The following is a 142,889-nucleotide window of genomic DNA, read 5'->3' as shown; positions in this document are numbered from 1 at the left end:
GAGACTTTCTTGGGTCTCTCTCGGTGAAAACTTGCTTCAAGAGCAGCGCACGAAAAACCGGTTGTTTGCTGGCCAGAAGTTGCCTCCGGTTTACTGTTCCATTTGCAAAGCGAATGCGAACCTTTGGGGCGATCTCTGAAGGGGGTGAGCGTCCCACCAGCTTTGGAGACGCGAGAATTCTGGAGGTCTTTCTTACGTTTCGGTCTACCGCTTTGACCTGTGCTTTTGGAATGCTCCACGGATTACTTCTGAAGGGAGAACTACAGTTAGTGTTACTATTCTGCCCCGGGAACTTCTGCCATGATGGAGTCGGATTCACACACACACACGCTCTTTCGGCGTAGACTTGGTACTACGACGCCCACGTTCTGGTCGGTGACCCACTTTTCCCCGGGCAGAAGTTTCTCCGGTGAATGGAGTACATTTAATTCGAAACGTTTGTTGTCGATTTGTGCGATGTGGCGAAGGTGGAGTTGAAGGGAAAGCTTCGAGGAATCGATACAGTGTGATCGCGCAGAGCGAGAGTGGTACTGACTGGTAATACCACTTGGACGTGTTAATGTGCTGTCATCGTAAATGTCACTTAGATAATGGCGGGTAGTAGGTTGTTAACTAGCGGCACCGGAGGTGTCTTTACGTGCGGTAGTTTCGAATAAAGTTGTAGCGGTAATTGAACGTATTGCTCAGTTTTAAATGTCCATATTTTAGCTCAGCTGTCACTGCAGTATTGTGGGTTTATTTACATCTGTTTGGAGTTAGTTTTAGGATCTATATTTGTCCTTAAATCGTTTATCACAACAAGCATAATATGAATCATGTTTACTGATTGTTGAGTTAAGCGTCTGTCAGCAAAATCGATAAACAGAGCAAATCTTTGACACCCTGTTCAAATAATCACGCAACCCTCGTAGCGCGCTTTGGTTTTCCAATGTCCGTGACTCCGTCCGTGACTAAATGAGTAACTTTTTGTAAAGTTAAACCTACCGAGGCATTTGGTTTGACTCATCAACTCAAAGACGCTTTTGCGGTCGCCTACAAAGTGTATCGTTCCCGAACAGACTGGCTGACTGAGTGGGGGCTTTAGGGAAAGATACCTTACTACTTCAAAAAGATAGCAATCGCACTTCAAGTACACCTTTTTTTTTGTAGTAAGCTTTTGTGGTTGTTGTGAACGGAAACCTGTTGTGGAAGGGAAATGAGCTGCGACAGGGTGGTTCTCTCTTCTTGCACGCTCCCTTACGATCGCCATTTTGTTTGGAGCACGATCTTGCGTGTGAGCGAACCAAAGAACGAAGATCTTAATCACATCCGCAAGCTTTTCGTTAAAGTTCTTTCGATTTCGGTTTGGGGCGTCTCGAACATCCAACTGATGTAATGAGCCAAGCCGGTGGTGGTTCTTTGGCTACTTGCTATTTCTAGTGATCGTGGGTCTGCACGATCGCACACGATCTGTGTTTTTTTTTTGGTCGGTAATAAAACTCGTCATTCGCAGCACACACGAAATGGGAACCGATTGTAGTTTAGCAACCGTTTTAAACCCATTCGGCGTGTTCGTGATCATCGTGCACAGCGTAAAGGGAAGACAAATAATCAGGATGGTCACGGTGCATTGGAACGTAAAATGAGAGGATTGCATGTGCTGATCTCATGAGGGTTGCGTTGAACGTACGTCTGTCTGTCGAGCACACTTACAGTGTGCTTTTTCATTCGAGTTCAGATAGAATTTCTGATTAAGTTTTAAAGAAACTTAAAAGCAAAAAAATGTTTACATTTTAGTGACTTTTCAGTTTGTGAACATGAGTACGCTGATGTCTTGAGAGTAATAAAAAAAAAACATCATTAATCTTTTAAAATGACAACTACTAACTGTCAAACAAATGTCATTTTGACATCAACCTATACGATTCGACTAAGTCATTTCGACCATGCATATTGCTCAAGATGTTCTGCTATTTTTCAGACGAGAATCGATTCTTGAATGTATTGGACTGAAATGCGAGGAACTAGCTCATCGAACAGCATTTTAAATGGATACCACTGTGCTGAACTCGTCACACAGTGAAGCAACACAATTTGATAACAAATAAATGTTTTCCATGCGCTGTTCTTCCTCTCACACGTTGTTTACACAGATGAAGAATCGATCCGTGCGTTAGTGCCGTTTGCCTATAGTACAATACATCTAACGTACTACCACCGCTTCTTCCCGTCTCGGCGATGGTTTTTTTAAGCTGAAGGGTTTCTAATTTTCACCAAACATAAGCTGCTAATCGCGAAAATGCGCACTAAATAAATAAAAGTTTACCACAGCACGACAACAGCCAACGAATTGCCCCACACGCTGTCGTCTATCGATCAAACGCCGGTCGTTTGCCGGTCACGCAAAATCAACTACCAACGGCAGACTTTCCGTCGCGTCGGTGTGTAGTGTTTTAGATAAAAAGGTTATCTGGGTGGTGTTTGTTTTACCAGAAGTGGATAACAAATCGCTTTCGAGCATGATATTTGGGCAAAACGTTGATTTATGCTGCAGATAGCTGTGAATTGTCGCCCATCCTTTTCTTGTATTGTAGGTAGCAGTAAAACGGGCCCTGTTTATTGGAGTTTATAGACACTCAGCACAGCGCAACAGCGCGTACTGCTCGCTTATATAAACGAACGCTTGTTGGTTTATGCTGAAAAGTGTATCCGTGTTGGAGTATTTTCTCTGCAGCACTTGTTTTTCCTTCCTCTCCCACCCATACTCACAACGGGCTTTTCCCGGGTGGGTTATGTTTTCGCGGCCAATATTAAAAGACGTTTGCTATGATGGAATGCCTACAACGACATTTGTTGAAGCGAGGTGAAATATGAATCAACGCACACACGGGTTTCACGGTCGCGGATATTTCGTACGCTGCGCTGCCTGAATTGAGTTTGAATCGGTTACGAGCCGTGCTCCCCAACACAGTGGCACGGAAAGTAACACAGCCACTAAAAACCACTGGAACACTGTTCGGAACACGGACGCGACCACGATCGTAGCGGAACCGTAGCACTGCGGAGGGACAATTGTGTTTATGATGTTGCTGTTGCCCTTTTTTTTCGCTCTTCCAACCAACCGGCGCCCGGTGTATGTTTGCGTTTATTTGCGCGGTTTCATCGCCGATCGACGGTTCGCGATCGTGATTAAGGGATGAAAGGGGGTGCATGGGGAAGGGGGTGAAGAAGAGGGTGAGTGTGTGCGGTAGGTCAATGAGTTAAAACGAGCAGTTATTACCCAGCTGGCCTAGGGGAGGGCCGGACGCACGTGGACCGGCAACGCTGACTAAAAAGTCAGCTGGAAAATTTCTCCTGACGTTAGCGCGTTTTCATCGTGATCATTGCTCTTTCCGTGGTCGTGGGGTGTTTCGTTTTAGATAGAAAAAGAGTGAGAGAGGAAAAAAAAGATAGAAGCAACAAACTGAAGTGTATGTTTAAAAACTTTGCCTTTACTGCTGTTTCGATTGTGCTTTTCCAAGGATGGACCCCGCCGAAGCATAGGATGGAAAACGTGGCAGGAAAAACATAATAAAATTTTAAACATTTTTTTCATAAAAACGTTACTACCTGCCGTTGCTGCTTTTTTTTGAGCATTGTTAAGTATGCGAGCCGAATGAAATCGGTTTTAGATGAGCACGGGTTTTTGGGCAATGTTTGTAGTCCACGATGGCGGCAATGGCACTAGCGTTGTTATTATCGGTTGGTCCCGGAGCTCGGGGCTTTCTAATGAGCGGTCACGGGATGATACCTGTGTGTGTGGAAATGCGTTTTTGGAGTGTTAAAATCCGGTAGCTGGGCAAAGCTGGATGGTTGCATAACTCGGCTGCGGTTGCATCCCCCCCCCCCCCCGAAATGGGCGGATCGATGTTCATAATTAAAAAAATGAAATTAACAGCTCTAGGTACACACGAGGGCAAACCGTGAAGATGATTGATTAATCGTGCATTAGCATCTTAATGTTTTGGGAATATTAAAATTCCTGCACTCATCCGGTATTACAGTGCCGGAAAAGTAATTAAATAGCATTAAAGCATTATAGCATATCCGTCTCAGTGGGGTCGTCTTTGTAAAGTTGTCCGGTGTCATTCTCCTGACATGATCATTCTCACTGGAGAATGATAAGTGGTTAGTGCTGCTGGACTATAAGTTTATTTAATATATCTTATTTTTTTCAATTACTTTCTGACCCTACGGAATTGTAGATAATGTCATATGGCTATTGGCTTTCTGATTGCTGTTTCATACCCAGCATTAATATTAGTCTAAGTATTAGTAGTTCTCGAAATGTCCGGTACTTGATATATGCGGATGCGCAAAGATTAGAAAGCTCAGCTAGTTAATAGCTTAAGCTTCAAACAAATAAAGAAATGATGGTATAAAGCATCCAATGAAATGAGTCTATTTTTTATTCAAGAAGAATGGCCAGGCCGTAGTGCTTAAAATTAAAGGTAACTTAATCTAGTGTACAATTCATATTCGTTTGAAGACATTTCCTTTTCGAAACAGGGAAAGGTCACTTTTGCTGCGTAATATTCCGTCATCCAATAGAGTGGTCCATTTTCTTGTGAGGGTCCGTATCGGTTGTGCTGCCTTTCTTTCTTCCATGTTTTTGTCTTAGGCCAGATTTTGGCAGGTCGTTCTGATGGGTCTGCAGTGGTCGATTTGTTTTATCGCAACCACAACTTACACGCACTAAACTTATTCTTCTTCTTCCATTCATACAAATACGTATACATCTTCATCCATTCAAGCGAGATACAAATGATTCTAATTATATCCAATACTTTAAAAAAAATCTTGCTTTTGTTAATACATATAATTAACCTATAATTAATATAACATATGACATATAATTTTTCAACATCATTGCGACAGTTGAAGAAATGAAATAGTCGTTTTAATTTTGCAAATATAAACGATATTGCATTTGGATTCGACATGCCCGGAACAATTGAGTATCAGTAATCTTTTGTTATCTGTTTGTTAATCTTTGGTTATAATTATGTAACTCTGGGATTGTCCGTATCTATTACACGTGGAGTCCGAAAGTTCGGCTAGATGAGGTTCCTGATGACCGAGGGCATATGACGTTCCACTTGATTTTGTCTGCCCGAGTTTACCTTTGTAAAGTCTTTTGCGGGTAAAGTCTTCGTACTACTTAAACCTCCTTGACCTGATCGTACCTGAAGAGATTAACGCTACACCTGACCTGATATAAAAGAGCTACATTCGTACTACCACTAAAGCACTGTAAATTCAAAATCATGCGTCATTTGTACGGCAAAGCAATATTAATGATATGTTTGTTTGTTTTATTTTGTTCATTTACAGATTCCACACCGAGCAGCTGATGGAATAATCAGACTAGTACACCACGAACAAACCCCCAAATTGATCCTCAACACGCCCTGCTTAATTTCATAAACGTATCCAGCGTTAATACACGCCCTTTCAAATTTGCATACTGGTTCGTCAAAAAAAAAAAATAATAAAAAGTAGACAGTTATTCACATCCACACCGGAGCCGTCTCTAACGCATCATCCAAATTATCGAGCCTCAGCACCGCCACGTACCGCACCGTGCGTTATGCTAGGTGTTTGGTAATTAAATTTCAATTCGCATCAATTTTTGCGATATACACGGCTCTCTGTTGCCGATCAAAATGAAAATAATAATAAAAGGAAAAGCTTCATCATAGGGAGGGCGTGTGGTTGATGAGATTGGTACTGATGTTGCTGCTGCTGCTACTGCTGCCGCTACTAGTGCTCAAACCTTTGCTCCAAGAAGCCGTGTGTGACGTGAGCGAGTGTGGGCTTGGAATTTCTACGAAGATTTTGGTGCGTTTGGAACAAACAAAATAAAAAAAACAATGAACAGCAACACAAAGCTTGGTGGAAAATAAACATCATCCCCGATGCAGGTGCGAGGGTGCGCACTAATAACGAAACACACCGTCCGCGGGTATTGCGTCTTGCGGCTCGGATGGTAACATTTAATTCATCAAAATCACTGTTATTTTGAAAAGTGAATCAGTTTGCCATTCCGAGGAGGGCTTAACCTAGATTTCCCCACTGTCTGCCGCGTGTGTTTCGTGTTGGGCTGAGATTGTTCGGTGTTTTAGTTTTCCTGTTTTGCTTCCTGCTCGGTAGCAGTGTCGGGGAGTTCTCCTTCTAAGATGGCACTTCCATGCCACCGGCGATGGACCGCTGAAGCCGGTTGGTTCCGGTTCGACGGTGACGTCTTCATATACCCGGCTGGTCTGTCCGGCTGCTGAATTGGATGGATGGTGAACATAAAACTCGAATCGATTCTCTTTAGCTGCGCTCGATCGACCCGATCGTTCCGTTCTCGTAGAATGTTGTGAAGCGATCTTGAAGGCGCCGCGTAGACGAAGAAAAACACGCTTCACGCGGTTTGCGGTTTTTCCTCACCCAACACTTAACGCTACATCTTTTCATCTATGTTTTTTTCTTTACTTCACCGCTGGGTTTTGGATTTTTCGGTGGGGTGTTTTATTGTAGCAAGCGGAGTGATAAAGACGGTAGACTACAACTGACAAACAAAACAAAAAAAAAAACGGCTAGTGCAGTGTGTAGTGTAGTGCGCGCCACCTGGTAGATGCAGCAAACCGAGAAAAGCAGTAGCAGTCGTACCGTGGCCGATCGATAGCGGTGAAGTGTGAAATATCGGAAACTCCGCGAATGGAAAACGCACCAGCAGCAGCAGCAGCAGTCGAGGACGGTGCGGTACCCAACCAGTGCTCCTATCGAGGCCAACGGGAGTTTTAAGAGTGTGGAGCTCGGGGCCCGGGTGTCCGTGAGTGTTTTGGTGTGCGCAGACGAGTGTGTTCGGTTACGTGCGCTTTTCCAGAGGTTTTTCCTCGCGGGGAGAGCTGTACTACGTGTATGAGTGATTGTGAGTTAGTGGGGGGGAAAAAATACAAAGTGTAATTGATAAATGTAGGCTCGGGCACTGGTGCACGCCACCCACCCCCTATTTACCCCCCACGTCTCCCTAGTGTGGTGGAAAAACACCAAATGAAAAGCCGCTCGGGATAGTGTTAATCAGTGGGTGTGCGTTTGTTTTGGATGTGTTTTTTTTTTCGTCCGTTGTTTCGTTGTGTGTAATTTCTATTTCTCGATCCTGTTCTTTGCATGTTAGATCGTTGAAGTGAGAAAAGCGTGGTTTTTTTATTAGTATTATTTGGTATAATTTTCTGCAAATCGACCACCACCCCGGTTCGAGGTGGGTGGAGCATTCAACGGTTAAGAACAGTGAAGCTGTGTTGTGGCCCAAATCTGGTGAGGCCGAATATCATTCTCAAGCGGAACGGAAAACATCATCAAACCGGCAAGGTAAGAAAGGAAGCACTACAATATATCTGATTTTATGTAATTTTATCAAAATGAAACTATTTTAATAAGGAAAATGTTTTAATTGTTTTTGAATCCAACCTTTGGATCATTCCTTCTTACTAATTAAGCGTAAAAAGGGGTTACAATTTAAATGGGTTTTGAGAAATAACGTAACGCTCCGTAATGACTGCACCCACTAGCACCGATGTATATAAATAATTTTACTTTTTCGTTTTCATAATTAACTGTTCGATTTGCTTTGATGGTTATCGAACAGCCACTGGGTGGGGAGGGGGGGGGGGATAAAAAGGAGATGAAAAAGTTGTCCGCCCCAAACGTTACCTCATACGAAGGTAGGGAAAAATGATTAAAACTTTTCATTAGTTACATCAATTCGAAAAGGAGAAGGAAAATTTGCTGTGCTTCTACGGTTGGCTTCAACATAAGGAGAACTTATGCAATTAGTTAATTAATACTTCTTGTTGGCCACTGTTCGTGTTTTGGGTTATTTCAAGGTTTTTAAGATTTATAAGTAGAAGGCGGAAGTTTTTTTTTCCGATTGTATAATAATGTTGAATACCTGCCGAGGAATTTTATCTGCTCGATGTTCTGGCCTTCAGACCTAACCCGCACCCGAGTGCAATGTAAAAGTTTTATTGTTCCCTTGTTTAACCGTTGTGAATGCGTTTGGTGTAGGGAGTGGCTACCCAATGTTAGAAGGTTCGATGAGCAATCGCTTCGTTCGTTTGAACGGTGCATAACAAGCCCGTTTCGTTCGCCCAAGTCCCCAGTTGACAATCGATGGTTAGGGATGGTTTTTTTTTTGTGTGTGTGCGTGGTTAAACGCTTGTTGTTCGGCATTGTGTACCGATAATTTCCTGCTATCGAACGACTGGGAGAGTCCCATGTCACGAGGGATGCATAACATCGACCCCATGCGAAAATGCACCCGCGATCGACCGTCCCGGAACGTGCGCTTGCTGCAATCAGCGCCGGGCTTTGAGGTGCGGTACAATGTTCTGAACGCTGATTGATTGTACGGTGGACGGGAGACGGTATTCTTGATTCACCAAATTAATGGCAGCTCCCAGACATGTCCCTGATGGAATTCGCGGGCTGGAATGACGGGGTACGATTGGACAATGATAATAATAATAATCGTGTGGCAACGCTGGCGAAGGAAATACGGTGAAGTAGCAGTAGTGATTGAAGTTGATCAGCATCAATTTGGTCCGGCGTGTCGTGAGAGGAGCGGATTGTATCTGGTCAGCATCGTCGTGTGAAGGTCGGAGTCGGTCAAGTGGAAGTCGACTGCCTGTTGCTACATGGGGAATTAATCATTGTAGTAGATCGGAGGTAGTGATTCGCTTCTGAGCTTGACAAGAGAAACGATAGTCATTTTAGTGGAATGTATTGTCAGATAATATTTGGTTTTGATACTACGGTTTTGATAATATTTGGTCAAGATTACTGAACTGGACTGTTCTTAAATATTGCTACAATTTATAAAATATACAGAAATACATACAAACATATAAATATTATGTTTATTAATATTTTGTTTAAAAATGTCGTACAAGTTTAAACGAAGTAGTATAAAGATTCGAAATTCTCACTGGCTCACTATAATAATACTATTTCTTGGAGATTACCGTGGAGATTGCTGGAATAAGAGAGAATACCTCTCAAACATTTCTCGAATAATGGTAACTTTATAGCATGACCGTCAAAATACTAGGCAGCGCGTTAAGTAGATGCCATAAACCTATGACCTATTTATATGGCAATTATAGCGAGTAAACTATCAACTGAATCAGTCAAGGACTAATGAATAAACAGTAGAAAACGAAAGCCAAGCAGGTTTACTTATCGGAATTGTGTATAACACAAATTTCCTCCAATGCTTAGTGATACATTCTACATGTATTTTCCAAAGGTCATTTATTTACCGTGGATCACAGTTTATAGCAACACATTAGCACGCTGCTAGACGCTCTTTAACGTTTCAAATCTTTTTAAACCAAACCCGCTGTAGTGTGATGCAGAACAGAAACAGTTTTATAGAGCGTGAAACAAGAAACTGTATGCTTATGCAAATTGCATCCTGCAGTCTATGCTGCATTGTGTCAGCCCGGTTGGGTAGGGTTCCGTGAAGGTCATCCCAAAACAAGTGTGAGAACCATGCGGCCACTCGCTTACCCGGGGTGACACTGGTTTCCAACCATCGCCGTTGCATGGTCTTGCTTGGCACCTTCAGGGCCATCCGCCGGCCACAATGGTAGTTTGCCGGTACAACCCCTGAAGATGTGCGCAACCATAAATGCGAACCGGCCACCGGAGCCGGAGCAGCTTACGAAAGCACACAAAATTGGCGATCATCTCGGTTTGTCTGTCTGCATTTGGAATTTGCTGGCTTTCGACACCCCGGCACCCACGGGGGGGGGGAGAGATGCTCGAATTGGCTCGAGGTCAACACCGACCGGTCACCCCGCTACGGCTGTTCGCATCGTTTCCATCCGAAGGTGGTGAGTTTCGGTTCTGCTTTTAGCCACTTTCCGCTTCAACCGGTTCACTTTCCGGCTTGTCCGGTGCATAATTTTTCCCTGCTTTCGTCAAATGGTTGACTGGCCGGACTGACTGAATGGTGCGGGTGAGACCGACTTTGGTTGCAATTACTTACGTAATGGTGGTGTGAGCAACTTGAAGGTGAGGTAAATAATTTACGAAAAAAGTCCTGAAAAACGAGCAAATTAATTTACAAGTGCAGTGTAATTAAATTTAATTAAGCAAGAATATAAAGTGATTGTACTGCGTTTGATTTTTTAAAATAATCGAATCTCTGAGTACGATAAATAAAAACCATGGAAGGAAGTATACTGCAATGAGCAGACTGTAGCGAACAGAAGTGTTCTCCGTAGATGCAAATTGCAATTGTACGATTGCTGCTCGCGCCGGTAGGTCAAACCGTGGTGATCATTAAAATGTTTCTCACTTGCCTTGAATTTTGAGCACTTATCTGTAGCGGTGTGGCAACACACTTCTCGCCATTTTGTAGAGTGGGTGCGACATGTGCGGTCGGGACATGCGGCGATGGCTATACAAAATCTGCATCCCATTACACGTTGCTGCACGAAAGTCCTGTGCTGGCTGGGGAATGAACCCACTTGCTCTTTATGCAGCATTCGAAATGCACGCCAGAGCATATGATAGGGTGATGCGCGCTGGAGTATGTTTGTTAATTTCACGATTCCACTCCCGGGGGACCTGCAGTAGGTCAAGTTGGGGAACTGTATTCTACTCTCGGTGTTTTGTTTTCTACTTCAAATCGTGAAATGACGTGCCAGTCGCTCATTAAGAATGGCAGAATGGTAGTTCTCGCACAGTCCGTTGGAGCATGTCTAATGTAGGACAACCGGATGATTTTAGATAACGAAAATGTTACAAATGTGCTGGAATGCATCCCACCAGCGGATAGTTCAAGTTGAAGGTTTTCGCCTTCGGGTGAGGAAAGTAAGTTGATGATAGTTATATTTTAGCCTACAAAAATGAAGATTGTCACTTGATAAGCAAAATTCATTATTGACAAACAGTAGGGAGATGACGCGAGATAAGCTGTCGAATTGTTAAGCAAAACGATCAAATGATAAGGTGCCTGTGGCAGATAATATCACAAGAAAAACAGTAATGAATGCATAATTATGGTACCATAATCGTCATAATAACTAATTTGGTGATAGTTTTTATAGCAATCAAGAAGAAACTAACGTTCCTATAAATCTTGTGCCATAATTAATTATTATGGATTAGTGTTGTCCTTAATGAATCTTTTGCGAAGAGTCATTCATTCAAATCAGATTGGACTCTCGAAAAATATATGGATCCTCAAAGATTCATGGATCGTCAAGATTTGTGAATCTTTGGAGTAGAGAGTCAAATCTAATGTTTTACCAAATACTATTTTGAACTGCTAATTCGCAGTGTCGTATGTAAATATAGAACATAGAGTTAAAGCATTACGATGGTATGAACGTATCATTATCATAAAGAAAATTTCCGTTAGAGCAATCAAAACATTAAGATTGCAAAGCATACAAATGATTGACTCATTTGCAACGAAGAACACCACATTAGAGATGCAGCTCGCGACTCTTGAGATGCAAATTACTATGTGCGTAATGAACCCAATCACTTGCCGTTTACTTTACTTCACACCCCTTCACCCTCACACCGACCACTTGCTCCCACACCAAGAAGTCAATAGCAATCTACAATAGATTACACGATCATCGGCAGAAAAAAAAGCGGGCCTCTATCTTCGCAAATTGTAGCGCAGTAGGCCAGAGTTAACCGCGCTCTGCCTTCGCGTTGTCAAACGGTGCGCGTCCGGGGACCTTCTTTGCATTTTCTCACGGAACACATTTTCTTTGTCGATTATCGCAAGTCGTACCGGCGTACGCCCTCACATCACGACATCTCATAAAATTGTAAGGCGCGGCACATGCTTCTCCATGCTGCGTGTGTGGGACGACGTCCCATTGTCGGTCAATGGAATGTGAGCTTCCAGCAAGACAAAAGAATCCAAAGCATATTTACCACAGACAACGCCCGGGGCTCCCATGTGTATGCTGCATTATCATGCCCGGTTGTGTAATGAAGGGGTGGAGGGGTTGTGCCCGGGCTGGGTGAGAAAGAACAACCAGGCAGTGTCTCGAAATTGCACCTTGAAACCGAATGGCAGTAGTGACGGAGCAATTATTCGATCATTATTTCCTGGGTTGGCAATTTAACCCGGTCGCACTGCCTGAGCGCTTATGCTACGCGGTCAGTGGTCGATTTATTTCGTCATGGTCGATCATATACGTGTGTTCGTGTTCTTATTCGTGTGTGTGTGTTGGAAAGAGCACTGGAAACACTTTTCCATTCCCATTCGAGTGCGTGTTTCGACGACGTCTCGTAGGCACAGAAGGGAAAACTTCAAGGTCGTTCCGCCTTGATGGGGTTTCGAGCGTTGGTCGTGGGGTTCGGGAAATAGGTACGTTGTACCCTCGACACAATAACACACACACACACAAATGCATACACGTGTGTGCGGAAAAGAACAACCAACCATTAAAGCACACCGACCATACAAAAAATCCCAAATTCCATCCCAACTAATAGCACTCGGCCAGCGAGCAAAAAAAAGAAGCAAACCAAAATGGGGAGGAAAAACTGAAATCAACGCACTCAAAACGCTCTAATCTGGTGAGCTGAAATGTTTTTCCGCTTCAGTTTTATTGTGTCGGGTTCTGCTGTTTGGAACAGATTCTGTTTCCCCCCGGTTGAAGCATTGTTCGGCCTGCGTAGGTTGTTCTGAGCTGATGTGTGTTTTTTGTGTTGGCTTCCTCCATTCAAACCAAACAACAATCTGTGCAATTGCTCTACGGTACGATCCAATGATAAAAAAAAGCCATGAAAATCGTTCAGGAACGGTCAGGTAGAAGGTAGCCAATAGGTAGAATATTATTTTTCGATTTTTGGGTTTTCCTACCGGCAACCGGCACCGAAATGGTTTGGTAAATGATGCTCTCGGGAACGGAAGTGAGTCGCCGAATTTTGGAGGGCTTTGCCGAGGGGGTGGCCGGATGTGTTTTGTGAAGAGTTGGAAGCCTGCTGCAACCGGTGTAAACATGACAGGAACGAAATGAAATTGTCAAAATGGAAGATGAGGATCAAAGCCACGGGCACAATCAGCAATGACTTTCGATTTCGTGTGTGCCGGAAAATTGGAATTTGGCATTTGGTAAGGGCAACAGGTATAACTCATGGAAACAAAAATGGGCGGCTTTGTTTTAGGAGTTTTGAATTTTGATGATTCATTTATTTTAAAATGTACGATCCCCGATGTATATTATTGCTCTGTTTTGGTCAATGAAACCCCAACAGTTTAATTGCGAACTATTGAAAGCATTTATTTTAAATACATAGTGCTGATAATGTTTGACATGGATCGAGAAGATCCGGACAATTTGATAAAAAGGATTTTTCCGAAGTAGTTTTAAATGTACTGGATTAATAAAGACTGACTTAAAACAATTTTGTTTGATGAAGTTTTTAGTTCGGCAGTTACCCATCATTTTGATGTTGAAATTATACGCCATTCATCAACTCTATCACTTCCTTCTCAGCGCCAAATGTGTCGCTTTACGCTCTATTTCGCATCAAAATAATAGTAACTTCAGAGTGATGCCGGATAAAACCGGACAGACAACTTCACACCTTTTGCGAACCGGTGGCCTGTGACGGATTTCGGCAGTCGAAACACTCAATCAACTTAAATCGATCCGCATCACCCTTTCGCGCATACGGTTCTGGCGGTTTTTCGTCCCGAAAGCATCATCCCCCATTTCCACATTACGGCGGCGTGCGTACCCCGTACGCGATTTGCTATGACGTGCGAGCCTCATTTGTTGTAACTATCTTAATCCAAGATCCCCGATAGCCCGACCACTGTGCGGTGTGTGCATGATGAAGATGATCATTATGGATGATGGGTGTTGAGTGTTATTTTTTTTGTTTGCGTTAATTTTGCTTCTACCTTTTTGGACTTTTGGGCGGTTAAACGAAATTTCACGGCTTTCTACACCGCAGCCCGCAGTGGTTTCGATTGTCCGACAAAAAAAAAAACCTTTCTCCCTCGATCTTCGCTAATCAACGTGCAGAAAATGGTTTTGGTACGGGACCGCCTTTCTTGTGCATTTTCCCATTGCCCAACGTGTGTTTCATCGAATGGCACAGAAGCGGTGCACAAATGTTCAAATGCCTGCCTAATTTTTCCACGAACCCACAACCTCCTAAGACATGTTTACTTTCCTTTAATTTCGTTAGCCTTATCGGTACGATGTGCGATTATTTAAAACATACTGCATGCGCACTGCTCGGGAAAGGAAACGCACAACATCGACTAGACATACATAAAATCGCTCATTTCGCAATTACGGCAGTAACATTATGCTGCGGTGCGATTGAAAGTGATGGAGATCGGGTTGGAGGTTTCCGCATTTGGACGGTGGCTAATCAAATCAGACGGCAAGATGCTTCGGAGGGTCGTATATCTTATTTTGTTCGCCATAATATTGCTACGATTTGTTGTGTGAAATCATCAAGATATGAAACAACTTTTTTAGAGATTGTACGTTGGCTTATAAAATTTAATTGGAATGCATTGTGAACAAACAGCGATGAAAGTTTCATCGCTTTTGAGATAAATAATGTCTTTTTTAACCTGAAAAATCGCTAGTAATATAGTAAATATATCATTCAAATTAGTATATGAATTGTATACTTCATTTCACTTTGGTTGTCTTTGTGGCGCGGATTTCAAAAGCCTTTCCAAGTAGAAGTTGGAATATGAGAGGCGAATGAAGCTGGCCTGCTCAAAGTCTTTATAAAAATAACTGATAAAAGGTATGAAGATATGTTGATTTTTATCTAGAATTTTGTTCTAATTCTAGTATTGACATAGTTTTTTCAACCGATTTCCGTGGGTTCCTTGTAAAAGCTAGAGAAAGGCGAAAAGAATCCACATCTTCAATTTGAAAGGAGTTAAGAAGTAGACCTTATGCTACTTTGTATTGTTCTCCTTTTCTCAAATCGATGCTGATATCGAATATTCCATTAAGTCTATCCAGAAAGGTTCAATGTCTCTTTCTGGAACCTTAAGACATAATCGATTTCAATGTCTTAAGGTTCCAGAAAGTTAGCAAGTATTCCTGATCTACCTCTGCGCCAGTGTTATAGAACTCATTTCGGCTCGCTGGTCGATTTCAATGTAGAAACCTTCTTGAGGGTCGAGGTCTAAGATTTCTGAGGTCTGAGCTTCCAACTTCCTACTACCTCTGTACCAGTGATGTCTAATTCATGTTGGCTCGCGGTCAGAATTGCATGACGAAATTAGACGAAGTTCTCCAAACTCCTTGGAGGGTCGGATTGAAAGATCTAGCGGACAGTGTAGTGGACATGATCAACAAATTCTAGCTCAATTTGCAAATTATCCAGATATTACTCCAACTTTCCTTCCTTCCTGCTCTAAAATTCTGTAAGCGATAAGAAATAGAATAAAAATAGGGCGCAATTTGATATTTTTAACAAATAATTAAACTATTGGAAGAATTCAGAAGGCCCATCTAAAACATGTTCTATTCCATATCGCAAAACCGGTTACAATTTCTTTTCCACGCAGTTGTACATCAACCGTTAATCGTCGCTTTCACCGTTTGTGGCACAAACTGTGGCGCGTACGAGCGTAACGCATCCGAGAAGCCGTAGGTCAAGCCGGTGCAGGGGACCTTCCGGAAGGGAAAAGCCCTCCGAGACGCTGCAGTGCGTGTGCAAGATGCATTCGTTCGATAGCCTTTCAGTGGTTTTCCCTTCGTTTGCGGAATCCCCCGAGCGGTTGTATGCCATCGTGCTCGGTAGGGTCTAGACCGCTTAATTGGCGCCATCTGCCGGCTAGACTGGCGTGTGCATGTTGGGGGTTTGCGTTGGAACGCGTTTTTCAAAGCCCAAGCCGGACACGGCATGGATCGAACCTGCATGAAATGGGGGGAAAACGAGGAATAAAACTGTGTTTAGGTTAGGGCAGTTCGCGTAGAAGCAGAAGACAAATAAAAATCGCTCACGAAGAAATGCAAGAGGTTCATCAAAGTGCGAATCAGTCACGTTCATAATTCGACCAAGAAGACCCCACGCTCAACTTTGCCTAGGGACTGATGGGTTCCTTAGACAGCATTGGGGGGTTTTTTTTTGGGGGAAAGCACTACAGTCGCTAACCGAACTGGTGATGGTGTGTATGATCTATATCAAAGTTCAGATTGCTTCAAAACAGTGTGACGAGAAGCGGGTAGGCTGCAAAGTGAAAGCGCGCGCCTACCAGGGATTTACTGCTTCTTTCCTTCCCCGGTTCGATCCGTTCGCTGGCTGCTGGTTGCTTTGGCAGGCAACACAAACGAATCGATTGATCGCGAATCTTGTCGAAGAAGAAAGGCATCACCACCACCACCAACACACCGGAGGCCGTGAAACTGACCGAACCAAAAACTCGTGCTGCTCTTCTATTGCGAGCTTTATTAATTGACCTAATTTAATCAAAAAACTTCACCACGGGTCAATCCCGTTTGGTGAAGCAATGTGGACGCAAGGCCTGCGTAAATTGGACGAGAACTCTATTTGAGCTGAAATGAATCGAACATTAATACGCGCCCGGCTTGGCCCGGAATAAGGGAATAAGTGGAGTGGAGTGAATGGGTTTTTATTTTGCCATCGAGAACCGGTTCGTGGTCCTGTGGACGGTGGATTTTCGAGCGGTCACTAAAGTGAGTGTAATTTGGATGTCGCTTACAGATGCCGTTTTGTGGGTCATTTGGTGATGGTTGTGGATGTGGAGAAAAGCAAGAGAGAAAAAAAACATGGTATGACATCATTTTGGCGAGCGGACGGAACAAGCAGGCTGCAGGCTTGAAACCTTTTAAGGGAAGTGAATGAGTTAACGATTTATATAAATTACGGTGCTGCATAATAGACCAGCGCTCTCAAGGATTCAATATCTTTTTGGGAGACTTTCATGTTTTTTTTTAATTTCCTGAACGATAATTTTATTTATTTGGATCATTTTAATATTTGTCGGACCAACAGAATATGCTTGATGAGCTTGAACTGCTACCCGGTTTTGGTCTAAAATTGGACATCCTCAAACTCATTTGCAAACGTAATGGGTGCTGCGAAACACCTTTATTAATTAGCATACGCTTTGATGAATGTTTCTTAATGGTTATAATAATTCTCCCCCAAAAAGCGTAAAGACCCCAGACAGGGCTTTTGTTTTCCTTACTAAACTCCCACTCGATGGGGTTGGCAAGATGTGTGGCGTATGTGTTCTGCTGCACCCCATACGTTGCATCAAAACACCGATGCTCGCGGTGAAGATTTCCTCACGATCACACACCATTGCACGATCGTTCCCGAGGCTGCAAGGGATTGTAAAATTCATCCACTTCGCACATCACTGCCAATTCCCACCCACCCATGGGTGCAGCCGCTAGCACACCGTTTTCAATTTCGTGCATCGTGAATTTTACCAATCGAAATACAGAAATTAATCTTTTCTCCCCCGTTCGTTCATCATTTTGGTGGCACACATTCGGCGTAACGACATAAAGCGTCCTCGTTGGATACAAATGGCCGATCGGTGGCGGGTGGGTTTGGAATTCATAATCGCAACAACACTGCACACGCGGTGGAGCGCAATCAAGCGAACAAACGGATCGCAATCAGTCGCATTTCGATGGCGTCGGGTTGGTTACGAACGCGCCGTGGGGCTTTACTAAAGACCCAACGCGGAGAGGGTGGTGATCGAATTTCAATTTGGCATCGGGCGTTATGATCGGAGTGTCTTTAATTGGGCAGCTGTGGATTGCGACCGTGTTGAGTGGCCATTTTCTTTTGCGAATGGGGGGAGAGATCAAGATTTGCTTGTTAAAAGAGAGGTTGTGTGTGAATTTATGCGATTTTTCATTGATTTCAATCAGTCCCTACTGCCTCCGATGTTATCCAACAGCATACTGTACATAATCTGCTTAACAGGATTCCTTTCCTCCATTTTCCTGCTGCAAGAGAAAAGAATTTGTCTCTTATGAAACCACTTTTCCCGAGTTGACAAGTTATTGGCCCCAACCTCCACCTCGCGGTAGTTTAGCATTCAGCAACAGTCCAAACGAAACGATAAATCCCTCCCCGGTAGTTTGTTCGGCTTCCCGGTTAGATCAAGCTGTTCTGCGCCTTGTTTCGCACTCTTCCTCATGTCTGCGGGGCGTCAGCAATAAATAAGGTGAACAGAGCGGTCTCCAGGCTTGAGGGTGCTCCGTCGCTTCTGCACCTGATCTTGCCGGGCGAAAGAATTGTGAATCATCTGTGCATGCGGTGTGTGGTGCAATCCGCTAAACCGTAGCTGGTTGACTACGGGTAATGGCACTAAATCCTCATCGCTACGATTTTCGCGTTTATTCCACTTCCCGTATCGTATCGTTGCAGTTTTGCGTAACAGCTATCACAGCTCACACTGCAGGTTGCCTCGGATTTCGCATTTCGCCTCCGCGAGTCCCCGTTCTTCCGTACACTTGGCGCCCGGGAGCACATTTCCCTGGAGCTTTTCCTTAAATCTGCTCTGCATGGTGCAAGATAACGGAACCCGCCACATCGTCCGCACATCGTTTTACTAACCAAGGTGGACCAAGCGGGCAGGGCAAAATATCGGGAACGGGATTAGCATGTTTTGTATTACATCTTCCTGTTTCGCTTGGGCGTTGGGATGTGTGTGGGGGATAGGAAACCAGTTTCCAGTGCACTTTCGATTTTAATATTTTTAAGACGATAAAATTACCGTTTTGTTGGTGGAAACGTTTGGTTTTTTTTATGGCGTTAGAGAAAGCGTATTCTAGCTTTTATGATTTATTACCGAGGTTGACTGTGCTTATTAGTGTTTATTGTGAAGTATTATTAAGCCACACGCTTGATAAATGTCTTTGGTAACTGTACCCTTTTTCTATCTCTTTGGTCACTGGGTTTTCATTTGATTTATTTTCTTCTCTTTTATTATTGTTTATCATGCCTACATTGAATTTTATTACATATTTGACACACTTTAGTTATATGTTTATTATTTATTCGTTTTACTTGGTTTTCTATTTTAATATATAATTTTTGCCGCTAAACATATCTGCTTATCTATTTTTGTAACAAAGTTAAACAATTTCAATTATTTAGAAGTCTATTTTTTAATATTCAAAATCTTGATACTAAACTAAAAATAAATACAACGAAACAATAACTAATAGTAACAGCTAAAAACTATATAAATGTGATTTGAAATAAGTAACAAAAGGAAAAGAAAAAAAAACAATCATATTCCTTCCCTAACACCCACAAGAAGCATTATTCAATGTTCAACTGAAGCACGAAAGATGAATAAAATGGCGCTTCCTTATTTGAAATATCATTCCCGTTCGTTCGTTCCACACCTCCACCGCTAGGCTGGCAGTAAATGGTGTTTTGCTCCTCCGCCTCAACGATGGCGTCAAATGGTGCCCCATAGCAGTATGGAACTCCATCCAGCAGCCTGATGATGGTCCAACCTAAGCACAAAAAGGTTTATTTATCTATTTTTGAACGCGAAACAGCAGAAAAAAAAGGTTAAACGAAAGAGAAAACACAACTGCACTGGTGCGGCGGATCGTCAGTGACGTGCATTACACAATACACAACACTACCCGATGGCCCGAGCCCTGCAGATGGGATCCGCGAAATGGAGTAGTTGCAGTATCCACCCCCGGCCCGGTTGGCAGGCGGCTCGGCATAGATCGGTGCCATCGAAAGGTGTGTTTTGCCTCTATCGTTGGATCGTAGATGTAAAGGTTAATTTCATTACTCGAATGAAACCGTTGTACGGTATGGAAAGATTTCTCGAGACCGCAGTTGTGTGTGTTGCTTTCCCTTCCACATTGTTCGCTGCTTCGTCGCTTCGCGTTGTATGATAAATTACCCTTGCACGAAGTAGTGCATGGCCGCAGCGAAATGGCGACTGGTAGTATTTCCTATTGCGCTTGCCGATAGGTGTAATGGAGTGCATAACCGGTAGAGGCCTGGGGTAGTAGAAATCGTTCCAGCACGGCGCGAGGACTCGGACTTCTATTAGAAGGCTCCAAAGGCAAAGCAGCTGGCGCCATCTTGGTGAAAGGTCAACCCGCGTGGAGATGTAATAGTTGTCTTTCGCAAATTGATTTGCAGCAAATTCCGCATCGGCGTAAATGGGCGCTGTCTAATCGGGCCCAGCAGGCAGAGTGTGGAATCGCATGCTTCTGCTGAAAGCAAACGGTTGGAGTTTGGTGGCATTCCGGTAATGTTATCGATAATTTTCTTGTTGTGATAAATTACATTTCTTTGTTAGGAAAAGGCATTCCTAGTCTATTTGAGGTTTTGCATGCTGATATTTTAGGCTTTCCACCTCAGTCGAGTTAAGGACTACACAAATAAGACGTGTTAACCAGAACGGCGTTTATCTGGGCATTTCATTCATTTGGCAGAACAACTTCAAATTCAATGATGAATCAAAATATGCACTTTTCTAAAATAAAAAATTATTCTCCAGGAGAACTGGCCAGAGCTTGAGCAACGGTGGTATGGAAAGAAGTGAACGCTTATCTTCCAATAATACTTGGCAGTGCTCTATAACAAGAGAATGCTAGAGAAATAATTATACTTTATCTGTAGTAGTGCGTTAATGTGATTCTAATGTAATTTTACAATTTGGTAACACCTGTTGAAAAGCTAACAATATGAGTAATAATAAATAAAATTATGTAATATTAAAGACGTCAATATAAATGAGGAATTCTTTTCTGCAAATCCATCAACGCCATCACTCCATCTCCATTTGGGCTTTTCTTTACGCCTCTTCTGTCCATGTGGAAGAGCTAATAAGAATTTGCGGGCTCGGTTGTCTGGTGTCATTCTAATGACATGACCATCCTACAGAAGGCTGAGGAGTCTATTTATTTGTACGATAATGAGTTGCGTCTCCTCCTCATAGACGGAGCCAAAAATCCTTCTAATTCTGACTCTACACTTAATTAACTAAACTTTTAAATTGTTAATTGAACTAAATTAATTAAATAAGTTCTAGACAAGGTTATGTCCACTAGACAAAGTTCAGATTTCAGGAAGAATATAGCAAAATTCTAAATATATTTCTATTCTAAAAATGTTGTACTCAGAGCTGTTCTAAAATTTCTAAAAGTAGCCCAGACTGTACAAAGACTGGTTGGCAATCAGCAAACTAGTGCGTTACGCAACACCAATTTTGATGTAGGTGCCGAATGCAAACGGGATGTTAATCGTAATTATACACTCAAACATGTGTTCTCTAATTTAATTATTTTTGCGAATTGCACCACATCCCACTCACATCAGCACATAATAATAACATACATTTTGCATTGTTTCGAAGGTCTTTAAATATGTTATGAATTTTAATGTTCCCATTACGGCCACGCGATTTTTTTTTCTCTATGCCCTCACCTCCTTACAATGCCATTAGCAATGTTTTGTTTTTACTACTTTCCAACATGCCGCTCGTTGCATTTCTCAAAACATTTTCTTTATCGATCCGCAAACGAAAATCTGCACCGCGCATCAAATCGATACGATTGCCATTTTCTAACAATTAAACGTAATGGCCGATAGCGCGTTGTTAAGGCTCAGTTAACAATCGGATTAATTTAAATCATCACACCCGATTGGCAACATCATGATGCGGTGCACGCGAATCCGTGCTTGGAATGAAAACCGATGCGAGCATTTTGCCCCCCAAACACCCACCCACCCCCCATTCGGGGTAGCCACACTCCACGCCGAGCCATCGCCTTGTTAGCCTTGGAAATCCGTCCAACGAGCGCGCACAAATGGTGTCGGTTTCACTCTTTTAGCGGCACACACACACAAAAAAAAACGAATGATGAGCGGCTCCACAGCCATCAAACGCATAGATTGCTAGTGGAAGTGAGTTTAGTGCAAAAAAAAAAATGGCTCCCCCTGCTATGGACCCCCCGAAATTCCTCCCACCAGCACTTGCTCGAAGGTGCAAACTGGAGCGGAAAACCATCGTTACCTACTGATCTACCACCTTGGTCTGATTGGTGGCTCATTTCACTGTCAATTGTGCTGCTTTCTCAGCGATCTTCGTTGTTTTCCGCGCGCTGTCGCTGTCGTACATGCGATCGTATTATCTCACTTCGCATATCGCACCCGAACGCGGAAACTATTAGGTAAAAATGTGTACAAGGTTGTCCCGTGTTTAAACATTTATTTATACACGCATCGCAAGATTGCATATTAATTCGTTTCTTTTTTTTCTGTTTTTCCTTACAGGTAACATTCAGCATCATTGGAAAATTGTGTGCTTCCAAGGACCGTAAACAAACGACCGAACACGACGAAGAGCCTGCAGTTGGAGCTTGGTTGCGAATAGAACACAGATTTTATCACATTTATTATTGCCCCCCAATTTCCACATGTTTTTTTTTGTTGGACACGGTGTTTCCCATTGGGTTTTTCACCCCCACTCTTTTCTCACCTTATCTGATTGGCGTGTACGATCCATAATTTGGATATTATATGTGTGTGTGTGTATATTTTCTATTTCTCTTTCTCTTACCCCTCTCTTTACATGCTTCTGTGTTCTAAACTCGATGCGTGAGTACTCTAACAATCAACCGTTCTAGTCAAATTGGTTTGTTTTTGTTGAAAATTTATTTGTTCTCGGAATTTTGATAGTTCCATTTGTTTCAATTATTTGTTCTACTTTATTATCAATGCTTAACTATTGGCTTCTAAATATTTGTTTCATTTGTTCCATGCTTTTTTTCTAGTTTTGAAAAATAAATTAACATAAAACAAATATTGGACCAAACAACAGCAGCTGCTTACATATCTTTATAAGCTATTGTTTATCAGCTCCTAGTCCATTACTTGCCTTAACTTATCGGAATGTTTTACTTTTCCTCGTTTGTCGTTTTGCTTCGTTAATGCCTGTCAGATATGACGGACTTATGTATACAAAACAAAGAAGACAATATAAAACATATCACACACAGAGGCGCTATCACAGTTTGCATTTCCTTGTTCCGTTTTAGTGACACTGCGCATTACATTCTCCGACCGCCAACGAAACGCGCATCAGAGCAACGCAAGGTTCTTTCCGTGCCGAGTTTCTTTGGCGTTGTTCGGTTGCGACAATAATATTTGCTGTCCATTCGTTCAAGTCATTCACTCATGCCGTTTTTATCAATAATCATGTGCATTCCGTCTGGATGCGTCCGTAGTGGGAATTGTTTTACCCTTCTCGGTTAAGAACCTTGCCTTGCAATCAGACCGTGGACCGTCGCCCTAAACGGATTCGTTCTAAATTGACCTTATCAATCAAACGCGCCCTGCATGGCATTGCACTTCCTTTAACTTGCCGCTTTATTATGCATGGTTCCATGTTTTTCTTCTATTTTTACTTTCGTACGGTTGGTTCGCATAAACGAGCACTTTTGAGAGGATCTTTGTTGACTGATTTGCGTAACTTTCTTTTCCCAGATGTCTGCGGGTTTGATGTCATGTGTGCGCGAAAACTCGCCACCATTGGATAGCGTACCGGCACAAGTGCAAGACATACCGATCACGATCACGACACCGGAAACAGCTGGTAAGTTTTGTTCCTTTCATTTAAGCATATTAACATTAACATTAATAATAACATTAAGTATATAAATAAGAACACTTTTATTTCGCTCGTATTTTTAACGTGGTGCTCTATGAACAAAATATACTCCAGAATGGTTTAAGAATGCTGTAATTTGCTTCCAAAAATTTATGTTGGACAGAATTCAACCTCAAGCATATACCAAGCCGAGTAAGCAAGCGCAATTGACACTAAAGCATGAAGTTCACTGGCGGAATGCTATGCGTACGGTGGGATCAGAAGGATTTTATATATTACGAACTGCTTCAGAGTTTTCTATCAGTTTGAAAATATAGCGAGCTCATCTAATTAATTTGAGGCCAACAATTGTTTTAAAAAGGACCAGAATGAGTTCTAACACATGGTAGATTATATTTTTTCCATTAGAACGATGCTTAAAAACAAGAGACATTAATTTTTCATTTAAAACAATGCTCGACTAAATGTTGCAATTTCGGTAATGATTTTCCGACTGATAGAAGATGGCATACCCGTCTCACATTTAAAATTTGTTTCTACATTAAGCTTGGCTTCTATTGGATTCTGTTAAATTCCAGTTATGAGGCATCAAATCAAAGAATCCTTGATGCGCATATAATTAACTGTAATGGAAAAACTCAATTTTGTAGAGTTCGTCTAAAAGCACTAATAGCTGCTCACGAATGTATGCTTTGCGAACGTAAGCTGCATTTGTGAAGATGTGTCGCAGATTGCATAGCTTTAGGGGTATATGTAGCTGCTCGAATCGTTGCCGCATACAATCGTTTTCGGGCATGGCAGATAGATGCTGAACAACTCGTGCATTACATTGTGGTTTTATAAATAAAACAAGCAAATTTATTGTTTTTAATATTTAATATTTACGAATGGAAATATTAGAAAAACAATTCAATTTTATTTTACGGGATGTGCACGTGCTCGAAACAAATGAAGAAAATTTAGTCTGGAATATTTGGAATATTTGTTAAAAATAAATAAATAATGAAACAAACAAACCGCAATTACATTACGCACATTAGCAATATAACCGAAGTAGTTACTTAAATATAAATTCGCAGTATTCAAACGCGGTTTTGTCAATACAATGTCTTTCAAATCCATACCCACAATTTGTCGAAGACTTATAAACCAATTGATATGAAATTTTCTCCAACTATTTTTTACACATTTTCTAGCATTTGTGATTCATGCTTCTTTGTTTTATCGAGCAAATAATCACAAATTTTCGGTCGAAAATCGTCATTCGCCATTTTGTCTGCTTTTTTTTTTCTTTATCGGCACAACAACATCAAGAGGTTTAGGCAGCTCGATTATTAGTCCTGCGTACGGAAGATGGTTGGTCCGGATAGGATTTTGAATCGATCCTGTCATGTGAAGACCTGCGCCGCAATCAATGCCCAGATTTTTTAGCTACTTGGTATATATACCCCCAACGCTTAAAGAGCTTTAAGACATCATCTCATTAGAATAGTTTTAAAGCGTATAAATATTGACGCAATAGGTGTTGCTAACGACCGAACCGAGTTGTGAGAAATATTCCAATTCATTCCCATAAAATGAGTAATCCACCCTGGGCTGGCTTACAAATCACACGTCTGCGTCACTCCACCGTAACACGTTTTCAACACCCTTGTTTTTAAAGTGCACCAGCTATGCGATACTTGCTATGGACACCTCGACTTCATACGTGAAATATCAATTTTTCTATCATGTCCTGACGGCCTTCAAAACCCCATCCCATTGCGCGAAGCCGTAGTAAACGTTGGCTCGTCTTCTGTTTCGCGCACCGGCCCTTACATGCATGTGTGTTTTGTGCTTTCGTCATACATAAACTGCTCTACCAGCTTCGAATGCTGCAATAGCGTTTGTACGAAAACGGCAACTTTACAGTAACGTCAGTACAGCTTTGAAGCGCCGAACATGAACCAAACAAAAAGGTGAGCCGCACAACACTAATGCAGCACAATGCCGGGGGGTTGTTTCAAGGGGTGTAAAAAGACGGAGACGAATAAAAAAAAACGTGCAGTTAAATTAATCAGCACGTGCACACAAACGTTCATCGCAAGTGGAGCAGTTTTCAATTGAACAAATGCTATTCCCAGCTCCACCCCAGGAAAAAAAACCCCAAACGACCTCAAGTAGATTTTAAAGGTGCTGGATGCTTAGGGCGTAAAACACAAGCTACCCCAAAATGAATCACCGAAAAGAGGCTCTTTTTGTGAGGTGCCAGGAGGGGGCAAATCTTTTCGGAGGTGGTGGCGGAGTACGCATTGATGTTAAACGGCCGATTTTGAGCACTGACGCGCGCCTAGGCCAAGAAACGCAACGCAATTCGTCTAACGGTTCTGCTACGTTTACGAAGAAGCTTTACGATAGGTTTTAAAACTGAGCAGTGTTGTTTTTTTTTGTTCGTTCGTTTCTTTTGCCTTTTTCCCTCCTCTGCGTTAGGTTATGTTACGCATGGGGACGAGGTTCGTGTTTCGGGAACCGTTCAAATCTCTCGCGGGCTAATGTGTCGAAAGGAATTTAAACGCAGCGAAGAAATGCGATGTGTTAAACAAAAAACCCGCGGGAAAACAAAACCAAAAATGAGTGATGGGTTGGAAAGCAGCAAAACCAAAAACACAAAACCAAAAAATAGATTAAACTAGAGCAAAACTTAATTCTTTTATTGGACACTCGCGGGAATAGATAAGGAATGGAAAGCATAAACGAAAAACAACATTGAGCTGCAAAAAAAAAAAAAAAACACAGCATTCAAGAGCGATTAGCAAATGTGGAGCAAAAGGTGCTAACCGAGTGGTAAAGTCGCTTGACAAGTTCTCAACCTCAGTCCTAGTTGACAGTTGGTCAGTCGAACAGGGCAGATACAGTAGGGTCAAAGTGGTGAGAAAACTCTTCCACCGAGACAACATCCGGTTACGCCGAGATGCAATACAATCACAGCATAATGATCACTCATGTCATGCGCGGGTTTGATCGTCCGATTACGTCAGTGCGAAGAGCATAATCGTGAGCGTTAAGCCGAACGCGGAAGCGAACCCGAAGTGCGTGCGTATGATAAGACTTTCCCAGTCAAACGGTCAGCGCTTTCCCTGTGTTTCGGTTTGCGGAAGAAACTCCCCCTTCCCAAGAGATAGAAAAGAATCACAGCATGAGCATGGGCATGTGTGCGCAACAAAAGCGAGAAGCTGCTCGCCCATTTTGACGTCCATTGAGAGAAGGTTGTCCAGGAAGAGGTTCATGGAAATTGAGAGTGTTTATTACGAGTGGAAAATCACCATTCGATCGCGTACCGGGGCGCCTTAAGATGGCCTCCATAAATGGGGTGTAATTATTTTGATCTTAATGGCCATTCGTGTTCTCTTTCTTTCCTCTTCACGCACTGTCACGATCGAAGATGCAGCTGCAGATTTTTTCTCAGTTTAGTTGTTTCGATTTGTTTCGACGTGTTAAAACCTTCAACATCGCCCCAGAGCACATTGTACGGTCAGCTGTACCTATTTGCCTATCACGTTTTCTAACTTTATTATCCATTGATCGAGATCCTATCGCTGTGCCAATCAGACCCTACCGCCGGCCAAACGAAGCCAAACGTGAAAGCCGTTGTTCATGCCTCACGCCTCACCGTACGGCTGTTCAATTTTCGGCAAATTCACGAGGTTTTTTTGTGTGTGATGGACGTCAAACATTTGTGATTGAAAGAAGAAATGCAAGACGTGTGTGAGTGCAATGCATTTTACCAATCTCGGCTTTCGGATGCTCCGGAAAGAAAGGTCAATCGAGGTGAAGGCCCTCGTTTCCATTGGTTCGTACCTAGGGTGTGCAATTGCCAATAGATGGGGTTTTAATTCGCAAAACTCAATTGACGTGCCGAGGATGCACTTTCGAACGTACATTTGTATGTTTTTTCTTTGCGAATGGGGTTTTTGATGATGAGGGTGAAAGTGTTCGGATGAGTTGATAGGGTTGTAGAAATTGACAGGCAAATTTGATGCTCACCCGAAAGGTTATGGCTAGGTTTTCACCTAGCCGACAGGAACAGTTGAAATGCGTAAAATATTTTATTATCTTCTTTGTTAATACTTCTTAACTTTTGGATTCTTTTAGTATATTTTTTATTAGTAGAATATGGTATATAGTGTACAGAAACAGTAAAATAATTATATTCTCTTCTGTACTACTGTTTTTACCTATTGTTCTGCCTCAGTTGGCAGAATATAATTATTTTATTTTTGAAGTAAGAAACGATTATGTTAGAAAATTTTTCTTATATTATTGGGTGGAGTTATATACTATTGGAAGCTATACTTGATTATAGCAAAGGTTGACCTGTTTTATAGCACATTTATAGCGAATTTCCGCGAAGTCTAATCATTGTACAATATTGTTCATGCTTCATAGTTACCAAGTCGACTTCCTTCTCTGCTCAGACAAATATTTATTCAACGATTTAGGCGACTTTTCGAATGAAAATATTAACAAAAATTTCAAACAAATATTTTATATAACAAAACAGAGGCAATTTCAACGATTTATCTAACTTTTTGATTAAATTTTGTGCTTTAAAGCTTTCTCAGCTATCAAACTACCAAAAACCGCGTATAAGAGGAATCTTGTATCTTGGAGGCTCCATGTATAATTAAACTCTAGTAGTTGTATTTTAAAAGTCATAAATGTCTATTAAATTTTAAAGTTATGTACAAGAAACGTTGCATTCGATGAACCGAAGCGTATGATCTGTACTTAACGTTAAAGTATGAGCACTTTTTTACTCCTTTTTTCTGCAATTGCAGTCCATGCAACAAGCCTCCCAAAACCTGTTCGAAACGAGAATGCTTTTTAGATGCGATTCCGATATGCGTGCACGAGCTCGCGCGAATCAATTTGTTTGCATTAGCGATTTGCATCCGAAAGTGCTTGTAATAACGCAAAGAAAGAAGAAAAATCGACACAAACTAAAAGCCACTCAGTGCGCACTTGTAAATACTAAGCGCCTTTAAAGGCGAAGATGATCTCACTAGCGGTACGGTGGGTGTCGTCATGATGTGTTCCCCAGCCAAATAAAAAAAGCTCGCAAAAGCGCAAAACCACTAACGAACTTCCACCTACGAACTTCACTGCTACCCCAGCCAGTGGACTGAGTGTGCGTACGCGGGTTGATCTTTTGCCCAAGCAGCAACAACCACACACACTAGCGCCATGGCGATTGGGGATGAACTCGCGCGGCGAAGGTTTCACGGTGCGCGTCACCGCGTAGCTCGCTGTTACGGTTCGCGGTGCGAACGTATTTGGCTACGTTCGCGGGCACCCCATTCATTGGTGTTCGACTAGTTGCTTACGGCGGACGTGTGTTGCTGCCCGTCACCCGTTCGGTGCGTGGGTTTCGTGCTCGAAACAACAACAACCAAAAGTCGTGATCGCGATCAAGGGCAAACCTTACCTCGAAAGCTCCATTCACGGTGTGTCCCTAGTGAAGGTATCTATCGATCGGGCATCTGGTTGTGTGTTGGTTTTGCTTTAAAGGCGCGTAGTGCTACACTACGCAAATATTAAAGCTGGAAAGAAATCGTAGCTTAGTGCAAAAGAAATCTACTCAAGATTGCGATAGTAAACGCCCAACTCCTTGTTTGACAGCTGTCAAACGGATAGTGATAGATGGGTGCTGATTGTTAAGAAGGAAATTTTCCCGATTAGTTGTGGTTGACGGAATTCAATTTGTGGTTAGTAGTGCGGCTTTTGCTTATTAGCTTCATGGGGTTTTGAAGATGGTCGCGTGTTTTCCTTCATCGGTGCGGAGCATAACGAGTACTGTTCCATCCCTAGTGTCTGTGGGTAATGTGGGTGGTCTCGTGTCAAGGTGATTTTCCCAAGCCCTTAATACAGTGTGTGTATGTGTGTGGGCGTTGAGGCAAAGTAGAGAAAAAAAAACAAATTTATCAAATGCTCGAAACCGAAGTGCTTGCGTGTGTGATGTTTTCTATTTTGAATGTGTCCTTGATGATTTGGGTGAATTGGAAGGTTTATCTAATATTGATTTTCCATTTCCACGTGTGTTAACAAAATGAAGATTTCATGAAGATTTGTGTTTAAAAACTACTTAGTATTTAGATAGCTATAAAAATGAAAATCTGCTCTTGTTTTTAAAAATGTTTATAGCGGTTTATAGCAACTTTTGCAATAATTTATAATATTTATGGGGTAGCTTTAGTAGCTTTAGTACAAAGGAGTTTCCACTATAAAAGCATCTACGTTTCGAACACACAACTCGTTTGTATGTGTGACCTTTCTTACAAAGGGAAATAAATTCCGTCATTCCTTCTGCTAGTGTGTAATAAAAAAAGAAGAAGCTAAAATCGGGATAGAAAAGAAAACACCGTCCCGCACAAGACAGCGTGTAGTGTGTGTGTGAAGAAAATTGAACAAAAACCATCCCCTGACTCGCAAGCCTCCCGCAAGTTGTGTACTTAAAAAAGACCGGGGTGTGTGGGAAAGTGTGCCATCCGGCCATCATTCAATGATAATGATGTGAAAAGTTCCCAAAATGCTCCAAACCGTCTGCCGGCCCCGTCTGTGTCGAACGGGTGCCTTCCTTTCTCACGTTTGGAAGGGAACCGGCATGCCGGTATGCGGAAAGAAAAGTGCGAGTGAGCAGAATCTGATTTGCGAAGGGCGTACGTGTGTTCGTGTGTGTGCGTGTTTGTGTGTGTTCAATCGTGGGGGGAAGGTGGGTGGCTGGCGGGAACATTACACCCGACGCTAATTGCCGGCAGCTGGTGTCCCGTAAGCTTACGCTTTGGAAGGAAATTAAATTAAAATTGTGTAGATTATGATACGCCAAGAGGTCGTCGAGGGCTACTACTGCTGCTCCGGTAGACAAACAGACACAAAGCAGCTGATAAGAAAGTCGCCTGCTCGCCTGTCATCTTCACACAATCTGGAAGCCGAGCGCTGCAGAGGAGAGGTGGTTGTTCAGCAACATGGAAGATCGGAGAAATCAGAATCAAATCTTTATGCTTTCGGCACAAGGCCTTCTTTTTGTGGTAGGGGGATGCTGCCACCCCACGGCAGGGGAAACGTGCTCGAACCGTACAACCCCAAAAATAGTTACAAAGCAAACAGATAACGATAACCTTAAAAAATAGCACACCTTAAAGCTTACCTTCACCCCTTTATTTGTGCCCCAAAATTCCTCCCCCGAAAAAAGAAACGAAAAGGGGAGGACTGAAAAGCAAAAAAGGAAAACAAAAAGCTTACCGGGAAGTAGGCAGCCACCAGTAAAGCCGCCCCGGAACGATTTAGCAAAATGATTAATGCACCTACTTCTGCTGCTCGCTTTTCTCGCATATTTAACCGCGAACAGAAACAGAAGGAATACGGCATCGAAGGAAGACAAAACAAAAAGCTCAGCCATTTGGTGGATGCAAGCAGATTTGGGTGAAATAAGTTAAAAGATGGATCATCCCCCTTTTCCGGCATCCAGGGTAGCTGGTACGGGGTGAGGAAGATAATGGCAAATAAGAGTGTACGGTAGCGTACCCCGAATGCTGAACTGCTGCCACCATCCGCCGAGTGCCTCTGTAAGGTTAAGGTTTCCTGCTTACGTCTCGTTGAATTTCTTTTCCGTTTGTGGTTGTGCAAAATTTGCACAACTTTTCGCGCGCACACACACTCGTATGAAATTCATTGGATCTTTTTTTTTGAATTTTTTGGGAAAAGTTGTGGAGATGAACTTTTCTTCCATTTTCTTGGACGTGTGGAGCGCCCTCCCCTTAAGGGGTTTGATTTATCTTTTTTCAAGCAAAAGCAGAGCATAAAACACACACCCATCACACCCATCCAGCGTAAGACGTATAAACACATAAACAAAGTGAAGTGCGCATCCAACGATCGGAACACGATCACCTGTCTGTTTCGGTCTGGTCGAGATATCTCGTACCGGGACGTTTTGGTTTTGTTGGTACACCTTTGTTCCTTTTTCCGCTTCTTCCCTGGTGGTGTGTTCGGCCATATGGTAGCCACTAAACGAAAAAAAAAATAATAATTCAAAATCAATAGCCCACTTTCCTGTTTCGGCCCGGCGTGCTGATAATGGCGCCATTGTGCATTATATTTTGTATCAACATTCACTACCTTTTTTTTTCGGCGGATCGTTTCGGTATGGTGATAATGCGTTTGCGATGTGTAACAACAGCGTCAAGGTCGAACGGATTTCCAACCGCCCGGTCCTACTGTATAACCTGGTTGATTGATGGATTGACGGATGAGTGCGTTTGGGAAATTTTGATTGGAAAATCATGTATCTCAAAATGGTAAAGTGGTTTGTTTTTATTGTTTATTAGTGATAAACATACGAAATGAGCGTCATACATCACACTGGTCGGAAGTTTCTTTTAAAGTGACAGTTGCATTATGGCGCACTGTAATCGGAAATTAGCTTACTATTTTTTGACAGTTGCATACCATGTTTGACAGATAGATTTTTAGTAGTTCAATATTGTCTATTAAGCAGAGTTGGTTTTAAAATACAGAAATTCCACAAGTTTTATAAGTATTATATTAAAATACTGGCTATCAAACCTTCCACAAATTGAAAATAACCTCCATACCACATTGCAACTTCAAATCACTTCTGCAATGATTGCAATGAAAAAAACACACCAACCCCCCATCCTTCAAGGTGTCGATTGCACTTGTAAGCCCTCGGCAAAACGTCAAACGAAAGAAACCTTTAAAGCCCTGCGTAAGCCGGAAGGTAATACTTTCGAATTTATAACCACCACTACACATTTCGTGACTCGTGGCCCACGAATGGTGGCGCCATGTGAGCGAGGGCGCAAGATGAATTGACCACGAAATTGAGAATGGTCGACCATTCGCACTGGGTTGGCTGGTTGGCCTCGTGCCCTTCACGATTGGCACGTGCACGTGATGCTCGATCCTGGATCAGATAACGACATCTAATCTGACTTTCCTTCTTCCTATTGTCGTCGTGGATTCGCGCACTTCAGTATCAACGAGTGACGTTAGGGGGTGCTTTATTATTTTGCTGCGGTATTAGCTGTCAACCATCTCAAGTGGAATCATATTTTACTGCGATATCAAATGCAATTCTTTGAAAGTCATTTGACAAAGATGGCATTTATGGGTTTTTTGTTAATTATAGTTAGTGAAAGTAAAGATATAAAATGATTTTACGAAGTCAGCTTACACTATTCTTGAATAAAACATTTCCGCACACCTTACAAACGATTATACAAAAATATGTGCTTGCGATACATTCATCCTACTATTCGATTGCGTTGAAAGGCATTTTATATGAATGCAGTTTTGTTATGGCTTTAAACAAAACTCAAGCTAGGTGTCAACTGTCATCCGTGACCGCCGTATTTCATTATAATGGATTTAATATCAATTTTTGTCTCCAACATTGGGTGCTGTTGTCTCGAACAACAAAATAAGATGACATCTCATGAATGGATGTTTTTTGAGCGACTATAGAAGATAACAACGATAAGCTCGTAAAACTTGATATAACTTTTGGACGCCGCACAAAACGCTATCTATGATAAGTTGTTTTCCTTTCTTAAATACGTTAATTGTGCATTTATATAATTTAGCTGCCCGATTGCGAAACCGTTTTGGCAAAAAGATTCCAGCTTAATCGTGCAGTTGCAATCAAACCTCGCCACCTCCGGGGGTGGATCCTTTAATGGTGAATTTTGCTTCAATTTCGTTTACCGGTCTAGGGCACAAACCGTTGATTTTGTTGTGCCCTCGCCGCTGCACACGAAATCATTTGAATGCGGACACTGGATAATGGGTAATATACTTTTTTCTCTCTCTCTCTCGAGAAATAAACAACGGAGAAAACCACAACAACAAAAAACACGCGCACACATTGTTGGAAAATTGGACAATTTTGTACGAAGTCGAAGTTTCACCTGGGCTCGGGCAAGACAACAAATGGTGAATTAATTTTTTTCCGGATCAAGCATCATTATCCAGCTGGCCCCGGGGCTCGTGCCCGGGGCTGCCTGTTGAGTAGCATATCATAAGTACTACAGGTAGTAGTATAGGAAACAGACATATAAAAAAAAAACAAACCCCATACATAAAAGGCGCCCGGTGGCGGAGTTATCGGTCATTGCTTCGGCGAAGGTAATAATCTTAATCACAATAATGTAAATAATTAACTTCCGCCATCATAACCTTTAGGTTGCCGTCGCTTTTTCTCGCTTTATCTTACGGTTGGTGGCGTCATCAGGGCAAAACTTTTGGGGGTAGTAGTTTCGCCATGATGATTTTGAGAGGATTTTTTTGTTGTTGTTGAAGATTCGTACATTAATCCGACATTACGCTGGTACAAGTGAGTGCACCGGCACCGTGTGGGTTGTCTTTGCATAATTACAATGTGTGGCTATAGATGGTCTATAGAGCGGAGTCTCCTTTGCTGTACTTACCCAGGTGCTTTGTCTGTCAATGTACGTCACCGCAAAGGGGGCGCTTTTCCGATCGGAGAAAAGAGATAGCCACCTACCACGAGTGGGAACGAACTTACCGAATTTAGACAACAAGGCCTTCCTCAGTTTTTTCGGGTTTCCTCCTCATACTTCCATCGTAAAATGTGAACCATGAATGAAATGCTCACTTGACGATCAATTTGCTGCTTGGAATTCCCTGTGGAAGTGTCAGTACGTCTAAGCCGATCCACTGACGCGTGACGACGGCCACCGAGTGGATCACAACACGCCGACAAAGACACCCGACCCGTGCCATGTTTCGTGTGCTTAATGACCCACCGATTCCAAGTGCGGCGCAGTGTTGGGTTGGGTTGATTTATATTGTCCATAGTTTTGACACCTACACCTGGCCGGTGGTCAGTAGTAATAGGCATGTTTATTGCTGTAGTATCCGGTTTCGATTGCAATGGTGTGGCACAACCCGTCACCATGCTACTACCGCGTGGTAGTATCTGTCGCAAGTTTACCGCTCGATCAGTGCCGATGACATGCACTGTTTGACAGCTGATGTCACCAATCGCGAAGTTTAGTGTGAGGTTATTGCGGCGCTGTAGAACATCCCACATTACAACGCTGATGGAGCGTGCACGATGATGCGATTGTCTAAACGGGCTTCTTTAAACCAAACACACCGACACCGTGTGATGTACAGCAATATTGTTGATGGAGCGGTTGAAGCAGAGCCCCTGTAGGTATAGGGTTTATATTTACCGTGCGAGTATGTTTTGCATTTACGGATAAATATTTATAGCGCTGCGTAAGAGACCATTATGGTAATTGCTTATGCCTCTTCTACTTAAGAATGTTTATGTCTAGCAGTAGTATGTCATCTTCTCCTGTAGAGGAATAACAATTTTTTTGAGTTACTCAGTGAGATCATACGGTAATCATAAGTCGTAATTTAATCACTTATTTTGTTTATCAAACTATATTTGATATTTGATATTTATTTGAGGACAGGGTGCTTTAAATACTGGATGTGACATTATTAATTTTTAAGTCACATATTACATACATGTTAATTTTCTTGAAATCAAACCGCAGATGATCTCTGAATGCTGTTAAGCTCATATTATAATCGAAGTGATCAGACAATCTGTTGAATTCCCCAGTCATCGATAACATTGGGTCATTTGAACCGTATTGCGGTTTTCTAAAGTCTCTATGCATAATCTATCGGTTTTGTGTTGCAGTTCTTGTAGCGTTTAGTCTAATTTTTTTTCCAATATATCTGGGGCATCAATGGTGCCACATAGCACACCTGCAACAAATAATGCTTGATCAGTTCTACCCCTATTCTCTAGAGTTTCTTATCCTAGTAGCATATATATGATAAAAGCTTAGGCGATTTGCATTTCATTTGTTTACGTCTTAGTGTACTACGCACGTTACATTCCACAAGGTTATGAGAGATTACAAGCATATTTGTAAATGGCTAACAGAGGGCCAGTGCCACGGAAGCCAAATCAAACATGTGTCGGTAAATATCGTTCCAGTCTCGTATCGTTCTGGCGTCATTTGCTCTGCTCACACACATGGACTTTATTGTAGATCAAATCGTCCGCAATGTGCTGGCTCGGTATGTTTCGGTGTAATTGGACCGTGGCCTTTGCCGTGGTCAACACTCGCACCGCCAGAGTAGGTGATAGCAATATTGACGATTGTAAAGATTACATTATCTCCAAGAAAGTAATCAACCGTTGTCAGATATTAATGAATCGAGATGATAAGCGAACAATAGAGTGAAGATGCTTTATCTCCTCTATGGGACGCTTGTTGTTGTGTAAAAACAAATCTCACGCGCGAGAATGCGAATTGATTCGAGCTGTAGCACACCTTACTGCAAGTGATCGCAAGCTCGTTCGACGTCGTTCGAATGATGTATTGAATTTTGCGAATCCGAACAACGCAACCAATCGAGAGCGAAACGCAATTGCCTTAAAAGGTAACAACAGCCGAAGTCCTCATAGAAACCCCTTGCGAGTCTTATCTCACACTTTGGCTGCGCTACGATTACCTCACCGTACCGTATATCAGCATTATAGTCTCCCGGCCCCATCAGCTTATTGTGTTTATTTGATTTGTTTTTCTTTTTTCTGTGTGTTTACCCTCCAGCACCTACCAACACCAGCGATACCACCAAACGGAAACGGTTCCATCCGCTGCGCAACCTACGGCGGATCTTTCGCCGCCGTACCGTATCGTCCGCCGACCGTGCACCGGGCCAGCTCGGTGCGAAGGGCCCAACCCACATACACTTTGCCACGCCCGGCTGTTCGACGACCGATGCAACCCTGCCACGGACCGGATTCGGCGTCCCGATCACCATCCGCAACGAGTCCGCATCCGGTGCGGCACCGGGCACATCCCAGGCCGGGGCGGGAGCGTACTTCAAGCGCGAAACCTACCGGCTACGGAACTCCGATGATCTAGACAAGGAGATGTCCGATTACCAGCGCAGTCTAAGCGAAGGTCGACTGGTGGATAGGTAAGTTCGGATGGGTGGATTCCTTCACTGTGATAAGAACGGTGGGGATAACCTCAGGGGGGAACCTCAAGGTGATCCAAAAATGTGCTGAACGTTGAACGAACTCGCGCCGCGCTATCTTGCATGTGGGACATACCTATATCTTATCGACCGCCCAGTTAAATGGCAATCGGTGTTCAAGAGGACTCCACTTCCGAATGGAGCGCACGAGCTAAGCTAGTGTGTTTTGGTCTATTGAGACATATAGTTGATAGCGCGCATTTGGCGGTTCGACTAGCAGTTCTTATCGTGAAACAATCAAAACAACGAGGAGATTTATTTGTATCGGCAATCGAACGAAATTATGATCCAAATCGATCGAGCACCAACCGTAGCGCTTCGGTATCGAACACTGATAAGCGGTGCAATAAAGTAAGTTTGGGATGTAGTGTTTCCTAGTGGATGAAGATGGATGTGGATAGTAAGTGCGCTCGATTGAATGTTGTGCGTTGTGTTTGAACAGGTTAAATAAATTTGCCCTACAATTTCCTTCAGTTGCTATAATCAGCGCTCATTGTTTCCCTCTCTGCAGTGACATCAGCCGCGATGGACTTTCACAATCACACGACAGTGTTTTCTCCGAATCTGCCGGCACCGCTAGCAGTCTATCGATCACGCTAAAGGTAAATATTGGCCGGCATCTTGAGATTAGACATACTCGAGACATTGAATGCACTCCTCGGTGCGGCTCGTTACAGAACGAACTGGCGGACGTGTTGCGTAAGCGAAGGAAAGATCGCCAGGGAGAAGTATCTGACGAAGATCTCGGGCTGCCTATGAGTCCCATTACGCCGCAGCGCAAAGATCGCGGCATGAACAAGAGCGAAGGATCGCTTAGCATACTGAGCATGACGAGCTCGGACCTGGATGATGATCGATCCGCATCGAACGCGAGCGGACATAACCTGCTGCACCTGGATTCGTCCACCTCCGGTTCCATCAGTATGAATCGATCCGACAATATGGATGAAAGTGGTAAGATTAGGAAAGTGAGACCCAGTATGAGACAGCCTGAGCCTCAACGTTATCATTTTTTTCGTTAGGTGATTCATCGAAACTGAGCCATTCCGCAGCGAAACATAAGCTTGCCGTACGACCAAAGAAAAAGGGCCCCACCAGAGCTCGAACTCGCCCAAGAGAGGTATGGCCCGTGTTTGCCTTTGTTTCCCTGATAACAAAATTAACTGTTTCTTTGTCGCTCTCTCCTTACAGTCAACCCTGTTGCCAGCGACGCCCGAAGTGAACGAGGAATCGTTAAAACTGTCCTCCACAAATATCGCTTCCAACTTTTCACCAGCAAAGGAAGCAAACGAGAAGGCCCATTCGCTGCCGTACGGAATCATGCCACCCAGCACATCAACTCCGCTATCATCACACCCGATGCCAAGATCACCCTCCAAAGACATCAGCACATCGAAACTGTCGATTGGTGACGCACCCACGAGTTCCTCCATATACGTCAACAGGAGTATCTCCAAGAGTCACGAGTTTGAGCGCACGTCCGAGCACCACCTGACGGTGGAAGGAACGGGATCCTCGAGAAAGGAAGACGATGGATTCTTCAAACGCATTCTGAACTATAGCTTCAAGAAGAAGAAGCACGAATCGGGCAAGGAAGAATCACCGTCGGTAACGGCATCTCCGCGGAAGGAAGATAACACTAGCAGCGTTTACATAAGCTCCGGAGATCCCGCCATCTCAGAGAGCATTGCCACGGAGCAGATTATGAAACTGTCGCTGGTAGTCGGTGAGCCGGAACTGGGTGAGCTGAGTGGATACAAGAAAATCAAGTCTGGTCCCGCGGCAAGACAGCGCGTCTTTCCGAAGGATATTTTCTCCGCTGAAGACCGCGAAGCGAATGCTAGGGAGCAGCAGCAACAGCACACACAACGCTACTCGTCAAACGTTGAAGTGAACAGACAGTCTGTCGCGTCATCCGGTAGTGGCCATTCGCTTACCATTGGCGAAGGAAAGGTACCGTTGCATAAGAGCGAGGAGTATCTCGTTTCCAAGACGCGCAAGTTCTCCGAGCGTAGTGTGGACGGTGGCGAAGGTGACGATGAGGAAAGCGATGGCCGGAAGTACGTCAGCCATGGGGAAAGGCTCAAAAGCCCGAAGGTGTACGGGTTGAGTTCGTATCAGCAGAAATTGGCGAAAATTGCTATCTCAACGCAACCAGCGACCGAGCCAAGCAAGGAAAGTCCCAGCAAACGTGCGAAATCGGTCGAGAAGTCGAAAAGCTTCCGCACGTACACGGACAGTGTGTCGAACCAGCTGCAGGCGGGTGGCCATCAGGTGCCGAGTTTACCGAACCTGAGCGCCTCACTGTCGGTGGGTAATTTCAGCAACAACTTCCTCGAGACCGAGCACAAGTTCTTCAGCATGACGGAGAACATGAACACCGGGAAGCAGCGGGTGTTTAAGGACTACATCAGTAACGCTGACGACGATGCAGACGCGCGGCTACTCTCGTCGAGCGCTTCGTTACAAAAGTTCGAGATTAACGATAACAATCTGTTGAATCCGCGCGAAGAGTATGTCGACCATCAGCCGAAGAGTATTGTACTGACGACGAACACGTTGACGCCACCCGAACCGACCAGCATCTTGAACAAATCGAATCAGAACATTTCGCAGATAGAGGAAAACATTGACAAGCTCGTCTCGTCGCAGTTTGTCAGCATCATCAAGAGCTCGGATGAGGGCAGTAGCAATGAACGGTTAGATGATATCGCCACCGGTCAAGTAGGTGCGAATGTACCGGAGTTCATGAAGATTCAGCTGAACCGCGTCGAGGGTACTGGGCGTCCGGCCAAGACGAGCAGTATCGTTCTGACAACCTCACCCACACCAGCTCCGCCAACATCACCCGCCATTGCTAGTCCCACTGCCGGTGCTGGGCAGTACCAACCGCCAGACGATGCCATAAAGCTGCAGCGACGGTTCAGCAACGAGAACATTGAAATCACCGAGTCGAAACCACCGCTTCCACCATCGGTGGTGGTCCGCTCCAGTTTGGTACTGGAGGGCGGTATTCCCAAGAGTCCGCCGGCCTTCCGGAAGCAGGGTAGTGGAGGTGGAACCGGGGACCTGGCAGGCACTAAGCGCAACTCGATGAATCTCTCGCAAGACTTGAGCGACGACCGGAAGGTGATTCTGCAGCGCCGTACCTCGGTGACGGAGGAAAAGATCAAGTACGAGCGGCGGATATCGTCCTCCTCGGAGGACATCAAGTTCGAGAAGAAAAAGTCCACATCGGAGGAGTTGCTGGAGAAGCGGGGCAGCACGGGAAGTGCTAATGGCAATTCCAACTACAACAGTGGCTCGAGCAGCGGCGACGAGCTGGTGGTACTGCGCAAGAAGTTCGTCGTGGGTGAGAAGGAGGGCAAAGATAAGGATGGTACACCGGAGTTGATGAAGGTATTTGCACGGCGGTCTCTAAAGCTGCGCTCGGACGACGACTACAAGGTGACGGATAGTGGCAAACCCCTGTCGAGCATCGACAGTGACAAGGAAAATCAATCCAGCGAAGAAAAGTTAGATAAGGTGGGGTTGCAGCAGTCGAAACAATCCCTTCAGCAACAACAGCAGCAGCAACAGCAGCAGCCGGAACTCATTTCCGCAGCCCTTGTGCAAACCGTGGTATCCGTGGTGACTCCTTTGCAACCTGTCACACCTGCCACGAATGGGTCGCTTAAGAATGGATGTACCGGCACGGATGGAGTGGCGCTTAAAAACGGTTCCAACGAGAACGGACAACCGCCCGCATCCGGCGAAGCGATCCTACGGAAAAGCGTCACCAGCAAACCGTTTGGAGTGCCGAACCGTTTCGCCAACGGTACCAACGGTGGACAACCACGCAATGCGGCCTCGTTCGTGGAGGTGCGCAAAACACTTCTACCCAGTGCAACGGTTACGGTGTCACCGGTGAACAACAACTTCGTCAAGTCAGCAACCGCAACAACCGCTCCGGCTGGGCCGGATACTTGTGAGAATCAGTCCACCGTCAGCAACAACAACACCATCAACACCAACCGCCATACGATCGCGTCGTTAAATCAGCTCAACAGTGCGAACGGTGTTGGAGGTGTCGGTGCCATCAACAACAACGCGCCAACGGCCACCATCATCGAGACGGACGGTGGTAACGGTGAGATGAACGAGTTCAAGGGCATACTGCAGCGTCGGGCGGAGTGGGAAAAGCGAGCGAAGGAAGGATTCAAATAAGCGTTGGTAGGGTTTTCCACCTGAGCTCACACCAGTGCGTCCTCTTCCCCACCCCACCGAGCCAAAGCCGCCCGACGAAGGAACGGTTCACCTTTCATCATCAAAACAGCATACAAACGTAAGAAAAAGCAATGTCAGAATTGTGTGTGAGTGTTTAGGACCAAAGCTTCTAGCCGATAGAGATAGAGGCCGCCCATGCTCCGATTACCTAGCTGCTGTAATAGGATAGGGACTTCCAGACATTCGGTGTACGTAAACCGAGCGCGTTCTGGAGCTCGTTCGCAGTGATTTAAACTTCGCTTAGCATTCTTCACGTTGCATAAACAACAAACAAAGAAAACAAAAAAACACCACCACCGTAAACACATCGTTAGGACCTGAGTCATTGCGACAAACACGCATCTTACATAGGAACGCGCCTTATACTTGTTTGGACTTCGTTTTTGTGTTGATGTCGTTGAAATTTTGAAACCGCATCGAAGGTAAAGCACTGAAGGTTCTGAAGGTACATGATCGTGGAGGTGATCGTGAGCGCGTATTAGAGAGGTGATACCAGACCAGTGTTGTAATAGAAGATGGTTCCAAATTGTGATAGAATAGAAGTGTATGTTAATTAAAGACGGTAAAAAAAAATACAAAACGAATGTCAATCGTGCGAGGAATTGAATAGTTTGAAAGATTCTGTCACAGAAGGGTCACGCGTCTGTTGCGTTGCGTATCCAGGGCTGTTTTGTGGGGTTTTTATTTACAGAGATTAGTAGACAACAGTTTGAAGTAACTATCATTCCCAGATCGATACTCATATGCAGATAATGATCCGTATGGTGGCTGTTTGCCATTTGCCTGTTGGAGCATATTCCCGTTGTTTTGTTTGAGCTATCGGGCTCAAGCATGTTATGTTTTCTTGTGTATATAAATCGTTGATCTTCCTGAGGAGACACTCTGTGTGTGAACATGGCTGTAGCTGATCGGTTCTTAAATTGCACCATTCGCTAGGTTAGACTACATACTGCTAGTTAAGTCAAGCAACTCACATTCAAGTGTGTTAAACGGTGTTGTCCAAACACCCGCTAATGTGTCACCACTTTGTTAGCAGTTTAGTGGTTAATAAAGATTCACATATACAACTAAAACACGTTACTATCCTAGAAGGATTCATATAAATATATATATACATACTCTCGCTTTTACGACGATTAATGCTACAGCAAACCCAAATACCACTATTACCACCACTAACCGGACGTGTGTTAGAGGTAGCAAGATAAGTTACAAACCTTAGTTGTGCAAAACGAAACGAAAAAAAACATCCGTAAGGACAGTGCTCAATGAAACTGAAATCAAAACATTTTTTCCCCCCAATTCCCCCGATTAAATGGGGCGATGTAGGTGATCGGGGAATCGTGTCTATAAGGAAAAAATTAGTGTAGGAAAATCGTTAATTCTTTTCTGGCTGAGCGATATTTTATAGGTGTGTATGCGCGAAATAAGGACCGTATTTTTCTGCCGCTGCCCGACTTTGTTACTATGTTTTTTTTTTACATTGTTAAGCAACCACGTGCAATCCATCGTGTGCGGGACTGTAGCGTGCGAATGGCGGAGTTTTCCGTGCCCGCAGCGACGTTCCTGGGACGTCGTCCGGGACGGATCTGCTGCGTTACGTCGTGAGAAGCAAGAAAAATCAAATCATCAAATCCCGTTTTTTCGATATCGATGTATATGTTTAGCACTATGAAGAGAAATAAATGCAACTTCCTGAACGTAAAACAGATGGGATGTGTGTTTTCTTGAAGTTTTTTATTGAAACTATTTATGGTAGAATTCTGTTTTTCAAACTGTGGCTTTTTCCATTTCCTGAGGTAAACCCCGAAATCGATTAGTGTAGTTGATAGTTGTTGCACCGTTCGCATCGCCCTATCTCTAGTAGTGCAAACATATTTGTGACCAGCCCCGTCACCTGTCAACTCCCTGTCCAACCCGCCAAACATGACAAACCACTTATGGCTCGCCGCCGCCATAGGCGCACATTCCAGGATCCGCATTCGTTTGCGGTTGCGACTAATGGAAATCTTACCCGCAACTGATGTCACTGAACCGATGGCTAGGCTAAAAATACACAAATATTCAGCCCCTCGCGTTGATTTTTCCATCCACACGAACACTTCCTCGATGACATTTTTCCCGCCCCGATGACATGTCCGCATGGTAATTAGTGCGTATCGCTTGTTCTCGTCCCCCAAATTCCCCAATACTCGGACGCTTCCCGTCTTGTGCAACGGCATGGACACACTGCTCCGATCGATCGTTCCGTCCGGCTATGATCACATCTTGCGAGCAAATTTCCGCGAGACACATACAACACCGTCTGGTGGACTGTATTCTAAGAAAACATGATCCACTCGAACTGCATCACCGCCATCACCGCGTTTTTCGCGACATTTTCACCCCTTATGACGTTGGTCCAACCCCAAAAAAAAAAACCTCCCCGGGACGGAATGACTGACTCATCCCTCCGAAGAAAAAGGATGATGACCGGGCATCGGGTCGAAATTTACAGCTTTAGCCGTGAACAAGTAGACAGCAGTGTGCCGCCACCGAACATCAAGGATCGGGCACTATTTGTGGAGGGTGAGTTCATCTCCGGCTTTCCAGCGGATTGGTACAGCATTTAGTAAACTTAATGGAGCATTCTATTTTTGCTGCTACAAATGAGTAAGCGGCAAACAGCGAGGACAGCGTTTTAAAGCCATTAAAATTACCCATATGGTGACTAGATTGCTCGTTCGCGAATTGGTGTCACCTGACAAGGGGGTAGTATTTAAGTTGCCCGCGGTCGGGAAGGTAAGGTCGATTATTATAACTGTGTGTGTACTGATGGTGACGCAACGTGGAATTTAATCACACTTTTAAAATAAATGTTAATAACGGATTCTTTAATTATTTTCAAGAAAAACAATTTCACGCAATGATTGCACGGAATCTTCTCTCTGTGTGAGTGTGTTTCACATTAGTCCGTTGCAGATGAAAGCATTTACATCGATGAAACAAAGTTTGCTCATCCAATGGAAAGGTAGCGGAAGGATCCATTTCGCGTTGGACATGTGCCAGCAAAACGTAACGGATGAAATAATTCGGTTTATGTTTTTACTTTTACTTATCTTACGAGTGAAAGAGGAATAAAGGGATGTTTGTATTATGGTATAAGCATGTTAATGTATTCAAGGTAATTCTTAAATAAACTTTAATAAGCATACAATTAATAATTCCTTTAAACATTTCAAAAGCTCTAGATTAATTGTTATAATTAAATATGATTTTGTTAAGTTACTTTCTATAAATTGGGGCAGAGATGAGACCCAGAAAAATGTATAGAGGAATAGCCTTAAGGATGTAGCGTGTAGTGCTAAGAGAAGAATCATTCATATGAATGTTCATTCAATGGAGGAGCCATTTAAATCACGAGCCAACTCCCGAAAGACTCGTGATTCCTCAGAGGATTAATGTTTTACTTATTTAGTGTTATTGGTTCTATTATGACGGCCATACGGCCATGTAGTCTCAAAGGATTAAATAATCTTTCAAAGATTAAGATCACTGAGAAAGACTTCTGAATTCTCAAAGATTAATAAATCCTATGTGATTCGTGAATCCTCAAAGCTTTATGAATCCTCAAAGATTTTCTAAAATCCCCTTGAAGAAATATAAATCTTTGAGGATTCAATAATCTTCAGAATAATTCTTTCTTCTTCATTAATCAGATTGTTCTTTAGAGGTACTATAACCTCGAGAGCTAAAGGGCTGCCATTATTGACTTTATTTCACTTTTTTATCTGGATGGGATTACTCAACACACTAATGAGTACGCTACTCATACGATAGATCAATGCGGAGTGATTCATTTTATTAAAAGACTCTCAAAAGAATCATAAATTCTCAAAGATCCTCGAAGATTAAGATTACTGAGTGAGATGCCGCAGCGTTAAATGATGCATGGATCCCGTTAGTTTCATGACTCTTTCCTTTCTCCAATTTTCCAATTTATTTCTGCCAATATCCAACAACTTAACATATTCTAGAAGTTCCTTAAACTAAAATTAAATTAAGCTGCTTTAATTAAAACCAGAACAATACTTGAATTGCTTGAAAATTCCTTGAAAACCTTTGAGGATTATTCAATCTTTAGAATAATGATTCATAATCAATCATTGAGATCAACGAGAATGTTCAGAATAATGAATCAGAATCAGAATCATTTCGATTCGTAAAAATGAATCAAATTCGTACAACACCAAAAATAAAGTTAAAAAAATGAATGTAATTTTAAACTTATGCAAGACTAATTACATACATTTTCCAGAAAGTTATTATTTTTGTAATTTAATGAAGCAATTCGATCATTTTTGAAAAAGTAACTAGATCCTTACGTTTAAAATCTTTTTGTTTTCTCGCTCGCAGTAGAAGGCACCCTTGCTGTAACTACGGCAACCGTTTGCTTCTTCGGTGTCGCTTCCGTTGCAAAATTCGCGAGCAACAAACGAACACGGCAGCTGAATGCAAGAAGGATACGATTGTCTTCTTTTTCTGTTGCCTTTGTTTGCCTTCCTGCATAAGACAAGCCCTTTGGAAGGGGTCGGTTTTCGCGTATGCCACTTCTTTTCCATTGAGCATTGCCTTATAATTCGAATAAAGAAAGGGGTCCGAGACGCGACGCGATTTTTTGCTCGGGACCGGTAGGACATTAACGGTCCTGAAGAGGGTTGGACGGAAGGTCGATCTAAGGGAAGCCGGTAGGTAAAAGTGTTTGAGTGAGAATGAGAAAGCTGCATTCGTTGCGTCAGCGAAATTTTCACGCAACGTGAATATTTTCATCTCGCATCTCGCCGATCGTCTACTAGCGGAGCGCAACGTGGTCGGGTCGTCATAGTACAAACCACACCAGTTAACGATTGGTCGGCACCGTGGACGGAACTGCTTTTGGAAACCTCTTTTTTCTGCCGTGGCAGCTTCGGGTGTGCTCTGGTGGAACAATTGTGTGAAAGTGAAATTGTACGCCCCGGTGGATGCTGTGCAGTGAACGTGGATGAAGTTTTATTCGATACGACGATTGTGTGCACGTGAAGGTAGTTCCATAATCGGCTAATAGAAGCTGCATACGCTGGAGTCGGTTTGGTCTGGTGGTGGTGGAATAGATCGGGAAGCTACTCGTGAGATTGATCGGATCTGATGTACGCGACACAGCTACACTGACCACAGCCTCAACCCGGCATCAGCTGGCGAGCGATCACCATAATAAGATAACCTGCCGATGGCATTACCATATATGAAGTACGCATACCTTCACCAACAGTGAAACCTTCCATATGGATTGGAATGAGTTGTGATCCATACGCAAGTGTTTAATTTACAAACATAGTGAAGATATGCGACCTTTTGACAGGACTTCCTACAGTAACAAGTGCTGTGCAGTGATTGTAGAATTAAAAATATGTTCATTATCGCTTCTTCCTAGTGGCTTTTGTTAATCTCGGTTTGTTCGCATTACTCATAGCTGATGTATAATGCTGTATTGACGACTATTAACTAGTTAATTACATACTATCACATACAAATATACATTGTGCAGGGGTTTCTGAGTGATTATTCTTACGGTAATAATAATACTTTCAAAAGTAAAGAACCCAATTATTTAATTTTTTTTTCGTAAAAATTACTAAGGTCGAAAGACAATCCTCCTTTGGTAGATTTGAGGTGTAAAAACAAACTTAAAAAATTTAAAAAAACACTTAAAGTTTAATAGATTGTTTAAAATTCTATTTAAATGATTTTATTAAAGCATCGTTTACTTCAACGATTTGCAAAAACTTTTCAAATAAATATCTTGTATTTTTTCACAAAGTATAATAAAGCAATAAGAACTAAATTTTCTAAAAAACAATTAAATATGTCACCTCTTTAAATAATAAAACACATTAATCGGCAGATTAAGGAACAGATTAAGAAGGATTAATAGCTACATTAACATAATTTCTCCTAAACAATAACATAACATCCATCAAAATAAAATACATCACAGAAATGTTAAATTAGCATTTTTTCTTGGTTAAAACAAACACGAAAGTTTAGAAAACATTGGTTTAACAAGCAAAAGAAACACCAACATGTCACAACAAGTTTACGAAACAGAACGGTATAACGGTTTTAAATATTTGTAACCATTCTACACGAGGTCACTTCGATTTGAAAAATGATCATCCCGAATGGACGAATTGTCCTGCTGCAGTAAGTCCCAACCCCAACCCCAAAACAAAGGAGGCGATAGAACCGATTTCTTCACACGCGCGCAATATGAGTGATTCAAAGGATATATTAATAACTCGCGTAGGACATGTGAAGTGAGCATACCGACAGACTCACGCGCGCACTTTGCGCACTGTTCGATAATAAATTCCCATTAACCGTTCGGTTGGACGTTATTTGACAGTTGCGTTAATTGTACACGCATTCCATTGGGTGGTTGTGAAAACGGTGGTCCCGGTGAAACTCTGGCTTGATGCATTTTCCTGACGACGGTGTCTTGTGTTTCTCCGCCTAGGTTGCTTCAGCACGAGCCGTTAATGAAAAGCAGCATTTCCACCGGCACGTGTGGGTGTGGGCTACCATAACGATCGTTCCGGCGAGCGATCGTTATTGATAGATAGTGAGCAACTGTGCAACTGTGTGCCGGAGACAAAAAACGACCCCAACGGTCTGGGGAAGGTGTGCAGTGTCGAAAGAGTGTCCCTTAATATAGACCCCGCCACGCTGTCGTCCGGTTTCGACAAAACGGTCGTGTCCATTGAGAATGGTGGCACCACGGTGCCGTTCGGTTTCGCCGTCCCCGTACACCGGCCGGTGACCTGAAACTGTCGCTGGAGTGCAAAGTATTCGCGATGAAGCTACGGTGGAAACGTGTGTTCGAGTGCTAGCGAAACCGTAGTGCTTTCTACCCCCCGATGGCTGGCGTTTGTCTCGCGTGAAAGAAAGTGAATGTTTTGATGGTGGTGATAATTTTAGAAAAACAAGCGAATTTTTGTGCGTGTGTGTGTGTCTGTGTTTTGGTACGAGTGCCTCAAATAACCTTCAAGGTGTTTAGATTGTAAGAGAAAGTGGTGAAAGAGTGACGGAATTCTTCGCCACATCAAAAAAACAACGCAATATTCTCGGGTGATTGTTATTGTTTTTCCCCCCCGTCCGAGAGATAAAGAAATTAAACTTTAAAGCAGTCAGAAGCAGACATCAACCATGACGCAGGGGGTCGATTCGAAGGCATCCACTAACGCTGCTGGATCCCGGCCGCGAATTAATCTCACCATGCCGCCAGTCTATGTGGCACCCCAGCAACACACACCGGCCAAATATTCGCCGGCCCACTACTTCCAGCAACTTCACCAACAGCAACAGCAACAGCAGATGCTCCAGAATCCGCTCTACCAGCCGGGCATACCGGTAACGCCCGGATCTCCCACGAGGATCTCGCTCGGTGCCGATGGTACCGTCACCGAGCAGCCCGACTACACCGACTACTACTCGATGTATCCGGCCAAGGCGGGAGAGTTCATGTTCAAGCAGTTCGAAGGCTTCCGGGACTTTACCGTCAACACGGCCAAATCTGGGCTCGGTGTTGGCGAGAAGTCCGTCTTCTGGATGTACACCAAGATCACCAAGTGGTCCAGGAATTGGTTCACCCATTTCTTCCTCTTCCTGATACTGTTCCTGTACTCGGTGGCTGGTGCAGCTCTGTTTATCGCTGTTGAAGGTATGTATGACTGATTGGAAGAAGGATCATGCTCATAGAATTTCTCCTGACGTTATCAAGTCGTTCTTCAAAAATATCCGGCTGGGGCAAAAGGATTAAAGAGGTTGGGGAATAGTGCGGGCTCTAGAATGTGGCTTCATAATGGTACCTATTAGTACCACTAATTTAGTAGATAGCTTTCGATATTTAGTAATACAGTTCGTGACAAAAATATAAGAACGCTAAAATGGAATTTGAATAGCAAGAAAAAAAGGATTTCTAAGGAAGTTATGGGTTATATGTTTTAAAGATTCTCTTCATATTTTGTATGAACTAAAATATTAAGTACACTAAAATAATGCCAATTTTAAAGTTCTTGAATTATTCGAGCTACATAATGACAAGAACTAGTGTTGTCAGTGTGAACTCAGAACTGTCAGAATCTCAGTTATTTCAAAAGCGCATTTTGCAAGTTTTAGAATTATTCATTAAATTTAATTTAAATACTATACTATACATCATATATGTACCTTATCTTTGCTTTGGTATCAAGTGATTGATTTTTTATCTTCACTTACTTTATTAACTGATATTAGGAAAAGTAATAAATTTAAATGTTTTTTAAATGCAATGCCTTGTTTTAAAAAACTTCAATGTTATGTTTAAACCCTGCAAATTATTATAAAGTAATTATACAGTTATAAAAAGGCTGAAAAAACCCCCTTTCAATGTCACTTTGTTGTAAGATGTTTGTCCTCTTTGCGTTAACGTCGCGTTGAACGTTTTGTATGTGATTTTTATTGGCCACGTAGTAGCGTCTGCTCTGTTGCTTGAGAAGAACGATTTTGACAACGCACTAAACATCCATAAAACGGTCGCCTTCCCGCACTACTACTTGCCTTCAATACGCTCAAACCGCCAAACCCCTTTTGCCCCAACGCGCATATATTTTAAAACAAAATCCGTGACGACACACACGCAACCATCATCGGACATTATCATCTGCCGCAGCGTTTGCAATTGCTGCTAGCCCAAAACTCATGCGGACCATTTTGTTGCTGGTGGTCTTGTTTTTCTTTGTGTGTGTTTGCAGACATTATGCTTTATTTCGTTATTTTCTCTCGATTTACCATCATGTCTCCGTCCCCCCTCTCCCGGGGGGGCCATTCTTCCGTTTTATGCTCCATCCAGCCCATCTCAGGCGCACCACAAAAGGTTTGTGCATTGGTTTTCGGTAGGAACAGATGTGATGGTGCGAAACACTCGTCACACGAAATCGGCTGTCGTTAGCGCAGTGATGTGAACGCGGTCACACATTTATTTATTTTTATTTTGCCTAATATTTTTCCGTTAATCATCCGCTAAAATTATCTTCCCCTTCGCCGGGGCCTTTGGTTTGCGGTTGTGGTTTTTCCTCTCGGGGAGGAATTCAGGAAAAAAGCAACGCCGGTCATACATTTCCAACGAACAGTTTGCGTTTCGTTTTCAGTTACGAGGCTGCTGCTAATGGTGGTGAGGGGTTTCTCGGTAAATTCGGCGTAAGAAAGAAAAAAAAACCGCGCCCCACCGGTGTTTGAGTTTTCCATCTTCATCGTCGATGACCTCCTTTTTTATTTTGGGGAAGATGTCAACGCAGTCAAATGTCATCATGCGGTCGATGACGGACGATCTGCTGACAAACGATCGCGTGAAACATTACGTGCAGGTGGTTTGCTTTCGCGGTGTCTGAACAAGAAAACAATGTGACACCAAAGGCAACGGGAGAAGATGCTCTACTTTGCAGTCATGTTACTGATTTGGACAGCGCAATAAGCATTGTCACTAAACGCTGAACAGGATTATGATGGGATTATGCTTCAAGATTACTTATGCTGATGAAACATAATTTGAAAATAGATTTAGAAACTGTCGAGCATGCCATTGTTCCGTATGGGCGTTGAACATGTGTAATCTTGTAGAAGCGACACACTAATGCAGCTTTCGTGGTAGAACCAGACGAACAGTATTGCTCATTAAATTCGAATTAATGTTAACTTCATTTCACTTCAAACATGAACATGTAAACTATTTTTAAACAATTTTGGATTGCGAGACACGTTATGTTGTTGGTCAGCTTAATCCTTGTAAGCTATCCTTAATTTAGATTAGAAAATAAAATACATTGTTGTTTTTCAGGTCTTACTGGGCTACCCGGTAGCGGCCTTAACGGGGCCTCCACCTTAAGCCAATAACAATCCAACAAGAGCCCAATAAAACTCAAATAATAGGCCGATAACAGTCCAAAAACGATTCAATAACAGTCCAATAATAGTCCAATAATAGTCCGATAATAGTCCGATATCAGTTCGATAAGAGCCCGATAGTAATCCGATCATAATCCTTTAGTAGTCCAATAGTAGTCCGATAATAGATCAGAGTCCGATAGTGGTCCGATCATAGTCCGATAATAGCCCGATAATAGTTCGATAATAATCCAATCATAGTCCGAGAGTAGTCCTATAACAGTCCGTTAAGAGAATAGCCTGTTAAGAGTCCAATAAGAGTTTAATAAGACTCCGATAACAGATCTCTGTTTAAACATTATCACCAAGTGACAATAGAAATACTTCTTTGTAACACTCTCGTAACGGTTAAATTAATTCCAAAATTAATGTTACAGCATGCCGTTGAATGCATAATATAGGCTCGAAACTTTCCACGTTATATAAATGATGCTAACTGAGTGTAGTTGTACGGTTTGAATAATACTCATGTAAAAAAGCTGGAATTTGCTTGTTTTTAAAATATTATAAACCGACAGAATGCACAGACCCTAAAAGTATGCCGTCAGCTTTGCAGCTCAGTAGTTTAACGATGTTTTCCTTCTTATCCTCTACCGAAGCGTAACACATTAGATGGATAAACATAAATTAGGCAGAAAAAGGCAAATAATTTAACTCATTTAGGGGAAATTTTGCCAAACCCATTGCCGCTCAAAACTTTTACTAACGCGTGCAACGAAACCATCTTCAATTTGAAACGTGCATATATGATTTAATTGCCATTTTCTATCACCTTTCGTTGCATCACTTTTCACCTCCGCTAGAAAGCGGGCTTTCCCCGTTTTATACAACACAGTCACAATCATTCCGCTAACTAATTAATTTAATCGTTCACCATCAACGCCCAACACCATCCTGCACAGACCGGCATTAATTGCTTCGTATCGTAAAGCGCTTGTTACGAAATTTTAAAACCTTCATCCAACCCCACTCGGGTTGAGGTCGGGAATGACGTGTGCAATGCGTAGAATGACGTGCTTCGCCAAATATCTTCTGCTTTCGCATACCGAATTTCCACTAAATATTGATTATTGCACTGTTAATGATGCGCATCATAACGCCGTCTGGCTTTAGGCGAGGCCGATAATCTGCCGGAAGTCGATGTTGCCAGTAACGGCTACAACGATTCTGTCGATGACTTCTTCGCTACTACCGCTGTTGCTGATGCTGCTGCCGCCGCCGCCGCTAATGTCAGCCTTATGCTGACCGTACCGACTAGTGTCCCTGGTAAGTCGCACCACATTCACACGTCCCGCTGGGGAGAATAATTTCCCTTCTTCCGGTTCTGGTTTGTGCGAAGGACGGGGAAGGATTGTTTATCGATCGTTAATCGATGCGCACCCTTGCTCACGGATCGACTGCACTGGACGCGGCGAGTTGATAAATCAGTAACGCATCGAACCGGAACGTCGGAACGCGTGTTTGATCGTGACCAATTTCCCGACCGCCGCCTTATTTTCATTAAACCCCGCTTGGTTTCGGTTTGGAGTGGGTGGTATTAGTGTGTATGTATGTGTGTGTGTGCTACCCTAACCATTAACCCCCTAACACAAGGGTACTCGATCGCGGAAAATGCAGACCGATCCCGACCGATTGCATTAATTATTTATCCTCCAGGTCACGAACCGGCCCATTCGGTGGGGTGAGTGGCGGAAAATTTAACGATTACGGGGTGGAAATCCGTTTCTCAATAATTCTCCCCTTCTGCTCAATCCTCACTTCCCCCACCACCCCCATTCAGGTGCCGGCTCCACAGACAGCGAGATCACCACCTGCTCCGGCCCGGCAGACCCAGCTCAAATTTCATCGCTGATCGCGGTTGGATGGTTTTTTGATTTGTTTATGGGGTGGCGATGGCTTAAAAATAAATTCTCGGATCTGGGGCCGGTCACTAGCTTACTGCTGACGTGAGGAAAAATGGCTTCGAATACGTCATCGATCCGATGGCCCCCGGCGCTCGGCAAAGCGTCGCCGGTACCTAGAGCCGCGATGTTCATTTGCCGACGATTTTTCACGATCGCCTAGACTTGGACTTGGCGCAGCAGTGAAGGGGTGAAAGAGGGGATTGGCTGCCCATTGCCATCTCGCTCTCGCGCTGGTTGTTTTCCTTCAGCTTGTTGTGTGTTTGTTCAATGGGGCGAAATTTCCCAGCGGTGGAAGACAGCTGATGGAAATCTTTGTCTTTCGCGCGAAGGATGGCTAGTATGGTGGAAAATGGGGGGTTTTATTGCTATTCCACGTGTGTTTGTGTGTGTGTGTACATTTTACTGTTCCCTTTGATTCATACGATCAACTCTACCTACCCAGGTCAATATAATTACGTCATTATGCGTCGGTGGGTGTTTGATTGCTTTGGGTTTTACGAGCTGGTCCCGGTTTATTGTTAAACAAATACTACAAAGTCGACCCGTGGCAGTGCCTGGTGGAAATGCGAATACACGTTCCCCCAACGCCACGACACGGATCCACCGGGCACGGACAACCGATCACCGATCGACATCGGAAGAAGTTTAACCTGCCACGACCAGAGACGACCGATTAGAAATGTTTATTTACGCCAAAATCGGTGGCCTTCGTGTCGTCTCTTGTGTATGTCGTCTCGCGGAAATATTAATTCAATCGTACTCTTGTTTATTGTTTCCCTCCGGGAATGTTTTTTTTCTGGGTAATTTCGGCTGCGGAAAAAAAAACACTACGACAACACACACACACACACGACTCCTAACTGGCTGGTCGGGACGCTAGGAACGCACGAAAAAAAGATGGAAACGAACGTGAACCACGCGAAACGTATGCTGGCGAAAAACCTACGCATTCTGGCGCTAGATCGCGAGAAGCTGGAGGTATGTTTTCGTTTCAGAGCTGGATAATTAGACCGGTTCGAAGCAATAAAATGAAGGAAAATAGTTAAAATATTTTTTCTGTTGCTTCAACTACCGCCAGAATCCGGATCCGGACATCTGGGAAGGACGGGCGATAAATCTGGTCGAGGAGTACAGTGCCGTGTTGTACCAGTCGTACAAGGAAGGATCGTTTGAAAACAAGCAGAACAAAAAGACCTGGTCCTTCTGGAATGCCGTCTTCTACTGTGGTACGATCTACACTACCATCGGTGAGTATTTTAATTTTTCGTACAAAATTTGCAAGACAACAATTCTGTCAAAAACGTGTCAAAAAACTTTCAACCGCGTCATAACGTCAACATACACGGGTAATTGTGATTTTCAACAGTCTTTTACTGACGGTTTCTAAAGTTGTTCAATATGTCTCATTAGTTCTATTCAATTTTTGCTTCTTCTTGACAAGCTTACGGTTCAGTGCGTTGGGGCCATGTTACCGGCACCTGGATACCTGGTCACAAAATGCACAAGCTTAACGTTTGTTCTAGACACATATTTTAAACTTTAATTTGTCCAAAACAGATCAACGACCAGTAACAGCAATCAGGTACTGGGCATGGTAAAATACACCAAATTGGTACAATTACTTAAGTATCTAAGTCCGAGGCAAATTTGCACGCCCAGATCTCTTCGGAGTGGTACGGCAGACAATTCAATTGTGGCAGCTCGCAATCAGCGGCGGAATGCGGCTCGACCAGCGGCCACTGCCACACGACGAGAAGCGGCACGGGGTGGGCGTCCGCCATCGCCACCTCCATCCCCTACGACAGAGGCTCGCCGAGCAGCTGTTCGTGAGCGTGTGGCTCGATGGCGAGCCAGACGGCGCGAGAGCCATCCCGACATCCCCGGCAACCTGTTTGGGGAGCAGGAACGGTTTGACTCCAGCAGCGACGTCGAGGAGCAGGAAAACTTCTACTCCGGTCTTACGGCGGCCGAAGCTGCGGCTGCCGTGGAGGCGGACACCTCCTCGCGTTAGCTAAATGTAACGATATCGCGGCCCAGAACAATGTGACCGATTCGGAATAAGTAATGGGAAAAGGGAATGATTTCCTGAACAAATAACGAGTAAGGTGCATGCGTGCACGGTGCGAGAAGGCCGTATTAAGGCAACAATAAGTATTCACTCCAACCAACAACCTTCGCGGGTGATGGGGTGAATTTTGTGAGAGGATGTGACGATTGATATTAAAAGTCTCAATAAAGCAACCTCGTCTTATAAAAAAAAAAAAAAAAAAAAGATCTCTTCGGAGTGGTAACGCAATCCTGATTGATTGATTGAAGTCCCGTAGGATGTCAGAACAGATGGAAAATTCCCGTAAAATTAGTCATACTAACCACCTAGACTTGTAAAGCCATATCAAAACAAGATAGTTGAAGAGACGAATATTCACGAGAAGACGAAGACCCGAAGGGACGTAGAGAACCTATCTGCAGTCGCATAGACTGGAAACTTGACGTTCTCGACGGCTCGACGATTCAGCCACTAGCGATTTTGCATGGGAGCGACTTTGCCTTTGAACGACTAGATTCATAGAGACTTTTAGCTGAAAAGTTCTGGATCCTACGGGGAAAGGGCAAGTGGAGAAAGAGCTGATCTTAAGCGTGACAGAATTGGTTATGGAATCCTCACTAGACCATTCTCTCACAATAAAAAACTTTCCAGCCTCGTGGTTACATTAAGCACAGTAAACCAATAGGCATGATCAAGTCATGATGCAACAAATCGAGTCAAGTAGAGTTATTCTCCATAATAAGGTTCTATAATAAGACCGAATTGATGTCTTATTACCTCTTGTGAATATCAAAATATCCTTGTCTCATCATCATGCGACATATTTTTTTTCGGAAATAAAAAAAATATCCCTCGTGAAACTACCAGTTTCCGAATGTATAGTACCAGGAGAGCACCAGTTGTCACCTCTTAAAACATTCTCTCCTGGTATCGGCAATCTGAAAACAGCTGGTTTGTATGGAAAGTTAGTGTTTTAACATTGCATACCTTTCGGCGGTTTTCGAGCAAATTTGCTGTACTAGGTGCTACCTGTTTTGTGGATGCTCTCCTGGTACTATACATTCGGAATTTGTGTAGTACTTTTACTACTACACAAGTTTTTTGGGCCCTCAATACGGTGAGGCCCTTGGCGACGGCCTACTCCGCCTACCGTTTGATCCGCCACTGCATGAATAATAAATAAAAATGTGTGATAGAAATCATTACTACAGAATGATCTGAAATTATTCCTTATTGTATTCGATCAAAGAAGTAAATAGTAGATGACGGTAATTTAAAAAAAATATAAATTCATAAAAAATAAATAAAACAGAACATAAAATAATACCACACACTGTTAAACCTGTTGCGGTACGATTTGCACGTGTCGCAAACATCACCATGTTGCGTCGTTTGTTTGTTGCACCCGAACGCTGTACGATTTTCCGATGTCTGTGCAACGCTTCGTAACGCTTTCGTGGCGCGTTCGTTGATTAGCGGACTGGAACGTTTGCTTAAGTTTGTTTTAAATCCTTCACAATTATTAAAGTAATACTAACTGTAGGATGTGATGTTTGTAGAGAGTTTGCATTGAATAATTTTGCAACAAAAATGGTATCGTTCGGTTGTTTGTCCTCTCAGGATCATTACCTCCCGCATTCAAACGCGTACGATGCATTTTCCCTGCAGATGCGTATTTTTTCCAGAGATGCGCATTGAAGGCAACGTACTGCAGTGATGACGGAATCGGTGTGTTTATTCGTGTTTATTTGAATATCATACCTTCCTTGAAATACGTTATTTACCAATGTCACGGACACTCTCTCTTGCGAAACTGTGGCTTTTGAAGGTTATTTGTGGTCATGAGGATTGGGCAATAAAGCAAAAAAAAAAGGCGGTGTGCCCATGATTCATTGATTGTATTTGAAGTGCACAATCACGAAACAGCTGATATTTTACCGTCATCAGCAAATCTTGTGTTGTGTGAGAGCACATGTTAAGACCGCAAGGTGGGTTTCCCGCTCGCTCACTCGGCCACAAATAGTTGCGCTCGAGTGAAAGGAAAATAGGGAAAATTGAGTATAGGAAAACCCCCCACTTGCTGTGTACAACGCAAGCAGCCCCTAAACCGGTGGCCAAACGTGCTCCGCGTAGTGGCACAGTATTTCGGTATGGTTTCGCTTATTTTTAGCCCCATTCGGAACCGCAGAACACTTCGAGCGGCCGTCCCGAACGGTTCCATTCGTTGTGCTTGCCGTGCGCGCCGTGTGTGACGTTAGTGTGAGAGAATTTTTCCTCCGGATATGGGACCCAGCAGTGGAAGTGGTGATCAGTTTTCCATCGTAATGCTGCAGCTGTGTTTGAGTGTTTGAGACTGTCGAGGGGAAAAAACAAATTGTTCGCTAATAGTGCCAGTGTGACAAACTACGATTCGACGGGTTGTGAATGAATACGGTGCAGGAATTCGAAATGTCCACCGGATCCTGGTAGGAAACGGGGTCATATTTCGCGAGCAGTATGTGACGAGCTGTGACGAGTGAAAATTTGGGAGCGAATGAGAAATCCGAGCGAGCGTGAGCGTGGAAAATTATTTTTACCCGCCACCCTTTTGTTAGTGCCGTGCAAGCGTGCGTGACAGCTGCCATCGGGAATACAGGCACTGCAGGCATAGCAGCAGTGTGGTGCTTAGTTTATTGGTGAATAAATTCGACCGATTCGATGGATGCGGCCGGGAGCAGTGCAGTTCCTGTGGTGGCGAGACGGCGCCGCAGGGCAGCTAGACAGCAGCGTGAATCAACGCCGGATCCGACGCGCGATGGAAGTGTTGGAAGTCAGTCAAACTCCTGTGACGATCACAGCGGTTCGGAATCGGCCCGTGGCCGCAGCACGGTCGAGAGCAGTCCGTCCTCGTCGAAGAAAAGTTTGATCGAGCGGGCGATCGAGTACGGTAGCTCGCATCGAAACAAAATACTGGCTCGCAAGGAGAAGAAATTGTCCAGCGCTGTGGCACCGCGGAGTCGATCGGTGCCGCGCGATGAGGGCGATGTACCGAGCAGTCCGGAAATATTCTCCCTGTTAAGGCGAGCGAAGCGAAGTCTATCGGCGGCACGGTAAGTTTGGCAACTGCTTTGAGGTGTTTTTTTTATGAACATTATTGGCGCAACAGTGATTGATGCCCATTGCTGAGATACCGGGGAATTCTTGGTGACAAAAATAGGTTCTAACAATGCTCTATTGAAGATTTGAACACAAGATCAGGGTGGATGTGATTGCTTTGTGTTAGAATTTCTTCAAGATTTGAAAGTCACTGAACGTCTGTTCTTGAAATTCTTTTCTTTTAGTAAACCAAAAACGGATGATTCCAGCGATGGTGGCCGCATCTCCGACACAGAGGTTCGCAAACGGCGCGAACGTATTGAACGCTTTCAGAGCGAACGATCACGTGAAAATGCCGATGGAACTCCAGCCCCTCCGTTGCAGGCGAATCTGCAACGATTCAACGAAGAGCGACGCAAATTTGAGCTGGAAAAGTTAAAATTCTTGCAGGAAAAGCGCGAACTCGATCGTATGCGACTAAGGCGCTTCGAGAAGTATCGCGAAGAATTGCTGGAGGAGCAAAGCCGCAAGCTGAAGGTGAAGCTGCAGGAGGAGCGTGCCAAAAGCATCGAAGCTACACCGATGCCACCGTTGGCACCGTCCGTAGCTCACCGTAGCCGTACCCCAACACGACCGTCCGACAGTCTATCGCCCGTCGTTGGCAAAAAGAAGATACTGATCATACCGAAGGCCCGCTCATCAAGCCGGTCTGCATCGACCAGCGAAGATGAAGGACGTCTATCGTCCGACGAGGGCAAGAAGCAAACGATCCGGCGTCGATTTTCGCCTCGCAAGCCGAAACGATCACGATCGTCAAAGCTTGAGCCGGGCGCTAGACGTGTACAGTCCCGCACGGATGGGATAACATCACCCGAATCGGAGTTACCTTCGGATTTTCAACCGGAAGAGCCAGAGATCCAGAATCGGCGCGATTCTCCGGACATGAAATCTCCAGAGCCCGAAATGGTGCTCACACATCGACGAGTTGTTGGGCAGGAGGAAGAAAAGAAGCAAGCGGAGATTGAATCATCAAAAGCAACACCCGTGGAGGACTCCAAAACTGAAGATATCTCTGAAGTGAAGAGCGAAGAAAAGAAAGATGCCGAAGTTGATAAGGATGCAACTCTTGAGGAAAATGGTCAAAAAATAAGTCAACGACGTAGGCCTCTTGTCCTGTACGTAGAACAACCCGGTGAAGTCTTCACCTGGAGACAGATCACCCAAGAGTGGTATGAAATGTGGCAAGACTTCCTGGACGATCAGCCGGAAGAGATCGTCCGGATGCGCATACAGGTGAACCACTGTTTGTTTTACTTCGCCGTAATGGTTCTACTGTGCGGTGTTGGAGGTATTGCCTTCCGGTTGACCGAGGGCACATTCGAGTCACAGTACAAGTGTGGAGTTAAGCGCGTCAAACGAGAGTTCATCGATCAGCTCTGGCTTTCTAGTCACAATCAAAGGTAATGCGTGTGGTGACGCGATCCATCAGAAAGACAATTACTAACTGACATTCATTCCCAACAGGGAAGAGGACTGGAAGCTAACGGCACGGAATCGTTTGCGCAAGTTTGAGGAAGAGCTACAGATTGCGTTCGAAGCCGGTATGAAAACGTACAGCGGTAATACGGCGTGGAACTTTGTAAATGGCGTGATCTATTCGCTTACGGTGGTGTCAACGATTGGTAAAGAAACATTTTCGAAGAATAAGAATCGATTTTGTGACAATAAACTATTTGTTGTTTTGTGCTTTTAATGGTGTTTAGTTCACTTGCTAACGCGTCTTGTTGAAAGCCTCGCTAATAAGAGATTTTCTTTCTTTTCTGACTCATGTTTCAGGCTATGGACACATTTCACCATCAACGACAACGGGTCGAGCACTTACAATTTTATACGCAATTATCGGCATACCGATCTTCCTGATTGTGTTGGCCGACTTTGGCAAGCTGTTTACGCGGGGTATCAAGTTCATGTGGGCCTATGTGCGCCGTCTCTACTATACAGGTTCCTTCCGAAAGGTTCGAAAGACGGCACAGGTGCAGGTGAGTTGCGTTTCGGTCTCTTTGCGAGAAGGAATGTATTTAGTGGCGTTATTCTAATTTCAGGAAGTGATGAAGGGTCTGAACGTTGTGTACGATATGGTTAGGCGACCCAGTACAGACAACGAACTGCAAGGTGCAACGACCACGACCGCTGTTCCGGTACAGCCGCAACAGCCTCCACAACCTCCGCAGCCACAACCATCGCAAAGACCACCATCGGAAGCAGTTGGAGGCACCGGTATCGAAACAATCCCCATCCCGGACACACCGACCACACCCGTGCCGGAAACGTTCGAGATAGACGACGAGTTCAATCTGCCAATCTCGGTCGCGATCGTCATTCTCGTCGCGTACATGCTGTTCGGTGCCAACATCTACTGCCGGTGGGAAAACTGGAGCTTCTTCGAGGCGTTCTACTTTGTGTTCATCTCGATCTCGACGATCGGGTTCGGTGACTACGTACCGCAGCATCCGATCTACATGATGTGCAGCATACTGTACCTTATCTTCGGGCTCGCCCTCACGTCCATGTGCATCAACGTGGTGCAGCTGAAGTTGAGTGACAGCTTCCGGCAGGCAAGTGCCAAGATTGGGGCCACCATCGGGCTGCAGATGGCGGAAGCGGCCTCACAGCATCAGCACTCACCCGTACACACCCCGATCGAGCTGGCCGCAGTACACACCTCAACCCCAACCAGTGCGGTCAACGTTAGCCTCAAGGATGCGCCAGTCTTACCGGCACGACCGTCCACATCCGTACCAAAGCCGGAAAAGAAGGAGTAAACGAATATTAATCTGTCCCTTCGGAAGGTTTTTTTCTTTTTTGGAGGTACACAGATACGCACACAAACACTCATACGCACAAGTACAAGTACCAAAACCGAAACGGGACAACGAGACCCTCTGACGATGGACTTTGACGGAAAACGCAAGCGCTCTTAGTATCTTACCATTAGCTAGGATTTACCCAAAGAAGAGAAACAAATGCATTATTGAAGCATTCGCGATGACGCGTGGTGCAAAGGACGTGAGGAAGAAAGGAAGGAAGGAAGGAAGATTGTTATTTAATGTTAAGTTTAAGGTCGAAGGACGTTGATAATCGGACACTGCACCCGGTGCTGCAACCCGGCGCTAACGGGGGCGGATTGTTTCGGCGGTAGGATAAAAAAGCACAAATGTATCTTGAAAGCCGGAAGCATTCAGTTTTGCTATTTAAAGTTTGTTTGCAGTTGCCTGGAATGTGTATGATCGAAATAAATGCGGATATATATTTTAAAATCCTAATTTATGCGTTGTTTTTATTAAATATGTGAAGATTTTTTAAAACAATGTAAAACAAATGTCTAACTGGGGGTTTCATCAATAGAAAATAAAATAAGGAAAGAAAGAAATTATTATTGGAAAGGAAAAACTAAATAAATCACAAATATGACGCAAAACAAAACTAAAAACATAGAGAGATAGTAACAATATAACAAAACAAGATGAAAAAAACCATTTAGGTTAATGAAATGATGACAAATGAAAATAAGAGGAAAAATTAAAGAATAAAAAAGAGAAAATTATATCGAAACTAAGTACGTCACAAATGGAGAATAAAGACCAATAAACAAACAAATGCAGCAGGTAATGAATAATGAAACAAATTAATAAACAACTATAAAAACAAGTAAACCAACAGGTAAGTAGGGAAAGGAAAAGAGCAAATGGGGAATATAATGAAAAATAAAAATGAAGTATGAAAAAATAAAAAAAAAACAATAAAAAAACTTAAAAAGGGTTCTCAAAAATAGTAAAATTAATTAGACAGCTAGAAAATTAGCATTAGAAAAATAAATCCGAAAAAGAGTTGCGCAAAATAGTAAAAACATAATTAAATCAACTTAATACCGTCCTAAAACACAACAAGATAACAAGATAACAGCTACCCTACATTTCTCCCACCAACGGATCAACCACAGTTAACCACTTGTTAGTGCAAATAATATCTGCGCCTCCATCGAAAAACCACCCCCCACCCCCACAAACGAACAACGAAAGCACAACAACAAAAAAGAGGAAAAGCGGGGAAAACAAATTGCGTGACAGTGGGCACAGATAAAAGACACAGCGCTAAAAAGGGCAAGAAGCAACGCTTAAAGGATAATGTGCGCACATGCGCACACGGTGGAAAACAATACACCGCACACGCACGTACGCGCCTACTGGCGTGAAGGGGGGTGGGTGAAAATTTGTTGTGATTTTTTAGTCGCCCCTTCGCAGGCTCCCACACGGTTCATCCGTCAACTGTGAGGGCTGCCAACAGAGCCGCAGCAAAAATCGATACTCGCTGTGTGGTGTTGCCGTTTGGACAAAAGTTCCATAGTTCCGTACCGTTTTCCGCTTACGGGGTGTGAGTTTTGCGTTTTGCGGATATTTGTGCAGCGGAAAACCGTACCGTGCGCGGGTAAGATAAGGCAATACGCCACCGGCAGGATGTAGTCTAGCGGAGGGTAATGTAGTAAAGCTGTGAATCGAGTCGGGTCGTTGTGAAAAATAAGGAAAAGTGTAGCACATTTTCCGTGAAGCTGACATCGTGCCATCCTCCATCGTGCCCGAGCAGATGGGCGTGCGAGGATAGCTGTGTGTGCGAGTGTGCGTGCTATGTTGTGTGGCCGTGCGTTTCACTGTGTTTGTTGGGAGTCCTGTCCGGCTGCGTGTGTGCGAGACGGTGGCGAAGGATTTTTCTGCTCCATCACTTGGAGCCATCAGAGTGGCACAGCACGGAAGATACACAACTGCACGCAGGATACGGATTGGTGGTGTGCAATTTTCAAGGCGAATTGTGACGGGAAGCTTCCCGTAGCGGAGTAGAGTGTCTCTTCTCGGGTATTACGCGGTTACCTTTTGGGGAGGGCGAGGATGGGAAAGGATGGCTAGTGACGGTGACGGTCAACAGTCGTGTACCACCACACCTGCCGACAGTGTTCTGGTGCGTTTGGGGTGTGTTTATTTTAGCCAGCTCAGCCATTTTGGAAAGTAATCCGCCAGCACGGGTGCAAAAAGCTTCCCAACCGAAACGCAGTAGCCCGTTGTCCGGAGAACGGGGGTGTAACCATACACGGGTGGTTGTGTGTTGTGTTGGGTCTGTGGATGGGTCGGGTGTGCAGCGGCAGCGGTGAAAATCTAACAACGACGATGGCACCACATCGCCCCAGACGGGCCCAGGCGTCTGCGGATGATGGATAGTTCGGTCTGGCCAGTGTGACGGGTGGTATTTCTAGTGAAAATTTTTCCGTTAGTCAAATTTTGCGGTCACCGTACCGCACGGGTTTACGAGTCCGTCGCCGAATAGGATAGCACAAATTTTTGGAGGTTGACAGCTGTAGGATCGATTTTTGTTCCACTTCTCTGCTTCAATCCGCCAAGGAGTCGTAGACGCTACTCGCTTCTAGAACACAACGGAAGTAAAACCAACTTGCTTGTTAGTAGAGAGATAAATAATCCCGTCGCGTCATAGAGTAGCCCATCGAAGGAGCCCCAAGGAAATCCCAGCCAACGGGTACGAAGGTGCTAAAGGAGCAGGAGGAATTGATGCGTAAAAACAAGCACACCACAGTGGACGCGTTCGGTTCATTTGGCGAAGCACGCGACGCACACGGACGGCATGAGCCGTAGCCGCCGGTCATCGTTTGGCCACCAGCACTATCAGCAGCAGTTTACCGTCACATCCACTATCAACTACGACGATGGGCTGTGCGATGGTACGAGCGGGCCCGGGTTGGTCCCGACCGGCGGCACCACATCTTCGCCGTCGCGGTTTAGCGAGTCCTCCTACTCGAACCTGGGATCCCGCCTGACCGCGTACGTTGCCCAATCACCCCATCCTCCGCAGCCACCTCCACCATCGCAGCCCACCCTTCCGCCGTCGTCCGCATCTTCGGTGTCATCCGTGACGGAGCGGTATGGAGCCAGCGTCGAGGAATCGCTGAGACCGTGCTGCATCTCACCGGCCGCTCCGACCACGAACCATGCCGGGGGTGGCCTGTCCAGTGACCGATACTCCACCAGCTCCGCACCGAATTCCATCATCTATCCGGAAACGCGCAATGGACCCCATCACCGTTCCATGTCGCCGGGATCACGGTAAGTGAGCCGGGAATTCTTGGCCAGTTGAGCAATATTTCTTATGCTTGTTTTTCTCTGTCTCTCCCCACAGCACAAGATATCCCGTTCCGGAACGGTTCCGAGATCCACCTGCATCGGCACCGCCCCAGCAAACGGCCCAACCGAAGCTGGACCAGTTTGGCAACTATCTCATCAGCAATGCGCCACTGATAACGACCTCCGAAAGCTACAACTATCTCACCTCGACTGTACATACACCGGTCAAGCGGTACATACCGACACCACCGCCTCCAGAGAACTTCCAGCACGAACCGACGGCGGGTGGCCTGGGTGCGAGTCTGATGGCCGGTCTGATGGCATCCGGTGGTGGCATCAACATCATCAACCATCCGCAGGGCAGCAACGGGACGGGATCATTGCTCAAGTCGCTACCCTACCGTCTGAAGGTGCCGAAAGCGGACGGCTCCGGGCTGGGGGAGGATGCGACAGATCACTACGCTACACCACCAAGAGCACGACCGGTCGGTGGTAAATGTCAGCAACCGATCTGCACATTCACTCAGCAACCGCCCGGAGGTGGTACGCTCGGCCGTCAGACACTGCAGCCCGAATACGCGATGCTGCGGGCAGCCACACCGGTAAGCATCATGAGCGAACCAATGGTGATCGGTCACCAACCGTCGTCGGACGAGCAGCAGTGCTACCAGTGCAACAGTCTCCGCCAGGCGACCGGTGTACATCAAACGACACAAACATCCGGCCCGATCAGTCCGCAGCCGCTCTCGATCTCGTCCGTATCGATGTCCGACATGGAGCGCCAATCGCCCCTCAGCCCACCGTCACTCGTTTCGCATGCGTCGTACGCACATCACCATCACCATCATCACCACCATCATCATCAGCAGCAGCAGCAACAGCAGCAGCATTACACGCTCGCAACACCGGGCGATGATGGAAGAAACGCACAGCAGTCGCTTATTATCGCGCAATCACACGCACTGAACAGCGCGTGCAGCAACCCATCGATTATTATTCAGTACCAGCATCAGCAGCACATTCAGGCACATCAGCAGATACAGCAGCAGCCGCTTTATCAACAACTTCAGCAGCTACAGCAGCAACATGCTCAGCAGCAGCAGCAACAGCAGCAGCATCATCATCAGCAACAGCTTCAGCTGCAACATCAGCAACAACAAGCTCAACAACAAGCTCAACAGGTTCAGGTTCAGCAGCAGCAGCAGCAGCAACAGCAGCAACAGCTGCAGCATATGCATCTGCCCCGGCTCCAACCCGATTCCACCCCTTCCACACTGCAGCGGAACGTACAGGCGATACGCCAGCAACGCTTAACGCACAAGCAACGCATCAAGGAGTATCTCCGTCGGAGCACTTCCCAATTCTTCGGCGTCGATCAGCTGCACGAAGACTACGAGCAGCAAAAGTGGGAAGATCGCCAGAAGCGTTTCGCGATCCGGCGATTCGGTTCGCTCAAGGACGAACATCCGGCAAATGCGCGGCCCAACGAACCGAGCGCGGACGTGATGAACGATCATCTGACGCACAGCGACCGGCCGGACATACTGCCCGCGCAAAGCCAGGATGAGCCGGAAACGGAACAGAATCGCCGACAGCGCTTCAACCCGTACTATCGGCATGAGGGCAGCGAAGAGTTCCTGGTCGAACGGAAACCGTCCGTTTCGCGCATGATGCTGAACGGGATCGTGTTTGTGGTGCAGAGCCTCCGGAACCGAATTCCCCGCAGACAGAAGCAGTGGTCGCGCAGCTTTGCGCCGGCCCATGTGGCGTTGAACAACGACGATAATGATATCTACGACGGACTGACGCCCGTGCAGGAAGATGAAATGTTTTTCGATATACCGTGCGGTGCCGCTCCGAATGGGAATGGTGCCGGGGGTCCTCCCGGACCGGAGCAGGAGCTCGGTGCAGCGGTACAGGACAATTCGCATCAAATCTACATGCTCGAGACGGACCGGGCGTTGGTGAGCAATGGGTGGAGGACTCGCACGGCCGAGGAGCAACTGCATCTGCAGGATCCCGCTGCCCGGGCGGGGCGCAACAATGCAATGTTTCAGTTTTTCTACGGCCAGCGTATACCGGGCTCGATACTGGAGAGCGTACTGGACAACTCGAGGCGTCCATCGCGCCATTGCATCAAGCTGCTGCGTCCGAACGCGCTGGACGATCGGTACGACTATCGGCCGTTCTTCACGTACTGGATCAACACGACGCAAATTCTGGTGCTGCTGTTGACGCTGCTGTGTTACGGCGTTGGTCCGATCGGGATCGGATTTGAGCAGAAGAGCAGCCAGGTGCTGGTGACTAGCTTGAGCCTGCAAACGGTAAGCATCGTCTAGAGGTGGCACATTTGTTTGTAGACTATAATTCCGTTCCCTCCTTTTGCCAACAGGTACAACACTACGAGCCACGAAACATTTGGATCGGACCGCGACGAGATGACCTGGTGCACCTGGGGTCGAAGTACGCGCCCTGCATGCGCCGCGATGGCAAAATAATGGATCTCATATCGAAGACGAGAAAACAGGAGCGCGAAACGGCCTGCTGCATACGCAACGACGATTCCGGCTGTGTGCAGAGCTCACAGGCCGACTGTTCCGTGCGTGGACTATGGCCTACGGTACTGGCACCATCGCGCCTCAAACCGCTGGACATGCCTACTATTCTCACGTCTAACCTCTCCCATCTTCAGACCATCTCAACGTGGAAGAAATGGTCCCCGGGCGACTCGGGACCGGGCGGACGCATCTCGGGCAGCGTCTGCGGCCTCGATCCGAAGTACTGTGATGCGCCGGCCTCGATCGCACCGCACGAATGGCCGGACGACATCACCAAGTGGCCTATCTGTCGGAAAAACAATCAGTTTACGCAACGCTTCCGCTTTAAGGATCACACTGCCGAGCACATGGTCTGCGAGGTGATTGGCCATCCGTGCTGTATGGGAATATCGGGCGAGTGTCGCATTACGACGCGCGAGTACTGCGACTTTGTGCGCGGTTACTTCCACGACGAAGCATCACTGTGTTCACAGGTATTGAGAGTTTGACGGAGTTTGGAGACGGAAGAACAGCAAGTCTTGAATGTCTTTTTGTGATTTTTCGGTTAGGTTTCCTGCTTGAACGATGTGTGCGGCATGTTTCCGTTCATCGTGACCGATCTTCCCGATCAATTCTACAGGCTGTTCACGTCACTCTACATACACGCCGGTATCGTTCATCTCATAATCACTGTTGCCTTTCAACACATACTCCTCGCGGATCTGGAGCGTCTGTTGGGATCACTGCGAACGGCGATAGTTTACATTGGTTCGGGTATCGTTGGCAACCTGACCAGTGCCATCTTCGTGCCCTACAAGGCGGAGGTATAGACTGCTGATCTGATCCAATATCTGAGGCTCTGGTTTTAGACTGGCTACCTCAATAACTGAACTTTCTATTTTAGGTTGGTCCTTTACCATCTTTGGCGGGAACTCTTTCCTCGCTGCTGGTGCTACTTATTCTGTGTCACTGGCGAAACCTGAAAAAACCACAGTACGCGATGTTGAAGATGCTCTTTCTTGGCTGTTTGCTGTTCGGTATGGGTACCTTACCATGGCAGCAGAACTTTACCGGCTTGATATCGGGTCTGCTGTTCGGTATCACCTTCACCCTAGCTCTCACCCCATACCTCAGCTTCACCAAGTACAGCAGGAAGGGCAAGGTACGTGATGTCTCGCTGCGATGTCTCCGTGGAGTTCACCCTTCACAACTTGGAACTCTTGCCGTTTCAGATCAAGCTAGTGTGGACCTGCTTCGTGTTACATTTCGTGCTGTATGCGCTCATCTTTCTGGTGTTCTACCTGTTTCCGACCATATTCTCGCTCAACTTTCTCGAGGGCAATCAAATCTCGAGCATCAACGACAACAACGGCATGCACGATCACTTCAACCCGTACGACACGTTCAACTACTTCAATGGTAAGAACACCGACGGTGGTTCCTCGCACGGCGGAATGCTGCCCGGCGAAGGTGGCAGGAATGGGGGCGATGTCGGTGGGGGCGGTGGTCGGATCAAGGATTACGATCGTGGCGGAGGAGGCAGCAACCGGTACGGTGGTAATGGTGGTGGCGGCGGTGGTGCTATTAGCATGTCGGGCGGCACGATAAAAGCCATTAATCCCAAATACAATAATATAAATAGTAACGGTAATCTGAACGCAAAATCCAATATGCATAGTTATAAGATGGTAGCTATATGTGAGAAGGGCCAGTGCAATCCGCGTCCGAACGCATGACGTCGATGTGTTTTACTCTCGGTTACGACTACATCAATACAATTGATTTCTATTTTATTCATCCTTATCAGAATTATTGTACCGTTACACGATAACGCATATATACCGATATACTCCATATACCACGTGAAGCAGTGAACAGCCGGATGCAGGAAAATCTAGCTAAAAACAGGAAAACGACAAAAAAAATAAGAAAAACCCCCCCAGTTTAGGAAAAATCGTCTGCGGAAACAGGGCAAACCTAGTATGTCACCAATGTATTACATGTCAGTGGATCGGCTAGCGAAAATGCGAACAGATTAGCAAATGGTGTACGCGCCACGTGGTGAAGCTGGCAAAATCTAAGTAAAAAAAAAACCGTAACGAAAATTGAATGAAATATATAATGAAAAACGCATGGTGTTTCATTTCCATAGAAATGGTTTTATGATCTTTTGTAATGATTGCTATTGGAGAAATTTTTGAATCATTGAAAAACTTGGAGATTTTATTAGCTAAAGAAGGTTATAAAATATTTACCTTCTTAACCATTGTGTTTCTACTATCGTAAAGTGGCTAAACTTGACTCTTCGAAATTGTATAGAGCAATCCAGCAGTGGCCATCGTTTGAAACGATTTTTATACGAGTTTTCCTATTTATTTCCACTGATATATTCAACGGAATGATTAAACTTGCAGTACTAGAAGCGAGCTCATATTTTGGCTGCGCTCTTGCAACGACAGTTATTTACCACTGTACGCAGCCAAATGTTTGACAGCTGTCAAAGCGGCGTGCTTGTTTGTTTTCTATTCTCTTTAAAAAACATACGTTTTCTGCTGGTAATTTGTTGTAATTTCCTATTTGCTGTTGATTTTCTGCCTGCAATATGGAAGTAAAAGTGAATAAAAAAGTAAAATCGGCTACCGATGAAGAGTTGCAAGCGCTTTCTAAAGAGGTATTCATCCGGAGAGTAAAATAGTCCGCTTAACTGCTTAGGTGTTCAACATGTTTCTTTCTACTTTTTGCAGGAGTTAATGGCAAAAATCAGACAACTTGAAGCACACAACGTTCAATTGAAAAGCATTGTACAGAAAAGCCTTAAATCTCATGAAGAAGTTACAAATGGCAAAGAGACGAAGAAGGATCGACCGTTCGATTTTAGCAAATGTTTCAAGCGACACATTTTGCTGCGACTTTATTATCTCGGTTGGGATTATCAAGGTTTTGCATCGCAGGAAGATTCCGTTGCTACGATTGGTAGGACAGTTTGAAATATGCTTCACCATAATACTTCTAACAGTTGTATTTCATACTTACAGAACATCACTTGTTTGCTGCACTGAAGAAGGTATGTCTGATCGAGAGTCGTGAAACTTCCAACTACAATCGTTGCGGGCGCACTGATAAGGGTGTGAGTGCGTTTTGTCAGGTGATAAGTCTGGATGTTCGTTCAAAGTTTCGACCGGAAGAACAGCTACAGGAGAGCAATCTAGAGGATGAGCTTGATTACTGTTCGCTGCTTAACCGGGTGCTGCCGGTGGATATTCGTTGCATTGCCTGGATGCCGATGGTGAATCCGGTGTATAGTGCCCGCTTCGATTGTCGCTCGCGGACGTACCGATATTTCATCCCGAAAGGAGATTTGAATGTACCAGCGATGGAAGAGGGCGCTCGTTATCTGGTGGGCGTACATGATTTTCGAAACTTCTGCAAAATGGACGTTGGAAATGGGGTTGTAAACTTTGTAAGAAGCATCGATGCAATTAGCATCGAAATGTGTCAAGAAGATTATCTTGATGAAGGTTATAATATGTTGTGCGTCGAGCTAACAGGTAAAGCATTCCTTTGGCATCAGGTTCGATGCATTATGGCTGTGCTGTTGCTGGTTGGACAGGGAAAGGAAGAACCGTCCGTGGTGAAAGAATTGCTGGATGTTGAGAAGAATCCGTGCAAACCACAGTACAGTATGGCAATAGATTTGCCGTTAAATCTGTACAAATGTTTGTTTAACGAGAAAAGCATCCAACCTTCCGACGATGAACGACAGGAATCGGAGGATGGAAGCGACTTGCGGAATTGGATCTACAAACAAGAGAATGTGGCGCGAACAACCTCCGAGTTGCAGGGATCGTGGATGAAACAAAATGTGAAGTATGAGAAGCGTAACGAGCTTTAGTTTTATTCGCTTCACTTAAATTAATTCCTGTTTTATTTTATAGAGCAACAATGATTCGTGACATGTTGCATGAATTGGAAGGTTTGGTATGTTTTCGCACGGTGGATCAAGCAGCTCATCTGACGGAAGGGGTAAAAAGTAAAGAATATCGCCCGTTACTACAACGACAACAATGTGGTAAGCTTGCAAAATACGAATTGTTTAATGTGCAGTAGTTATATTTCTCTCAAATGTACAACAAAACGTGTTGTAAAAGCATGCATGAGATATTAGAAATTTTAGTATACAAGACTGGTCATAAATTTAACTTTAACCACAGAATGCCAGACGCATGACTAAAGTTTTGTCCGCTTTTTTTCTGTAACTCCATTGAAAAAAAGCTTTGAAGTATTACAGTACAGAAAAAAAAATCAGTTCTCCGATCATTCAGATACCATTTTCTCATTTTGCTCACTAAATACATTTATTTAATATTAACATTGTTTCTTTCAACATTTATTATAATAACATTTTCGTCTACTTGTATTCACGTCCTTGTTTTCTTTCTCCTACACTTTCAGAGAGTCTGGAGAACCGCATCGAACACTACGCCAAGAAGCGACGCATCGAGGTTAGCACTAAATCAAACGACAGCAATGCGAACGGAAGCGACGAACCGGTGCAGCAGAGCGTAGCCGACATCGGCACCAATAACGACGGTCATGTAGATCATGGTGTGATGGGAATAGAAAATTAGCTAGCCTTTAAACACCGCAGTGGTTGTTTGTTATGAATGTTTCATTTCTTTATTGACTATACGCGATATGTTTATGAGATTTGTACAAACAGCGAGATAGAGGAAGGGAATGAAATGAGAACTCTTAACCTATTTGTAGAACGCGCAGTCTGACACACGCACAAACTAAGTCCGATTCGGAGCAATTCGTTCCACGCTCGAGACAAGCTATCGCGGCCTATCTTACTGCCTTGCGCGCACTGTTCACATGCCCAAACGTCCTGTCGCAGGGGTTAGATGAGAATGGAAATGGAGGGGGAAGATATACGTGTGTGCCAATTAGTATGCCATCAGTGCTGTACGAATCCGCTCTCCACCATCTCCTACAAACACACACACACACACACTCTTTGTTCGATGATCGGTGCGATCGGTTTTGGAATAGTTGATGCTTTGCTCTTTCGCTGAAATCTTACAGATAGGTCGCCTGCACTCGTCTAAAAAAAAAAACAAACAATCCGCGACGCGTTGTGCCGCGAAGCACGGTCACACCAAAGCACTATACAGAACAGGTGACTAGAATTGAAGTGTCCGTGGGGTTCGTGGGTGGAATAAATAATATAGTGGTTTGGTGGGGCATTTACGATTGCCCCCTTCCGACTCCAAACCGTTGCATTACGATTAGGTGACGGTTAAGAGTTTGAAATCGCTCAGTTCGGTAGATTATCGACTGACTTAGCCCGATGATACCTGTTACGAAGGAATTACGAAGATTCAATTAGGATTTTTTGTTTTGCAGTCGGCCATGATTGCGGTATTGGAAGTTACCTTCTTCGGGCGAGCTTCAGCACAACCGGTCCTTCCTTGACATTCTTGAACAGCGCTATCGTTTCGCAGTGGCTCATACCCTGCACGGCGACGTCGTTGATGGATAGAATTTCATCTCCTGCGTGGAAACCGTACGGTTTTATTATAAACGCCGCTAATGGTACGATGCGAATCCGTACTTACCCGCTATTAGCGTTCCATCGAGCGCGGCCTGTCCGCTTGGAAAGACGGTCTTCACGTAGATGCCCATATTACCGCGCGGCGAATCACGTCCACCGACAATGCTGAACCCGAGCGATTTCATCCCCGCTCCCTTGTAGAAGGTGACAGTCAGATAGGTGCACTTGTGTATCCCTAGTGTGGTGAGAGGCATTAATTTAGGTTCTTGCGCTGCAGGTGCAAAAAAAGGTTCTAACAATAAGTTTACCCTCAATATAAGACGATCCCTCCTCGTTGATGAGGATCCGTACGCCGGCTTCAAACTTTGTACCATCTAGCGAACAATCTAGCTCCTCCCGCGCACCGCTAATGTTGTTCTCCGTTTTCGATCGCTGCAGCGGCACAGTACCGTCGGGTTTGCTCGCGAGATCACCATCGTCCGACTGCAGTCGGATGCGCTGCACCGATCGCGGGATATCTTCCTCGCTTTTCGGACCCTTCGTCCCGCGGTAGCTGTCGAGCTGCGTCGACCGGGACGTACCGATCGGAACGTTCCGACGTATCGTGTCGGAGATTACCTGCACCAGCACGGTTGGATGTCCTTCCGCAATGGACGCACGTGACCCGTTACCCTCGCCACCGCCCGTTAGGTGCCGGATCGATTGATTGATGCTGCCATGGGAAACGGGCCGATACAGCGAGTACAGGCCCGTTTCGTTCGAGTCGATCAGATGCTTCGGCTGGGCCGGATGGGCCATCTCCTCATCGCTATCCTTGATGAGCCGTTTCGCGCCGAGTATCTGGGAGTATCCGTTCTTGGCCAGCGCTTCACAGCGCTGCTTGCTAATCATTTGCCACTTTTCATCGTCGCAGATCGTGTTCGAGATCGAGATGCGGTTCGCGTACACCGGCACGTAATCGGACGGTGCGTAGATTGGGGTCAGCGGGAACGGTTTCGGCTGACCGGCACCGCCCCCACCGACCGCCGTTACGGACGGCTTGGATGAGGCGCGCGTCGGTGAGGACGAGGATGACGAGGACGCCGACGATCCGTCCGGGGTGGTCGAGATCGAGATCGTACCGGACCCGTTCGGCCGGGAATCGATCTTAATCTTACGATTGGCGTCAGAGTTGAACGTAGTTAACTCGTCATGTGCAATGACAAGATCTACGACATTGTTGACAAATGTCGATAGGATACGCTGGACAGTGCTGGGAGACTGCAGGCCACGTAAATGATGCCCGTTTACGTTCACAATCTCGTCGCCGATGCGCAATCGGCCATCCCTGAGTGAATGAGGTCGTGCGGGAACGTAGCGAAGAGAAGGAAACAAAAACAAAAGTGATTCGTAATGAGTTTAAACGCGTGATATAATGTGGTTAGATGGATTGTTATGCATGGGCTTCAATATGGCAAGCACGTATCGAGCACCATTTTTGTCGAGGATCGGCCAGACTAACTCTGTTGTGTGTCCGGTGCAAAGCAAGGAAGGTGAGGAATTAATTAACTTCTCTTCAATATATTTGGACATCCTCATAAAAGGAGCGAAGATTATACAATGGGAGAAGACTAGCTAAGATTGCTTAAGTTGGATGATCGGTGATGTGATTTCGTGAAGATTCTGAAAAGATAACGCTACTCACTTGTAAGCAATTCCTTCCGGATCGATCTCGGTGACCAGATAGCGCGTCTCGCACTCGCCCTCATCCAGCCCGATGGTTTGCGGCGTCAGCTCGATGCCGATCGTTTCGTCACCCTGCTGTTTGGCCAGCTTAATCTGCCGGAACCGGCGGCGGATCGTACCGCAGTCGAAACCACCGCCCGCCCCAACGCCGGAAACGATCGACGAGGAGGACGAGGATAGACGCCTTCGGCTACCGAACACGTACGATTGATCTTTCGTGCGGATCGCATCCACATACGCATCACCACCATTGAAGGACGTCGAAAGCCCGCCGGATGAATGTTGCGGCTGGTGATGATGATGATGTTGATGGTGGTGATGGTGGTTCGATGAGCTCACACTACTGTTCAGTGACGCATTGCTAGTATCGTCGATCTTATCCTCTGCATGTCGACCATCACTATCATAGCCCGACTCGTTGCTGCTCAGGCAACTGCTCAGTCGCTGATAGTTCAGCACGAAGCTGTGCTCCGTATCGGTGAGCGTCTTGATCGAGTTATTGCGCGACATGATGCCCACGTCGCTGCTCGTACCAATTGACTTACTGTCGGTGGTGGAAGCCGGCAGAAACACATCGCTACCACTCTCGCCGGAGATGTTGAGCTGAGAGTCCGCAATTGAAACACTGTCGAGATCTGACCGTAGACTCACGATCGAACCACGGTTCCCAGTACGCAGCAGGTTTTCCTTGATGCGGCTGTAGTTAATGACCGATCCACCATTCTCTTCCGGCAGTACCGAGAGCTTCGAGCGCAAGAATGCGTACGGGAAGTGGTTTTTCTTCGACAGGGAACCCTCCGCAGGGGTTGACGGTTGCCCGACACGTGCAATATCGTCGCAGCTGGACGATTTGGTGGCTGTCGTACAGGACGTCGTCGAGGAGTTGCCCGAGTCCTGGGGTGTGTTGGAACCCGTTCCACTGCCGTTGGTGTGTGCGTCACGCAACCCAGTCAGGTGGAGTTGTGACGATAGGGAAGAACTCCCGACGGTCGTCTTCGGGTGCCCATTAGCCAGATTGACACCATCGGTAGGATCATCGCACTTGACGTACGAGGAGGTATTAAGCTGACTGGTCGAGCTGCTACGGTAAAGCATCTGCTGATGCTGTTGCTCCATCTTGCTCAGATCCGCCTGGGTTTGGGCCAGCGACATATGCTGCAGCAGTTGATGAGAATGCTGCTGTTGATTCTGCTGCTCATGGTGCTGCTGCTGCTGTTGCAGGAACTGTTGCTTCTGATAGTGGTTCGACTTGTGATTCAGCATACCGGTGGAGCCCATGCGGTAGAAGAAGTTCCGGAACGTGCCCGACGATCGTTCGGAGTTGAGCTTCACCAGCGGGTCGTGCCCGTTGCTGGTGGCCGAACCGTTCGTGACACGGTGACTTTGGTTTGCCTTCAGCGGGACGGTGGACTTGCCCTTGCGTACACCACTCTCCGGTTCGCCGCAGATCGTACTGATGCAGGGCTCGGACGAGGAGGAGATGGACGTTGCACCACTGATCGGGGACATTGAGGATGCGGACGTGGCGGACGGTGGCACTACCGGGGGAGCCACGGAGACGAGCGCTACACTACCGTGTCCGGCCAGCTTGTGTGCATCGCTGCCACGGCGTAGTAGATCGAACTTTTTGCCCATTTTGCGACCCCATGTGAACACTGCAATGAAAGATGTGAGTTGAAGATATAATATTAGCATTAAGGTATTTTGTCTGAATGTGAGTCTATGTCAAGGAGTTGGGCTTGTTAACTCTTCATCCTAGCGGAGGTGGAAACTGCGGGGACCATCTTTTTTAAGTCAATCTACTTCTGTACTCTAAACACCTGGTGCGTCGAAGCTAGGACTATATAGAAATTACAGAGTTCCAGTACTCAAATAAGCGTCTGAGTTATGGGCTTTGTCCAAAACTGACGAAACCCTTCAAGATGCGTTCGAAAGGAAGATGCTCGGAAGGATTTTTGGCCCCGTATGTTAGGAAGGACAATGGAGGAGCCGCAACAGTGAGAAGTGCTACGAGACCGGTGGGCTGATCATGGCATGAGAATGACACCAGACGATCCAGCTCGTAAAGTCCTTCTAGGTCGTTCACATGGACAGAGGAGGAGAGTAGGAGGCCGAAATTGAGATGGAGTGATGACGCTAACGACGGCGCTCGAGCGGTTTAGAGGACTGTTGCAGCAGGCCAAGACCGCAAAGCTGGATGAGTAAGTCTCTATTCTTGGCGTGTAACGCCCTTTTAAATCATATGCCTGTAATTTTTGGCTTACTAGACCTTTTTTTACCACGCAGACGGATATTCAGTCATTGATACGAGGGATTGGTACGGATGGGATTTTGGACTGGTTCTGTCGTGTGAAGACCGACCTACGCCGCCCCATGGATGGAGTAAGTATTATGTACCAATATTTGAACTTTAACAGCAGGAGAATTGAAGGAATTGGATTTATTGTCCAATTTGGCATAAATTCTTGATAATTCATTCAAAAATATTATTTAACCCAAGTGCATAATTAATCACAGTATGAGAAACATTCCAATTTGGAGAAAGCCGTCACGCTTTGCAGCTTCAAGGTAGATACGATATTTCACCAGTTTCGGGCATGAAAGGGGAATAAATGTGTTCAGAAATAAAATTCAATACGATTGTGAAGCCATGGCCAACAATGGACCGAGGGAACGGCATTTTGCATACGGCCCTGCATTTCCAGCGTGCACTCTCCGTGCGAATAATAACATTGTAAATGCTGCACAAAGACCGTTCGCTTCGTGTGGGCTTTGCTCATCGCGTTTCCCCGGGGTTTCCGGGTGAGATAAAAGTGCCTCTATTGTGTCGGACCCAATCGCACATGGCACAATTGTGCTTTATCCACAATTCGCTCTGGGCAATCATTTGTCGATTTGTGATTTAAAGTTCTGCATCGTGCATCGAGCCCATCGACCGCGGCCGTTACTGCGAGTTCGAGTTGTCTGATGCTTTTGCTACCATCGCTTTACGGAGGAAAGGCGAAAAAAAAATATGTGGGGGAGAATTGTAAATAACAAAAAAAAAAAAACTCCGGATTCCAGGACGGGTAAGAATATTGCAGGCATCATCCTCCGACTGCACAAAGACGTCCGCGATGTGCACACTGCCAACTTGCTGCATCATCCGGATGCATGCATGAGATGTGTTCAGCTTTTGCAGAAGAGAGAAGCAAAAAGAAAAACCAGCCAATGCTGCCGCCTATCCGTACCGGGGGAGACCTTGAACCAGCGGGCCCCGGAATGATGCATTTAATGATCGGGAAGATTATTGGCGCATGCAGATGGAGGCGGGCCGTGTAACCCTATATACCCGGGGCGCCATTTGGCAGGCAGGCTGCTGCTGGGATATTCGAGATGACGACACACCGGGCGTGAAGGGGAAAGCAATCGTACTGCAACGCGGCACCAGACGATGGCCGAACTCCGGCTGCATTGTAAGGTGTCGAGTTCCTAATGCGCGCAGACATGCGGAAAAATGTTTCGGTTTTATTTTATTTCGCCGTGGCACCGACAACGTCGTACGATCGTATTTCGTTTACCTATCGCCGGCGTAGGGAATGCGTCGCGCACTCGGTCAAAGGGATGGGGGGGCGGGGTGCAAAAAAAAAGGGAAATTGAGAACTCATGCAACAATGAAAACATACTGCACAGCATGTGGAAGGAACAAGGGTTGATTATGGCAGCAGTAGATAGTGGCAAAAGACATCGCAACAGTAACGTTCTTCGTAAGGAAGCGAATATTGGCAAAACCTCGTTCCGTAGAGTAACTTGAGCTAAATTGGGATGGCAAATGGTACGGAATCAAGGACATAAATTTACCCTTCTTTTACTTTGCACTCTCCAGGGGCAGAGGTGCAGCGGGTGGAAAGTGTCGGGTCGGATAGCAATTGAATTCTCCGTTAAACAATCGAAATGAAGCATGTTCATTAGGGTGACAGCCACGTGGTTATGCGTTTGCGTAGCGATCTAGTAATTTTTAATCATGTCGTGTTGGTATTTGTGAATCGAAAAGGGTCCACTTTAGTGGCTTATCCTCCACACCTATTAATTCTTTCGACTATACATAGTCTATTACAGCTGAGCTGTTTGAAAACGTCGGAGTGATACTACCCTTCGCTTGTAAGAAGTTCGCTCTTTTTCTTAGAACTTGAGAATTGAGAGAAATGTTCAAATTACTATGATTCATGTGGGTCAGATATAGTAAATAACATCTTTTACCTTATTGGAGCAAGGGGATCGTGTTTAACAGAAGTCTGGCATTGAACATCCCACCAGTGCAGAAGAAGCTAAAGATGAAGGTCAAAGACAAGGATTGCTCATCGTTTTGCCGGAAGATCGTAACAAACGGCAGAAGATGCTACAGTGGATGTCGATCGTATCCATAATAAGTAGCTGACCTATTAGGACGACAAGGACTGGCAGAGTACCGTCGTCCAACAAGAAGGTAAATGTTGCTATCTCCCACACAAAACTTCTCAAAGAAACGATCTCTTTTCAACTGATCACTGAAGTAGAGTAATTCCTTTCATCGAGACTTCGGCACAAAATGAGAAGATATGAAGAACAAAGTGCATTCCGGATGTGTGAACGCTGGAATATTGCCTTTTGCTCTAGCCTAGTCTAGGGATGTTATGTCCTTAAACATAGAAGTTTGAGTTATTTTTATTATATTTCGCATTTGCTCGAAAAGTAGTGTTACCGAAGTGTTCATCTGAGCAAAAATCAACAACTCCCCCCATTGTTAGTTGTAATATCAGCTCACTATTTCAAGAATGAGCACGTGTTGAATATCATCAACCTTTTAGCGCCTGTTTTGGTAGTAGCTAGTCCTCCAGATACTGGTCCACTACTTCCCAGCATGCCACTGCTCAATATTTGACAAGTTTTCCTTGAGTTTCTATAGCTGAAACCAGCCTACTACGCTCCACATCAAGAGAACCTGTCAACTTCGCCACTTACAAATATTAATAGATGACTATCGCAGTAACCATTGAGATCGCCCGATCTCTATAGCACGATTGATGAATATTTGGGCAATCCTCAAACAGAGTACATTCTCCAACAATTTGTTGTAAGTTTCTTAAGAATAGCGTTGAAAAACAACTACTTCTTTGAATTAATTTCTGGTTTTGTTAAAATTATGGTCAACTTCAATGATGTCAACCAAAAGAACCTTGAAACGTACTTTATAGAATACTTAATAGAAGTTGATGAAAATTGACTTAACACTTAATAGTCATTTTCTCATCATCACCATTGTATATCTTTATTGCATACTTAATTTAAATCAAAAAATATTTGGGTTTTTCTAACTCTCGTTACAGTGTAATGAACCAGCGAGAGAAACGATACTGTAATGCATAACTGTTTCTTGTCTGTTTCTGGCCTAAAGAACCATACCGGTTGATGAGTTTGACCACGATGGTAAATCAAGTATTGTACCGCATTACGCTCAGCCTATTAGACCTAATAGGTGCAACTTGATCGATAAGGAGTTCCGATCTTGTTCCGTCCACAATCGACGGCGACTTACGCTGCTGTCATTTACCCTAAACGAGCACGGTCCACTTCCACGAAGGTGTGCTACCTTAGAGCACCGTTAGCAACCGTCTCCTTATATAGAGCGCCAAAGGGAAGCTGTGCGGGAACTGGATGCGTTCGAATAAATCATTCCCGGGGGGTGATATTCAGCTATACAGGCGAAGGGCGAAAAGTGGCCCGTTCAACATTGTGTCGCGTTAGAACGCGCATACGAGATCGGGCCGAGATCGGATGACAAATTTCTGCTCCTCCTTGGAAGTGGGGGATGGGGAATAGTTGTCGCTGCTGGCCACGCATTTTTTCCTCCGGGGTGCGTAACGGCTCACACAAGGTTAATGATCCTGTCAAAATAGTATCACGCACCACACGAACGGCCATGCACGATACACGGAAAGTAAAATCTGTTAACGATCTCCGTGGGTTTGCGAGCTGGATGTCCACAGCCGCTCCCGGTCAGAAAAGGGGGGGCCTGTTGCGCCTGTTGCTGGCTGGGTGTCCCGCCGTGCGACTCCCGATCGATATCGGCCGGACCGGTTTTTGGGCTGATTACCAAGAATAGAATAATTATTTCCCGGCAGTTGGTCGCGAACGCGCGTCGTCCGTTCGATTTATGGCCGAACGGGTACGGCAGAATGTTGTGGCCGCGCAACGATGGATTGCCGTCGTCGTCGTCGTTGCTGTGCCGGGACTTTATTGGGCAGCGAGCGGGAGAACGTTGAGTGCAATTAGGCGATTGATTTTATTGGCGATGCTGGGTTTAATTATGATTTAGGTCGCAGCGGGTGAAATGTGGACGGACCGGATTCGTCACCGGATGGGATGGATACTCGTTACGTTGCTGGTTGTTGCATCGATGGTTGGGGAAGAAAAAAAAATGCATCCGAGATACGCGCGCGGGGGGAACATGGCTCAGAAACAAATGTGCGTGGAAGACCTATTTGTTTCACCTTAATCTGTTTGTGAACCGTTGAATAGGACGCTATCATCTTTAATAGCCCCGCAATTAGAAGACGATTGAAGGGATTTCTGCTCCAATATGGACATGGTTTTGCAGAGTTCAGGATTTACGAGTTGTTGCTCTGATTGTGTTGTAATAAACTTGTATAGAAATTACCTATATTGTGGGAAATTCTTTTGCTCTGGCATACAACAAAGACATCCACCTCGGAAGGATTTAATTGTAGAAACTCAAACAACGAATGCCTCCGAATCGGCCCAATATTGCCCAAACTCCACCACCGTAGATAGCAAAAGGGTCATTTCCATGGGCGAAGGGCACATTTTTTTTCGGCAGTTTTGAAACGATTTCGCCACTTCATCAATGCTAGCGGATGCGACTACGCAAAACACACTCAGCACAGCAATGTCAGCACGTTCTTGCCGTGTGATCTTTTTGCTACCGCGCCCTACCCGCTTTTTTGGGGCTGCCGTTTGTTATTACAGGCGCTCGATACGAATTAAGGCCTCGGCTATTGGCCGATCGGATACAAAAAAAAAACCCCGTTTGGAATGTGCTGTTGTTTCACGGTGGAAAAAGTGCTCCCCTGCGCCTCAATCACTAGAGAAAGAGAGAAGCCCGGGTGGCGTGTGTGGACTCATGTTAAAGGTTGGTGGCGTTGGTGTCCACGTACCGAATCGAATTGTACATCACCGGGAAAAAAAGAGGAGAGAGAATACAACAACATACCTTCGCCATGGTCGACCGAGTGCGGAGCGGTCGGTACAGAAAAAAACCCACTCCAAATACCACTCGTCCAAAAAGTGTGTGTTTGTGGAGGCTAAAAACCGGAAACTGCTGACGAAAGAGTGCCACTTGCCACCCCAATAAAAAAACAACCAACACAAGAGTGTTGGGTAGCGTGCTTGATGGGGCCAAGCGAAACAAACAGAGCAGTAGAACCGGATCTAACCACCTTCCGGTCCAATGTCTGATGTTCGGCTGTTGTTTATTCCCGATGCACTGATGAGTTCCGAGTCTTCTCCGAGGAGTGGGAGTGGTGGACAACACTGCGTGATGCATCACGCGATATGATGCACACGTGGAAATTATACGCCATTGGTCATTTTACAACCATGACCAATGCTAAAGTCCGGTGGGCATTCAGTTGTGTTGTAACGGGGTGAAAATTCGGTACGGTTCATTAGCTTTTACTCAAATCGCCTAGTGTTCGGGCAGTGTTTTGTTGTGGGCATTGTAGTTTTTTGTTTGTTGTTCTCTGGAACTCTATTTCTACATTGCTAGTGATGGGAGGGACAACCCTAACGAGGTCGGGTTGACCCGTGGGTGCAACCAGGTTCAGTAGGTGCAAACTGCTATAAGCAACTCCGTCCGTGGGTGCTGCGAGTTTTGGATCAGAATTGGGTCAGAAAATAGGTCCAGTAACTACAATGATTCCTCAAATTCCAGCGAGTTTCTGGAGATTCTGACAACATAAGGTCGGGAAACGCGCTCTTTTGCCTTAGATCCGTGAGCTGGAGTGAAGATAATCATCAGGTCAGATTTGACTATTTAAATATAGATTTTTATTTCCCTCAAATATTTTCGTAAGTGGTCCAAAGCATTTCTTTTAAGCAACTGGGTGTTCTAAAAAAGATCTGTCTAAGAGGCTGTATGGATTTTTGTTTCTTGTTCCACTATTACAGGCAATATTTATCAATTATTATGTAAGTTTTCTACACAGTTTTGTTTGGGTATTTAGAAGTGTTTATAATTTTATCATAATTATAAATTTTTATTTTATAATTATTTTATTTTATCATAATCTTTATAGGAGGATTTTTTATTTCTGTAGTCCATGTGTAAGCTTGCTAAAGCATTTTGTCTTGGGGTTTCCCATAGTGTCTTGGAGAATCCCGCAGTACTCATTGTAAGTTTTGGAATGTTTTCCTCGATGTTTGACACCAACTCTCTTTCCCTCGACTCCTGCACCTCACTCTTGAAAAGTCCTTCATTTATTCCAGATTAGATTCAGAAGCTGTCACTCGATTCCAGGTTGGATCGTGAGTGATCCGTATGACCCACCACTAACGCCAGCGCACAAGCATCAGGAAGGGAAGGCTTGATGTGTACGGTCGTCATCCATATGTGGACCATGTGCCATGGGTAGATTAGGTTGATCGCATGATTGGCAGTCCGTATGCACCCGAATCAACTCCCACGGAACGGTAGAAAAAGCCAAAGCCAAAAAAAAAAACTATCAGACAACTCTTCTGCACGCTCAGGAAGAGCAGAAAGCCAAAGCTAATGGTGTGGAACAGATCCGATTCACCATGGGCAGGTTTGCTTTAATGCGATGGATGTACGCATCCGACGGCTTTTGTGGAACTGCTGTAGAATGAAGGCGACAAAATAACAACGAATTGTTCTCGGTTGCTACCAGATGGCGCTGCTAATAGTAGGTGCCGTTTGGCACCATTAGACCGGTGAGCCCTCCGAGTGAGGTTCGAAACCCCAACATCACACCCTAAACACCGGTGTCCTGATGTCGGTGTAATGGCAACCCGAACAGGCCAGTAGTTTAATTGATAATTAGGAGGCGAATTGTTTCGCTACATACAAGTGGCCATTATTTGCGAGATGCTGCGGTAGGCTTTGCGTTCGAAGCAATGCACGCCCGGCGATGATGATGATGCCGGCGCCAAACCGTGCACATCGATCGGAGCAATTAGACGGGGAATTGTGTAGCGCTTCCAACAAATGCCCCCTCGATCCCATCGGCCTCACGCAACCCGGTGCGTAGAGCCCCTCATGGACGTGAGCATCTTCGGTGCTTCCCCGGATTGCCGAGCCGGATGCTTTCTTTTGATGCGGCTAATTGATGTGTTTTCCGGAATATTTGATGCTGAAGTGTAGGTTGCTCCCGTGCGCACCGGAATAGCAGGCATGGTTGTGAAGGGCTTGCGGGTAGCAAACCAGCAGCGGGCCCACTGGAGGTGTGTTGATGCGAAATAATTTTAAATGCTACTCGCACGAGCCACACCGCTGCGTGCGTGAATCGGTGGGCAAGAGGGTTAATTAATTGCACTGCATGGCATGGAATGCATCTTCGGTGACGCGCGTCCCGATCGAGGGAAGGTTAAATGGGGGGTAATGTGTAACCGCGTTGTGTGGTTTTGTTGCAAGCAAAAGAATGCACCCGTCGCAGGCACGTTCTAACGTGGAAAGCCATTTTTATTCCGGCTAAAATTTGCAACGTTTGGGGGTAAATGTAATTAGTACACACCCCGGTGTAGTGGTGTCGGTTAGTTTGTTTTTCATTATTACTTTGTTTACCCGGAAGAGGATGGGTTGAAGCGAGCCGGAGTGGTTTGAATATGTTCTCCCTTTATTTTGGCCAATTATAATGCAAACAGACGTGAATCTACTCTTATTCCGCTTGAAGTATTTCGAATAGCTGCATAAACGCCTGAAAGTATGCAATCTCGATGTAATTCACCGCTCGATGAAGTTTTGAGAGATTGCTTTGTGCGTTAATTGTATACATTCAGGCGTATTTTACACAAATCTCAACTCATCTTTGCTTTTGACTTCTTATCTGTACGATTAATACTCTGAAAGAGTTTGATAGTGAAAAACATATCATTTTTAACCTGTGTTGGCTAAGTGTATTTGTCACAAGCACTTTTTGTTTTCCCTTTTTTAAATCCAAAGAAAAAAACCCACCAACATTCTGGCACATTTATCAACGTGTACATCCGCGTCTGTAATGTTTACATTCTTCACCTTCGGCCCCCACCTTGCGGTCATTCCTTACACTAGCTTCCAAGCTCACGGCACATCGCCATAATTCCGTAAGGCCACTATCTACGGTGTCCACTTTTGGGACTGGTTTGTCACGAGTCCGACACTGTGGCAACGCACAAAACACGCCACCGTACGTGCCATTATGGATGGGCACGTCTCGCACACTGGCACTTCGGCTTCGGGGCGGGGTTTGTACTCCACGCGGTTTAATCTTATCCTCGGGTCGCATTCGCGGCACGCACGCGACTTGTTCTGAAAAGTTTCGCGCGAACTTAAGCCGTGCTCAGGGCCAGGGACCAGAATGTGGCTGCGTACGGCAAATGGCATTAAACGGTTTTTGGAAACTTGACCTTACCGGATGATGACCGATGGCCATCTCGGTATTAGTCGCACTCGCACTAATTGGATCGGATATTTAGGGTGATAATTGGTTGGCTGATGCTGATGGCGCTACCCGCAGCTCATCAGTAGTTGGCGTATCCGTGACCTTTGAAAGCAGGAGACTAGTACGGGCGCACAACACTACGAACCTTTGCCACGTGCGACTGCTCTGGGGACATTTCCTCGCGGTTGGCTTCCCAATCCACCGGCCCAATGTGAGCCCTGAGGCTTGAGGCTGGTTGTGTACTGCTCGATGAGCACGATGAACTAATCGGATTGGACCACTGTATCTGCTGCACTATCGAACCACCATTCACCGCCGGAAGAACACTACCGAGCCGGACGTGTGTTCTTCCCGCGGAAACACTTTCGATGCACCCGAGATTAGCATTAGTTCGCGCCGCCGGAACTGAATCTTCTTCGCGCGTGTATTTTTTTTTTTCTCTAAAACGTGGGACTTGTCCCACGATTTAAAGAAGCGAAATGAATACCACAACAAAAAAAAATCTCGAATGGTTCCGCGGGAGCGGGAAATCCCATTCGTACGGTGTACGGGCACAGACTGGCTGGTCGGAATGGAATCGAATCGGATTGAATTGCGCGCGCGCGGCTCGTTCCGAAACCGATGCGAAAGTTCCGCTTAACCGACCGAAAGGAAACCGGACTGACTATCGGCCCATGTCCACCAATGTCCAAACCAAGCAAAAGAGGGAGAGAGAGAGAGAGGGACGCTTGGTATTTTTGCCGTAATGTTGTGGTTTTGGAATGTTAATCAAGTTCTTCGACAACGCGCACATGTTCGATATGGAAATCGGCCTCCAAAGTCGACCAAAACCACCGCCACCACCAACCAGTTTTCCCTTTTTTTCTCGTTCACCCCCGGGTGGGGGGGTGGGCGAGTATGTTGTAAGCTTGTATGCAGCCAGCGCTGGTGCAAGTGCACAGGTGCACACACCCACGGTACGGCCTTTGTGCGCACCGATGCATGTACGGCTGGCTAATGGTGCGGTCGGGTGTTTCGGTGCTGCCGTCGTATTTAGTCGCGGGAGTTGAAATTATTGAAATGCAATCATGTGGTCGGTGTGGTGGACAGGTGGAAAGGGGGGGGGGGGGGGGGGGGGGGGAGGAACCGGGTTTTTGGTGAATGCATCTCTAAGCTGGTCGGCAAGAAAGTGCAAACACTGTGAATGTACGGCAAGCAAACCCCGCACAGTGATTAGCATCGGGATGGTAAATATGTGGTGAGGCAGGGTGTTACAACGGTCTACTTAAATGTGAAAATTTACCCTCAGTTCTCATATTTTTTGTAAAGAATAATTACTTATTAATTAATTAAAAGAATTAGAATAATTAATTTGAGTTGAATAATTGAATAATTCATTATTTTAAAGAATATTATACAGGCAGTCCCCGAGATACTCAATTGTAGCGGATCGTGGTAATCCGGGAAAAATCCGTGTAACTCTGTATTTCCGCGTAAGTCGAATCCTGGTGCAATTTCGTTTATACTTCAAAGTCACAGAGTCGATTTCCTTCTCTGGACTTAATTTTTTCACCGAATCAGGCGATTTTAAGAAAAAATACATTAAAATAAGTTAGAAAGAAATGTTTTATGTGACAAAAAAAGGTAATTTCGACCAATTTTCATCGTTTTGCTCAGATTTAGTGCTATAAACTAGCTCATCTGTCAAATTTCCAAAAACTGCGTATCTCGGGCACTGCCTGTACTCTGAAATTTGAAATATTTGTATGCAAGAGTGAACTGTCCGGAGGAGATGTAAATGAGTGACTTTGAAGGTTCGATTAGAATTACTAATTTCTCGATCGGATCATGCCGTTTTAGAAAAGGGGCCATCGGACTAGGTCTATCGTTCTTATTCCAACTGTCATCCAAAGCTTGATGAAGCGTAAAGCATAAAGCAACGGCTTTTCCTCAGATAATAGAGAATTTTGAAGCTTGGAGTCTAAAGTTTCTAGTGCGAAGAATCCTAATTTATAACAAAACTCTCAGTTCTCAGGGTTTGGAAAAATTTCTGTGAAGAGTAAAGCATGGACGTTGTCTGAGAACGTTTGACAATGACTTGTTGGGTTGTGACTTCGCTTAGAGCCCCAATATTGATAAGCAATTTTCCTACATTGCATTTTCTTGCTGTGCTTCAATATCATTGCAACTAAAATATTTGAAAAGCTTATAAACTTTAGCGTACGATGGTTTTTGTTTGTATTTATGGTTGAGTTTGCCATTGAGCTTGAGCGTTTCAATGAAGCTGTGAGCGTGTTCATGCGTGAACACTTGTGGCGTGCAGATGCTGATGGTGACTCGGTGTCGGGCAAACAGGAGTCGGTGGGGTGGGGGCAATTATATTTGCTGCAGATCGAAGCCGAACCGGTTAGAAAATGCAACCCAAACGGCAACATACAGTGGAGAGAGAAGAAAAAAAAACAAAATGGTATCACAAGCACAACTGCACACTGTCGAGCCCAATTAGGAGCCCGTCGGCATTCGGACCTTCGCACCGAATCTCCCGCTCCTCTTCGGCATGGAAGCTGGTGAAAGGCCTAATCATTGCTTGATTTGAGACTATGCAGATTGATCAGTGATGCGGTCAATTATTAAAAGATTGGCATGCCCGTTTGTATACGAGCCCGGGTCCGGACGACGAATGAAAGCCGGCTCTATTTCCACTGGTTTTAACTTTCCCGTAACCGGTGTGTGAGTACATCGGAACCATCAACAAAGCTCGCCCCACACCACTGTGGGCAGTCTGAGCGGAGAACACCATCCGGTGTTGTGCAATCGATGCAAACCATCGTCAGTTGCCTATTAGAGAGGCAGTGATTAGAAAGCTTCCCTCTGAGAAATTGGTGCGGTGGAGGAGTGGCTGGCACGAGTGGCTGGCACGAGATGAGATGCGAAAAATAACAAAACTAGTTTACCATTGATAGGATTATGCTGATTAGTTGGTATTGGATGAGCGATGCACCGAAACTGCATGAATGCATCGGTGCGCAATATCGAAACCATTTACGCGAGAAGAGAGAGAGACAGGGAAAAAATTGATCTACAATGGTGCGATTGGATGGTAAAATAATATTTCATCCTTGACGTTCGCTGTTCGATGTTCCCAGCGTGACGCCACTGGAATGTCACCCCTGCACACCCCCTTGTTGCAGGTGCACCGAGCCGGAGGGTAGGTTTTTGTTCGACATAATGGACATTCGATACGCATGATGGGAGCCACAAACGTTGATGCGCCGTGCACCCGGAGCTGTTTGTGTTTGTTTAGCCGTCATATTTAGCAACAATTGCTACAGGGGAAAATGGGGAAGAGAAAAGGGTGGGGGAAGCTGGAAAACTCCGCCTCCCTTCCCCAACCCATCGCTTTCTTTCATCTCGTGAATTGTGTTTATGATCGTTTTTTTTTGCACCGACACAAACACACACATAATAATCGTTTTACTTTCACCCCGCGGTGGTGTTAAATGATGGTCTTTTTCATTGGGTTTACCATTTTCCCGCCATCGCCGGCCGTTTTGTTGGGAATAATTTGCTAAAGGTAGCGGTGTGTCAATGGATGGTCTACTTTGATGCTGTTCATTTTTACCAAGCCATTGGCCATTCGAAATCTCTTCCCATTTATCCAGCGGAGCTTTGTTTAAACACACACATTTTATTGACTATGGATTTACATTTCATAAAAGGGCTGTCAGGTTTTACCTGTTTGATAGCTTTACTGTTTTTTTTCATGTTATTGATAGTAAATCATTTTTCCTGGGGATAATTTTGTGGCATTTCATTTCCTTTTCAAACCTTCGAGGCACAAAAATGGGTTTATTGCGGTTTTGCTATAAAAATTATGGCATATTATATTCCTGGTGCCGTGACCAGGATTCTCTAGGAGAAATTCCTTTCACGCGCATCTGACCATTGCAGCGATACGTTGCAGCGTCTTTTCTAATTTTTGAATATGAATTATAATTTGCGAAAGTACCATCAGCGCATAACGTTTAACCTTTGCCAAAGGATAAAATATCTCTGCAATTATCCGCCCAAAACTCTCAGCACATTCCACAGCGCACCCGCTTCTACTTCCGTCGGTGAGCTGAAAAAGCTGCCACCAGCGCGGTGTGTGCAACGTTCCCGGCGAAGTGCAAATGTTCACCCGTGACTTCATAAAACCATAAATTATCCCAATCTATCGCCCGACAATTTACGCCCTCGCACCACCACCCGGTGGTGAGAAAGAGTGAACCGCTGACGGTTGAAGCCCTTTATCGTCGCTTCGGTTCCCACAAAGTCCCGTTGTGCAAGTTCTTCAACTTTCGGGAGAAAGTACTGCACTGGGTCTGGCTGGAGTGTGTGCACGGGTACACTCTAGGGCTCGTGTTAGACCACGACGCAAATTTTCGTTACCGATCGGGAAATCGAAAGTAGCGTATTACAAAATAGCTGTTATTACTTTCATTTTCATGCACCGGCCGCGGCACCTCGGCACCCTCGGCGATCATTTCCTGGCCCTTATGCTTTGGCTGCTTCGTTCGACACGTGAGGCGCGTGTGTCTTTTCCTATTACCCGCTGTGGATTGTGCAATCGGACGATCGGGCGGGAATATTCTTCCACGTCACGGCGCCATGATACATGGCGGCGCGTAGGAGGTTATCAGGGGGTTTCATTTTCTCCCCTCGTGCTTGTGTTGCGGAAGGCTTGAAGTCGTCTTGTTTTTAAAGTTGTCGAGTGGTGTTACTTTACGGTTTGTTGGTTGCGAAAAAAAAATCAATCGATGAAGCTATTTCTTACGTACACAAACTTCCAACCCGATCGCTTTAAGTCGCACACCGGATGTGTACACTTAGGCCTACACGATCGAGACACCTCCAGCGCAAAACAAAAATCGAGGACACCACATTCCAAAATATTGACATTTGCCAGTGCGTCCGGAAGATGGTTTGCCCAGAAACGTAAAACCTCCGAAGAACTCCCATCGGCAAACTCCTAACAAATCAGGAAACGGCCAGTTTCGGGACCCGCCAACGTAATCATTCCGCTGCTCCGCTGCGCATTGTCGCGGGCAAAGTAATTAAGACGTTAAATGGCCGCATGCTCGACATCTAAACAAGCACTATCCGACTGTTGTGACGGTGACCGTGAGATGTCTCCGGGAGCGCCGTGCAAAAAACAAACTCCGAGTCGCCGCCAAGTGCGGCAATCAAGTGCGAAGGTCAACAAGCTACAGGTGGGCAAGTCGCCGTGAGAGAGCAGGAGAAAAGGTGGGCCAGTTTTAATTGGCAGAAACTGAATCGAAAATGCCACCACGTGGGCTTGTGATGAAGGAGCTGGTGTTTTTGGTATTAGTTTTTCTCCAAGCACCGGGATTTGTTCGGTGCACAAATTAGCTGAAAGTTGATGATGTCAAACGCTGTCCCCCTCGTACGGGAGAAGGGGAAATCGATTGATCAACCTACACTGCGAACGTGCAGAATTAGCCAACGAGGCTTAAGCTTTAGCAGGCACGAAGGTGTAATTAAATAAAGGGATCTATATTTAAACGGGCACACAGTACATGGATAATTTGCTGCCAGCGGGTTTGGCGTAAAAGCAACACGTGTGGTTTGTTTAATCCTCAAAGGAACCCAAAAATGCACAGAAAAGAATATCAAATTCCTCTACACGACATGATGTATGTAGAAAAAAAAATTATAGATGATATCATACCGATTAAATGTATCTATCGAACGACCCAGTCCGACAAGGACAGCGTGTTATTCGATACGTGCAATTTCTTTCCAACATTCCGGAAAGCTCCCCTTCTGACGCTAGAACAAAAGACCCATCAGATATTATCGATGATTAGGGAAATGCTCCACGAGTGTGTGTGTGTGTCGGTGATGAACAGCATCCCTTGCGCCGTACCCAGCAATTGACCGTTCCCTGCAGAGGATGGGAAGCGCTTGGCTTTATTTAAAATTTTGCCCCAACACATGCATCTCCGGAAGAAAGGGCCCCCTGTCAGGTTCGATCATGATTTCATTAAGTTAGATTGTATAATTTTACACACACACACACACGCACTTCCTTGACCGGGCGAAGGATGCAAGCATTACGGGAAACAAGGACCCGGCACGCTGGCCGGTCTGTTTCTGCTGGAAAACACGGAACGTACTCGAACCATGGGCCCTGGGGCTCGATCGATAGGATGTTGTCGTGTCCGTTTCGTTTGTGGTATTTCATCTCTCGCAGCCACGTTGCTTCTAGCTGCCATTGACTGTATGTAAATGTCGAAGGTGAGGTCCGGTGCCCGAGATGATGTCCGTGCCGGGTTTCGGTGCGGAAGAAGTCCGATGATTATGCAACGAGCGTAGCTCCGATATTGGAATTTGCGCACACGGTGGTAGTCTGGGTGGAATATCTTGGAAATATTGTCACAAGCGGCGCATTGCTGGAGGGGTTCGCAATAAAGCATGTGGCGTTGCATTTGCTTCGTGCAGGAGGCCCCAACTCTAACCGAGTTGCCGCACATCGGTTTGCATCATTTTCATCATTATCCCCTGCCGGGGGTAATCGGAAATCATTTTTAAACTTGTGTTTGATTGTGGCCGGCACACTAACCCGGGTGTGGTTCCGGGTGCTTGTCTGGTGACCAGACTGTTGACAACAGACAACGCCTCGAAGCTAAATGTGAACGATGTGGCACAGCAGTGCACCTTCTTCCACTGCGTTATAAACTGTATCATATGGCGCTTTTATGTAGCGAGCGTTTGCTACCGACACATGACTTAATTATTCTATCGAAGTAGGCTTAAAGCTTGCTTTTTTATTTTATGACAAAGACATTGCATTAAAGAAGAAGGGACTTTATTTTAATTTATATAGTTCAAGAACAGCGTATGATATTTGCTGAGACTTGGTAGTCTTTTTGATGCAATAGGAGGTTAGAACTGGACAGGTAGATTAGGTGATCAGAGTACGAATCAACATGGAGTGTCCGTTCTGCGATTGCTCTTTTTGTAGGACAGGCTCTTCAACTAACTGTCCACGAATAATACGCAATCGAAATAAGGCCCATTCACATTTGTTTATCAAGCTCATGACATGAGGAAGTTATGGGAATATACTCTTTTATCCACTATTATACCCTAGGGGTTCGAAATCTTAAGCCAAATGGCATCAAACGCTGTGGTCCTTCTAGAAATGACTCAGGACATCTTTATAACTTTATAACTTGAGACATCTGCAGAAGAAACAATTTTTTCATGAAATGTTTTATTGTTTTCAATATTCTTCGAATTTTGATCAAAAGTATATTCTAGTGCTTTTTTTAATCAAATTATCGTTGGGTGATGCAGTTAAATTAAAACAGGTTTTTGGAAAAAAATATGTTCTTTTAAAGATTAAAAAAAAATGTTTCTTTTCAGGATGCAATGGCTTAATTTATTTTCGATAATCTTGGGTGATATATAGAAATATATTAATCAGGCGTATATGATGTATTTAAATAAATGAGGTAGCATCTTTCGGTGCTTACAAAATTTTTAGAATATCTTCGATTTCCATAGCTAATGCAAACCGTTTTCATTAACTTCATTATTTAATTCGAGGAACTCGAGTGAATTCTCCGGAAGTGCTACGTTGAAAGCTTTTAGATGTGGCTGTATACAACTTCCACCCATATAGCATTGACCAACGTCACAAGCTTAGTTAGACAAACGTTACAATAATATAAAAAAATTATTATAATATATTATATAATAATATATAATATATAGAACTGGTATAGAACTGCGATAATTCTAAACATTTCATACCAGGCCTCAGATCTCACAATATTTAGACTTCAGCGCCATGAGGTAAAAAAGGTTCTAAAAATTCAAAACCCTTTGAGAGAGCTTTTACAGATTGAGATGAAGAGATGTGAAGGGATCTGTTCATTGAAAAGAATATCTTTGCAACATTTTGATTCAGTTGTATGCGAAATTTTGTCTAATACATCAAAAGGTCTTGGTGATGTGGCGATCAAAATTGTAGCTTATTTGAACGGAAGATTTGACTTTGAGTGAGACACATGCTAGAAACACACTGCCAGAAAAATTTAATGCGAATCAGCCTATGATTGACACTAAAACGTGTTTAATCGATAGTGAGCTTTACGGGGAAACAACCCACTAGCAGCACAGCCATAATAGGCTAATTAGTTTTAATTTAGCTATTTTATTCCCGATTAAGCCGATTATATCGAACATCCTCCGAACCGCGTTCTATGCTACAAATGGGATTTTATTATGCAAATTAGCCGACCATAAAAGGGTTTGGCAGCGCTGTCGGTTGGCCCGAACTTGACCCAAATGTGTCATAATGGTTTTATACTTTTAAAGCTTCCCAAACGCAACGGAACACAACACGATGTTGGGTCGATAAAAAAGATGGATGCATGTACATATATAAAAAAAATAACAGGTTGAAATCAATCTGATTCGAACCGATCTGCTCTGAACCACAACTTTACTGCATCGCTCAAAACAGGCCACGAACTCGACTTCGAAGCTAATCAAGCTTTGCCGGGCAATAGAATGGAAAACATAGTGCTGAAAGCAATAACTTCCGAAGAAATAGAAACATTAACAAACCGCTTCGAACGCTTCGCTTGGCCGTGTGCAACGGTTTGACATTTTAGTTGGAGATTTGAGCCGAGATTAAGCGAAAGAAGCGATCGTCAAAATCCTTACACCATCGCATCGGCATCGAAAGGACGAGTGCATTGAGCAATGTAAAGTGCCTTGAGAGATTAAACCACGGTGACCCGTGTGTTGGATGCGGTCCATGCTGGGTCGTTTCATAAAAATAACCGGAATAGACATTGTTGTGCTGTTCGAAAGTGAAGCTCTCGCACCGGAGGGCAACATTGTACGGCAGAAGCGCTCCGGTGCTCCAGTCGAATCGCTGATTGCGTCCAACATTCCGAGCGTGTCTCGCAATCACCCGGGTGAAACCGGTTCGAACGGTGCCGATTCGATCTGAATTCGATTTCGAAACTGCCGGCCACCGACGGATGGGCGCGGACGCTCGACCCTGGGGGGTGTGCGAGGCACGCCGCTTTTTGGGGGTGCTTCCGTACTTACCGTTCTTGCTCTCCTTGGCGGTCCTCAGGGGCGGATCGTCCTCGAGAACCATCGCCGGTACGGCGGTCACCATGCGAAAGCCCGCGAGCGTACCTAGACCACCAGGTCGGTAGAGAGGGTGAAAGGAAGCGAAGTGAGGCCGGTGAGCGCGTGAAGTGCATCGAAGGGACAGGTGTGCAGGTGTTTAGCATGTGTGTGTGTGTGTATGTGTGTATGTGTGGGTAGCTATCGTTCAGGGTTACCCAAGGTTGGAAAATGGAAAGGCACTGCGGTTCTACCGAAAGGCGATTATTTTAGCTACGGGAGGTTATTTTAAATACAAACTACATCTACTTAGGCCGATCACTTAGGGGTGGAAACGGTGGCAGGTGGATGGAATGGGAAAATGGGAGTTGCATAATCGGTTCGGAAGTGCGGTAGAATGAGCAGCGCATTTGCAGCTGTAGAAGATGGAACCCGTCGATGTGCAAACGTGTGGGCTTGCTTGGCTAGCCAGCTTATTATGTGCGGAGGTTTATTAGCTCGTTGATTGCAGGTGTTTATAGTTGGAGGTTCTTATTGAGTTGAGTAAAGTGGTTTTGGTTGCATTGCTTTGAAGCAAACCGTCAACTGAAGAAGCCTGAAGAACGGACAGAGTGCTTTAGGGGAGTTGAAAGCTGAAGTATTATCACACAGTCCGTGGAGCACTTCAGCAATGGTGTGAAGAGATTTGCTAAATAATAATCAATTTTACTGGTGCTCAGATGTACTACTTAAAGCGAGACTCTGCCAGAAAGTACTCCAACATAGAATTTTTTTCACTGAACTAATTAATATGGGCTCGCACTGTGGTGGGCTGGTCACGTCATGTTAAAGACACTGAATCTAATAGATTCAACGAGTTCTATCTAATACCCTGAGGGTATTAATTATAAGTCAGATCTGGGATAAAATCGAATGTCATTTGCAGGAGTCTTCCTTAGTAAAGATTGTCTTTCCATCTGCAAGGAGGAGCCCACTTCAAATGACTTATATGAATTCAAAATATCTTCAACATTCTCAACATCATTCAATTGACGAATGATGAATATTAGTTCCATTATTTTTAATTTCCATAATCTAATTTCCATACACAAGTACAGGCAGTCTCCGAGATACTCGAATTTTCGCGTAAGTCGAATGCTGGTGCAATTTCGTTTATACCTCAAAGTCACAGAGTCGGCTTCCTTTTCTGTACTTAATTTATGCAGCGAATCAGGCGATTTTTAAGAAAGAGTACATTACAATAAGTTAAAAACAAATGTTTTATGTGACATTTGTTCACTGAGTAGACTATGTGACATATGTGACATATGTTCACAGAGTAGACTATGTGACATATGTGACATATGTCACAGAGTAGACTTCCTTCTCTGCATTTAATTTATGCAGCGCATCAGGCGATTTTTAGAAAGATTACATTACAACAAATTCAAAACAAATGTTTTATGTGACAAAAAAAAGGTATTTTCGACCAGCTTGTCACCATTTTGCTTAAAATTTGTGCTATAAACTTGCTCAGTTGTCAAAGTCCCAAATATCGCGTATCTCCGAATCCGCGCATAAAAGGAATCGCGTATTTTGGGGACTGACTGTATTCTGAAAAAAATCTCAAATTTCACGTGTTATCTATAAAATCGTCGCACACTTTAATTTGTGGGATCCAAAAATTTCATCAACCAAGCTCACCAAGTAAAATTTTCATGGAAGGTGTCTTTCAACTGAGAAACACTGCAACCGAAGCTGTCATTAATATAAAAATGGTGGAAACAATATTTCCGTTTCTCATTCTTTAAACTTCAGAAATAAAATTGTAGTACAACAGACTTTAATTTCACAAATAAATATGCTTATCATGTTAACACGTCCCAACGAGCTGATGCACAATAGTAGTGCGTCTAATACGATCGTGAGTTAGAGATTAAAGCCGAGAGCGTCGAAAAAAGCACTTTTGGCAAAACAAAAAGACACCTCATCATTCCACTCTGCGAGTTTTCCGTTTTCAAACACCATTTCCGGTAGGTGATGGAAGAAAAGAAATGGAAAGTGGCTAGTGCCGGCGATACTTTCCATACCCGGCCGAATGATAGCTTCATTTGTCTTTCAAGTCCAAGTTCAATTGGTTCGTTGGTGTGCACTGTTATAATTTTTCTCCGCTTCCGTGCGGCAGCCAACGAGAGGCGTTGCTATGGTAATTTACGGCCCACTAACACCAGTGCAGTTGGGATTGCTCGAGCGGTGAAAAGCGCTGGGTCGTTTTGCAAATAATTCCATTCATCTTGCCCACCCTGCCTTGGGAGATGTGCGTTGGAGTGAAAAATGTCGATGGAAGTTGGAAGTCGGAAAAGGCGGAGTGGGCGAGATCGAGCGATACGGATTGAAACAGAGAGTGAATGGTTGGAAAATTGTCCTCATTGCATCGTGTGTGTGCGTGTGTTTGAGCGACATGGACAATTGCATTGGGCCGTGGTGTCAATGAGCGAGCCGTTTGTTTTACTTCACCATGGTGCAGTTTTCCACTTTCTGACTGACTGACCGACTCCCCGTCGATGAGCGAGTCAATGACCTGCCCGTCGAAGAAGGTGGTTTGGTTATGGATGGCGGCAAAATCATCAACGAGCGATAGGAAAAGTGACCGTGCCCGATCGGGAACCGTATCTCCGTTACCACCGATCACCGATTGGCGATAATAATAATGAGCCCAGCGATGATGATGATGATGATGATGACGATAATAATGCTACTTCTGCTGCTTATGGTGACGAGTGTACACCCCATGCCACTACCCCACATTTTCTCCTCTCCCCTTTTTCGCCACCATCTTGTTGATGGTAATCGGAATTGGAAATTGTGCATCCAAGTGGAGCACATTAACAGCAAAAGGACGCTCCGGTTTTGTGATGCGGCGTTTACACGATGATGGAAAATAAATCATCCACAACGGGGGGGGGAACGGTCGGACGATTCGTGACCATAAAGAAAACTACCCCTCGTCGTACAACCCGCCCCTCAAAGCACCCTAATTGAGGAAAGGAAATCAGTCTGTAAAGTGTTCGACTACTCGAGTTTCGATTTCATACCGGAGTTTTCCCAGCCGGTTCGGGGGGGTGGGGGAGGGAGGGTGCCGGTTTGAGTGCATAATTTTCGTACCACTTCAAACTGCGTGGATGCGTTAATGCTCGTGCTGCCCCGTATGGTGCGTCCACGGATTGTTTAGGTCTGTTTAGGTGTGTAGTTTTGGGGAAGCGCATTAGCGCTGGGTTCGCATCAATTTATGATGCAATTTCTGTTTTACGTGGCCGATAGTCGGTAATTTAGTCGGTTGGAAAATTTCCGACTTAAACGCCAAAAAACAAGAAGCAGGATGGGTTTGAATCAACGAGTTGCCACATCAACAAATGAAGCAAAGTTTTACAATTCATTTGATAATTGATTGAGATAGGAAGAGCGACAGTAGCATGATGTTTCTGTCTGTTTTACAATAAAATGTTTAGATAAAATTGGATTTTTTTTGGATGAATGTTTTCAGTTTTTGTCAATTCAATTTAAAAAAAATGTGACCATTCCTAGATTGTTTTCACGTCAATCTAAAATTAATTAGATTAAATGTAGTGTTTTTCTGCTTTTCATGTTGTTCATTAGAAATTTCTTTTTCGATGAAGTTTTCTTGGCTGACATTCCTGTACTGTTCGAAACATTTTCACAGAATAATAAAATTAAGCGGTTTGGAAGTCTACTTCTACATGTTCCACTTTCCGCACTACGTTAGCAACATATGACTGACGCTTTTGTGTAATAATAGATTAATTCTTACATTTTCTCTGATGGTTCTCTCAAAATTCCACATTTATGTTGTGTATCTTTTTGAGCAACAATAAGAGATAAAGGTAAAACAGTTTAGGCAACATATTTGATTTTAGTTTAAAACTGAAATTAAAGAGAAATAAATTTTAGAATTTAAAACAAAAAAACCTTTAATTTCAACCTAGAAATAAATTAATTTCGAAAGAAAAACTCAAGGATATTTCCAAATTTGATACTTCAACTTTAAAATCCTGTAATTTAAAGCGATGAGGGAAATAAAAACGCTTGAAAAAGCGGTTCCCAGAGACATTCTTTTCCCAGAGCTGTGCAAAACTTCCTTTCATCAATTTCCATTTCGTTCGGGTTAATGCGTAACACAACACCTTGCATGTCTTGCAGCAGATCCTAAATCACTTGTAATCATCGTGAGACGTTTCGAATATCGTTCAATTCGTACGATTCGAACAATAAACATCCCATTCCTTCCGACCGTGTGTAACACGATACATGCTGCTCGGTTATCTTTGACAAGCTGCCTTCTGCGAAGGTTTCGGAAGCTTACCCACTTCTCGAGAGCTCATTCCGCACAAATAATTGGATTTTCTTCATTCGCATAACGTTTTCGGCATACAGCCGGTGCGGCAAACTAAAATCTTCACCACCGTTCACCATTTTATGCAACCGTCCATCCATTATTGTGCACCCGGTTGGAACGTAATCTAACGAATGAATCAACCCTTACCTTGCCCAATCTTAATTCGCTCTTGGGTTCCTTCCCCCCCCCCCCCCCCCCCCCCCCTTCCACACCGGCCGGGAACGAACAGAAGCCAAGCAAATGGGGGGATGCGTGCGGATGATCATTCCTGACGGTGTGATATAATGTATACATATATGAAAACGGGAAGCGCCGATGGGCATGAGATAAGATTGATCTCGGTATCATCATCATCGTTAAAAGTACCGCTTCCAGGTGTGCCCGATAACGTACGGGATGGTTCTTAACCGCAAGCGACCACCACACCCCCAAACCACCCTTTTCGGGGGGGGAGTCAACGCACCCTTCAAACCTTCACCGAAGGAACCATCAACCCGATACGGACCCGGAGTTCCGTTTCGGTTCGGTTTTCCTTTCCATAATAATTGGTATGTCTTTGGTTTGCTGCTCCTTCAGAAGCATCGTTCGGTGTGTATGTGTGTGGTACGAAACGGTCGGGGGCTTGCTATAATCGTTCCTTAATTAGAACGTACATGAGAATCGCCGTTCATCGAGTGGGTTGAACGGACCCGGACATCGTGCCCACCCCTACTCGGGGTGGTGGTCCCGGAATATGTGCGATGTGATTGCGGATTAATTTGTACACATATTTGCCAAGGTGTCTCTCACACACACACACACGTGCGTCACGACGTCTTTGCTTTGTGCTGTGTCGGAAGCATCGGATGGTCAGCAGCTAATCTGCTTTGCTGCTCCCTCACAAGACAAAGTGCGCAACTTGACAGCTCCCTGTTCGGGTGCTTTCCTCCCAGTGGGGTCCGTAAGACTGTGTCGGGAAAAATAATGCTGCCGAACATTATTAGGACATTGATTGGTACTCAATCCATCGAATCTTGTTTCTGTTAATTAATCCCTGCTACAATCGTTATCTGTCTTCACATACAGCCAGGGTGAGGGACGCATGGGGCAAATTTGTGTGTTGTTTTTGTGACACAAACTGATTTAGATATTTATTGCATTCGATCAAAAATAGATTGAAACCATTTAGCTATAACTACCAGGATGGTTTTCGGTTGGTTTAATGGTTCCCAAAATTTCTTTTAAGCAAATTAATTTGATCGCAATTAGCTGACCGTTCTATTGATCCGTAGGTAATTAAAATGTTGCAGGAAAATTCTGCAAGGAAGAGCAAAAAAATATAATAATAAAGCTAAAGTAAAGTTTAATTGATATGTACGATGTTGACTCCATTTAAGGGATGTTTTATTCTTCAGGTACAGTTTCATTCTATTTTTAACCCAATTATGAAGTAGAGGCTATTAAGTGTTTATTATTGTCAAGAAGACTTAACGTTATGAAGTCAAATTTTTCAAACTACTTTAAGTCTTATTATGAAGGCAATCAGTAGCGAGATGATCACTCTTTGCTAACTAAGAAATAGTTAAAAGAAATAGACTTTGGGTAACATTCTCTAATGGAACTAATTAAAATTAACTCCTTGTCTTGAGCAGTGGAATCTATGCACCTAATTGTAAAGTCAGGCTATATTTGTTGACAAATTGAATACTTACGAAGTAATTTTGTTTTCTTAATTGTCTAGTCAATTTTGAGGAAAAATTTAATCATATTCCGTCAATTTATGCATTACCTCCAACAAAATTAAAGGAACCTTCAATTGAATCCATTAATTAAATGAAATTAAAGTGATTATTGCGGATGATATAATGTATCACAACCTATCTGAATTGGAACTAATAGTAAGATTTGTTCTAAATGACTTTTTATTATAGTTGAAATTAAAATATACTTCAAGAAAACGTAAAATACTGTAGAATCTTTATAACCTCTGGAAAAATAATCTCAATTCTGTACTTTAGTTGCTTTGTAAGGTACAAGATATATCTGAGGATTTGAAGATACTCTTGTAAATAGTCTAGAACTAACCAGTCACGCCCTTGGTGATCTCTGGTTGATATCAATCACAACGTTAAGCCGCAAAATGACTAGAGCAAAGGGATCCTAAGAATACCCATCAAACTTAGGTAAAAAAGTAAGCAAGAATTTATTTTAATTTAGTTCGGGAATTGTTTAATAAACGAATAATAATGCAACAACCTGTGGTTTAAGTTAACTATGTTTCCATCTCGGGTAAAATTCCTCACCAACTCTGTTGTTATTTCCCCCAAAAGAAACGATATGCACGCTTGCATATAATTCAATCGCCACCTCCCCCCCTTCTTCGGTCACATTTGTGGCTCATGAGCACTGTTTGATTCACTTTTTAATCGGGTTATCGGGACGTGGACGTATGAGTATGTGAGTACGGCCAGGGAAGTTTTACAAAAAAGGACGGAACACTAAAGCAAACCATTCAGCTCCGAACTTACCGATGCCATTGCGGGCGATTGTTGCCGTCGGTTGACCGTGGCCGGTGCCGGGTGGCGGCGTCCTCGGACGCAGGTGTTCCCGCATCAGCCGGCCCTCGACACCTTGATTGCGTACGTGCGACAACTCGGCTGATGAGGCGTTATTAATACTGCAAACGTTATCGGTCGAGGCGGCGTGCGGTATCGGTGCCATCGGTGGATCTGTGGGCGGCTGATTGCCGTCGGATGGTGCGAATACGTTGGGGACAGCAGTTGCATCCGTGAGGGAAGTAACGGGGAAGAGGGAAGGTGTTTCTGGCCCTTCGGACAGCTCGTCGCTCGCTAGCGAGGGTAGCTCGGGCTCGAATTTGGAAGCCGTTCCCAGCAGCAGCAGCGGTGCGTTCGATTGGGCTGATTGGGGTGCTGATGCGGCCAGTCCGATAATGTCATTATAGGTGGCGTTGTTGGCCGCCTCGGTAGGTGGTAGAACCGGCACAGGAGATGCACTACCCCGAGCCAATGCTTGCGGACCGTCGAGTAATTTTTTCGCCTTAAACAAGCGCATGTTATTAGTTAAAAATGTGAGCGAAAAGTGCCGCTTTTGAAGTGGCCTTATTGTACCGAATGTCAGGAGCGATCAGCTAGCGGCCCCGATGCCCGACGGGGAAATCAGTTCAACCGGATCGATCCGTTTGGCCATCGGAGATCGGAAAGGAATCTGCAATTAGAAGCGAAAAAAGCGAAATGATTAGTATACTAGCAACGCCCTCTAGCGGAGAGAAAAGGAATGCACCGAAGGACACGACGGCGTGTGTTCGTCGGTTACTTAACGAAGCTCGCTTCGGTTGCCATCCCCATCGTAACGCGCCCGAGTGTGAAGCGGGGCATCAAAACAAAACACGCCCCGGAAGATGCTATATCCGCTCGTTGGTCCCACTTGGTATGTAATTTCGCACACCTCGCCAAGCCTCGCGATGATTTTTCCAAGCAGCAGCAGCAGCGTCAGAAACCAAAAAAAAAAAAACCTTGAACGCGAAGGAAAACCTAACGAGCTGGATCAAAGTTATGAACAATCGCTTTGGCGATTGTTGTTTATTCATTTCCACGCACAGGATTAAAGTTTGCTGTTGTGGCAGCGATGCGGCGGCACCTTGGTCTAAGCAACCCGGTTGCTATCATTACGTCAACCTCGTTTAAGCCTTCTTAAGCGACCCAAAGCCAACGTCATAACATAACACCGAACCGGTGCCCATATTGTTGCGTTTCCGTATTTGCCACCTAAGAGACGCACACAGAAAAAAAATGCCGTGCAGTTTTGTTTCGTCTTCGAATTGTTTTACGGCCGTGCCGATGCTTTGAATGCCTTTATTGTTTGTGTGCGGCCGCGGAACTACGCTTTGCCGAGCAGTTTGGAAAACCGGCTCTCGGATTGGTGATAATTTTGTCACCCGGTTGGGGTTTGCGATTCACGGCCACCAGAGACAATTATCTGGCGGTTGCCGTTGGTAAGATTAAATTATTATTTATGGAGGGCATCGCGCAGGAAGTTATTTGGTCTTGGAGTGCGCGACCGTTTCACAATCGATTTATGAGTGTGCATTCCTTCTCTGCAGGCCGATGTTGATGTTGTTTGATTGAAATTTGTTTAACATTTCGGTTTCGTTTGACTTTGCGCTTTGCGGGGCTTCCTGTCCTGCGATCGGTTCTGGTCGATGGGCTACGAACCGCACTGTGAATGAATGTGCAAACAACCATTTACCTTTTAATGGAATATTCATTCTTTGTTTGAATACGTTTGAAGTTTTGCGGCGTGCAACTCGTACACGCTGGAGCACGAAATGTATGCCATAATAAATCATCTTAGCGTGACGTTTGGCAAACGTGTTGAAAATTTATTTAAATAGTTCTAGAAGAGGATTGTAAAAATTGTGGTTCCCTGATAAACAAGTAAGCAAGACCGGTAGCAGATGTACAGGATTGAATTAGATTTAATTTGTGTTTTAATTTAATCTTTATGGGGTAAATGATTTTAATGATCATCTTTTCATAACATCTCGTACGAGTTTAAGGTTAATTCGATTTTTTTTGTATAAAACAATAGTTTAATAAAGGCTTCAATACTGTTACAATATTTTAACCAATGAAGATGTTAGACATCAAAGTCAAAATTACACATATTGAAGTAATTAAAAATTTCAATTCTTAGACAAGTCGAAAAGCATTTATAATAAACATAACAAAATCATCTAACCCAAAGTTTTTTGTAAAATATACTTTTTATAAAAGTTAAAGGCTGAAACTAACGAACAAACGTGACCAGCTTGTTTTAAATCATATCAAATGTTTATCTAAGACTGTTAATTAATTCATGCATCATTTGGTAGGATGATTTTGGTCGAATATGTATGTGTATGTGTATAGCATTTTAAAGGATTCGATATTGTTTGAAATTGTGATAATATGTTAATAGACAACTGTAGGAATATGTTTTAACCCAATCTACATCATATTGAATTGAAAAATTGAATTGAAAAAAATTGAATTTATTGAATTGAAAATTGAATTTATATTCTTTGGATATCTAGACTCCTGAAGATGCTTAATTTAAAATATTGCTCCGCTATCCTAATTTGACTACTAGATGGATTAAAAAGTTATATGCTCTTTGATATTACGAGCCACTGGGATGTAACTGGTCAAATAAACACGATGTAGATAATTATTTCTACTACAAAATTGGGTTCTAACTATCGACCTATAGAGACATCATTGCGTGTTTGAAAATTAGTTACTTAAGGAAATGGGGGGGGGAGGGGGGGGGATACCATATCCTAGAAGGATATCCCCCATTATAAACAAAATTGAAGGTATAAGAAATTAATGAATTGCTTTATGTAAAACAATTAAAAAAGTTGAAGAGCTATAAGCATCGTACATTTGCTTAATTATTGATCTCTTATTAACTACAATTTAAAGAAACTTAATTAAATACAAAATTCAAAATTAATTCTACTGTACTTGTTCAACAATAATTTTTCGCACGAATCATTTGCATCATATCGTATAACTTTAGTCTTTAGTGACTTAGTGACGTCTTTAATTCGGATACATTCAGGTGGATGTATCTACACACCCGAAGCTAAAGAAGACATTAAGTAAATATCAATCTAAGTGACCGTTGCTACCGTAATACGGTCGAACATCTTTGAAAGAAATTTAGTTCTATCAACTGTTATTAGAATTTAATTATTCATTTTTTAGTTCTCTTTTGTTAGCTTCTCCCAACAAATGTTCTAAAATGTCCTTTTTGCATTTGAAGCCTGTACATAAGGCCCATCAATGCTAACTGCAACGACAAATATTTTTAATAAGTTTTTCTGGTTAATAGATTTTAATTGAGGATCTAATTAATGTATGAATTAGATCCTTAATTAAAACCTTTCAACTGTATGGTCCCATAAACATCAATATGAAACAGCTCCCGCCCCTACAAGCGAAGTAAATTCCGGCCGTAAAACCATTCGCTCGCCAATATCTGCAATAAAGCCTCCAGCCAAAGCCGGTTTAGGAAATGTGCCTTTTGTGCTAATTGAAACGAGCGAGGTTTCTATTTACGTTCATGTTTCTGTATCGATCGAAGCCACAACTACTTAACGCACATTAGGTTGCTTATTTGCCTGCAACTTTATGGAACGCACTTTATCAACGTGTATATTAGCTAGGCACATGCTAAGGGATCCGACAAGCAAACAAACAAAAAATAAAAACACACACACACCTCAGTAATCCACGGTTGGCGACGTACTTGAGCCGTACCGCATGCGCCATGTCGTGTCGTGATCTATAATTTTCCTTTCCGGTTCACTGACGGTTCTGCTTTCTCTGCTAATGGGGAACCGCTTCTTTGAGGCACACCAAAAAAAGTGGGGAAACATATGGGGCACACGATCGTGATGCAGGTCGGGATTATATAAAGTATATAATTTCTCCCGCAAATGTCATGTCTCATTTCCTCGTGCGCTCGAGCGAAAAAGCACCCCAAATGAAGGGGGGAAGGAAAGAGGCAGAGAAAAAAAAACTGCAACTCCATCCCCAATCGTTTTTATCCCTGTTTTTTTTTCTCTGCTGCGTGGAACATTAGACGGTGGTATGGTTCACATTTGCGCCAGGGCCAGAATTATCTTTGGCAATTAATTTAAGCCTATTAGGGATGCATAATTGGTCCCATGCCGTACACAGTGTGAGACACCGTGGGATCACTGGCGCAAAGAACGACTGTCTTTTCTTTCTTTGTTAATAAGCAAAATACACGCGCAAAAAAATAAAATAAAATACGTTGAAACATATGGCAGCAAAATTTTGGACCGCGCTTCTCTAACGAGAAGCCTTGTTAATAAATTACTTTAAATCCTCCACTTGACGTGGTTTGCCCTTGTTAATGCTGCCGTTAAAGGAATAAGGAGTCTGCTTTTGGGTGTAAGAAGGAGGAAGAAGGAAAAAAAAGTGTTGCTATATCTCCTTCCGCAGGCACATTTTTGCGCGATGAATATCGTACGGCCTGTAATGCGATGGATGTGTTTTTAAAGCGATTAAAGTAAGTTGCTCATTGCGGCACTCGAACCCGTGGCTCGATGCTGGCTCATCAGCAGATGAGCGCGCTTCTGGTCTAGGTCAGACGAATTACACGACTTTCGGTGACCCTAATGAGTGGCCGCTCATAAAGTTGGTCCGGTTTGGGTCCGGGAACCTATTAGCTCGTTAATGGTGCTCGATCAAAGCCCGAAATCATTAGCCCATGGCCCAACGATCGTTGTGTCGGTTGCATGGTGAAGTTATCGTTAAATATTGTGCCTTTGCAGCTCTCGGCAGCGGCATCTCTTCGTTTGTGTTTAAGGTGCACTCGATGCAGGCACAGCCGGCAGGCCAGCAGGTTGAGCTGGGTGACGACTAGTTAGGAACCACTTCTACCGTTATTATTATTATTGTTATGAAGTTTGACGATGTTAGCAAACGGTTACACCCCCTAGAGTCGAAAAGGACGACCTCAGATGAAGCCGTGAGGGTGAGCTTTTGAAAAATAAAACGAGCAGCAAATGGAAAGTACGCAGGGAAAGTGCTTTTATGAAACAAAAACTAATTCTGCGTTGGTTCGGTAGAAAGTTCTGCCTTCCGGTTGCCCTGCAGAGTCGTTTTTCTGCTGAGGACTGTTTATGGTAGTTAGTTTTAAAAAGAGTCGTTCGAAGTGTGTTTGGGGGGTTTGAAATGGAACTGAGTGTTTAGGTTTAATATTGAAGCACTGTTTTGAGAGTTCTATACAAATGTGAAAGACGAATATTGCATGCAGTGAAGAGGGAGATTGTTTTATTCTGAATATTGTTTAATAAACTCTGTTAAATCTCAATAAATGAGGCACCATGTCCGTGTCTTTCACTTTAAACTTCATTGATGATGTAAAGGATTTTACGCAGTTTAATATTTTCGATTGATATTTACCAAATACCAATACCTCTTCTTCCCATTCGGCAGTCGGTGGATGTACTATTAGGGTGCCGCATTACCCATCATATAGTGCCCATCTTCATACCCATTGTCGAGGGGACGAAATTGAACTGACAAGTGGCGTTCGGTGCGCGCGGTACCCCATACCCGTCCATCATCGGCAGCCGAGTGAAATAATGACAGATGAGTATGATGATAATGACAGCCGGGCTCATAGTAGCTGTTACGAAACGGGTGATCGATGCATGGCAAAACAGTGTGCGCCCGCGGTACTTAGCTCCTAACTCATTTACTGCCACCGAAATGCTGCCAACCGAGTGGATAACTTTCGCTTTCGCTCTGAACCCTTTGTGCCGCGAGCATTGCATGTGTCGGATTTTTTTTTACAGGAGGGAAAGGAAATTTGCTCATGTTTAGCACCTGATGCATAAGGGGAAGTTGGACGTTTCTTCATCTTTCAGCTACAGACAGAAAAAAAGCGATTGTTGCACTGATGATAAACAGTGGAACGTTACTGAATCGCTCGATGGAGTTTTGTAATTTCTCACTGTCCAAGTGTCCAAGGGAAGCGAAAATAGGGAGGGGGAGAGCACGGCATGCTTTGGTGTGAAAACTAATGTGAAATGTCAAACTCCATTAGGGTCTAATTGCGGCCCTGTATGGGATGCTGCGCAAATATTGACCGAAACGGCATCCCGGCAGCTTGTCGGCGAGTTTTCTTCGCCTGTGAATGTTCACATGTTCTCCCCTTCAGGAGTGGCCCCTGCGATCGATCATAAATCAAACAGATTTGGTGTTGTTGCGTTTTTTTGTTTCTCTTCCATTCATTTTTTATTTTCGTACTGCTGATGGTGATCATCATCAACAGGCGAATGATGTTAGCGGTCGACAAAGATTGGTTTCTTCGGGCGCGGCTGACGTTCTGTGCGGAGTTTGATTGCTTTTAAGGGAGATTTCTACTGGAAAGGATTTGGAAAGGATGTATTTAAACTAAAACTTTCATTTCTAGCTTAATCGAAATTTCGGCATCGGTTTATGGAGCGTGCAGATGAGTAAAAATATTCCCAAAAATCACTCAACTGCCTCATTGGAGTGAATATTCAATTTGAACTAGAATTGTTCAGCACTTTACGACTGTAAACTAAAAAATAAAAACACCGTCTCAATATACTTCATTTATAGCCCTCTGCTAGGACCAAAAAAACCCTTGCAAGTATTGTGTGAGTGAATTTTATGGATTTTGGATTTTTGCATCCCTGTTTGAGTATATGTTATCCTGAATTACCTGCCACGCCGTTTATTATTTTTATTAGTAAGCGCGTTGGATATAGCTCTACACCAGAAATTTGAATTTTTTATTTTTTTTGTTAAAAAATGAGAGTGCATTCCACATTGCATTCGAAAAATTTGTACTAAATAAGTAATATGTTTGTATGTTTTAAGAACTCAAATCGACATTCATATGCGAACTTTACGAAAAAACGAAAAAGAAAATTATTTTAATTATCAAATAAATGTTGCCACTCAGTGGAACCAACAAATAATTATTTAGAAATCGTTTAGTTCTTACAGTAGGTTGTACTACAACGCCACAGTTCTCAAGAACCCGAGAGAAACGATGTCAAGGATACCAAATTTGTTTTATATTAATAGAACATTTAAGATATGTTTAGAATTAATTTGTTACAAATTCTCCGTAATCATCAATAAGGCTTCAGCACAGTTACAATTTTGAGGAACGCGTTTGGCAAAGTGAGCATGGCCGGATGGATCCATAAGTCATACTCTACCATCCTCTATATTAGACCATCGTTTTTATTTTTAATTAGTGTAAATGAAGCTTTTAAAAGGGGACCTTACGAAGTGAGCTGAACCAAGATAAGAACTAACTTTTTAACCAAAAAAAAAACAATGTTTTATTTTACAAAAAATGCAATTAACCTTCTCTTTGCACAAACAAAACTTCATTTCTACCAAGTAATATTGTGAACTGTTTTATTATCACAAAAACGGTGTTTAAAACCCCAGTGAAAATATAATGCACAATCAAAAATTATTTAATCAAACAGATTACTTTAAAACGAAAAATGGTTCCACGCGCAAAGGCGAACAAATAAAGCAAATAAGCTTTTGCCCGCCCGAATTGATCGATTTGCGCTTTCGATTTTAAATTGAGCTCATGCCGTATTTACCCCCACGCGCTGTAATCGTCATCCCTAATCCAATTATTGCATTCGGTGGAATGTTTACGCTGCACGGTGCACGATGCGGTAATCTTCCAAAACCGGATGAGCTCACGATCACCGCCAAAGCAGTAGATCACCGCCTTTAATCCGATTCCGAGCGCTGCAAAGCGGAGCGGCGTCCCTTGACGCCATTTGGGTCGGGGCTGGTCCGACCGGGTGATGTTTTCGGGTAACAGGTTTTCGGTGTTTCGTAATTTCTCACCAAAAACCTGCTGCGATAATGCGGCAGTGTGTTGGTGTGTGTATTGCATTGCTTTTAAATTTGTCTCACCTTCTTCGTACTGGCGGGCTGGAGGCTCAAATGGTGGAGCCTTTTTTGCCTTTATTAAAAGAAGCACTGAGATCGTCTCTCATGCCTTAAGGCACCCGGTCGCCCAAATGGCCGATGATGTCATAGCCGTAATCTTGACCCATCATCGTCCCAGGGATCGTGCAGCAGGTTTAGCACAGCCTGTTGTTTGCGTGTTTTTCTTTTCCATTTCGCCCATCAACCAATCAGTTTCATTGCGTCCCATCCATTGATGGAACTCCGGTTGTCGGTGTAATCAAAATTCGATGTACACCGGTCCCCGGAGTTTCCGTACCTGGGCAGCATTTCGGCTGCTTCTTCTGCTCGGATCAGTTTCCCGCCAGAAGTTCTCCCGCGATTCGAAAGTAATAGTCCATTTATTTGCTAAAAGCTTAACGCCCACCGGACCGGCACGATGACAATTGATATTCGGCCCAGGTCCAGGGTGTTGGTAATGGGCGGTTTAGCGTGCCGGTTGAACATTTTCCTTCCCCCCAGGGCCGGGCATGAAAATAGCGTCCACCAAAATAGCGAAACCACAGCGAACCAAAGCGGGGCAGGCGGAATTTCCCCGCCTGATGGGAACGATTTTCCTTAAGGACACAACTTTTGCTCGCATAATTAGGTACCATAAAAGACAATGGCACACCCTCGCCGGGCCCCGGGGCGGCAGTGGCACGGGTGCCACAAAACTGTCGCCAGCAGAATTGCTTGTGACTGCCCTGGGACATGAAGGAGGGGGTCGTGTGGTAAGGATGCCGGTGTGTGTGTGTGTGTTGCGGGCAAAAACCGCTCGGTAATCGTAATAATTATAGCACTAATTATAATCATCATAATGGCAACTATTACGAATCGAGAGCATCTTGTTGTGTGCCCGGTACATCGCAGGTTGATTATCGACCTTAGAACTTTTTGCCTCCACCCAGGGGGATGAAGGGTGTGCGGGGTTTGACGCTCGCAAGAAGTCGAGCAATTTTTGCTATTTTGCCAGTTTGCCAGACTAGCGTTGCGCTTAGCAGACACGAAGACGAAAAAAAAAACGGAATCGTGTCGCGTTGGGTACGCGATGATGGAATCCTACAATCATCCCGTCCATCCATTGCAGCTGACGATGACGAGTGGAACTTTGCTCGTATCATTCCATTCGCGGATTAAGTGACCGAACGTGGAAAAGATGCTGGCGCAGAAATGGAGAAAAAAAAAATAATACACCCAGGCTCCTTCGATGGGAATGGAAGAGGGAATCAGGACCGATGAATACCGGTACGAGTGAGATGCAATAAAGGAGCGGGCAACGGAAAAAAAAGACCTGAAGATCGTTAGCATAATTTTCTGTCACATTCTTTGACGACCGACAACAAGAGCGTGCGCGCGCGAGCCCTGCCAGCCCTGCCCTCTCTGGTACCGCGCGGTGACGTCGTGGTGCAATTTGCAACTGAGGGAAGTTTTCGCCTTCTTCCACACCACTGCCTTTCTAACCTCTTTCCCTTGCACCGGTGCACTGGTTTGTGTGCTTTTATTGCTATCCTCCGTTTAGAGATGGTCACCTTTATAACTGCCCCATAACACCGCGAATACTACGCGTAGAAGTGTTCATTGGTGCGTCTCGCTTATTCGTTGCGCGAGCTATTGCTGGCCAGGGAGCAAATAAAACAAATAAGAACGCAAGCTTCCAAACGCTACACCTCGGAAGTCCATTCCGCTTGCCAATTCCTCCCGTGGGGTTTTGCAACAACAAAAAAATCCATTATCAGATCAGCCAGCACGGGAAAGCGGCTACAATAAAAACGGCCACTGCTTCGGGGTTAGCGAGCAATTTTGATTAAACATTGATGACTTTCAATTCGTCCACAGGAACGGCAGCACGATGCCGCAAGCTTGGTGGATGGTTGCTGTGGCTATGGTTGGCGGCGGTGTTCGCCTGCCAGTGGAATGGGTCGAACCGGTTTTTCTCTCCAACCGATGGCGAGAAGGTTGAGAATAATGGAACGCTTGTAGAACGTATCATAAGACGCATGTCTTTGGCATCGCGTACCATTTCTGGTCCGCGCTGAGCTTATCTCGAAGCTTTTTTTTTATTCTAGTATGTTTTCCCTCCCCAGCTTGGCGAGGGAAGCTTAATTTGTTCGCGTTATGTTTTTGTTTTGTTTCCTAGATGATGCTGTTCGATGGCTGCTTTTTGTTTTGTTTTTGCGTTGTAAGAACGATAAGATACAAGACTGGCTAAGCTGGTAGTAGTTACAGCACATCATGGTGTTTGCTTTGGACTGAAGTGAAGAAGGACGCGAGAGACGCGTAGAATGGGTTGGAAAAGAAGGAAAAACCAAACCTATCGGTATTCTCGCCATTTGCAGAAATTGAAGTACAGGATTGGGAGTACATCTTAGCTGGAATGTTTAGAACATTAGTTCGAGAAATCGCAGATTGTATTGACAGTTAAGGATGTAGTAAACATTATTAATTCAAGATACGTGAGCTTCCTGAGCTCGGGATGTACTCAATATACGATATTTACAATGTTTTACTTATTCTCGACAACTGATCAGTTCTGTTCCATTTTTTCCAACATTGGTAATGACTTTAAACTACAAAAAAAGCGTGGAATTCAAGGTACAATGATTTCGGTCCAGTTTCTTGAGAGATCAAAGCTGAATTAAAGATTACTGAATTTGAATTTGAAGTCCTGGACAATTTAGACTATAATATCTTATATTTAAGAAATTATGATGAATTCTGGTCTAATGACGATACCCAATATCTGGAGGTTAGCTACCTTTTCCCATGGTTTCAAGCCGAAATGTATCAACAACTTCCACATTATACTCCGGAAAACTCTTTATTCTGCGTTGGACAACTTGAGAATTTAAGGAGTTTTAGGATAAGAAGGACAAACGTCATGAAGACGAGAGCGAATTACCCACTCAATGTCTCTGAGATGCGACCGACAGAGCAAATAAGAAATCGTTTAATCGTCGATGACTTTCAATTCGTTGTCGGACCTTCAAATAGAAGAATATTCTTCAATAATTTTGAGTTGAGTTCTCAACTCCACAAAACAGAAATAAGAGAGGAGTGCAACTACAATGAATGATTTTCATTTTATATTTAAATTGGTATCATTTTAGCAAAGTAAAAGTATTGATGAAATCTTGTAGCTCTGTAGACTATTTGGAATAGGAGTTAGGATATTTCTGGTCGAATCCAAATCTTTTGCTAATGGAGCACATTTAGAGAACCCCATCACTAAAATCAGCTCATACAAATGAACTCATCACACTGGAGAGAAATTAGCCCTAAAGCAGCAAAAAAAAAGCGATCATCCCTCCGTGATAAAATGCAGCTCTAACGTTCCAAAGTGAAGCTTTCCTTTCGATCGAGTTCTGGTGAAATTAAAGCAATTTAACGAAACCACCACTCGCCCGGGCGTGTGGCGTGTCCGCAATGTCCATCGCACACACCTTACCAAACCCAACCCCCCGCGAGCACCACAAGCCATGGGTTGACCTTGAGCTCTGTGGGTTTCGCTGTGTGACGGTGTGGGCACGCGTTGGTAGAAGAACCGCTTTCTCGCGCTGCATCTGCACCGGCAAACGGGCGGTAAACATACATTTCCACTCCATTCTGTTCATTTCACCACGCGAAGTGAGCAGTTTTCTCCACCTAAACACCACGCGCGTCACGTGATAAGCTCGCTGGCGTGTTGTTTCCGTCTCTAACCAATCAATCGTTCACTTCCAAACGCAGCTTCCCTGTTGCTGCCGACCGGCTTTGGAGTGATCTTTTCTCGCCTTCTTTTTATTCCATTTTCCCGTTCCCCTCCATCGGCATCGGCACTATCAGCGGCGCGGAGCCACCGAGCATAAGCACGTAGCATATGCGTACGTTGCGTGGTGGATCTTTGGTGCATTTCCATGTCGAACCGTTAATTGAATTGTTTTCACTTTTCAGCGCCAATTTGCGGCAGCGCAGCGCAACGTCCGGACGTTGAAGCGAGCGTCGGAAAACCGCGCGAAAGGCCGGGGCCAGCTGATTGGGTCCACAATCAACGTCAAACCGGGGGCCCACGGCATGCATGCATATGTTTGTGTGTTTTGCGTGGAAACACTAGGCGTGATTAAACATTCGCTATTTGCCGAAGTTATTGGCGAACTTCTGGGCAGAGTAATCGGGGCCGACACATGGAAAACGGTCACCATACCATGCGGTCCGTTCGGGCATGGGCAACGTGGACAACATATTTTTGGGGAAAACAAATCAATCAACACACGGCCGGGCACGGAGGACGTTTTGGTGGATCCTTTCTCTCACTTACTCTCTCTCCCGCTTTCTCTCTCTCTCTCTCTCTCTCTCTCTCGCTTGTCTGTTCACAGCGCAGCACGGACGGTCGGTGATCATGATGCGCTTTGTGGTGATGATTTTCCCCACCCCCCAAAAGGCCCTGAAAGAACATCTGTTGAAGAGGGTTGAAATGGCGAGTTGATTGATAGCTTTAGCAAGGGGTTGTTTGTGAGTTTTGCGACCGGACAAATTTTAAAGCAGATATCGGGAAGGTTATCCGGTCTCCGGTGCAATTTGTTACCGATCAGTGTTCAGGGCTAACGAGTGATAATGACTTCATCACCGCTTGCGTTAGATTGCGTTGCTCAGTAGCCCCAGAAGTATTGGTGGGTGTCCGTTTGGCTATTTAAATTCGGGGTTTAACTAGTTCATTTAGCTCAAATTGATAATTAGTTTAGGGAGGAGAATTGACTTTAAATTATCACTTCTGTTGGATTTTGCTTTGGACCCTTTGGATTTACCTTTACTTTTTTAAAAACAAAACAATCATTCTTTAAAGAATTGTATAAAAAATTGTTTTTATCTTGCAAGATTTTTTAAATTTTGTTTTCATAAAGATACAGCATCTAGTCTGTTGCCATGAGTTATAATACACATTCAAGATAATTGTTAAAAAGTTATTATAATAAAAACACATAAGTTTAATGCACATAAGTAAATTGAAAAAGGTAGAAAACAACTAAACTTAAAAAATAATTAATTTAAAAGGGAATAGAAAAATAGGACTCGATTTTTCAACTTCCTTTTAGATCAATTTTAGTTTTAGTTGCTTTCTAAGAGCAATGACAATAAAAAATGGAGTAAACCGATGAACGTTGTAACGAGCAAAATACGCCTAATGGCTTCACACTTAGGGCTTATGGCATGTAATTAGTCAATATACTAATCATATACTATAATATCTACTAGGTATTTGAGATTTAAATGTTTATAGGCTTCTGGAGAATCTTTTAAAAAAGGTTCGAAAAGGATAGAGATCGAAAAAACTAAACTTCAATTAATTAAATGCTTAAAAATAATAAAAAATTGGGCTCAGATAACGCATTTAATTGTGTTCTGTTACGCTCGAAACAAAGGATACGTTCGCTTATCTCATCACAATTATGTTTCCATCATTGCCAAGCCCTAGCCCCACAGCAAATGGTGAAATAGATGCATCGAACGTGTTAAATCATAGGAAATGGAACAAACTTGTTGCACGGGTTGCAGAATGGAGTGCGGAAAAAAAACATAAAAGGTGCGTTAATATTAATACGAACAACGAGGAAGACAAAAAAAAACAGCGAACCGCTCCACGCACAGAAACTTTCCCATACCCCTCCGCTACTAATATTCCGGAAAATGTTTCACACTCGACATTCGGTCGCTTGTTTTCAGTTTTTTTTTGCTTTGAAATTCCAAATTAAGAATCGATGAAACCGCGCCCGTGTCGGCGGTTCGTTCGATGGCCGGAACAGGAGAGTTTCAATTTCTCACGCCTGTCGGTTCGTGCTGGTAAAAAGGGTGATCTGTCACTGGCAGAATGTGTGAGTCGGACACGTACGTGTGTCTTTTTACTATCGTCACTTACCAATCAAAATGTTCGCCCCGTTTCGGGAGGGGTTTGTGTTTTTCTTTCTTCCCTCACGGACGAGATATGGTGCTCTCGCAATGGATGATAGTGGAACGATCGAATCGAATTGCGGAACCGTACCGTGATGATAGTGGTGAAAGAAATCGGTTCGTTAACCATAATTAGAAAGTGTCTATCGATTTCATCGGGGCACGGTACATGGGAATATGAGTTTGAGTTTTCCTCTCGCAGGTGGTGCCAGGGAACGGTGGGCGTCGATACGGAAAAGTTCACTTTTGATGAATGATGATAATGAATAAAAGCCCTTCGGAGCTTCGCTTTTCTGTGGGATTGGGCGCGAACCATGCCAGCACCACACAGTTCCGTCGGTGCGATGGACTCACTTAATTATGACATAATTTATTCATAGCTCCTCACGACCATGGATGACGGAAGGGTGAAAGTGAGAGGGACACAAGAGATAGGAGGTTATCAGCTCCTGGTTTCCTTGTGACATCCGGTAGCGGTAGGGTTGAAGTTGATGGCCCCTCTCTGGGCCCTTAATTGAGCAATTGCCATGCCTTTGCAACCTTTTTGCCATGATGGTACATAATGATCGATGCGAAAGTGTTTTGTGCGAGAATGGAGGGGAAATCGAAAAGTTGTGGGCCCCGGTGGGTCTTAAAAGTTCCCGACGACACCCACAAACACTTTGCACAAATGTCCAATAAATAATTGCAACACATTAATGGCCAGCCGGATGCGTTTTATGAAGATCGCCTCTTGGTACGGGTGCGGGGCAATAAGTGGAATCGGGTTTTCCCATGGCAGTTCTCACTCGGAAACTGTTAAATTATTGCACTTAAGCCCACCTAGAACCTAGAGATACTAAAATGTCCATTAGGAAAAACGAAAGAATAAAGTGAAGTTATACGTAGCAACGGTGGTACGTACGCAATTTCATACCGAGGGTATATGGTACAGGACTTCAAAAAAAAAAACGGACATGGTAAGGATTGCCGCCTGTATCGGTGAAATATTGCAATAACCCACAGGCGGTACGAGATGTATAGAGAGAGAGAGAGTGTGGAAATTGGAAAAATTGGGAATTGGGTTCTCGATTTAAAATGGCACAAGCAGGCACACAAGAGATATGGCAAGCAAAGCGAAGCATTAGGAGGTATTAATCTCGTTACAATGGTCCGATACGATTGCGCACTTTCTTTATTTGGTCGGTTGGAATTGTGGCGGAACGGTTTGGGGCCGGGATTGCATAAATCATACCAACATCGATACAGTGGGATTTGCAGCCCATGTTGTGGGCATGTGTAAAGCCACTGGGATAGCTCCACACAACTCCTCCACAGTCACTCGAAGAAAACCCACTCGATGGTCGATGATGCATTTAAAAAGTGACCCATCCTTAGAACAAGTTGTGGAGGAAGCGTACCGATTACCATTACTATCGCAAAACATGATAATTCGCATGTGGACCGAATGACCGTAACACTGGCACACCTTGCCAGTGTCGGTGTACCAATTTCTTTCACTAAATCATCAATCTCCTGATGGGTAGCCAACCTGAACACCCTGCACTGGGTCTTTCTGTTCTCGGGCATTGTAATGCGAGACCGTGTGGAATTGGCACGAGCACTTCATGTGCATTTAGCGTCCGGCCGGACTGGCAGCCCCGGACACAGGACTAATTGGATTAGGTCGTGCTCGTCGACTGCATTTGTTGTTCACTTTTCACCTCCAGTTCCCTCAGTGTGCGGCAAACGAAGTTCTATCTTCGGTTTTGCCTTCCTATGATACACGCCCAACCACACGGCGGATTTGGCGTAGTGACGTTCTGCCAAATCCGTTCTCGTGGCGTGTGCAGACTCGTGATAAAATGCATGTTGCAACACCTCAACCAGACCCTCTTTCTCTCTATCACTTCGTTAGAGAGAAGCCTAGAATAGCCACACATGGCTAGCGAATATAATCGGACACACGAGCATCCATGGCAGCGTGCGATGGTTTGGCGGATTTGTGCCCATGCCGAATACCTTCTAATCCGACACCGGCTTCTTGAGAAGCACGGCTCTGATCAGACACGGTACGGACGGTACGGTAGCAGCAAGCACACACATAAAACCGTTCCAGCTGACCTAGAAGTCCGCATTGGGCCGCTTACGGGTAAGATGGTTGACTTATACCCCCTGTTTGGGGAAGGTAAACCGTTTTCGGCCGACCAGCAATAGCCCCAGCAGCTTGCGGTCAAAAGGCAACACACACATTCCGCCCCAAAAAACGGTGCCTCTAACAATCGAATGTGGAGGCAAACCGAACCGCGCGGAAGTCGCGAAACTGGGCAGAAGTTTCGCTTTTACGAGAAGGGTAATAAAAGATAAACCGTTTTACCACTAATTATCACATTTGTAACTGTGTAGCCCGTGCTGGGGGAGATGCGGAGACTTCCCGCATTCACGCCAAAAACCAAACCCCAGAAAAGGTAAGCCATGCGGAGGCAGTTGGCCACTTGGGCTAAGGCACTGCGAAAGGGTGCAAGGGGGTGAAAGATACGTAAATCATCTCCCATCGGGTGTATTGCACGGGCTATTCAACGGGATGATTTGTTACGCGGTGAAGTTTCTCTATCATATCCTGTGCGTTTCGTTGATTTTCGAGCTGGGAAGCGGTTCTTGGGCTTAACTCTTGGAAGGAAACATACGCAAGACACACAAGCGATCAAGCGGGTTTTTGGTTGAGCGAGAGCGAGCGAGTTTTCAACAGTTGATTAGGTTTGATGATGTGATTGTGCCTAGATTGTAGGGTTGTTTTGAAAAGGTGGAACCCTAGAATTAACTACTGACAAGTTGGGCGATTTGTTAGGACCCAGAATGCCAAACGTAACAGGAATTGTTATTATAGGATGCAGGTACAAGACACATGAAGAGTGGTGGAAATGGGTTTAGGACATTTGTGGTTGAGAATATTATTTATTATTTTATTGGTAAAATAAAATTAAATGGGGATTTTTTTGCACTAAATTTTATTAGAAAGCAGAGCACATATTAAGCAATTTTACTGATTATATGCACTCTATTGCTTCTTTTTTAATTATTACGCGATATTACATTATCACAATGCATTTAAAAGCTTAAAAAAATGCTAAAAGTCGCCCTTTGAGCCATACTTTATTGGATGGTGCCGTGACCAGGATTACGCCACAAGTGCTTGAGCCGGAATTATGGTTGGAAAAAAAATCAATGAAATAAGTTACTATTTCAAAGTAATTTTCGCATAAATATTTAGAGGCAATAAAACTGATTATTTGCATGATAATATTCGAACGACAAAAAAAAAAGATTAATATTATAAAACAATAAAATTTTACAATTCCGTCCACAATGTTTGAAACCCCATATTACCCACCCTTTAATTTATTTCTATTTATTGCCGATAACTGTGCCTCCGCGGTTGGTGGGTATGATTACCGTTCGAGATCATGAAAATTCATCACAGTTTATCGCGGAGCGGACAAAGTAGCAGCAAGCGAAACGTTAGCCACATCACGCGCAAACACCGATCGCTTCCGTAGCCGGCGCATCGCTACCCCAGCACCGGGGGTTTTTGGAACAGGCGACAGGCGTGCGATTTTTCGAGCATAGAGTTTCAGAGTCCAAGAAAAAAAAACGATTAAATTTCCTGCCACCAAGCATGGTGACTTATCGGTTACGCGATTCGAGGGGGTGAGGAGGTTGGATGGCCTAACCCCCACACCCCATGGAGGACCAACGCGGGTTTCGTACAAAACCGAAAATCTACCCCCTTGTAAAGAAGTATAGAAAAATATGTTAAAAACACTGAAGACCTCGCAGCTGGCGGTTGATGGATGGGGTGTATTTTATACTACGCAAGGAGCCCAAGAGCGGGAGCCTTATGCCTCAGAATCGGTGGTGGTGGGCCATAAACTGTCCAAAATGGAGCAGTCGGGCGAGCATGTGTGTGGCAAGCGAAAGAGAGAGAGAGAGAGAGGCACACACAGACGAAAACCACCGCTAACTTCGAATCAGCAAAGCGCGAATTTAAGCACTCGTGCGCATAAAATCCACTAGCTGATGGAGGAATGCGGGAGTGCGTATTTGAGCGATTTATATATCTTTTTTGTGTCCTATCTAACACCGTCCTAAGTGGGCGTGTGTGTGTGTGTGTGTGTGTGTGGGGGTGGGCTTTTTTATGTTCGACCTAAGACACTAACGCCGCCCAAGCTTGCAGTTCGTAGTCGTTAAATGAGAGATTGAACCTTTTGCAATTATAGCAAATCGATTAGTTGCATGCAGTTTCGCAGCTTTGGACAAGCGCCAGGCGGGCTGTGCTGTATGTTACAATCTGCCGGTGTGGTTTGGGTTCCCCACGCTTGCGAGAGGGCAGCGTTTGATCTGATTTCTTTTATTGCTTTACAGCTGGCAGCAATTTCGGCATACAGCCCTACTTCACTAGGAGCAAAGCAAATGGAAAATATTGGAGTGAAATAAACGGGAAGTTGTTATAAAACTCCACCTTGAACGTCACCTTCACAGGTTTGAGGTTTTTTTTGTTTAATAACGATCTACTTGAACGGATCGAACTTTCAACTCGATATCAGGTTACACGTGTTCACCTCAAACACACGCAGTGAATATTAATAGTGAAAATATTTGTGTTTATTGGAAAAAAATTTACGAGAACAATTAGTGACGAGTTTCATGGAAATGGGAAGCTTTTTTTCCACATTCCATTCCATTGCATACTGCGATTGAACATTCAGCGTTCTGCGCAATTCAATTCAAGACCGAACAATAAAACCTTTTACATTGTTAATTTGCAAAAGTAGTTGCTATTCATTAATTCTGCTGTCGAGCGTTATTGAGCTAAGGGGTATTTTAATATATGATATATTATTCACTGGAATGTGGTTTATATCTCGGTAGTGTGTTTTCCATCATTTTACAACTCAACGTGGGTTGAGTTCAGTATATCAAAATTCAAAATATTTCACAATCCTTTCACAGACCACCATTCACGCCAGATTTCATTGATGGCAAAATATTCGTGTCTAGTGCCTAGATTGGAATCAGTCATCCACATACCTTTGCTCAGTGTTGCCGATGTTGTACCGATCGGTTGCACCGCACTCGCTCGCCGTAGAATTTATCTTTATTTTCGTACCAAAAAACCACGAAAACCACCTACGCTTGGCGCTGGTGGATACTTTTGTTTTGTGCTGCTACAACATTTGCATACACGCCCATCCGACCGAAGCGAAGGAGCTGCGGTTGTGTGCAACCGAATTCGGCGTAGAATATTTTGCTGGCTCGCGCACTAAATTCTGCTGATGTTAAGCCTTCGCTAGATAAGCTTCACACTGGATCAATTTTCAACACCTCCCCAAATACCCGTTTCTAATCACCGGCGTGTGGAAATTCACGCGTCACTCGGGGGGGTTTTTTTTTGTTGTATTCTTTCCACTCGGCACACTCGCCACACCAGTATCGAATTTTTCGATACTTTAACTTTTTTCCCTCGCCCAAACGCCCAAAGGGGGTTTAGATTCGCTCGAGCAAAACGAAAGAAAATTAAAAAAAAAACCGTCACCGTAATCCGCGTGTAGACATTCGCGCGAATCGAACCGAATTGTGTGATAAAGCAAAGCACCACTGAAACCGCACACTCGCACTGTAACCGAACAGCAAACCGAAAATAGTTATAATACCAACCGCTGACCGGTGGTGTGCACGGAAAAGACGTTTTGCTGGTGGATCGTCTTAACGTCACCGTACGCGCGTGATTTTTCTTTCGCACCCGGCACAATAACACAACCCCCGGTAGAGTAAGAAACGAAATCACTCGCACTAAATGCTAATGCTGCAAGCCGGTCGAATGTGGCTTAATTCGGCTTTGCCCTAGGTGTTTTCGGTGCAGGAAGGGCGAAATGCGTGATCGAGAAAGGGGCGAGAGAGGCGCTGTGTTTGTGTGCGGTTAGGGTGGTATCGTGACCCACCCAACCGAGGTTCGTCGTTCGTTGTTCGTTTTGACCAATGAGTTTTTTTCTTTCTGCCGCGACCGTCCACCGGACCGAACAGGTGATGTTTGCCTTCGAAGGCACAGCCGAAGACTGAGGTGCGCTTCGATGGACGTACCGACGACTAGCCGCAGCGTTGATCTCGGCCCGATCAGCCAGTGGAGCCGACCAGGCTGATCTTGTGATCGTTTCCGATGGGAGATGCCCATCGAGAGAGCAACAAAAACGCTAATGCTGAGCAGATGGCATGTTCAAATAACTTTTGTTTACTATTACCATCTGTAGAATAATGATCAAATATTGTAAACTAAAAAATTATAGCATCCGGATAGTTTCCGAATTATAGCAGCAAGAAAATCAGTGATCAAGTTAGCATAATTTAAAATGGCTTCAATGGAATGCATTAAACATTAGAAGGTATTGTTACTAATTGCAACTAATTGGAATTATATAAAAATTTTATTTAAACTATTTTTTGGAGGACTACAACTAACCTCTCAAATTCTCCAAAAAAGTTAAAAAAAGGTAATATGTTTGATACATTTCATGTAAACAATCATATTTATGACCACTCACAGCATCACTGTGCACACCGAACGTGGAATCGTCCCTGCTTCTACCACCCCTGTCCGAGGGGTGAAGCGCGTGATTTGGATGGCTTCGTGACTTGTGCTCGGGTGGAAGTTGCAGAGAATGAAGGAAAGCGAACAAAACAACCTAACCACCAAACATCAACCCTCCCCATAATAATGCCCATGTGCGAGGAATGCGATGTCAATGTGCTCGGGCCCAGGCTGTCTGTATGTGTATGTGCTGGCGCGTGTTGGCCAGCAGCTAACGCGACCGTAGCGAATCAAGAATGGCTCCCCGTGTGCAAGGGGGTTGCAACAGTAAAGGGTGGCAGTGTTTAGGCTGGAGCCCTGTAATGCAATGTGCTTTTCAACAGGGTTAGTCGTATTCGTTTGTTTATGAAAAAATCTAACCACTGATTTTTTTTATTTTGTTATTAATATTAAAATTACTACTTTAAGATATCCAAAACATGTGTATAATACAATTTTATTCCTTTCTTTTATTCCAATTTTATAGAACATTAGTTAAGAAAAAAAAAATTTAACAAAATTGAAGAAAACGTTTAATTTATGGCATTTTAAAATTTACTCCAAATCGAAAGCATAACCGATCGACGATCCCTGCATTTCAAATGAATGAATGAATGAACGCTTCGAATGAACATTTAAGGGTGCTTTTGCAAAAGCTCACCAAATGAACACCGTTTTCTAGCAAATCGTGATCATGCTGCAAAATGAGGTGGAGATTGAAGCATTCGAAAGTAAAGTGCGCTTTTTGTGTAGTTTCTCGTGCCCATTTCCATTATGAATTTTATGATTCTCTAGACAATCTTGGGTGGAAGATCTTAGACTAAGCCAACGCACCCATTCAACCAAAATGGCAGTGCCATAATTAGTTATAATCTTATGTAATGATTATTTACCAGAACTATGCTTTGGGGAGGTTCAATAAGCACAGTGGACGATATTCAGCACAAGTTCATTGTAATAACAGTACCATTTAGTTCGATTTATTACGACATATTTGCACTACGGGTCGAGGTATCTCGTTAACTAGCCGCTCACTTTCAGCTTCCTATCGATATCGTACTTCTGCTAATCTTAATCACCTACGTCTCGGCACCAACCGTTCAATAGTCTTGCGCATCCCCATCGGCCTCACTGGCGTACTCGTACTGCCGATCTTCATCCCCTTTTTCCGAACCTTCGCCTTCCTCGTCCTCGCCAGAATCGTCATCGCCCCGGTACTTGTCCTCATTAGCCGAATCATCTTCCTCATCCCGATCGTCATCGGCATAATCGTAATCTTCGTTCTTTCCTGCCTGCCGACCATTTTCGCCGGCCTCCTCCGGATGTTCCTCCTCGCTGCCGAAGGACCGCTCGAAGTCACTGTCGAAGCGCAAAGCGTCGTAATTGTCGTTGAAATCCGATTCCCGTCCCGCGTCCGAGTCACCGTCGTATTCGTGCGCATAGTCCCCATCCGTCTGCCGCTCGGCCGATTCTAGCCCGTCCTCGTCGAACGCCGCACCATCGTCGTGGGCAATCTGTTTGGCCGGTTTCTGGTCGGGGATCTTGCCGACCGCCTTCTTCTTGCCGTAGCCATGCTCCGTACTGTCCCGTTCGTTCTCATGGTACACGATCGATTCGTAGCCGGTGTGGTTTTTCTTCTGGTTCGAGCCCGTCTTTCGTGGACCCGATTGGCGCGACGACTTGGCTGACTTGGTTGGCTTCTCCTCGGCGGGTTTTTTCTTGTTCTTGTTGGAGTTGGAGCTGAGACCATACGTTTTGTTTTTATCCGGATTTTCGACATCACTGAAAGGATAAGGCGTTAAATACGAGGGAGAAGATTTGTGCGTCTCGCGCACCTTACTGACCTGTCATGCTGCTCAAAGACTTCGTACGTCGGCTCTGGACGGTAGTGATGCGTGTCCATCGTCAGCCGTCCGTGTTCCTTCGCTTGGTCGTCCCCGGTACGCTTGGACTCGCCAAATTCTGTTTGTCGCTCGTGTCCATACTTGTTGCCGTCCTTCTTGTGGAAGTTCTCCTTATGCCGGTATCCACCCTTGCCCGACTCACTGTTCGAACGAACGAACCCGACCTCGCCATCCTTAAAGCCTCCATCCGAATGGAACTCAGCCGCGGGTGTCGCCCGACTGTCGACTCGTTTCAGGGGCAGCGGCCGTTGCAGGAACTTCGACGGGTCGAATATTTCCGGGTACATGTGCAGGCCGGAACATTCCACCAGCAGCACCGCAACCAGAATGAAGTTTTCCGCACGACACATTGCAGCACACAGCGCCGGTAATACACTGGGGACCACTTTCTTTGCAAACCAATTGTTCAGCTATGTTCACTTGTGTTTCACCTGTCGCCTTCAACGCACGGTATGCAAATGTATGCCGTTCGGTTCGGTGAAGTGTGATTTATAGCAGGAATGTGGTTAGTTCCCTACCTTGCAGTTGCCACCGAAATTGTGCAATGACCAGCGACCCATTGTCCCAGAAATCGATGCATAGCCCCTTGCGCGCCCGGGTGCTGGACCGATCGGCGTCTAACCAAAATACTCACTCAGGTGGAACGCGCGTGTGCGCCTTTTGGCATCGGTACGGTATCGAATTGTGTCGCGGGTGTGTGACGACTTGCATCTTGCCATCTTGCTGCCGGCTGATGACGGAATTCCCTTGGGAGGAAATGTTGCTTCACGAGCTGGGAGAAATTCCAGTAGACATGGAAGAAAACGAAAAGTTCATTATAAGTGTTTTTTAAATGCTTTTGCAGGTGATGGTTCTGGACGGTGCATCAAGGTGCTTAATGTTTTAAGTTATATACCTTTTTAATTATTTATTTTTGATATCTTTAGCATATTTTTTATTTACTTTTCTATTTATTTAATTATTTTGATATTCTAAACTTTGTGGCTACTAAAACTGAGAGGTTAAAAATCCAAAACATTGATCGTCAATGATCATTAGTAGCCAAAACATTTGAGTTGAAATGATATAATAATCAGCTTGCTACCCGCTGACCCAAGTTCTGTTTCGGTCAGTATTACACACCTGATAATGCATACAATGCACACAATAAACAATGTAAATAAAACAATCTCAAATATCACCAAATTCTGAAACCTCTCCTACCGTTAGCAAAAATGCATTCCCAATTTATTGTTGGCGCCGGCACGATAACGCTCGCAACAACCTGTCTTAACGAAACGAAGCCGATTAGCGAGCCCACTTGACCTGCCGCTACCGGTTAGACAATTACCTTGGCTTCATTATTGACGTACGATTGGCCGGCGGAGAGATTGATAAACCAACCACCCGGGCCCGGCCACGGCGAACGATGCGCGGAATGCAACGCGACGGTTTCGCTGATAAAAACACGGCAGCGATAGCAACCACTTTTGTTTAGCGACAGTTTAGTTCCGTTGCGTTCCGCGTGTTGGGCAATGGGTTTTTTAATTTTTATTTTCGCAAGCCTCCACGCCCCAGTATAAATGTGCCGGGCGCGAAGTGTACCGAAAGCAGTAGCAAATACCACTTCTCTGGTTGTCAAGAAGTTGCGACAGGTAGGGTTTTTAAATTTGGACTAAAAGCAGGTGTGCTCCAAACGCTGGGAAGGTGTTTATTGGATTTTGGTGATTGTTTTTGTGGAAGATTAAATGGACATAAAGTGAGAAAACAATTCAGTGATATTTATGAGCCACAAATCATTAACACTGTCTAGTTAATTTGCAATAATTGGTGATAAACACGAGCTGCTTTAAGTGACATGAATAATTGCAGTTATGTTCGGAAATTGAATAAAATCGTATGATTAAAAATACAGAGAGGATAACCCAGCAGTGTGTCGTGTTTTGTAGCCATTCCTGTTGTGTATAGCCGATATATGACAGCGTTGTCAGTTCATGTGTTCATGTGGTTACTATGGAAACAGTAAATAGCAGCCTTAGAGGTTTTATTCAAACTGTATGCGTAATTGAGGAGGAAATTGTTGATATGGTTTTGGCAGCTTTTATGTTTAATTCTATCTGAAGAATGGCAAAGTGTTAATTAGTGGTCTTGTTCGGGTCACCGCAGCATAGAATACCATGATTGCAGACTACACCGTAAAGAGTAGCGCAATTTAAAGATGTCTAAGACTTGTAAAAAAGGTCACCAACCCTCCTAATGAGACTCAATAGCGATCGACAAAAATATCTGATCAGTTGGATTATGGCCTTCCCAATAATGCTTCAAATCATTTTTTTGCTGCATGCTGATTAAACATAGTAGTCAATTGACAGTTACATTATACATTAACATTTCAATTACAAAATGTTTTTGCTTATCAAAACGCAACTTTGAAAAAATATTCTACTAAACTAAGGAAAACTAAGAAATATTGAAATTTATATTATTATTATTATTATTATTATTATTGAAATTTATATATGAATTAGTAACGATTACAAGTGTACCTATATTGATTGACTGATTAATTATGTCAATTACCGTATTTTAGCGTGTATAACGACCCCCCAGATGAATTATCCAAAATTTTAGGAAAATAGATTGTTTTTCTTTTTTTTTTCGACAATTGGAACGAGTTTATTGTTACATTTAATTTTGAACATTACTATTCATTATACTCTTCCATATCGTACACACTGATGTTTTCAAACACTTTATCATTGTCACCATCCCAGTCATCACTATCTTCCCAAATTGTATCATCCTCCATGCCATCAAGATTGTTACTGATTTCGCATTTTTAAAAGGTTTTGATGACAATCGCTTCGTCCCCATCTCGTTTTTTCGGAATGGTGCGTTTTTTTATTCTTCCTGAAGGAGTCAGATTCGAATCAGCCCCTTGTATCCACTTACTACATTATTCTCTTATCATACCCTTAAACGGTTGTGGTTGCAGCTGACTGGTTAGACCTCCCTCAAAGACTTCCAGAAATGTTTTGATTTGAGTAGCATTTTGTTTAACTTCTGCGGGTAGATGACCTCTAAATGCATCCAGTACAAGCATTGCGGGTTGTTCATAAGAGCTCCAAGCCTCTTGTTCCATACATTTTGAAACCACGGATTCATCTTTGTCTTATCTATCCATCCTTTTATTTCAACAAAACGACCTTAAATCCATAAAGCTAGAATGGAAAAGTTACTACCCTTGTATAACGACCCCCTTAATTCAACTTTGATTACTTTTTATCTAAAAGGGGGTCGTTATACACGCAAAAATACGGTATTTCTATTATGTATATGTTATTAATTGTCTATAAAAAGTGCCCAGTGTGTGCAACTTTAAAGAACTTTGCTTTTTTGTAGCCCAACGTTTATTTCCGCCCAGGATGAACGCTGCCCAATGTTTCCCCCATTTCGTCATCCTTCTATCGAGCTACGCCCTGTCACAATCGACCTGTCCCGAAGCCCCCGTCTGCGACAACGTGCACAGCTACAAACTCGATGGTTCCTGTAATAATTTGCTCAATCCCACCTTGGGAACACCAAATCGACCGTACGCACGGTTTGTACCGGCTAGCTATTCCGATGGCATTTGGGAACCGTACCGTACCAGATCCGGCGAAGCGCTACCGAACGCACGGAAACTATCGTTAAATCTCTTCGGTGAAACGGAAATGAAACATCCGAGAAATACGCTGATCAATATGCAGTTCGGACAGTTTGTTGCGCACGATATGAGCTTTACAGCGGGTAGTAAGTGTGTTTGCGTCGGTGCAGACATGAAGCATTGCAACGTTTCATACTCCGGTTGTGTTTTCTCCCTTCTCAAGGTGGCAACGTACAGTGCTGTGCCGATGGTAAACCAGTCCCCAAGGAGCTTGCCTCGTCGAAATGTTTACCCATCGAAGTGGCGAGCGATGATCCCGTGATGGGCGAGGAAGGCGTGGAGTGCATGAATATGGTACGCACTAAAACGACACTGGAGGATCCCTGCGCGCACCAGGAAGGCGAAGAAGCAGAACAATTAACTACAGTCACCTCCTTTCTGGATCTGTCGGTAGTGTACGGGAACTCAGTCGAACAGTGCAATCGTTTGCGTACCTTCAACAAGGGACAAATGGCAGTTGATGAGCGGAATGGACAACAGTGGCTTCCGGCACATCCCAACAAAACTATTGCGTGCAGCGTGAAAGACGATTCGGACGTGTGCTATCTCACCGGAGATATTCGCTCCAATCAAAGCCCGCACCTAACATTGATTCATCAGGCATTTCTGCTGGAGCACAACCGATTGGCGAGGGAAATGGCCGAGCTGAATCCAGCCTTGGACGACGAGGTACTGTTCCAACAGGCACGCAAGATTAACATAGCGCAGTATCAACGGATCGTGTACTACGAGTGGTTGCCAATCTATTTGGGACGACAGAACATGATAGCGGCCGGGGTATTGCCCGACCTGCATCAGCGGGACTTTGCCAGAGATTACAACCACACCGTAGATCCGAGCGTGGATAATGCCTTCGCAACGGCTGCCTTTCGATTCTTTCATAATTTAATTGCCGGCCATTTGGAGTAAGTCTGAGCGATAGGGTATAAGATAAGAACGAAGATTTGTTATAACGCATTGTGCAATTTTAGCTTGGTGGCGGAATCCGCACAACCTACCGGATCGCTACGTCTGTCCGATTGGATCAACAATCCCTCGGTTCTGGAGAAGGATGACAACTATGGATCGCTTTCACGGGGCATGATCTACCAACCGCACGATCTTCCGAATAATCAGCTTACACCCGAGATCAAACACTTCCTCTTCCGCAACGGAGGCCGCGTCGGCGTAGACCTGAAAGCGATCGACATCCAGCGTGCCCGCGATCATGGACTCGCCACCTACAACGACTATCGGGAGTTTTGTGGATTGAAGCGCGCTACCAGATGGGAAGATTTTAATGAAATTCTGATACCCGAAGCGGCACCCCTAATGCCGGAACAGTACGCGTCAGTGGACGACGTCGAGTTGACAGTGGCGGGTGCTCTGGAACGACCGTTTGGCGATGGAATGGCGGGGGAAACGTTCGGTTGCATTCTGCTCGATCAGTTCCGTCGGACGAGAGTCGGTGATCGGTTCCACTTTGAAAATGAGGGCATGTTCAGTGCCCGGCAACTGCACGATCTTCGGAAGGCAACCATGGCCCAGCTGCTGTGTGATAATACTCACGGCCTTAAGGAAATACAGGGGCGAGCATTCTTCCTTGTCAGTGACGATAACCCGGTGGTAGCGTGTGACCGGCTTTCCGGTGTGAATTGGAATCGATGGCTTAAAATCCATCTTATGCTGCTAAACCAAATAAAGAACAGTTTGTCTTAGAAAGGTAAACGCCCTACGGATGACATATAATAAATATGTTTTACAAAGATGAATGTCTTATGGGATAATCTTCAGAGTTAATCAATTATAAAACGATGCTGTCTTATCATTTATCAATTTTAGAGATAAGCTTTTGTAAACCGGATTAGAATTTTAAAATGCCATACAGTCTTGATGTCGCAGATGTGCAAAAATCCTTGACGATCTGCATAATTCCTGACAATAATTGTAATTGATAGGTTTTCTTGTATCTCTTAGAGGCATCTCGTCTAAAGGCCACACGCTCGTCTAAATGAATTGTAATCAACTACATGTTAGATGCCTGTATTCTAATACGTGTTAATGTTATTCGTGACCTTGGAGTTCTTCTCGACTACAAACTGTCCTTCAATGGTTTTGTTGATCTCATTCCGTTTCTACAATGACTTCATGCTTTCAACTTTGCCTCCTCCTTTTTGAATTTCCATCTCTCCCCTGGTTCTTCAAATCTTTTTTTGTTTCTCCTTACTAATAATCCCTCTTAAGTTATGATTTAATGTTCGCCATTGATTGATCTATGTCCAATGTAATATTTTTATTTTAGTTTGACTTGTTATTGTGAAATTTAAGTTTAGTTTTAATAATCCTATATTTAGCCTTAATGGCAGATGTCTGTATTTTTGAAATAAATAATAAAATAATAAGCTTGATGTTTACCTTAAATTAAGATGCCTCTAAGGGTTCATTATTATTCAATTATTACGTAACGCTGATAGGTGGGGGAGAGAGTTAGAACCATCGTTACGATTTGTTACATACGGGCGAGAGGGGGCTTCAACTTTTTGTTACGTAACATACAATAAGATTATACTTAGATTCTCGCTTCATAGTCTATGTAGACAAAATTTACTTATTTAAGGGATTTTGATAACAATCCCATGTTATCTGCCTACCTGTCGATTGATATTCACTCAGATAGTGATTTAGGATTCCGGTGTGTAGTAGTGGATCCAGTTCGCATCCGTAGTCACATAACAAGCCTCGTCGAATCATAAGACTTAAATTGACCTTGAACAGCTCTAAACCGTCTCATAATGATGCATCCTAGTTATTCACTATCTTAAAGAACTTCATACAATTCATCATACATGAGCCCATTATTCAATATCATTTGGAATGTACTCGGACGTACAGTCACGACATAGTGAGCCACTGTAGACAACTAGAACGTGCGGCACCATGATCGATGCTTGTATGGCCATGTTTGAAGTCAGCATACTAGGTAAAATAGTATATTTTAATGGTGCTGCATTTTATGATGCTTAGTTTTTTAGAACCTCATCTGTGTTTTATCTAAAAAAAAACCGCTAGTCTAAAAGGTGAATAAAAAATGAGAATGAACAGAAGACAACTACGCAAAGCAAAGGTTGATGGTGGTGATAGTACTGATAAATAATTTACTCACGAATTATTATTCTTCATAGATTACATCGATTCGCCAAGGTACGACGTAATGTCAACTTCCAAACGAGCTTCTTTAGCTTTTTTAAGTGGACGATTAGTGAATGAATATTGGATCTACATTTGGGATCTGTGGTGATTGAGGACTTTTTTTCGAAGCGTCTTCCGGAAATTGATATGTTATCTTTATGCAAATCCTGTTAAGACTTGGTTTTGTTAACTTCGTACATGAGAATTATACCAAAATTCGTCGAAATTTGGCAAGTTTTGCGTTACGTAACAATCGAATGAACCCTAAGGACATCTGATCTTGAAGTTGATCATTCCTTTCCTACCATTCCTCAGAAATTTCTCCAGACACCATTAAAACAATACGAGATTCCGAATAAGTTTGCATATTGTCCGTTCCACACGACAGTTTTGTCTTACGATAAGGATATGTTTCGGGCCAGATAGCAGGATAAAAGAGTTCACGAACACAATGCCAGGAGAAGAGCATACTGTTTAGCTATCGTTCACCAAACTAAACACTGTACTGAATGCAGTATCTACCCCGGTATGAGATGTATGTAAACAGTTCCAATTAGAGGCCCGACCCGTTGTGTTCAACATCAAACAAGTACTTCATTGTGAAACATCATCAAAGCTGCTCTTTAAATGATCCTTTTTTATGGAGATAATAAATCCATTATGTGTGAACCTTTGACTGTTTATTCGCACGCACCACGCGAACCACACAACGGCACCGATCAGATACGACTGTGCGGCAAGCAACCACCGGATCGGTTTGTTGGCGCGGGGACATTTGTTTTGCCGTGATTTAACTGATACCGCACCGGTACCGGATTGGTGCACAAGTTCATCAATCAGCGTTGCACATTAGCCGTGTCATCGATATATAGTGCACCCCGAAAACAATGGCATGCAAAATGAGGTGCAATATTTTCTAAACAATCTAAACAGTTTTCCGTCCCGTCCACGGTGTGCTTCTGCCCGGTTGGCAGCGGAAGTGTACGTTAATGGTGCCTGATAGGGTTTAATTTGCAGCTTACGGTATATACGTGTACGTTGCACAACAGCCATCCCCTAATGGAGTGCTGCATTGTTTGTTCCTGGCAGTAACGCGAACCGCACACAATCCCTTTCCGTTCTGCGGCCCGGTAGAGGGCCAGCCCCGGGGCATATAGGGCAAGAAGCTGCGGTTAACGTTCGGTGAGTGTTTTTAAAGCGCGTGCCACGCGCACACGAAGCATTTATCGCATCAGCGTCACATTAGGCAGCCATTGTTGCAGCGATGAAAGCAAACCGCGGGTATCAATTACATTCTTATTGCCCCGTTTCCCGTCCCGGTATCGAATTTCCACGCGGTCTTCGCAACAACCCCGGCGGTGATACGGGATCGGTGCTGTGGTAGTATAAATTATCGCGCTGTAAATATTGTGCAGCATAATTTGTGCTGCGTTTGGCATATTCTAATGGTAATTTGCCCACCAGTTGCATCGGCGTGTGTTCCGATGGTGGTTTTTTTTTTTTGTTGCATAGTTTGGGATATTATTTTGAAGTGATTTTGTTTTGTTTTGCTATTGTTTCTCGGCAGCTTTTTATTGTTGTTTTTGGTGAACGAATTAAACATCCACGCGAGTGCGCCCAAATGTATGCAATCGTGCGGCACGGTGTGGAGCGATTTTTCGTGTGCTTAATTTTGCTACCGCGTGCACCGATCCGTACGGTGCTGGGTGTTTGTCCGGTGGTTGCATCCTGCGATGAGGGCCACACACCCTACCGGACGATGGATGGGTCGTGCAACAGTCTGTACAATCCACTGTACGGTACGCCGTATCGGCCGTACCGGCGCCTGCTGCCGGCACAGTACGGTGATGGAGTGTTCGAGCCGGCCCGTATGGCTTCCGGCCGACCGATGCCGAACGCTCGTCAGCTTTCGGTGGCGCTGTTCGGCGAGACGGAAGCACAGGACCGGCGAAGCACCATCATTAACATGCAGTTTGGGCAATTGGTCGCGCATGACATGAGCTTTACCGCGGATGGTGAGTTGGTTTGGTTTTGTAGTATTTTTTTGTTTTGAGTAATGCAAAATAGCTTCCAAAGCAAGTTCAGTGAGCTAGTAAGAGACTGCTGCCCTCCAGGCGATTCATTCTTTTAGCTTTTCATTATAATGCCGGTGTGAGAGATACCTTTGGAGATTTTCTTCTTTAGTGATTGTTTTATTTTGCAATAATGATCACATACATTTGTTTGCAATGAGATGAGCCTTGCACTTGGAAAAGTGAAGTAAACTTGTATACACTAATTGATAATACAGGCAAAGATCAGTATAAAAAGCTTTAAGGGAACTAGAAAAGATTGAACAAGAAAAGAGTCCTTGGTTTTACAAGAAACGCAAGATACGTAGCAAGCAATCTTATAGGGTATCCCGCAATTCTTTGACAGTTGCCCATCAATTTTTGAATCCATCCCGAGATTTTTTGACGGTTTCTCATATATTTTTGAATTCGTTCCGAAGTTTTTTGATTGGGGCGGTCCGATGATGTATTGGTATCGGCGCTGGTCTTCACACGTCAGGACCAGTCCAAAATCCCATCTCGATCAATTTTCTGTACACATGACAGACCATCCGGCTACGCATATATAGAGACGAAAAAAGCCAGGAATGACAGGCCTAGGCCTCTTGAGGTTGTTGTGCCCGGTTGAAAAGAAGGAGAGATGTTGAAGGTGAATCAACCATTGATTGATGAGCTTGACGGTAAAATCTCTGCGGATTGTAAGCACGCTAACCAAGCACTTCATCCGCAGCGGTCGATTTTCTCTAATTTTTTTTCGTCTCAAAGATGACATACGGAGGCCCACGGTTTTCCATGATTGCATCTGAACCTGTGACCTTCTCTCTCTTATCTGTGGTTCAGAACAATTGCAGGATATTGCTGTGATTAATCGAAAGACAATTTATTTAAAGTATCATTCAAAAATATTTGGAAAACCGTCAAAAAACCTCGGAACGAATTCAAAAATATGTGGGACTCAGTCAAACAATTGTGGGACGCATTAAAAAAAAAAAATGATGGGACTCAGTCAAAAAATTGTGGAACGGATTCAAAAATACCTGGTACGCAATCAAAAAACCTTGGGAAACTGTCAAAAAATTGTGAGATACCCTGTATCAACAACGTTCGAATAACATTTCGGCTATAACCTTTAAAACGTCCAGACTTTCAGGACTTTCAAGATGTATTTGAGGTTATGGCTTTAAATTGAAGCTTCTAAATTTGACCATTTCGTTCCAGTGTTTGGTGTGAAGTGTTGTCCAAATGGGAAAAGAATTCCACCAGATTTGCTGCCACCTCGTTGTATGCCACTTGAAGTACCGTCGGATGATCCAGTTCTACCTCTGGACGACATACAGTGTATGAGTATGTTACGCACCAAGACTACGCTGGAACACCCTTGCGTTACTAACTACGGCACCGCCGAACAACTCTCCTCTGTCACTGCGTTCCTGGACCTTTCCATCGTGTACGGTAACGGGGTGGAACAGACGGCCAGCCTGCGTCAGCATCGGGGAGGCCTGATGATGGTGGAACACCGCCATGGTCAAGATTGGCCACCGCACAATCCAAACGCGAGCAGACTCTGCCAGATGCGGGAAGAATCGGACGTTTGCTATCTCACCGGTGACTTGCGCTCCAACCAGAGTCCACACCTGGCGATTCTGCAGATCGCTCACCTGCTGGAGCATAACCGGCTGGCGAGCGAACTTTCGAAGCTCAATCGCTGCTGGGACGATGAACGACTCTTCCAGGAGGCACGTCGTATCAACATTGGCAAATACCAGTCGATAGTGTACAACGACTGGCTGCCGATCTACATGGGCCGTGAGAATATGCTGCAGCACGGACTGCTGCACTCGGTTGCTGGTGCGGGCGGGTTCGTGCGGGACTACAATCCCCTGGAGGATCCAACCGTGAGCAACGCTTTCGGGACGGCTGCGTTTCGCTACTTTCACAACATGATAGTGGGCCAGCTCGAGTTGAGTTTTTGCTCGGTTGTTTGGGGGATGGTTTCGTGTGGCATTTAGCTAACCGGAGCAAGTGTGTTTCCTTTTGTTTCCAGTTTGTACAGCGATTTGCGGTAGCATCGCGTGCGGAATGGTTCTATTCGGCTTTCGGACTGGCTGCGCCGTCCGGGTGTGCTGGAGGAGCGCAACAACCGGGAGCTACTGACGAGGGGCATGATCACCCAGCCGCACGATGCCGCCAACGACCAGCTGACGCCCGAAGCCAAACACTTTCTCTTCCGGAACGCGAACCAGTACGGTGCCGACCTGAAGGCGATCGATATCCACCGGGCCCGGGACCACGGACTTGCGAGCTACAACGACTACCGCGAACGGTGCGGACTCGAGCGGGCCAACCGGTGGGAAGATCTGTACGGCAGCATTCCACGAGCCACGGTCGAGCAGCTAGCACGGTGGTACGAGACGGTGGACGATGTTGAGCTGGCCGTGGCCGGTGCACTGGAAACGCATCACCCGGGCGCAACCGTTGGTTCAACGTTTCTGTGCATTTTGCTCGAGCAGTTCCGGAGAACGCGTACCGGGGATAGATTTTTCTTCGAAAACGGTGCCGAGCATGGGTTCGATGCGAAACAGCTGCGTGAGGTGCGGAAAGCGACGATTGCGCGATTGCTGTGCGACAACACGGAAGGACTCGCGCGTATGCAGCTCGATGCGTTCTTTCTCCCCGACGAGAAGAACCCGCCGGTACCGTGCGCGGAACTGCCCGAGGTACGGTTGGAACCGTGGCACGAACGATAGTGGACGAAGAGTCTATTTTCCCACCGGTACCAGGTGCACGGATAGGGATTGTCGATGGGAGCGATGGAGTGAGCTAAAAGCCACGCGAGCGGACGGTTCTGGAGTGAACGAAGTTGCAATTGGATTATTTGCCAAATATGTTTGCTTTTCAATGGAAAAGCCGGAACAGAGAATGATTCGGTGAATGTTACATCATTTCGTTTCAAATAGAAACGATAGATAGTGATAGAACAATATCGATCACTATATAAATATAAACTATTCAAATTTGATGGAAAACTACGAAAAAGGCAAATATAACTGTGCCACATTTAACAAAGTGTTTCTGAAACGCTTTTTGACAATTAGTTACGATGAATGCTGCTTTAAAGTTATAACATCTTTTGTGTTTTTATTTTTATTGTATTTTGTTCTTTTGTTTATTTTATTTGCAATAATGTACGAAAAGTTTGCATGTTTTGTTAATTCGTTTATTGCACTTGGATTGCGTATATTTTGCACGCAAAGGAAAGACATCCATTCTTCCAACAAGCGATTAGCTGTTAGAAAAAGAATTACTCCTTAATCTACGGTTCAGGTCGTTGGCACGTTAACTTGCGGCATAACAAACTTGCCACTGTACTGTTGAAAAAAGAAGATAGTGAAGGTTTTACCCTGACACTCTTCGGTGAATCATTTCGGCTTAAAGATTAATTCTTATCATCACTCGACATTGTAGCAGTTTGCGATTATGTATTAACAGTAAAGCTTTCACGATCGGGTAGCTGTTCGAAAACGGAATATTGGCTATGATTCAGTACAATATTGGACACCATCTGAAGCAGACGCAACTTCGCACAACGCTCGAACATCATGTGGCAGTTCATAAGGTCACGAATACTTACGGTGATAATCTTCATAGGAGCTGCTCATGGGTAGGAATCAAGGCTCTAGTGATTGCAGTGTTCGCTGGTTAACATTGGTTTGTGAATAAATGCCCTGTGGTGCTTCCGTTTCAGAATACTGGTTGTGGGCCCCAAATTCATTCGGGCCAACCAGGATTACACGGTTGTGATCAGTAACTTCAACTCGAATGTGAGCAAAGTGGACCTGATGCTACAGGTGGAAGGCCGATCCAATGATGACATGAGTGTGCTGAACTTAACGGAGACGGTTGATGTGCGACGAAACATGAACAGGATGATCACCTTCAATGTAGGACGAGCGTAATTCAACAGATAAGTGTGTGGAAGTTGATCGTTTACTCTCTTGCAGATGCCTGCGGACTTATCAGCTGGGAATTACACATTCACAATCGACGGACAGAGTGGCTTCAGCTTTCACGAGCAAGCCGATTTGGTGTTCCTCGGTAAATCTGTATCTGGTTTAATACAGACCAATAAACCCGTATTCACGCCGGGAGATACGGTTAAGTTTCGTGTGATAGTGCTAGACTCTGATCTGAAGCCTCCGGAACTGGTGAAAACAGTTCACGTAACGATCCGCGATCAAGATGGCAATGAGATCGAGAAGTGGCCATCGGCAAAACTTCACGCCGGAGTGTTCGAGAATGATCTGCAACTCGCGCCAACGGCAATGTCTGGAATGTGGAACATCACGGTGCAGATGGACGGAGAAGAGCTCGTCTCGAAACCGTTTGAGGTGAAGGAGTACGTGTTGCCATCGTTTGATCTTGAGGTACTAGCATCAGTAATTCCTCTGGAGGTACATCAAGGTTTGAATCTGACGATAGCAGCCAACAACTATCGGCGAAAACCTGTGAAGGGGTTGGTCAAGGTAGAACTTTACTTGGAAAAAGACGTGCTAGACCAGGAAATAGAGTTTGAAATGTACGGCATAAAGCAGATGAAGCTGCCGTTCGTTGACCGCTTTGAGGTGCACGAGGATCAAAAAGATGTGTTATTGAAGACGACCCTTATTGAGCAGCACACAAGTGAGCATAGATCACGCCGTTAGTTGTGGAATGAACTAATTTTTGGATCGTTTTTGTTGTAGATCGCACCGTAGTGAAAGAATCTCGGATCACTGTGTACAAACATGCTTACCGTGTGCAATTGATAAAGGAAACGCCGCCGTTTCTACCAGGGCTACCATTTAAATGTGCGCTTCAGTTCCGATACCACGATGGAACACCTGCCCAAGGTATCAGCGGGAAGGTGGAGATACTGGATATTGGATACGAAGCAACTGCAACTAGTGACAAGGACGGTTTGATCAAACTGGAGTTAAACTCAAGCGATAGTGTGGATTCGATGTACATAAACGTAAGTGTTTGTGTGAATTCTATATAGTACGTGATGCTCAGGAATTTAAATGAATTTTTCAGTTTTATAAAGATGATGGATTCTACTTTTATGAAAGGGTGGTTAAAGATCATGCCGTGCCAAATGCCTACATCAAACTGGAATTAAGATCTCCGTGAGTAGAAATTAATTAAATTTAATGTGATATTTCATAGTTGTAAACAAACTCTCGTTCGCATGGTTGTTAATAAGCTGGAAGTTCGCCGATTGTTAGCGTGATCGTCTCTATCATGGCTCTTCTCCTCTAAGATTGTATATGCAGTAAAGTAGTACAAATGGTTTGTTATGTATCAAAGATCTATTTAACTGCCCGTGTTATTTGTTTTCATTCCACCTCTCTAAGTCATCCAGTTGTGCTCGTGTACGATGTACTATTTGACTTCTTTTCCTCATTATCATTCTGAGCCGAAGATGCCTAAGAATAAGATAGTTACTATGATTGTGCAGTAGATTTGACGACAAAGGTATGAGCAAGAAGTTAATCGAATCCAACAATAAACGATTCCACCTTTACTTCCAGCATTCTGGTGAACCGTTTATTGCAATTTATGATTACGTGCAGCAATCCTGTGACTTTCTTCACGTACTTCATAGTGTCCAAAGGGAACATCGTAGATTCTAGTACAATAAGACCGACGAATCAAAACAAATATAACAAATATGTCTTTCGGTTGATCGCCTCGGAGAAGATGTCTCCTAAGGCAAAAATTATCATAATGACTGCAGTGAACGGTGTAGTCGTCTACGACTATGTGGACATCAATTTTGAAGACCTCCGGAACAATGTGAGTGAATCGGTAACTTTTTGTGTGACCATAATTACTGACAGTTCTAAGATGTGTATCTCTTTATCAACAGTTTGTTGTGAGAATAGATAAGCAGAAGGCAGAACCGGGACAACAAATCGAGCTGCACATGTCTGGACGACCGGGAGCATACGTGGGATTGGCCGCATACAACAAAAGATCGACGTTCCGCAATGAGGACCATGAATCTTTCTGGGATGACATTATGCGAATGTACGGTGGACACGATTCGAACGCTGAGAACGTGAAAGAAGACAAATTTCGCGTAAGATGGAAAAGTGGTTTGCAAAATAGTGATTGCGCGTGGTTTCACTTGGAGGTTTCATTTTACAGAGCATGGGACTGTTCGTTCGGACGTTGAATGACATGAAGTTCAATGAAGCCCACGGCATGGCGGCACGTTACGAGTTGCAGATAAACAATCCGATCCCCAAGTCAGAGCCAAAGCTGAGAAGCTTCCCAGAGTCGTGGCTATGGCAGAACGTTTCTATTGGAAGATCTGGATTGCAGAGGATGAATGCGACAGTGTCAGATACGATCACATCCTGGTACTTGACGGGATTCTCCATCGATCCGGTGTACGGTTTGGGCATCATCAGAGAGCCGATCCAGTTCACAACGTTTAAGCCGTTCTACATCGTGGAGAGTTTACCGTCCTCGATCAAACGATATGAAGCAGTCGAGCTGCAGTTCACACTGTTCAACCTTCTTGAGGAGGAGTACATCGCTGATGTGACGTTGTACAAAGTGGACGATCAGATGAGGTTCGTTGACCAACCTCTGGAAGGTGAGTTACAATCATAGTTTGAAGTGATCCATTGAATACATGTGAATAAACCATTGTTGCAGAATCAACTTACATCAAATCCGTCAGCGTTCCGTCGAAGGTTGGGGTACCAATCTCATTTTTAGTTAAAGCTTTAAAGCTCGAAGCGATAGTGGTGCGAGTAGAGGCCACGATCGAGTTGACTAAGTCAAGGCGACTAACGGACGCACTGGAGAAGGTGATCCGAGTTACGCCAGAAAGTTTGTTACACGCAAGGGAGGATTCTCGGTTTTTCTCCTTCGATACATACCAAAATAAAACCTTCCGGATGAACTTGGATGTCCACAAGAAGGCTGATAATGGTTCGCAAAAGATTGAGATCCGACTGCGACGTAAGTTTAAAGTGAATTTTAAACCTAACCATTTTAATACTATTAAATTGTCTGCTTATGTTCGTAGCCAACCTGCTTACTGATGTAGTCGGTAACTTGGATGAAGTACGTAAACCTTCGTCTGATTTTCTAGAGGAGATCATGGTTTGGTTTGTGCCAAACATCATGATGCTTGACTACTTGCATGCTATTGGCTCGAAGGAAAAGGATCTGATCGATAAAGCTACTGATCTTTCGTACCAAGGCTATAGAAATCTAACGAATTTTTACAAGCCGGATGGTTCGTTTGTAGCGTGGAATCGTGAAGGCCACTTGTTCCTTACCACCTTCGCTGCAAAGGCGATGCAAACAGCGTCGAAGTACATAACCGAGTTTGATGCGAGTATGCTTGAGACGACTTGCGGTTGGCTTGCCTGGAAGCAGCACGGTTCGGGAAGGTTCGATGAGTTCAGTAACGTGGTGCACATGACTTTGCGAGGTGGTTTGTATGACAGCATCCCATTGACATCGTACGTGGTGACGGCGCTGCTAGAGAACGAGTACGCCAGAATGAAGCACGCGGTTGTGATTGAAAAGGCAATGGCCTATCTAAGCGGCAAGGTGGAAACTATCGAAGATCCTTACCAGCTAGCAATTGTGACCTATGCATTTATGTTGAATGAACACAAGCTGAAGGATGTGGCCATCGGAAGGTTGATCAACATGTCTATCATCACTAAAAATGGCAAAGAAAAGTACTGGGAGACAGATAACGGCGTAGAAACAACGGCTTACGCCCTATTATCTTACGTGCTGGCGGAGAAGTATGTGGAAGCTATTCCGTTGATGCGTTGGCTGGTGAACCAAAACTTCGTTAAAGAAAGCTACCAACACGTGCAGAGTACCTACGTGGCACTGAAGGCACTAACAAAGTTGGCGGAAAAACTATCTCCTTCGCGAAACGACTACGCGATAGAGGTGAAATACAACCAACCTTCGTCAACCACAACAACGCTCCCGAAACAAACCCTCATAAACTCACAACAACTCGACGTCATCAAATATGAAAATATACCACAGGACACACGGTGGGTAGAAGTCACCGTGGCAGGAGTTGGGTCGGGTATGCTGGAGGTGATCTATCAGTACAGCTTAAATCTAGTCTACTTTGCGAACCGATTCGTGCTTGATGTGGAGAGACAAAATACAACTTCCGACTATGAACTGCAGCTGAATGTATGTGCTAGTTTTATTCCAACATGGTCTGACCAAAGTTCAACCGTTGCGGTGATCGAGGTGACCTTCCCCAATGGGTACGTAGTCGATCAGTATCCGGTCAGCAGAGAACAGAGTGAAATAATGGTAAGATGATTTGAAGGAAGAAGTGAAAAACAGCAGAAGTGATAAGAATTTCATTTGTTCACAGGAAGTTGCTGTTAGGTTTGGTGGCACATCCGTGTATGTGTACTATGACGGAATGGATGAGGAACGAAAATGTTTCACCGTCAACGCTTATCGGCGGGGCAATGTGACTATGAAACATCCAGGATATGTAATCGCCTACGATTTGTACAATCAACGTGAGTTTACTAGAAGCAAGTGGTTCAAGTAACGTTGCATCAGCCACTTAACATTACCTATTTCTCTTTTTTCGTTCTTTAGATTTCAATGCCATTAAATCGTACGACGTAGACAAGCAGGATGCGTGAGAAATCTGCGATCCAAAGCAATGCTAAATATAATAACTTCACTTTTGCTTATTGAAAAGTAACAACATGATTATCGTTAGTTGTTTATCGGATTTTCTTTTAGAGAAAGAAACAAGATTATTACAACTGATGTGGCAATATGTTTGTGGTCGTTTAGAAATATAAGAGATATATTTGTTTTTCTTGATCTGTTCACAGTTGCGCTTACTCACGCTCGAAAAAGCAAAAGAACTCGCTGTACATCTCGTGAAATTTTCAGGTTGGATCCGTCTCACAACAATCGTAAACTTCCGGCTTTCTCCGCGGTCTGGATAACCTCCATCAACTCGGTTCAACTGAGTTGTAATTCGTTCTCCTTCTCCGCACGCCCTGTCCACGTATAGCACCTAAGATAGTTCGACATTTTCCGTTGATATCCGACAAGGTTCTTGACGATTGAGAATTATTGTTTGGTCATAATCGGACGTGTCAGTGTGCGAAATATGCTGTACTTCGTATCGTGTTGGAATTTTATGGGTCTTCAGGAGTCTGTGGGGACGCACAGTACGCACGATTCACCGTTTAAAAATATGTCGAGATTTAGGGTTTCAAAAATTTGGTCAAAGTCTCCGCTTATCTCGTTGAGTGTGCAAGAAAAGATCAACGAAAACACCTTTTAGGACTGTGATGGTTTATATGGAGGCATATTTCAGTAGTCTTTCCTTTTCTTTATTGTATCGTTTTTGTACACTGGGTGCATAACATTCAGCGTCCTGCAGTTTCTCCTGTGTTCAAATTCTTACAATTATTCGACGAATGATACTCTATATCCTTGCCGAAGCCGCTTTGAAGAGTTGCATCACCAGTCGATCGCAGCCAACTGATTTGTAATATTTCACCTGATCGATTGCCATAATGACTTCGTTGAGGCCATCTCGTCGTTGTCATGCTGGCTGTGGCAATAAAGCTCTTTACTGCTTTCTGTGCTAAATTGCTGTCTTTGGGTAAGTTGACGAATGGATAGAATGAAACTATCATTACTAACAAACTAATCATTACTAATCATGCGATAGGAACTCGGACAAGAGCTTAATCTGTTGTGGAGAAAATAACTCCAATTCTATAAAATGCAATTTCACACTGTGTGAAACTATTGTGTTATGGCTACAAAGCCTCGTTTCATGAACATATAAATTCGTCGAACAGAAGTGATAGACGAAACCTTATTATAAAGAAGGCTGATTAGGTTGAATCAGGTGAATAGGTTGTAGCTTCACTGCCAGATCCACTCATACAGATTGATTGAGCTATGAGTTGATTTAATAGGAATGTTATATCAATCTTTAAAGCTAAGAATAGAAGGTTCAGTTATGGGTACGTCGGTATCAATCTAGAATAATATAGCATATAATTCGAAAGACAGAGACAGAGACAAGGGACAGAAACAAGGCAGGAAAATAAGTGAGAAGAAGTGAGAGAGAACTCTACAGTAAACAAGGAAGGTGGAATACACAAAAAAGTTTGGTGATAGTGCTGTGATAAGATGCGTTTGTTTAGTCTTCGCGTTAAGCTAATATGTTGTTCAGCATGGTTTCTTCTCCACGTATACGTTCTCTTTACATTGAAGGTTATCAACACCCGGAATTGTAGCAGGTTGTATTTTTGTCTTTCTGGGGAGATTTCCCTTTGGCAGAATCTGCTTCCACGATAAGGACGTGTAGGACGTGTTCATGATTCAGTTCTATTTTAGACACCATCTGAAGCGGATGCCAAATCGCACAACGTTGGAGCAGCATGTGGCAGTTCGTAAGGTTACGAATACTTTCGGTGATAATCGTGATAGGTGCTGCTCATGGGTAACTATTAACGTACTTGCAGGTGCCTTCAGTGTTTGGGGTGGTTACTACTGCGGTTTATGCACGCAATTCCGTTTTAGGTTATTGATCGTTGGCCCCAAGATCATTCGACCCAACCAGAACTATACGCTGGGGATAAATAATTTCCAAGCAGATGTAAGAAATGCTAAGCTGAACGTACAGATTAAAGGCTACTCGGGGGAAGCGAAAAATGT

At 44.4% G+C, this 142,889-nt stretch overlaps 8 protein-coding genes and 1 pseudogene across 11 annotated transcripts; 7 read left to right on the top strand and 2 right to left on the bottom strand.

The window, feature by feature from the left end:
• Nucleotides 1–23,547: 23,547 nt before the first annotated feature.
• Nucleotides 23,548–42,331, top strand: LOC128309686 (serine-rich adhesin for platelets). The gene is made up of 6 exons (XM_053046127.1): nucleotides 23,548–23,656; nucleotides 36,331–36,703; nucleotides 37,275–37,365; nucleotides 37,441–37,717; nucleotides 37,786–37,883; nucleotides 37,955–42,331. Exons 1-6 carry the CDS (start codon nucleotides 23,548–23,550, stop codon nucleotides 40,967–40,969), a joined length of 3,963 nt encoding a protein of 1,320 aa, XP_052902087.1. The 3' UTR covers nucleotides 40,970–42,331.
• Nucleotides 42,332–47,710: 5,379 nt separating this feature from the next.
• On the top strand, nucleotides 47,711–61,366 carry LOC128302023 (potassium channel subfamily K member 18). Of its 3 annotated transcripts, XM_053038746.1 has the most exons (6): nucleotides 47,711–48,764; nucleotides 52,139–52,291; nucleotides 53,810–53,907; nucleotides 54,008–54,176; nucleotides 59,888–60,090; nucleotides 60,154–61,366. In XM_053038746.1, the coding sequence occupies exons 1-6, from the start codon at nucleotides 48,251–48,253 to the stop codon at nucleotides 60,871–60,873; spliced, it is 1,857 nt and encodes a 618-aa protein (XP_052894706.1). In that variant the 5' UTR covers nucleotides 47,711–48,250; the 3' UTR covers nucleotides 60,874–61,366. The 3 variants fall into 3 exon arrangements, with proteins under 3 accessions (XP_052894706.1, XP_052894714.1, XP_052894698.1); XM_053038754.1 differs by lacking the exon at nucleotides 52,139–52,291; XM_053038738.1 differs by lacking the exons at nucleotides 47,711–48,764; nucleotides 52,139–52,291; nucleotides 53,810–53,907; nucleotides 54,008–54,176 and adding exons at nucleotides 57,674–58,065; nucleotides 58,297–59,511; nucleotides 59,576–59,733.
• A 2,133-nt stretch (nucleotides 61,367–63,499) lies between these two features.
• Nucleotides 63,500–68,897, top strand: LOC128309359 (inactive rhomboid protein 1-like). Of its 2 annotated transcripts, XM_053045726.1 has the most exons (7): nucleotides 63,500–64,215; nucleotides 64,289–66,557; nucleotides 66,626–66,853; nucleotides 66,926–67,264; nucleotides 67,340–67,594; nucleotides 67,675–67,932; nucleotides 68,003–68,897. In XM_053045726.1, exons 1-7 carry the CDS (start codon nucleotides 63,737–63,739, stop codon nucleotides 68,504–68,506), a joined length of 4,332 nt encoding a protein of 1,443 aa, XP_052901686.1. In that variant the 5' UTR covers nucleotides 63,500–63,736; the 3' UTR covers nucleotides 68,507–68,897. The 2 variants fall into 2 exon arrangements, with proteins under 2 accessions (XP_052901686.1, XP_052901685.1); XM_053045725.1 differs by having other exon boundaries at nucleotides 66,626–67,264.
• Nucleotides 68,898–69,298: 401 nt separating this feature from the next.
• On the top strand, nucleotides 69,299–72,534 carry LOC128309559 (tRNA pseudouridine(38/39) synthase). The gene is made up of 5 exons (XM_053045982.1): nucleotides 69,299–69,441; nucleotides 69,515–69,743; nucleotides 69,806–70,637; nucleotides 70,706–70,839; nucleotides 71,223–72,534. Exons 1-5 carry the CDS (start codon nucleotides 69,373–69,375, stop codon nucleotides 71,396–71,398), a joined length of 1,440 nt encoding a protein of 479 aa, XP_052901942.1. The 5' UTR covers nucleotides 69,299–69,372; the 3' UTR covers nucleotides 71,399–72,534.
• LOC128309558 (uncharacterized) lies at nucleotides 71,956–101,319 on the bottom strand. The gene is made up of 7 exons (XM_053045981.1): nucleotides 100,776–101,319; nucleotides 93,852–93,944; nucleotides 74,009–75,704; nucleotides 72,633–73,651; nucleotides 72,389–72,559; nucleotides 72,206–72,323; nucleotides 71,956–72,127 (listed from the first exon to the last, which is right to left on the bottom strand). Exons 1-7 carry the CDS (start codon nucleotides 101,317–101,319, stop codon nucleotides 72,088–72,090), a joined length of 3,681 nt encoding a protein of 1,226 aa, XP_052901941.1. The 3' UTR covers nucleotides 71,956–72,087.
• Nucleotides 101,320–122,429: 21,110 nt separating this feature from the next.
• Nucleotides 122,430–123,583, bottom strand: LOC128298746 (uncharacterized protein DDB_G0290685-like). The gene is made up of 2 exons (XM_053034525.1): nucleotides 123,174–123,583; nucleotides 122,430–123,111 (listed from the first exon to the last, which is right to left on the bottom strand). Exons 1-2 carry the CDS (start codon nucleotides 123,581–123,583, stop codon nucleotides 122,430–122,432), a joined length of 1,092 nt encoding a protein of 363 aa, XP_052890485.1.
• A 3,054-nt stretch (nucleotides 123,584–126,637) lies between these two features.
• Nucleotides 126,638–128,616, top strand: LOC128299747 (peroxidase-like). The gene is made up of 3 exons (XM_053035799.1): nucleotides 126,638–127,004; nucleotides 127,082–127,823; nucleotides 127,890–128,616. The coding sequence occupies exons 1-3, from the start codon at nucleotides 126,638–126,640 to the stop codon at nucleotides 128,614–128,616; spliced, it is 1,836 nt and encodes a 611-aa protein (XP_052891759.1).
• A 3,091-nt stretch (nucleotides 128,617–131,707) lies between these two features.
• Nucleotides 131,708–134,884, top strand: LOC128298063 (peroxidase-like; annotated as a pseudogene).
• An 809-nt stretch (nucleotides 134,885–135,693) lies between these two features.
• Nucleotides 135,694–140,839, top strand: LOC128297024 (thioester-containing protein 1 allele S3-like). Its single transcript, XM_053032573.1, has 12 exons — nucleotides 135,694–135,798; nucleotides 135,883–136,078; nucleotides 136,139–136,817; nucleotides 136,880–137,148; nucleotides 137,211–137,302; nucleotides 137,708–137,972; nucleotides 138,046–138,258; nucleotides 138,327–138,780; nucleotides 138,843–139,151; nucleotides 139,219–140,492; nucleotides 140,557–140,710; nucleotides 140,793–140,839. Exons 1-12 carry the CDS (start codon nucleotides 135,737–135,739, stop codon nucleotides 140,837–140,839), a joined length of 4,014 nt encoding a protein of 1,337 aa, XP_052888533.1. The 5' UTR covers nucleotides 135,694–135,736.
• The last annotated feature ends 2,050 nt before the right edge of the window (nucleotides 140,840–142,889 follow it).

Source organism: Anopheles moucheti, chromosome 2, assembly GCF_943734755.1.
Source record: "Anopheles moucheti chromosome 2, idAnoMoucSN_F20_07, whole genome shotgun sequence".
Taxonomy (NCBI): Eukaryota; Metazoa; Arthropoda; class Insecta; order Diptera; family Culicidae; genus Anopheles; species Anopheles moucheti.
The sequence above is the reverse complement of the archived record's forward strand: the minus strand, read 5'-3'. Positions and strand labels throughout refer to the sequence as shown.

What these genes read in the sequence shown, in the direction of transcription:
- LOC128309686 (XM_053046127.1), top strand. Translation starts at nt 23,548, where the DNA reads ATGTCTGCGGGTTTGATGTCATGTGTGCGCGAAAACTCGCCACCATTG. An exon ending in GTCTATCGATCACGCTAAAG is followed by an intron (nt 37,366 to 37,440) that starts GTAAATATTGGC and finishes GGCTCGTTACAG; the next exon opens with AACGAACTGGCGGACGTGTT. An exon ending in CGACAATATGGATGAAAGTG is followed by an intron (nt 37,718 to 37,785) that starts GTAAGATTAGGA and finishes TTTTTTCGTTAG; the next exon opens with GTGATTCATCGAAACTGAGC.
- LOC128302023 (XM_053038738.1), top strand. Translation starts at nt 57,674, where the DNA reads ATGGATGCGGCCGGGAGCAGTGCAGTTCCTGTGGTGGCGAGACGGCGC. An exon ending in TACGGTGGTGTCAACGATTG is followed by an intron (nt 59,734 to 59,887) that starts GTAAAGAAACAT and finishes CTCATGTTTCAG; the next exon opens with GCTATGGACACATTTCACCA. An exon ending in GAAAGACGGCACAGGTGCAG is followed by an intron (nt 60,091 to 60,153) that starts GTGAGTTGCGTT and finishes TTCTAATTTCAG; the next exon opens with GAAGTGATGAAGGGTCTGAA.
- LOC128309359 (XM_053045725.1), top strand. Translation starts at nt 63,737, where the DNA reads ATGAGCCGTAGCCGCCGGTCATCGTTTGGCCACCAGCACTATCAGCAG. An exon ending in AAGCATCACTGTGTTCACAG is followed by an intron (nt 67,265 to 67,339) that starts GTATTGAGAGTT and finishes TTTTTCGGTTAG; the next exon opens with GTTTCCTGCTTGAACGATGT. An exon ending in TCGTGCCCTACAAGGCGGAG is followed by an intron (nt 67,595 to 67,674) that starts GTATAGACTGCT and finishes TTTCTATTTTAG; the next exon opens with GTTGGTCCTTTACCATCTTT.
- LOC128309559 (XM_053045982.1), top strand. Translation starts at nt 69,373, where the DNA reads ATGGAAGTAAAAGTGAATAAAAAAGTAAAATCGGCTACCGATGAAGAG. An exon ending in TGCAAGCGCTTTCTAAAGAG is followed by an intron (nt 69,442 to 69,514) that starts GTATTCATCCGG and finishes TACTTTTTGCAG; the next exon opens with GAGTTAATGGCAAAAATCAG. An exon ending in ACTACAACGACAACAATGTG is followed by an intron (nt 70,840 to 71,222) that starts GTAAGCTTGCAA and finishes CTACACTTTCAG; the next exon opens with AGAGTCTGGAGAACCGCATC.
- LOC128309558 (XM_053045981.1), bottom strand. Translation starts at nt 101,319, where the DNA reads ATGCGCTTGTTTAAGGCGAAAAAATTACTCGACGGTCCGCAAGCATTG. An exon ending in AATCGCCCGCAATGGCATCG is followed by an intron (nt 93,945 to 100,775) that starts GTAAGTTCGGAG and finishes CTGGTGGTCTAG; the next exon opens with GTACGCTCGCGGGCTTTCGC. An exon ending in CCGGAAGGAATTGCTTACAA is followed by an intron (nt 73,652 to 74,008) that starts GTGAGTAGCGTT and finishes TCATTCACTCAG; the next exon opens with GGATGGCCGATTGCGCATCG.
- LOC128298746 (XM_053034525.1), bottom strand. Translation starts at nt 123,583, where the DNA reads ATGTGTCGTGCGGAAAACTTCATTCTGGTTGCGGTGCTGCTGGTGGAA. An exon ending in GTCTTTGAGCAGCATGACAG is followed by an intron (nt 123,112 to 123,173) that starts GTCAGTAAGGTG and finishes TTATCCTTTCAG; the next exon opens with TGATGTCGAAAATCCGGATA.
- LOC128299747 (XM_053035799.1), top strand. Translation starts at nt 126,638, where the DNA reads ATGAACGCTGCCCAATGTTTCCCCCATTTCGTCATCCTTCTATCGAGC. An exon ending in TATGAGCTTTACAGCGGGTA is followed by an intron (nt 127,005 to 127,081) that starts GTAAGTGTGTTT and finishes TCCCTTCTCAAG; the next exon opens with GTGGCAACGTACAGTGCTGT. An exon ending in TTAATTGCCGGCCATTTGGA is followed by an intron (nt 127,824 to 127,889) that starts GTAAGTCTGAGC and finishes GTGCAATTTTAG; the next exon opens with CTTGGTGGCGGAATCCGCAC.
- LOC128297024 (XM_053032573.1), top strand. Translation starts at nt 135,737, where the DNA reads ATGTGGCAGTTCATAAGGTCACGAATACTTACGGTGATAATCTTCATA. An exon ending in CGTTGACCAACCTCTGGAAG is followed by an intron (nt 138,781 to 138,842) that starts GTGAGTTACAAT and finishes CCATTGTTGCAG; the next exon opens with AATCAACTTACATCAAATCC. An exon ending in CTACGATTTGTACAATCAAC is followed by an intron (nt 140,711 to 140,792) that starts GTGAGTTTACTA and finishes TTCGTTCTTTAG; the next exon opens with ATTTCAATGCCATTAAATCG.